This window comes from Gymnodraco acuticeps, unplaced genomic scaffold (assembly GCF_902827175.1).
Source record: "Gymnodraco acuticeps unplaced genomic scaffold, fGymAcu1.1, whole genome shotgun sequence".
Classification (NCBI taxonomy): domain Eukaryota; kingdom Metazoa; phylum Chordata; class Actinopteri; order Perciformes; family Bathydraconidae; genus Gymnodraco; species Gymnodraco acuticeps.
The window spans coordinates 2,032,287-2,165,435 of NW_022989890.1; the positions used below are offsets into that span (position 1 = coordinate 2,032,287).

The 133,149-nt window shown below is 40.3% G+C and overlaps 15 protein-coding genes and 1 non-coding gene across 26 annotated transcripts; 2 read left to right on the forward strand and 14 right to left on the reverse strand.

The window, feature by feature from the left end:
* Positions 1-4,275: 4,275 nt before the first annotated feature.
* On the reverse strand, positions 4,276-13,682 carry angptl5 (angiopoietin-like 5). Of its 3 annotated transcripts, XM_034201322.1 has the most exons (8): positions 9,935-10,250; positions 8,720-8,891; positions 8,527-8,630; positions 8,344-8,437; positions 7,709-7,812; positions 7,518-7,638; positions 6,299-6,484; positions 4,276-5,143 (listed from the first exon to the last, which is right to left on the reverse strand). In XM_034201322.1, the coding sequence occupies exons 1-8, from the start codon at positions 9,989-9,991 to the stop codon at positions 4,830-4,832; spliced, it is 1,152 nt and encodes a 383-aa protein (XP_034057213.1). In that variant the 5' UTR covers positions 9,992-10,250; the 3' UTR covers positions 4,276-4,829. The 3 variants fall into 3 exon arrangements, with proteins under 3 accessions (XP_034057213.1, XP_034057222.1, XP_034057233.1); XM_034201331.1 differs by lacking the exon at positions 9,935-10,250 and adding an exon at positions 13,649-13,682 and having other exon boundaries at positions 8,344-8,451; positions 8,527-8,891; XM_034201342.1 differs by having other exon boundaries at positions 8,344-8,451; positions 8,527-8,891; positions 9,935-9,952.
* A 268-nt stretch (positions 13,683-13,950) lies between these two features.
* Positions 13,951-24,980, forward strand: LOC117536160 (transcriptional coactivator YAP1-like). Of its 3 annotated transcripts, none has more exons than XM_034200914.1 (10): positions 13,951-14,293; positions 14,448-14,487; positions 14,791-15,045; positions 16,471-16,691; positions 17,410-17,564; positions 18,583-18,684; positions 18,892-18,992; positions 19,683-19,801; positions 20,165-20,265; positions 21,491-24,980. In XM_034200914.1, exons 1-10 carry the CDS (start codon positions 14,166-14,168, stop codon positions 21,670-21,672), a joined length of 1,404 nt encoding a protein of 467 aa, XP_034056805.1. In that variant the 5' UTR covers positions 13,951-14,165; the 3' UTR covers positions 21,673-24,980. The 3 variants fall into 3 exon arrangements, with proteins under 3 accessions (XP_034056805.1, XP_034056814.1, XP_034056822.1); XM_034200931.1 differs by having other exon boundaries at positions 13,972-14,293; positions 14,791-15,022; XM_034200923.1 differs by lacking the exon at positions 18,583-18,684.
* Positions 24,981-26,047: 1,067 nt separating this feature from the next.
* On the forward strand, positions 26,048-36,019 carry birc2 (baculoviral IAP repeat containing 2). Of its 2 annotated transcripts, none has more exons than XM_034200710.1 (14): positions 26,048-26,220; positions 26,991-27,057; positions 28,116-29,064; positions 29,170-29,450; positions 30,535-30,882; positions 31,367-31,637; positions 32,721-32,820; positions 32,928-33,006; positions 33,080-33,128; positions 33,242-33,484; positions 33,596-33,694; positions 34,793-34,948; positions 35,228-35,269; positions 35,594-36,019. In XM_034200710.1, exons 3-14 carry the CDS (start codon positions 28,971-28,973, stop codon positions 35,785-35,787), a joined length of 1,956 nt encoding a protein of 651 aa, XP_034056601.1. In that variant the 5' UTR covers positions 26,048-26,220; positions 26,991-27,057; positions 28,116-28,970; the 3' UTR covers positions 35,788-36,019. The 2 variants fall into 2 exon arrangements, with proteins under 2 accessions (XP_034056601.1, XP_034056605.1); XM_034200714.1 differs by having other exon boundaries at positions 26,051-26,220; positions 30,535-30,837.
* A 1,205-nt stretch (positions 36,020-37,224) lies between these two features.
* On the reverse strand, positions 37,225-39,424 carry rpl23a (ribosomal protein L23a). The gene is made up of 5 exons (XM_034200724.1): positions 39,297-39,424; positions 38,209-38,389; positions 37,858-38,034; positions 37,507-37,576; positions 37,225-37,289 (listed from the first exon to the last, which is right to left on the reverse strand). Exons 1-5 carry the CDS (start codon positions 39,364-39,366, stop codon positions 37,275-37,277), a joined length of 513 nt encoding a protein of 170 aa, XP_034056615.1. The 5' UTR covers positions 39,367-39,424; the 3' UTR covers positions 37,225-37,274.
* On the reverse strand, positions 37,360-37,426 carry LOC117536988. Its single transcript, XR_004567650.1, has one exon. It is a non-coding gene; the product is annotated as a small nucleolar RNA SNORD42 (small nucleolar RNA).
* A 946-nt stretch (positions 39,425-40,370) lies between the features above and the next one.
* On the reverse strand, positions 40,371-46,498 carry ddx52 (DEAD (Asp-Glu-Ala-Asp) box polypeptide 52). The gene is made up of 15 exons (XM_034199373.1): positions 46,362-46,498; positions 45,856-46,105; positions 45,299-45,423; positions 45,002-45,187; positions 44,705-44,848; positions 44,156-44,267; positions 44,000-44,072; positions 42,722-42,925; positions 42,546-42,636; positions 42,296-42,418; positions 42,062-42,212; positions 41,430-41,505; positions 41,198-41,269; positions 40,742-41,086; positions 40,371-40,551 (listed from the first exon to the last, which is right to left on the reverse strand). The coding sequence occupies exons 1-15, from the start codon at positions 46,476-46,478 to the stop codon at positions 40,515-40,517; spliced, it is 2,106 nt and encodes a 701-aa protein (XP_034055264.1). The 5' UTR covers positions 46,479-46,498; the 3' UTR covers positions 40,371-40,514.
* A 647-nt stretch (positions 46,499-47,145) lies between these two features.
* Positions 47,146-61,116, reverse strand: heatr6 (HEAT repeat containing 6). Its single transcript, XM_034201997.1, is given in 21 exon segments — positions 47,146-48,136; positions 48,138-48,460; positions 48,804-49,008; positions 51,107-51,203; positions 51,663-51,787; positions 51,880-52,002; positions 52,687-52,821; positions 53,821-53,907; positions 54,058-54,180; positions 54,266-54,645; positions 54,961-55,060; positions 55,366-55,572; positions 55,946-56,120; positions 57,063-57,301; positions 57,392-57,553; positions 57,674-57,772; positions 57,935-58,049; positions 59,431-59,546; positions 59,633-59,773; positions 59,880-59,987; positions 60,775-61,116. Coding segments are annotated over 21 exon segments (3,612 nt in total). The 5' UTR covers positions 61,078-61,116; the 3' UTR covers positions 47,146-47,887.
* A 1,908-nt stretch (positions 61,117-63,024) lies between these two features.
* On the reverse strand, positions 63,025-64,878 carry dynll2b (dynein, light chain, LC8-type 2b). Its single transcript, XM_034199493.1, has 3 exons — positions 64,737-64,878; positions 63,921-64,065; positions 63,025-63,817 (listed from the first exon to the last, which is right to left on the reverse strand). Exons 2-3 carry the CDS (start codon positions 64,050-64,052, stop codon positions 63,680-63,682), a joined length of 270 nt encoding a protein of 89 aa, XP_034055384.1. The 5' UTR covers positions 64,053-64,065; positions 64,737-64,878; the 3' UTR covers positions 63,025-63,679.
* A 972-nt stretch (positions 64,879-65,850) lies between these two features.
* LOC117536564 (serine/arginine-rich splicing factor 1) lies at positions 65,851-71,357 on the reverse strand. Of its 2 annotated transcripts, XR_004567580.1 has the most exons (5): positions 70,889-71,357; positions 68,101-68,351; positions 67,846-68,018; positions 66,786-67,438; positions 65,851-66,446 (listed from the first exon to the last, which is right to left on the reverse strand). XR_004567580.1 is itself a non-coding variant. In XM_034201493.1 (4 exons), exons 1-4 carry the CDS (start codon positions 71,080-71,082, stop codon positions 67,241-67,243), a joined length of 816 nt encoding a protein of 271 aa, XP_034057384.1. In that variant the 5' UTR covers positions 71,083-71,357; the 3' UTR covers positions 65,851-67,240. The 2 variants fall into 2 exon arrangements, 1 of the variants encoding a protein (XP_034057384.1); XM_034201493.1 differs by having other exon boundaries at positions 65,851-67,438.
* An 810-nt stretch (positions 71,358-72,167) lies between these two features.
* Positions 72,168-76,973, reverse strand: pigs (phosphatidylinositol glycan anchor biosynthesis, class S). Its single transcript, XM_034199633.1, has 12 exons — positions 76,647-76,973; positions 75,747-75,886; positions 75,520-75,631; positions 75,348-75,437; positions 75,151-75,242; positions 74,550-74,790; positions 74,307-74,449; positions 74,108-74,222; positions 73,861-74,006; positions 73,419-73,519; positions 73,124-73,334; positions 72,168-72,737 (listed from the first exon to the last, which is right to left on the reverse strand). Exons 1-12 carry the CDS (start codon positions 76,663-76,665, stop codon positions 72,459-72,461), a joined length of 1,689 nt encoding a protein of 562 aa, XP_034055524.1. The 5' UTR covers positions 76,666-76,973; the 3' UTR covers positions 72,168-72,458.
* Positions 76,974-78,892: 1,919 nt separating this feature from the next.
* Positions 78,893-86,327, reverse strand: LOC117535596. Its single transcript, XM_034200121.1, has 3 exons — positions 85,944-86,327; positions 81,326-81,409; positions 78,893-81,181 (listed from the first exon to the last, which is right to left on the reverse strand). The coding sequence occupies exon 3, from the start codon at positions 80,156-80,158 to the stop codon at positions 78,929-78,931; it is 1,230 nt and encodes a 409-aa protein (XP_034056012.1). The 5' UTR covers positions 80,159-81,181; positions 81,326-81,409; positions 85,944-86,327; the 3' UTR covers positions 78,893-78,928.
* Positions 86,328-87,281: 954 nt separating this feature from the next.
* On the reverse strand, positions 87,282-87,898 carry sdhaf4 (succinate dehydrogenase complex assembly factor 4). Its single transcript, XM_034200142.1, has one exon. It carries the CDS (start codon positions 87,745-87,747, stop codon positions 87,466-87,468), a length of 282 nt encoding a protein of 93 aa, XP_034056033.1. The 5' UTR covers positions 87,748-87,898; the 3' UTR covers positions 87,282-87,465.
* Positions 87,899-89,288: 1,390 nt separating this feature from the next.
* Positions 89,289-100,351, reverse strand: aldocb (aldolase C, fructose-bisphosphate, b). The gene is made up of 9 exons (XM_034200131.1): positions 100,217-100,351; positions 94,737-94,853; positions 94,106-94,317; positions 92,915-92,969; positions 92,668-92,828; positions 92,441-92,524; positions 92,143-92,317; positions 90,489-90,688; positions 89,289-90,402 (listed from the first exon to the last, which is right to left on the reverse strand). Exons 2-9 carry the CDS (start codon positions 94,846-94,848, stop codon positions 90,310-90,312), a joined length of 1,092 nt encoding a protein of 363 aa, XP_034056022.1. The 5' UTR covers positions 94,849-94,853; positions 100,217-100,351; the 3' UTR covers positions 89,289-90,309.
* A 941-nt stretch (positions 100,352-101,292) lies between these two features.
* rskrb (ribosomal protein S6 kinase related b) lies at positions 101,293-106,683 on the reverse strand. 2 transcript variants are annotated; one of them, XM_034201125.1, is made up of 11 exons: positions 106,598-106,683; positions 106,411-106,494; positions 106,125-106,193; positions 104,489-104,596; positions 104,014-104,054; positions 103,823-103,850; positions 103,520-103,609; positions 103,278-103,366; positions 102,931-103,041; positions 102,390-102,503; positions 101,293-102,281 (listed from the first exon to the last, which is right to left on the reverse strand). In XM_034201125.1, the coding sequence occupies exons 4-11, from the start codon at positions 104,550-104,552 to the stop codon at positions 102,045-102,047; spliced, it is 774 nt and encodes a 257-aa protein (XP_034057016.1). In that variant the 5' UTR covers positions 104,553-104,596; positions 106,125-106,193; positions 106,411-106,494; positions 106,598-106,683; the 3' UTR covers positions 101,293-102,044. The 2 variants fall into 2 exon arrangements, with proteins under 2 accessions (XP_034057016.1, XP_034057020.1); XM_034201129.1 differs by lacking the exons at positions 106,125-106,193; positions 106,411-106,494; positions 106,598-106,683 and having other exon boundaries at positions 104,489-106,077.
* Positions 106,684-109,168: 2,485 nt separating this feature from the next.
* On the reverse strand, positions 109,169-119,559 carry cct8 (chaperonin containing TCP1, subunit 8 (theta)). Of its 3 annotated transcripts, none has more exons than XM_034201102.1 (16): positions 119,346-119,559; positions 118,455-118,545; positions 117,817-117,896; positions 117,442-117,591; positions 115,748-115,928; positions 113,968-114,029; positions 113,745-113,882; positions 112,941-113,119; positions 112,762-112,828; positions 112,592-112,679; positions 112,381-112,496; positions 112,033-112,104; positions 111,749-111,913; positions 110,938-111,057; positions 110,370-110,497; positions 109,169-109,450 (listed from the first exon to the last, which is right to left on the reverse strand). In XM_034201102.1, exons 1-15 carry the CDS (start codon positions 119,403-119,405, stop codon positions 110,390-110,392), a joined length of 1,677 nt encoding a protein of 558 aa, XP_034056993.1. In that variant the 5' UTR covers positions 119,406-119,559; the 3' UTR covers positions 109,169-109,450; positions 110,370-110,389. The 3 variants fall into 3 exon arrangements, with proteins under 3 accessions (XP_034056993.1, XP_034056991.1, XP_034057003.1); XM_034201100.1 differs by having other exon boundaries at positions 110,366-110,497; XM_034201112.1 differs by lacking the exon at positions 110,370-110,497.
* Positions 119,560-120,486: 927 nt separating this feature from the next.
* Positions 120,487-125,681, reverse strand: LOC117535169. Of its 2 annotated transcripts, XM_034199559.1 has the most exons (6): positions 125,545-125,681; positions 124,153-124,475; positions 123,565-123,869; positions 123,388-123,483; positions 122,714-122,752; positions 120,487-121,505 (listed from the first exon to the last, which is right to left on the reverse strand). In XM_034199559.1, exons 2-5 carry the CDS (start codon positions 124,459-124,461, stop codon positions 122,722-122,724), a joined length of 741 nt encoding a protein of 246 aa, XP_034055450.1. In that variant the 5' UTR covers positions 124,462-124,475; positions 125,545-125,681; the 3' UTR covers positions 120,487-121,505; positions 122,714-122,721. The 2 variants fall into 2 exon arrangements, with proteins under 2 accessions (XP_034055450.1, XP_034055442.1); XM_034199551.1 differs by lacking the exon at positions 122,714-122,752.
* Positions 125,682-133,149: the final 7,468 nt, after the last annotated feature.

Below are 133,149 nucleotides of genomic sequence, written 5' to 3' on the forward strand. Positions count from 1 at the left end.
CACACTCTCGCAGACTTTTCCGGTGTTTCTAAATTAGATGACAATGTATGTGTGTCGCTTAAGAGGAAAAGATGCCTGGTTTTTTGGTTGTTATTACTGTCAGGAAATGTATAACCTAACCCTGGTCCGCCCAGTAGTAGTAGTCAGATCACTACTCCTGCTGATTTTAAAGCTAGGTCTGGGTTGGGTTTCATCCACTTGAATGTGCGCAGTCTGTTAGGTAAACTAGATTTTGTCCGTATCTGGGCGAGCTCAACTGACGCTGACGTCATCGTTTTATCAGAAACATGGCTAAACAAATCTATTTTGGCCTCTGACATTGCCTTAAATGGTTTTAATCTGTATCGTACCTAATAAAGGTGGTGGCGTTGCCATTTATGTTAAGAATAAGTTCAGTGTAACCACATTAGTTTCCAAATCGATCAGTAAGCAATTTGAATTTTTAGCCATAAATATAGAAGTGGCAAAGGGTCAACAGGTCATGGTGGTGGATTGTTACAGACCCCCCTCAGCTGTCAAAGACTCCTTGTCTTCACTAGCAAATCTTTTATCACAACTAGACTACAAGGAAATAGTTTTACTTGGAGATTTTAACTGGGACTGGTTAACTGCGGACTGGGACTGGTTAACTGCGGACTGGGACTGGTTAACTGCGGAAAAGACTAATGTCACAGCAGGATTTGGAAAAACTTGTCCATGCCTTTATCTTCAGTAGACTCGACTACTGCAATGGTGTCTTCACAGGTCTCACTAAAAAATCTATTAGAAAGCTGCAGCTGATTCAGAACGCCGCTGCTCGAGTCCTCACTAACACTAAGAAAGTGGATCACATCACTCCTGTTCTGAAGTCTTTACACTGGCTTCCTGTGTGTCAAAGAATAGATTTCAAAATACTGCTGCTGGTTTATAAAGCACTGAATGGTTTAGGCCCAAAATACATTTCTGACCTCCTGCTAAATTATGAACCATCCAGATCTCTCAGGTCTTCAGGGACTGGTCAGCTTTCTGTCCCCAGAGTCAGAACTAAACATGGAGAAGCAGCGTTCAGTTATTATGCTCCAAATATCTGGAACAAACTCCCAGAAACCTGCAGGTCCGCTGCAACTCTGAATACTTTTAAATCCAGGTTGAAGACTTTTCTTTTTGTCGCTGCTTTTAATTGAACTATTCATATCTTAAACTGCACTGTAACTTTTATCCATGTACTTTTTCTTTTAATGTTTATTTTATTAGCTTTTATTTTTAATGACTGATTTTAAATGCCCTTTACTTAATGTCTTTCATTTTTTGTAAAGCACTTTGAATTGCCTTGTGTTGAAAAGTGCTATATAAATAAACTTGCCTTGCCTTGCCTTGCAGTGTCAGAGGATTTAAAAAACCTTTGTATCTCTTTAAATGTTACTCAGATTGTTGACAGTCCTACTCGCCCTAACATTAAGTCCCCTAATAAATCCTCCCTAATTGATCTAATTTTAACTAATGTTCCCCATAAATATTCATCTGTGGGAGTATTTGCAAATGATCTGAGCGATCACTGTGTTGTAGCCACAATTAGGGACACTAAGGTCCAAAAGATTAAACCTCGCATTATCATTAAGAGAGACAAAAAACATTTTGTGGAGCAGGGTTTTGTTCATGATCTGTTTGATTTTGATTGGGGTAAAATCGATCTGTGTGCTGATGTAGAAACCGCATGGTCTTATTTTTATCTTGGTTTTATGGAGATCATTGATAGACATGCACCCCTGCGTAAATTTAGAGTAAAGGGACGAGACAATCCTTGGTTCTCTGCTGAACTGTCCAGTCTCCTTCATGAGAGAAACAAGGCCTGGGCAAAGGCTAGGAAATCAGGCTCAGAGGTAGAATGGCTGCGTTTTAGGCAGCTAAGGAATAGCTTCACATCGCAAATCAAAAGTGCTAAATCAAAGTACTATCTGTCAGTAACCACAAAGAATCTGAATAATCCTGGAAAATTTTGGAAAGCCATTAAATCGTTATCCACCGGCGATATCCGTAATGAGCTACCTCCGTGCATTACCACAGCATCTGGCACTATATCGGACAGGGCTACTAGCTAAATTGCTTTAATGAGCATTTTGTGTCCTGCGGTTCTCTTTTTGATTCTGTCACTAACTCTGCTTCTGTGAACACTACAGTATGTGACTCTGAAAAACGTGTGTTGGAAAACCCTTTTAGTTTTACCCCTTTTACTGTTGATGTTGTTCGTGAAGCTTTAACCAAGTTAGATCCTAAGAAACCGGCTGGCCCGGACAACGTAGAACCTTTCTTTTTAAAGATAGCTGCAGATTGTATTGCTCCACCTCTCACTACTCTTTTTAACCTCTCCCTCAACACTAACACAATTCCAATTGTGGAAGTCAGCGTATGTCCTGCCTTTGCTAAAAGGAGGGGAGGCCACCTTATTAAATAACTATAGGCCAATCTCTAAGTTGTCAGTTCTGGCTAAGGTTCTTGAACGCTTAGTGAGTGAACAGGTAAAGGTGTTTTTATGTACAAATTACATCCTGTCTAATCATCAGTCAGGCTTCAGAAAACAACATAGCACCATCACTGCCACAATGAAAGTGGTGAATGACATTACGAGTATTTTAGATAATAAGCAGAGTTGTGCAGCTCTATTTATTGACCTTTCAAAAGCGTTTGACACCGTCGATCATCACATTTTAAAGCAGAGGCTAGCCAGTATAGGCATGTCCAGCCATGCAGTAGGGTGGTTTGTGAACTACCTCTCTGAAAGGTCCCAATGTGTTCACTTTGATGGGCTGTCTTCTGAGTGGTTAAACATTGCTAATGGTGTTCCCCAAGGTTCTGTTTTAGGTCCACTTTTATTCTCTATATATATCAACAGTTTAGGTGAAAATGTGGATGAAGCTACTTTACATTTGTATGCGGATGATACCGTGATGTACTGTGCAGGTCCCTCCATTCAGGAGGCTGGTGTTAAATAACAGGTTGTTTTTAATATTATTCAGACTCAGCTCTCTGAATTAAAGCTTCTTTTAAATGTTGAGAAAACCAAGGTAATGCTCTTTTCTAAAGCTAAAAATACACCAGAGACTGCTTTGGATATTGTAACTACGCAAGGAATAAAACTTGAAGTTGTTGCCTGTTACAAATACCTAGGTATCTGGCTTGATGATTGTCTCACTTTTAAACTTCATGTCAATAACCTGCTTAAAAAGCTGAGGGTTAGGCTAGGTTTCTTTTACAGAAATAAGTCCTGTTTCTCGCTTGAGGCCAGGAAAAGGCTAGTCACTGTGACCTTTTTACCTGTGCTGGACTATGGTGATTTGATGTATATGAATGCACCTGCCAATTGCCTGGTCAAGTTAGATGCTGCGTATCACAGCGCACTGAGATTTGTGACAAACTGTAAAGCATTAACCCATCACTGTACCCTGTATGCAAGGGCTGGTTTGCTTTCACTAACTGTACGGAGGCTCAGTCACTGGTACATTTTTATATACAAAGCCATGTTAGGGAAACTTCCATCTTATATCTGCTCCCTGATCTCACGGAAAATTGTAAGTGGCTACTGCCTGAGATCGCATGCTGTAGTTTTATTAAATGTGCCAACTGCTAGGACTGTCTTAGGGAAGACAGCTTTTAGATGCGCAGCTCCTGTCTTGGAATAGTCTGCAAATTAAATGGAAACTGAACAATCTGGTGCCACTAAATGTTTTTAAAGCTCGGTTGGATGCTACTCAATCGGAAGCTATAGGTACCTGTTTATGTGGATAATTATGTAAATGATGCTGTATGATGTCCTTTTGTTGTTCTATTTATGTTTTTATGTTTCATGTGGAACTACTTGAGCAGGTCTCCCTTGAAAAAGAGATCAATGATCTCAATGGGATTTATCTGTCTAAATAAAGGTTTGAAATTAAATGAAATAACCAAAAAGCATTATAGGGCCTCTTTAAGAGACATTTATAGCACCACCTATTGGTGCAGGTCGGTATTTCACCAGCGTCTCACCTGCTGCTGCCAGTCACATCATAACTACTCAGTACAGATTTAATCAGCTTGAGATGCATTTAGAGTTGCTCCTTTTTATATTTACCCTCTATGATTTGTATAACAACAATATGGGTCTACACTTGAGGAGTTCTTCTTACCTTGGTATTGTTGTAATAATATATTGCAATATAATTTCAGGTATATTTGTCCCCAAGTTATTATCAGCTAAATGTTCTTACATTATTAAATAAAATAACTCAATTGTAAACTCTTTTCACAATTGCAGGAACATAACAATATTAATTCATTTTAATATTATATTTTCCTGTTTTAGTCAATAACAAATAAATGTCAGGGCATTTTATGTTGTAGTTTGTCAATGTGGAACCAATTTTAGACACTTTTTAAAATACTGGTTTTGTATCTTTGTATAATATAGCACAGCACTGCATAACAACATGTAAGTATAAGTATATCACATGTTTTTATATGTCAAAAGAAACTAGTAACTCTAAGTGTTAAATTATTGTAATGGAGTAAAAAGTGCAATAATTGCCTTTTAAAGAGAAGTAGTAGTACAAGTAGAAAGAAAAAGGGAAATACTCAAATAAAGTACAATTATGTTATTATTGAGTAAATGTACTTAGATACTTTCCACCGCTGATTTGACCTCAAGGGTTAAAGCAAATCCACCTTAAAGGGATATTTATAAAACAGTTCCTATGCTTACAATTACAAAAAGACAAATCATCCTTTCCTTCTTCCATTCCGATTGAATAAAACATCAATTTGTACGAAGATGACTTCTACAATAATGTCCTTTCTCCCTGTGTTTCTCCTCTTCTCTGTTAATTATTGGTTGCAATCCTCCTGATCTTCATGGTGACAGATTTGATGGTGTGAGGGACTCCGCTCTGCCTCCAGGTGTCCCACAGGATGTGCGTCCTCTGGCTCTGCTCAGTGTCCTCAGGGGAGCCGTTGAGGTTGGCCAGGCCGCACTGGTTGAACCACCATCCTGTGTTGTTGTGCTGAGCGCTGCAGCTCTCCACCGTGCGGTTATCGAAGGAGCAGGAGGGATTACAGCCGTCGTTATCCACGTCCGAGGCGCTGAATGGAGCCGTGTCCTGGTTCAGATCCTGGTCGTAGCCGCGAAACGCATCACCTGTAAGAAATAACACACAGGTAGATTCAAAGATTCAAAGCTTTTATTGTCATATAATAATAATAATAATAATAATACACTTTATTTAGCACCTTTCATGCACAAAGCAGCCCAAAGTGCTTTACAGAAAACATGGCAACAATATTTAAATAATATTTAAAATAATACAGAACAAGATAAAACATCTACAGTGATAATGTAAAAATGTAAAATAAATTACACACACCTTTTTACCTGTGCTATGGGGATCTGATCTATATGAATGCACCTGCCCCTGATCAAGTTAGATGCCGCCTATCACAGGGCACTGAGATTTGTGACTAACTGTAAAGCACTTACTCATCACTGTACCCTGTATGCCAAGGCAGGTCTGCCTTCCCTTACTGTTCGGAGGCTCAGTCATTGGTACATGTTCATCTATAAAGCCATGCTGGGTAAACTACCACCTTACATCTGCTCACTGATATCACAGAGAGTCGCAAGTAGCTATTGCCTAAGATCCCAGGATGTGTTTTTATTACATGTGCCAAGTGCTAGAAACTTTTATGTGCGCTGCTCCTCTAGCTTGGAACACTCTGCAAAACATTTTGAAAATGAAGATTTTGGGTCCCCTGCATCATTTTAAAGCACAGCTGGATTAAATGATATTTGATACTCCTGGTACCTGTCTTAAGTTTGTAAATTGTACCCCTGTCATTATGTTGTATGTGTCCTTTTTGTTTTCTGTTACATGTGTAACCAATGTGCGGCAGGTCTCCCTTGTAAAAGAGATCGTTGATCTCAATGGGATTTTTTACCTGGACAATGGACAATGATACTAGTGACAATTGAAAGTTAACCCATATTAAAAGCCATGTTAAAAAGATAGGTTTTTAATTTGCTTTTAAACATTTCAAGGGAGTTTGCTGTTCTCAGATATGCACAAAGCTACAGTGTAGAAATGGCAATGAAAATCTTAACAACCAACAATCCAACATATATAATAAAATACAAAATTAAAAAGTAGTGCAAAAAGTCTATATACATGCAAATAGAACATGATATGCAGGTGTGCCCATGTTGAGGGTTCAAGATATTGTTCATTTATCAATTGAGTTAAGAAAAGCACAACATTTGTCACTTGCTTTTTGTAAACTTTGATTTATAAAGTCTTACCTGCGCTTCCTGAATATCTGCCCAGGTGAATACAGAAAAACTGGGTTTCACTGTCCAGGTGGAAATCATCATATGAAGCATAAGAGGTGACGTCATCCTGCGACACCAAAGCGACGTGAAGCTGGAAGCGGGTCTCTTTCTGGTTTACTATATGAAACACCTTCTTCAGACCCAACCAGTGTTCCCCTAAACACACACACACACCAGAACAATTACCGTTATTGTTGTCAAGATCTGTCTGTGTTGTATTTTGTCTTGTCTTTTTCTGTCTTTTGTTTCATGTTTTATTTTGAAAGGTCTTCACCTCCTGTCTTGCCTGTTTCTGTCTGTGTTGTGTTTTGTCTTGTCTAGATCTGTCTTTGGTTTTCTGTCTGCGTTGTGTTTTGTCTTTAGATCTGTCTGTGGTTCCCTGTCGTTAGTTTCCCTGGTGTGTCTTATTACCCGATTGTGTGCACCTGGTGTCCCTGTGTTTTCTCCTCCCTCCTCACCTGTGTCTTGTTTGTATAATTAGTCTTGTGTGTATTTAAGTTCTGGTTTTTCTGTCTGTCTTTGTCGGTTCGTCTTGTGTTTTAACTTGGTCTTCGGTGAGTGTTCTGTTCTGTCTTTTTGAATAGTTTAGCCTTGAAATAAAGGAGTTATTTTTGACACCATAATCTGCATTTGGGTCCTGCTTCCTACACACACCGTAACAATTGTGCCGTTATTGCGATCATTGACAAGAGCAATATTGACTGACAGAGTCTCCAGTCTGATGATGACATGTGTGCTTTTGTGGCATTTAAAGATGATGAAACATGACTATGCATGAACTAGCAGTCTTGTGTTTACTTTGTTTTAAGTACATCTTAAAATCTTCACCTAGATATTCTAAAACATTTCACAATTTTGGATAACTTCAATTATTTAGTATGTATTTATTGTTACTGAGCAAGACACTTTGCAGCAAGCCTATGAAAAATGTAAATGTCCACAAAATGTATAGCAAAAGAGACGTCTGCAATTGGAAATCTAAATAATTGTTCAGTGATATTTGAATCTGTAATGTAAGTATAACTCTAGCTTAGTGTTTATACTTTGATTTAGTCATGTGTGGGATCTGCATTACTGTTATTGAGCAGTCGGCTGGCACACCTGGAGTACATAAATTGTTGTTTCTGCATCTCAACCTCCAGCTAAGGCTTATTTCATTCTTAAAATGGCTAAATTAAGTTAATACAACCTGCAAGATGTCCAAAGCCATCAGCATAATCCGCCCAGGGTCGTTTGAAGTCCGTTAATCCATCAGTCCTCCGCTGCATCACCGTCCATCCGCCCCCCATGTAGTCCATCTCACAGAAAACCTGCAGCACATTTAGTTGTTTAAGTGGTGACCGAGGAACTGTGAAGGACTGAAGTATGAGAGACGTCTACCTCAAAAGAAGAGTCTGTATTCTCCGGGTGGACGATGTAAATACCGCTCGGGATCTTGGGCACAACTGACATAAGATTGTCCTTGATGTCACTGCAGTCCCGTCCTAATTAAAGCAAACACACTCTTCTGTCATCAGGAAGTAGAAATTACATTCACATAAGGATGAACCTGTGGATTTATTATGTAAACCATGTGGTGTTCAAATATTTCAGATATATTAATGATTAAATGTTTCTCAGTGTTGGGAATCTTTAATGACTTCTTAGACAAGTGAAAACCGGAAATAGAGCGTGTCATGTTGTCGTGAAAAGTTGACATTTCACAACGGTCACCTATTATGCAAAATCCACTTTTTCATGTCTTTGTTACATAAACACGTAAACATTTTCTCCTGATCCATTTATATAAAAACCTGTCTGAAAATGAGCTGATCAGAGACGTGTTTTCGTGTTTTTTAATATATTGTTGGAAAAGAGAATAATAGGGGACCTTTAAAGTCACAATGTTACGCATTAATGTCAGTGTTCTCATCATGAGGATGTTCTCCAAAACTAAGGGCCATGCCATTGCGCATTATAGGATACATGGATTAGATTATTAGAAGTGTCATGGCTTGTGTTCTTGAGTGATTTACCGTGGGATTGCACAGGTTTGATGGAGTACATCTCTGTGTTGCTTCTCTGAACCTCAGAGTTGAGCGTCTGCACTTTGGTCGTCAGCTCTGTGACCTGGAGATGTGACACTGCTATACATGAACCAGCCAATGAGACGCTTAGAAACGATGTGACTAAGAGAGAAAAGGAGGACTCCATTTTACCTGACTGCTGAGGATGTCCAGAGCCCTCTGCTGCTCCTCCATCACGTCTCTGATCAGCTTCCGGGTGCTGCGTCCAAACGCCAACAGAGTCTGCTGTAACTGGCCTACATACACACAAACACACACACATTCTGAACAACGATGACGATGATAGAGGAAACAATAACACAAAGAAATATTATTATTTTTTCACCACAGATCGAATGTTTCTCATCTCGTAGCAGCTTGACAGTGATGTCACAGGGGATGGAGCACGTGTCCCGACCTTTGACCCCTCCAGCAACTTTCTGGCCTTTCACAGGAGCATCAGAGAAGTCTTCATCGACTATGTCTGATTCGTTAAAATTGGCACTGTTTCCCGTCTCCTGGAAATCAAGACAGAACAGTGAGAGATACACGGGGGTAAGTCTGTACTTAAATCATGCAACATGTTGTAACTAGCATGTGATGTCTGACACAAAGTCCTGATTAGCTTCTTGATCTAATACTGACCTCTCTGCCATGTGTGCAAATGATTAAATATCATCTGGGATCAACAAAGTTTAGATGTGGCATCCTGGTTGGCTACACACAAACACACTGTAAAAGCAATTCCTGCCTTTAAATCCTGAAATACAAATTAAATTGTCTCGTATTTTACTTGAGAAGGGCTTTAATGTTCTTCTCTGTGCTTGTACAATTTTCATGTAATGATACTTGAGACTTAAGCACAGCTTATTTAGAGGGGAAATGCATCTGGCAAATAGAGTAAATATTATTTTGTAACATTTTGCATTGTTTTTTACTTTGAATAAAACACAAATGATAAGCTTCTGAATCTTGTTTCAAGAATACTTATAATGTTCTCATTATTCTAATGCGGCAACTACTCTTTCATCTTTCAATATACAGGCACTCAGGAAGGTGTTGGTTTTTAAGGTAAAACTGTTTTTTTGTTTTAAGTGTAATATAGTTACAATCGGCTTCACCTAAAAAAACACAACAAACAGTCTGCACTCATATTCATGCACAAGTTGTGAAAATCCAATGTTATATGTACAGTTTTTGATATTAAAAGTCATTATACTTAATATTTGTTAATATTTATTTCCTTTTACTTAAATAATAATTTCAGTGCAGGACTTTTTTCACAATTAAGTATTTTTATATTGAAATATGATCCGAATACTTAAGTTTAAACCTATTTTCCATAAACACACTATTTTGATGACTAGTGTAATGTTTAAAAAACCCAGAAAAAGGTTAAATAAATAATAATGATTCATCATAGTTATACGCCTACCTCTAAGCCCTTGGTTCTGCTAGAGTACACCAGGATTTGTTAGGTAAAAGTCATCTGTAAAAGATCCAATCATTCCTGCTGACTGTGCAAAGTTGAACATATTAATGACATGCATCTCATACATACTGTGGAGGAAAGCAGATGAGGCACAAGCAGCAGGAGGACAGTTGTTGTCCACATCATGTCGTCTGACTTTGATTATTCCCACTCCGTCAGCAACAGCCTCTCTCTTTCATATGCTTTATTTTTCCACAGAGTCTGCTATTTCCCCTCTAATGTCCTCCTTTCTACCAAGAGTTCTCAACATCTGCTCCTTCCTCTCAGTTGTCAAACTTCTCCCTGACTGCCTCCCTCTTGCCACCTCCATCAGTCACTCCCACTTTTTCTCGTAAACTCCCATGACAACATCCCCTGTAAATAACAGGTCAGATTTGTTAACGAGTTTGTGATAAAAGTCTGGATGTATTTCTGACAAGCAGCTCAAATGTGCTGATTCAAGATTTGTGGTACAGGGTTATTACCTCCCCCCTCAGTGATGTTATTTTACAGGTTATATCCTGCCACCCGCATGAGAAACAGATGTGGGGAAAGGGAAATGGGCAGCTTATTTAATAGTAGGAACACTTTCTCTCTGCTTGTGTCTTTGCATGGGAGCTGAAGGCATGGGGTGCGGTGACGGCAGGGTGCCTCTGTGCTCATATTTCCCCCCCCCTCTTCTGTCTTTGACCACTGACTCATACATCTGAAAACAGCCTCCTACAGGGTCAGACCAATTACGTTTGTTAACTGGGCAGTTAAGCAGAGAGGAGAGTGAAAAGAGCAAAAGCACATTCCTGTCAGAGTCCAGCTGGAGCCGGCCGGCCTGTCGCTTCCCTGGAAAACTTTACAGTGGGAGCCAAAGAAAAGATTTGCTGTTGTTCTGAACCTGTTAGTTTACAGCCATGGTCAGTGAGAGGAATGTGAAAAGCCTGGTGCGGCAGCCTCAGGGCCCCCCACATCTGTCCCATGTTACATGCTCTTGTAAAGCGCTCTGCATGTGAATGACACATTATATCTGCCAGGCGAGATAATGAGATCATATATACTCGACTTTAGTGCTTAGGTAGGAAAAAGTTGAATAAATAAATAGTTTGATATTCTTGAAATAACGTTTTTTTGTACTGTTATGTCTAAATCTGCCTCTAATGTAAAGAAAAACTTAGCTAAACATAAAGACTTGAAGCAGGGAACAGCTAGCCTTTCTCAAGCTAATCACATCTGCCTTCCAACATCTCTAAACGTCAATCAGTAAAACAAGTAGGTTTAAGAAAGACACATTGTGGTTTTCTAAGGTAATGTGAAGTGCTAACTGTTTCTGGTCTTATATGCTAAAATAACCAGCCAGGGGCTTCCTATTCACATATCAGAGAGATATGAAGTGTCAATAAAAGCAGATAAGTTTCCCAAAAAGTGTAATGAATCCACCTTCCAACCAGCAGCTGTATAGCTCACTAATCAACACCTTCATTATGGTCTGTCCCTGCACGTTAATCCCCGTTAAACACCTTGTAATTTTTATACTATGGGATTTTGTACGTTTAAGGGAGCATGCAGTAAGACAGAAGGCTGGCTTTTGATCTCAATGTGGATTGCGTTTTTTACAAAAATAAATGAAATAAAAGTCACTTTAATTTAAGTCAATGTATATTCGTATAATATATAATAATACATTTGTATCAATAATAACTTTCGCTAAGAGAGAGAGAGCGATGGAGCTGCTGCACTGGCCAGCCGTCCAGAAGTTTATTTTCCATGAACAATGTTTACCAAAATTAAGCAAATGTATATTTATCTAATTCTAGATGTGTATTTTAACCAGCGACAGACCAATAATGTGTTATGTGAATTTGGCACCATCGCACTGTTCGACTGTGGAGCACTAGATTGCACAAGAACAGATTACCAAATGTATGCAAACACATAAGTGTCGTAGTATAACCAACAGGAGACCATCAATGTATTAAGTGTTATTGGTAGCACTTAACTGTGGAACATTGAATATTTCCAAAATGATGAAAATGCATTAATACCTTCAAGAGCCAGTAGGGGAACTTTTAGAATATGTGTGAATTGATTTTGGTAGAACTTTACCTTTATGACATTGAAGTTGTATAGTATTTTTGCATTGTGATCTTTTGGTGTTGACCTTTGTAGGCGGTCCCTACGCACTCTTCTCTCCATCAATATTTTTCCAACGTTGCCCAACAAGTAAAGCCCTCATCACGCCTAGTCTTAGTATATAAGCTCTGAGGTGGCATTAAAGCCTGTCTCACGATATGTCAAAGCATTTATCTACCATCAACTTTCTTTTACCAGACGCGGGCTTTTGTTTTGAAAATACTTCTGAGAGTTTGCAGTAAAGTAATGACAAACAATATGCCTCACAGGTGTGAAGGTATTACAGTGCCATCTGCTGCGCTCTGGTTTGTATTACATTACAACTGTGTTCATATTGAACTGTTGCTATTGTCAATGATAATCCACCACACAGAAACAATTGATCATATCGGTCCTAATAATAAGTATTGCTAATGATGACTGGACCTCATGTATAAAAGCATGTCTTGTTACATGCTCAAAAGGACAGTCCTTATACATTTATTTAGCTATATGATATAATACCTAAAAATGATACTATTACAATTATTTTGAATATACTTAATAAAATAATTGGTGCTAACTTGCCCATATTTGTGAAAAATATTTTTGATTAATGGGTTTGGAAGAATTCATTTTACAAACATATTTTAATACCATTTGACACGGGGACTGTGCAATATATATATATTTATATACCATAAATATTTGTGCAATATACTTCCACTTTTAATACTTTCACCTGGCTGCTATATCTCAAAACTGTTACTGGTACTGGATGTGTATTTAGTAAATTGTACTTTTCTACTTTAATTTTGTATACTTTATTATATTAAGCTATCTTTGTCTCTTTACTTGCTTTACTATGTAAATGTCCCCTCTGTGGGACGAATAAAGGTATTCTGATTCATTGTTATGAAAAAAACTTTTTTTAAAAGCTTTTTTTATTGAAAACTATTAATTTTCAATTGCTTCAATATCATTCATGTGAAATCTTGACTAGTTATCCTCTGTTATATTATAACATATAATACAAATATATCCTCATACATTTTCATTGTAATTCGATCGTTAATAAAACATTGTTTTTGACAAATAACTAATTAAAAACAGTCTGCGGCGTCCTGTGTGATTATGGTATATTTACTCTGGTGGATTATAATTATGCCATTATTGAATTAGTTGTTGGATAGCAGTGGTGTAAAATACATGTAGGCCCTAAGTATTGTTCTTAAGTACAATTTCGAGTGACTTGTACTTTACTTGAGTATTTCCATTTTATGCTCCTTTGTATTTTGTTCTCCACTACAATTCAGAGGTATATCGTGTACTGTTACTCCATTACATTTATTAAATACCTTTAGTTACTTTGCAGATTTTGATTAATGATTTGATTTGTACTCAACACTAAAATAAGGCTTTAGTTACACCTGGAGTAAATTCACAAACTATACCGTGTCATTCAAACTAGCTGCACCTTTAACAGCTTTGATAAACACATTAATCAATCAATAATTATAATCAAAACATATAATGTATATTATTCTGAAATGGACCAATCTGCATAATGGGTACTTTAAGTATATTTTGATGCCAATACGTTTCTACTTTTACTTGAGTAACATTTTGAGTGAAGTATTCCTACTTCCTACACTCTGGTACTTCTACCTTTACTTAAGTACAATATCTGAGTACTTGTCCCACCTCTATTGGACAGGAACCCCAGTCCAGTCAGAACCTTTTGATCAGTCCACAGTGTGCGTGCATGTCTTCCACTGTGCGCGTGTCTCTAGCAGTGCGCGTATCTTCCAGCAGTGCGCGTGTCTCCCAGCAGTGCGCGTGTCTTCCAGCAGAGGGCAGGCCGCTGCGGCTCCGGCTGGCTCGGCCTCATCAGGGGCGGATGTTTTCTCAGCACAACTTCCCAACCACCCCTCCCCAACCCCCCAAAACCAGACCAGACCCAGGCCCCAAAAAGTCTAATTTCCCCTCTCAAGTGTTTCATCTTTGGTTGTCTGTCACCTCTTGGCCCTCCGCCTCTTTCCTCACAGGGGGTAAACCGCATTAACTTAAGAGGCTGCACGGAGGGGAATTAAAACCTTGCCAAAGACTTTGAGTTTACTCTAATATCACTGATTTCCTTGCATTTACAACGAGTAAAGACACTTGCTTGTGTTGCAGTTGGAGCTGTGGATAAATCATACAACCTTGTTTTCTACGCCTTATGTTGATGGTTTATGTCAGAGTAAAATATTTCCCCTGCAACTGCGGCAGCTTTAAACTCTACAACCCCGCCCCTCAGCACTATCACATGAATCTGGACTCAACAGTGGATGTGAAAAAAGTTTGGAGGTCTCGCTGAAATCACTTTCTCAAACTAGTTTCATATTTATGTGTGGTTTTTTTCACTTTGGAGAGACTTTTAGATCAAAGTTTGCATCGGAAATTAATATCCGTGTGAGTGTTTTCCCGGCTGTGATTTCTCCAATTTTATTTTTCCCTGCAGGAATACGGAGAGAGGGGGGAAACGGTCTGGCTGCTTGAAGGTATGTGGGAGGCATGTAACGTGTTGTGCGCTGCTGAGATTTACTTTGGTCAGCGATCACTGCTTTTAATGTATCTCCTTCGACTTCTTTACCCGAGTATTTGGCGTATTTTCACAGCTGATTGACTTCCGAACAGTGAGAGTTTGAAACAAACAGACAAGGACACAAAAGTTCAAATGGGGTGGGGGTGGGGGGGTTTAAAAGTGTAAACAAATCCGATCAAAACTCCTGCACTCAGGCGCATGTAGTATTATCCGGGCCTTGCGTTTATTCTAATGTTATTGTATTGTAACTTTTCGACAGATTTGTTTCGACACCGAAACTTGGCGACATGGACGCGCACCGCGGCGTGCCTGCGGCCGGGCAGCAGATCGTGCACGTCCGCGGGGACTCGCAGACGGAGCTCGAGGCCCTGTTCAACGCCGTGATGAACCCCAGCGAGTCCGTCCGACAGCCGCCCTCTCTGCCCATGAGGATGAGGAAACTCCCGGACTCCTTCTTCAGGCAGCCGGACTCCCGAGGCCACTCCAGACAAGTACTAAAACACTGCTGCAAAAAGTAAAAGTAGAAGTAGGCTACTTGAGAGTAGGAATACTCTGTTACAAGTAAAAGTACTCCATTCAAAAGGTTACTTAAATAAAAGTAGAACAAGTATTGGCATCACAAATATAGTTAAAGTAGTCATTCTGCAAATTGGTCCAATTCTGAATAATATAATTTGTTTTCACTTTAATTAATCATGCTTTAAAGTGTTATCAAAGCTGGTAAAGGTGCAGCTAGTTTTAATGACTTTGTATGCTGCAGGGTAGATTGTGAATTTACTCCAGGTGTAACTAAAGTCTGATTTAAATTTGAACTATATTTCCCATCATTAATCCCAATCTGCAATGTAACTAACCGGTATGAAATAAATATAGTGCAGTATTAGTACATGATTTACCTCTGAATTGTAGTAGAGTAGAAGTACAAAGTAGCATAACATTGAAATACTCAATTAAAGTACAAGTCTCTCAAAATTGTACTTAAGTACAGTACTTGAGTAAATGTACTAAGTTACTTCCCACCAATGCCACTAAGTACATCAACTAGGCTACATTAAGTAAAGACGGTAGCCTTCATTAAACACTGATAAACCAGAACAATGCAATACAACCCAATACTACCTGTTGCGTGACATTAGTAAGTTGTTGCGTTGCATAATAATACGAATAAAAAGATGGTTTCATTATTATTTTTCCCATCTCCATTCTCATATCTCAGGGACAAACTATTAATAGCACTATATTGGTCATGTAGTTAATATAAATAATAGACCATCTTTTAAATCAGGAGTAGCCTACATCTATAATAATGTTACTATAATTGTTTGTTTGGTTTATATAATAGTGGGAATACAATGATGGCTAATATTTCCCACAGTGCAGGGGGATGTCTTCAAATGTCCTGGGTTTTACAAGACCAACAGGCCAGATGTATTTAACCCACTATCATGTAAGCAGAAAACCAAAAACGGTGAGACTCTTGCTCTAGTTAATTTGTATTATTAAACATTAGCATTACAACTAACTAAAACAATAATCTGAACAGCAAAAATATTTGCAAAAGATTGTGGTATAAACCATTTCGATTTTGGCTCCCGTCATTTGTTTCATGACCAGCAAACAGACCATGAATCTCTGAGAGATGAAGATGTGGCTCAAACACTTTACCCCCTAACATGTGTCAAATTCAATCAACACTAAAACTGGTAAACTATTCACTGATCTGTTTTTCCATTTTCAAAAAGAACAATCGGTGAAAGTTCTTGGTAGTAATTTAACCCTATTTGAGAGTAAGGCAGCCAGTTTCACTGTTCTTCTTCTCAGTGTTTGTTTCACCTCGGCTCTCTCTGGTTACCATCCAAATCTTTTCTTCCTGCTGGTTTATGTTTCTGATTGTGGTTTGTAGTCTTGGGAGTTGTCAACCCTGCTTGTTTCTCGTCAGGCCAGTTCAGATGGAGGTGTGTGCGGCTCCCTCACTCCTCATCAGCACGCCCGTTCCCATTCCTCCCCGGCCTCCCTCCCACTCAACTCGCTCTCCACTCAAGCAGCAGATGTAGCAGCGGCGGCGGCGGCGGCAGCAGCAGCACTCATACCTGACGACATGCCACTCCCCCACGGTTGGGAAATGGCCAAAACGCCCACTGGCCAACGTTATTTCCTCAAGTAAGGTCTAACTTCTGTTTATCAATGTGTTTGATCTGCCACACTGCGGGTTACCTGAAGTGCTTTCTATTTAGACAGAAGCGTCAGCTCCACCTTGTTCTAAAATCTGCATTTCCTCATCGGCACTTACCTGGTACATGGATGCAACTCATTATTATTTTTAGTCCATAATAAATAGTAACATTACCCCTCACATTTCCCCAAAGCTCAGAGAGATTGCTTTAAATTGCTTGCTGATTGGCCATAAATGAATGATGAGAAAAGCATCACATCTTCACTTAATGAGAACAAAGTAGCAGCACATTTTCACTTGATATATAACTTAATAAAGATGATTCATATAATCTGTATTCTATCTGGAGCATCAAGCTATTTAAAAATCCCCAGGAGGAGTATCTTCCTGTTATAGAAAATATCCTTGTTGAATATTTTGCTAGAGAAAGCACATAATTAAAGGAAAGGGAAACAGACACGCAGCACTGCAGATATAACCAGGATTCAAGCTGATCAGGTGCATGCAAACAGAAAGTGCTAGCAACTAGTTCTGCAAGCTGTGTGGTTTCAGTCAGTTTTATTCATGAGAGCACGTGGAGAGCTCCCTCCTGTCAAAGGCTACAGGTAGTACAGGTAAAGCAGGTCCGAGGTTAAAATGTGTCTTGCACTTCTTATCCATCAGGTTGCAGATGCAGACATGTTGAAACTTGTTATATGTTCACAGTCACGTGGATAAGACAACCACTTGGCACGACCCTCGAATCGCGCAGCTTCAGTCGGCTGCAGCTCAGCATCCCATCTCCGGCACTCCGATCCACGCCCACTCCCTCAGCAACCCTGCTCCCACTACGCTACAGCAGAACATCAATCCAGAGACAGGTAGCACTCTGCTCTCCTCCCCACTCTCACCCTCCAGTTTCCCTTCAAAGCACAGACCTTCTTTTCAGTGTTTAACCCCATCATCTGGGGCCTGGTCTTTGCTGGGTGTGTTTTCTTCAGGATTTCCCTTTTTGGTGTCTGCATCCATTGCTCTGGTGACTTTGGTGGGAATTATATAAATCGTACTGCAGATTAAAGCCTAGGTTTAACTAATAATGCTATGAAATGAGAGATCGGAATCTCAGACTCTCTTGATAATATATGAGAGTGCTGCAGTACATTGAATGGGCTCATACATCTCCCTTTTCTTATTTTGAAGCAGGTTGTATAGCTTGGTAAATGGTTGTTGTCTTTCCGCTCTTGTCACTTGTCTTTTTGGTGTTTATTTGAGTTTTGCTTTCATAAAAACCGAAACAGAGAGAGCGAATACAAAGAAACCAATGCCAAGACATTATTTAATGCAAGTTGAATACAAGGAAGTATTACAAAACAATTTAACAGTCACTCTGGACAACCCACAGACTTTGCTGTGACCAGTTTCATTGAAACGACTTTCTACTAAAGTAATGCAAACTTTCTATAATGTGTGCAATTAATAATTATTATAAATAAACTGTGGATTATCCAGAATAATATGGCCAGTAGATCGGTAACAAGATGTTGCTTATATTGTCATTTGGCTGAATAGACCCTTCAAGGGCAAAAAAACCACATTTGGAATCCCTCTTTCTTTTTCACTGAGAATGAAGTCATTGATTTACTGTGGTGTTTACTCTCTGCCACCCTCTGCATTTAGGCAAGATGCACATAGCTTGGTCCACTTTTACCCTACAGAACATCATATACTGTCGCTATTTACCCACTAACCTTCACTTCTATTCATTATAAAACCTCTGCAGACTAAAAGCTGCACAAACCTTTAAGGACGTGGGCCAGATCTTTTGACTTTTCTACTTTCACACGCCATTCACTCCATCCACCATTTGCCTTCTCACTGTGTACTTTCACTGCTGTTCAGGTCCACTGCCTGAAGGCTGGGAGAAGGCTGTGACTGCAGATGGAGAGGTGTACTACATCGATCACATAAATACGACCACCGCATGGGTCGACCCGCGTCTAGGTAGCACACTATCAAACTTGTGTCTCCTGAATTGACAATTCTTGTTTGTCAATGAGAAGCATTTTGTTCCAATGTCCAACCATCACAAGTTGGCAACCAAAATAAGAAAGAACCCAAAGTTTTGACAAGTTTACCTGAAATGTATAAACCTGTGGAAAAGTTTACTTAATTTTTAAATGTTCTTCTTCTATGACTTTTATGTTCCAGCCCAGAAGATGATCCCTGGTCTCCATGGTTTGGCACTGCAGCAGAGGCAGGAAAAGGAAAGGCTCAGATGCAAACAAGGCCTGCCTCCACAACACACACAGGTCAGAAATACAATAACTTGGATGTGCCATTTCATTCCATTCTAAAACTCACAACACAAGCAGCCTTAAAGGTCACCTATTATGCAAAATCCACTTTTTCATGTCTCTTATACATCAACATGTGTCCCCTCTGTGTAAAGAGATTCTGAAAGTTTCAGGAAAAAAGATTCTCTCTCTTTTTGTCCTCCTGATCCATTTATATAAAAACCTGTCTGAAAATTAGCTGATCAGATTTGAGCCACTTTATGATGTCATAACGATTTGTTGGCTTGTGTAACCATTAGCCAATCACCAATCAAGGTAACCCCCCACCTTATCACCTGAATCTCCTCCTAGAGCACCATTGTGTTTTTAACCAAATCTCTCTCAGAGGGGCGTGGGGAGGGGCTCCTTATTTTCATCTAAAGTAACAGACAGAGAATCAGCACTTTTGAAACAGAGAGGATTATGGGATGCTACAATGATCTGTTTGGTATTTCAAGCAAAATACTTCAGAGACATGTTTTGTATATATCTGAGACCTATAATATAATGATGAAAAAAAGTATAATAGGGGACCTTTTAATTATTGTTATTCATTGTGTAATATCATTGTATTTAGATGTATTTAGTTCAGAGTTTACAGTAATTAAGTGACCAATTAATGTACAGTTTGAGTTTTACATGCATATGTGTTTGTTTGTGTTGTAGGAGGCAGGAGGAAGGAACCAGATGCCCGGTGGGATGGACCATGACAGGAACGCACTAACACTTGTCCCATCTCTGGATGTCAGGATCAGATCCTCAAACCACGAGCCAACACTCAATGGGTGAGTGCATGTTCAATTATATTGCCGTGTACTGAAGATCTCCTTTTATTGTATTGTAGTAATAGTCAGAGGTGTGTTCATAAAGGGACGAAAGTAGGAAAGGTATTCATATTTCTTTAAGTAAAAGCAGTTACAGTGTAGAAATAATCAGTGAAAAGCTAAAGAATGGTTACCTAATTGTAATATTTATATTACTCTCAATGCCAAAAGTCTACTGAAAATGATTTATGTTTTGTAAAGAATAGCCTATGAGACCTTTAAAATCAGTGTACGTGAATTGTCCAATCAGTGTTTTTGATAGTCTTTTCAGGTATTTTAACACATGATGATCGGATATAAGTGAATGTGTGTGTTCTTGTGCAGCGCTCACTCTCGCAATGAGAGCACCGACAGCGGCCTGAGTGTCAGCAGCTTACCCCGCAACTCAGACCACATGCTGAGCTCTGTGGATCACATGGACACTGGTAATGCACGCGCACACACACACACACACACACACACACACACACACACACACACACACACACACACACACACACACACACACACACACACACACACACACACACACACACACACACACACACACACACACACACCCACCAAAGTCAGAAGGATGGTCCCGATGTGGTATCTGTTGAATCTTAATCTATATGACAACCATAGGAAGTGATTTATTTGCGACCTTTTTAGTGAATTTTTCTCAACTTTAGTCGTCATAGTTGCCTAATTAGCAACTGGTTCAGATACTTATGTTGTTTATCTCAGAACTAAGAACATTGGGGTGTTTTTTAATTGGTTTGTGAAATCAGGCTTGTGCACATGCCTTCCAGTGGTTAATGGCATAAACATTATTGCCCATATCGATAACTTTTATAAAGACAATGCAGAATAATCAAAGTTTCATTCAAGAAAAGCAATGACATTTTAGGGCACAGTTCCTGGTCAAATTAAGTTTTCATGATATGACTCCTTTAAAGGAGGATGGCAAACGTGAATCGTACATTTTATTTATGCACATACACTTTTCCTGGAATACAGTTTAAACACACTGGCAGAGATGGCAAAAGTAAACTAAAAACTAAACTAAAAACTAAACTTCTTTACCCAAGAATAAGTAAAGAAGTATGGGCTTCGAAATGTAAGTAAAAAGTACCCATAACTACCAACTGTTTTAAAGAGTAACTGACCTCCCTTTATATTATTAGAACAATAATGTCATTGTTAGCTAATGAATGTTTCCATGCTGAACGACGGCAACATGACAACGTTTTCATTGGTCCCTCTTCTTTAGAGAAGACCAGGAAATGATGGATACACGGATCGTGTTCAAATCAATAGGCACGCAATGACTCTAAATAATAATGATCACGCCACCAAACACAGATTCAAACTAAAGGAACCAGCCTGTTTGGAAATGTAAGAATTAGAAAGTACAGGTATTTGTGTTAAAAATGTAAGAAGTAAAAGTAAAAAGTCGTAAAGTACTGATACCAGAAAAATGTACTTAAGTACAGTAACAAAGTATTTGTACTCCACTACTTACCACCTCTGCACACTGGTCTACATTCATCTGTATTAAAGAGAGAGACCATGCTTTTGTGAAAATGCCCTTCCAAATTCTCTCGGCTCAACACTAATATTCAAATAATTGTTTTAATGTTATTCCTCTTCTCTGACTTCTTCCAGGTGACTTAGTGGAGACCTCCTCGATGTCCTTACAGGATTCGATGCCTGTGCTCCCGATGTCCGATGGCGAGGAGCTGATGCCGTGCATCCCAGAGGGTCTCAGTTCAGACCTCCTGATGGACATGGAGACAGTTCTCTCCGGGTCGCACATGGACAGAGACAGCCTGCTCACCTGGCTATAGACACACCCAGCCACCACCCAACAATCATCAAATCTTCATGACGGAGAATTTTGGAGAATCTTCAAAAGTGGTACAGACCAAGGTCACTGAGAGAGTATGCTACTGCTGTGTGATGGATCCCTAACACTCCTTGCACACTGAGGAAAGACAAAGCCTGACTCTCGCAGACGGTGGTAAGCTGCTGGTGTTTTCCTCTTTTTGGGCCTTGGTCTTATGGAGATGCATGACGGAGCATCCATATTTTTACAACACTCTTTCCTTTTAGTCATCGGCCTCAAATGATGCTCCCCACGTATCTTGTAAAGTGCGTCACAGCTTATTTTAGAGTGCAGTTATCTTTTATTATCCCCACTTGGGTGATTGAGTTTGCAGTAAACTTTTAAAACACAGTGTCAAGTCAATAAAGTCTTCATGTAGCATTTACATAAATGCAAGAAAGACTTGTTCAAATAGCATTAAAGTTGTTTTAAAGGATATCATATCCACATTGCCCGTTGTTACCTCATTTAGCTTGTGGGATAAAAAAGAGCAACATCTAGTGCTACTACCTCTAAGCAGCCTAACTTTATGCTCACAGTCCAAAACATGTTGTTAAGAAGCATCAGGACTGAGAGCAAGAGATCAATCAAAGAAGTTATTATGATTTACACTACATTGGTTCCATAAAACCAAAAATGTCTGCTCTTATAATCAAAGCTCACACTATTACTGCTTCACATAAACATCAGGGTGAGAGGATGCACCCTTGTGGTGAGCCAGTAGAAGATCAAGAACACTAATAGAGATTTTACTCAGACTTTAAAGGTGGGGTAGGTAAGTTTGAGAAACCGGCTCGAGATACACTTTTTGTTATATTCCATGGAATGCTCTTAACATCCCGATAGCAATGAATATCTGAAGTGCTTTGACAAAAAATCCATAAAAAAGTGTCATCTGTGGAAGCCGTAGTACTGTAAAAGCACGACCAATCATTTTAGCCGGCCCGGCTAAAATAACTGGATGGCCTACCTGCCTGTCAGCTTTCCATCTGTACACAAACTTATCTCGTGCCCTCATTGGTCATGTGCGCGTTTGTGTGTGTTGGAGGAGGGGCTCTGTAAGGAAGTGGCAGATTTTTTCCGGCTGTGTATTTTCAAATTCTAGCGCACTCGAGCTGGTTTCTCCAAAATTACCTACCCCACCTTTAAGTTAAAATGCTCACAAACCGAAAAACAGTATTAAAACCAGAGTCACTACGAAGTCTGTGTGGAATATCGGAGGAGTTTTTTTGTAATTACTATATGATGATAAGCTTGATCTGAGGTCACAGTGGAGACTTCGTTTCTAACAAATCAAAACCCCGCCTTCACATTAAGAGAAATGAAGGCAACAGCAGGAGATGAACTCTTAACTATTGGCACTAACACTGCAGCCAAGTGTGTTTTGAGGACTTTTTTTATAGAAAGGAATGCTGGAATGAGGATGTCTACAATTAATGAACACATGTTCAGTATAATGCAATCCAACAACAATACGGGGTTTTCCCCATCTGGTCCTCTGGTTAATAGCCCAAACCAAAGCCACACTATGGACTTTGCAGTGTGAAATAGCTCTGCTCTTTATTTTTATTTCATTAAAGTCTGTTCTGCAGTCTAAATGACTGCAGACAAAATCACAATTGTTTAAGTAACTAATATTTAGGTTGTCTTAGTGTTTGATGAATTGGTTTGCATTTTATTTTTAAGTGTTTTAGTAATTGTTTCCCACTCCAGCATTAAATATAAGCTCCACAAAGGTAGTATTTATTGGCGATTAGTTGTATTGGATTGCATGATATTGTACAGTTGTAAAATGATTATGTCCACCCTTTGTTTAAGAAACGAAGCCACAAAGTTGCCATAAGGGCAAGGACACTATCTCTCCTTAGTGTGCAGCAGATATTGTATCTCTCCTGAAACATAAATGGAAATTATTCTATCAATACTTCTTCTCACTTTTCCAATAATAGCTTTATACATTTCTAATAATTTACCTTTCCATATTGTATCTATTTTTCCAGTCATAGGTTTTCAACAGAAAGAAACAGAATCTCAGCCATATTTGAAAACTTTTATCTAATTAAGTCAAATACTTTTCCCATTTATTACCAACATTCAGTTAGCAGACTCCTAAAACTTGCTTGACTCATTAACTCGATGTGTTTTTGGTGGATCACAGTACAGTCATCCATTATACGAAACACAACTTGTCTGAAGTAATATAAATGAAAATAAGAATAGTACAATATTACAATCATATTTTTCAGGGAAAAACAATCTTTCATTTGAACCCATTAATGTAAAGGTACACCGTAACACTGTAAAATCCCTCACATGTAAATAACTCTTAACTAGTTCAAAAGTCAGTTAATGGTAAGGAATTGCACTACAGAAGCACACTAAAAGATTCTACTATTACATATCCAGATTGTTGACATATATGGATAAGAATCCTGAAACAATATCGAATACATTCAAGTTTCTAAAGTAGAGCAACATCGCAGCAATGTACAATGTTTTTGATTTGTTGTAAATACACTAAAACGTGCAAAATCCTGTAATAATCAGTACCATTAAGATATTAATTTGCTACCACACTATAGAGTTATAATTTCCTCTGTCCATGGCTGAAGTTTTCCACTCTTAAGACTTGTTTTGTAAGTGGGAATGATGCAAATATGTGCAACATACTAATTGTGGATGCTGTGTTCTTGGTATATTTTGTTTTAACTGCAAGAGCTCTCTGGTGCTGTAATACAGAAGGCAATCATTAAAAAGCGGAGCTCTTGAATTCTCCTCTTTTAGTTACTACTACTACTACTATATAAAAAAGTATATAATCTGTGTCTTTACCTGCTGGGTTGTTTCTGCAGTGTGTTTTATATTTTACCTAAATTGGAAGCTGTTAACAATTGGAGAGAGCGTTTCTTCTTACCAGCTTCTTTTTTACATTAAACAGTATTTAGAGGTTGAGATGTTCATGTCATGCCCACATAAAAAGCCAAGTCAACTAATATCTTCTAAATTAAGCTACCATGGGCCTGGAGAGACTTATTGTTTATACACACAATGCCACACACTACCTAGCCTTTTATTTATCTTAGCATGCATGACACTTGCTATGTATGTTACATATAATGATTTTTATTATCTTATTTACAGAGAATTTGGAGGCAATCAGACTTGTTTTGTACCTTTTGTATGCATGTGCTTTATATAAATATATTTCTTCTTACTCTCACTGTAATCATTTTAAAGGAGTTTCTGTTGAATAAACTTTTAAATATACCTGACGAGTGGTGGATTCAAGTGTCTCTTATCAATTGTATGTTTTTGAAATAGCACATGGATGTCTGGCTTCTAATGTATTCCTATTTCTATTTGCACAATATGTTCCTTTTATTAGTTGATTTCAGTCGGGTATGAAAGGAAGTGGCAGTTATCTAGGGGTTTCCAAAGTTATTCAAAACACTAATCTAAGAAACCTTCTCTGCATAGGTACATATTTGGATACACGTACTTTTAAAAAAGTTTTTATTTAAGTTTCAGTTTCGTTATACTAACATTCGCACCTATGTCAGAAGTGTTTTTTCCATTAATTCAACGGTATCTCTAAAGACAACACATAGAAATAAAATAATACAATTTCAAATAAAAATAATAGATATATGAAACAATAAGATATTCACTTTTTACAGTACCATTGTTTTTGTTACAGTACCACTGAATGATTCACTCAAGGTTCAAGGTTCTTTATTTGTCATACGAACATAGCTACAGTGTAGTTATGCCGATTACATTCTTAGGTCACAGGCTTCTCCAACAGTGCAACACAATAACACAGATAAACAGAAAAATATAGTGCAAGTAAATAATAAATACAAGAAGAAAAATAGTTTGAAATAGTGCAATGAGAGTCTACATGCAAGTTATTGGAATATGATATAGTAGTTAAATAATTTTAAAATAGCAGCCAGATGAATATTTTGGATGTTGTTGTTTCAACAGTTCAGGTGTTTAACAGTCTTATTGCCTGTGGGATGAAACGGTCCCTGAGTCTGGTGGTTTTAGTCCGAATGTCTTGTTTTCCTAGAGAATCCTTGATTTGGTCAATATAATAACAACCATCACACAATCATGTGCCCTGATATTCACATTGTGTAATACATTTTAAAGCTTGTAGATAATGACCTGCTCTTGAGTGCATCATTTCAAGCAAAAGGGATTTCCGGGTAGCCTACCATAAAAGGACCTGAATCACAAAGTTCAGTTTCAAATCACTGAATGATGAGAAAGGTGACACACATAGAGAAAATGTGAAGAAATTACAGGGACTTTACATAAAAACACACAGGCTAATATGTAAACGTATGCCACTCCTTATTGAAAGTAGACATGTAGTGTGATTAACATCACAGCTGGAGGGGTGGTTGTACAACAGGAAGTTAGGGGAAGTACAGCAATCTATAATAACCTCATTCAAGAATTCTTTCTGATGATTCATTTGCATAGCTGTCTTCAAAGCCTCTATGTAAGTATCAAGAATGCTCCTTGTACCATTGATTTAAGATTAAAATAGTATTGTTGTTATTGCTCTGGGTATTTCAATTGTATAGCCTACTATATGCTCCGTTCGTAACATCTCTAAATATCTCTTTACAATTGTATTGTACATTTTCATGTTTGAATGTGGCCTCAGATATATAGTAGGGTTACAGATGTGAACAGTGGTTGAAATTAACTAAGTACATTTACTTGATTACTCTACTTAAATACATTTTTGAAGTATTTTAGCCATATTTTCACAGTGCAGTATTGCTACATCACTTATGTCAAATAGTATTTATTCCAATACTGCATAAGTAAGTAACAATAATGTTTGTATACTTTTTTTATGTAGATTGGAATTTAACAGCTTGTTTCTGGAGTTGACTAATAGGATTTGACACACATAGAGGTTGTCATTCATTTTGTTACAAATTAAAAATGTAGTATAAGTGAGTACAATTGGCTGGATTTCACACACTTCGTTACAGTATTACATGTAATCATCCATTTATAAAATAGTTGCATTAGTGTGTTTGAAGTGATTGAATGTCCTGGTTTGCCAGGAGGACAGATAATGAAACAAAAAATAAGCCCGGGTAAAAATCGTGGTGATTCCGATGTATGTATTTTATGTAATCCATCTGAATATGCTGATTTTTGGCGTGATGTTCTAATATTATCGGAGGGATTTCCAGCAACATTCTTTATATTTTGTTGACTGTCTCATTTTCATTTCAACATACCCGGAAGCAGTCATGCGCTGTGGTGATCTGTGACGGTCTCGAGTCGGGACTTTCCATACCGACTGAATTGGGAAACGGTGAGTAGACTCAGTGATGCTACTGGAAATGACATGTTACCTTGCCGTCTTATTAATTGTCTCAACTCAGACAATTTAGTTTTCTTTCCGCCGTGCTGCTGCAAAGACTAATGAGTCGTGTTTGACAGTTAGTCGCGTTAACAGACGTTAGCGTTAGCATGCTAATGTCGGTTGGTCTTGTCAAACTGGTTTCTGTGGGGCGTTAATATGTTAATATACCTGGATATTACTTTTTTTTTGTATATCTGACTTGATTTACAAGTGCCTTGACTCCTGTCTTTGACTCCTATCTCCTATCCCCCTTCACGGGCGAAACTAGGACAGTAGGAGAGGAGGCAAAGAAAAGGTTCGACTATGTACAAAATGGATAATGGGACGTTGCTCTCCAGACACTTCCCGTTTGACTAGTTATTTTGTGGTTCAATTCAGCTTTAACTGTTATCTATGTCATTAAATAACCAGGATAGATTTTGATTGATTTATAATTGTTGCTTTGAACCATTTATTAGAACAAAGCAGTTCCTGGGTGATGTGTATCAACCATAGACTGTAGGTGAAATGACATTAACAAATATGGTTAAAACAGGGGTGGTATTGCTTGGGGATTATATCATGGTTAGAGATTATTCCAGATGTGTATTATACTTCTTTTAAAGCTCAGGAAAACATACGCCCATAGCTGCTTCAGCAACCCTCCTCAGTTATGGAGAGAGGAGATGAGGAGGCACAACATCCTGAAATGAGAAAGGCCCCTAGCATAATGTGACCCTGCCAAAAGAAAATACCAGTTATGATTATAATGTGAATGTGTAGCTAATTCACCACTTGGTCAACACTTTACTAACCTCAGTTTGCACAAAATTAACAGGAAATTGATTCTTTGAATTTCAGGTATAATTGAATATAAGTAAGACCTAATTGAACATTGCTTATTGTCACGATGAACCTGGCAAAGCCTTAACATATACAGACTTAAAGAGGTTCAAATCCTCCATGAAGAATTTCTACTTGAACCCAATTTAACATTTTCTGTCTGTTTTTTTTCTTAATTTCTACAGGTCCTGCTATCATTAACCGAAAGAGGAGGGTCCATTATCCACACCCAAGAAGGATAACCTTTTTTTAATTTGGTTTTTGGTATTCAAATATGGCGGATTAGACACCTACAAAAGAGATGTCCTAGAAGGGGGGAGGGGTTTGAGAGAGCATATGATCCCTTGGTCTGTGTGTGTGTGTTTGTGTGTTCACTTGAGATATTTATTTAATTTCTAATGTTGGTTAAAATAATCACATTCTACATGATTAAATTAAAAGGGTCATGCATGCCTGTGCTTAATATACAAGACAATCAAGTCTATACTGACCCAGGGTGAGAAAAACACTTTTTCTGAGAATGCATTTAATTTACTCTCTAAAAAAAGTCTATTGTTTTTTACTGCACAGGATGTGTTTTGTTGGACGTACATCCACTGGGGCTTTAACTGAAAGAGAAATGTAGACGTTTCTGCAGTTAAATGTTTTTTTTTTCTGAAGGGAAAGGTGAAATGGATCCAGGTGTAAAGTTCAGGCTTTATGTTGGACATAGGAGGTTAGAGGGAAACACATGACTTCATGTCCTTTGGAACCTCAGGCAGTGTTTGCCTATGACGTGAGGGTGGTGGTGGCTGAACTGGTAGTTTTGTTTCTTCACTTCATTTCAAACTTAACCACGCTTACTTTCACTTTCTATTGTACTGAAGTCTTTTGATTTGAGTTGCATCCCCTCCCCACATGCTCGGCCCATGATCTTCTACTTTCTGTTGCAGTGTGAGTGTGTGTCGCTGTAAGAAAGCAAGACCTTGGGTTCTCTCAAACCCCTTTCCCTTTTAAGGACATCTCTTTTACCTTTATATTTCTAAACTTAAATACAAAAAATGGAAACTCTTGTTCAACTAAAGAACAACCCCTTTTTGATGGGATTATGTCGCAACGGGCCTCCACCTGACCTGCAATATGATAACTCCTCAGGTACCACTCTCTTTAATTGTGTTGTCTTTTAGATTTAAGCTTTTTAACTTCTGATGTGCTTTAAAAAAATTGATGTGTCAGTATGATGTCCTTTTTATCCCACAGAGCTCTTCCGCATCTCTACCTTTGCCCGGTTCCCAGCTTCAGGAGTTACAGAGCGGAGTTTGGCGAGGGCCGGCTGGTTCTACACCGGCGTGGGCGACCGTGTGCAGTGTTTCAGGTGCAACGTGACGGCAGATGGCTGGCAGGCGGGAGACTGTCCGTCTGAGAAACACCGGCAGCTCTCTCCTTCCTGCTCCTTCATCCAGAGCCTCCCGTCCACAGCCAACCTGCTCTCCTCCTCGCACTCCGCCTTCTCCCCGCTCCGCATCGCTCCAGCTGTACCGGTAAGATCAATACAAGTTTCTTTAAAAATGACTAGACGAATATTTATTTTTGAAATGTTCTGGTATATGGATATTTTTCCTAAGACTTAGACTGTATTATAGGGCTGTGCAATTAATCGTATTTTAATCTCGATTACGATTTTGGCTTGCAACGATTACGAAAACAACGTAATCGAAATAAAACGATTATTAATTTTATTTATTTTTTAAATGTAATTGTTTTTTTATTTATTTTTTTATTGTTTTTTTAAAAAAAAAATTGTATTGTTTTTTTCAGTTAAATTATACTTAAAGTTCAGGGTAATCAACTGTTAAAAACATTATTTTTTCAATAAATGGATGTTTTCAAAGTAAATGGATAATCGTTTTCAATAATCGTGATATCAATTATTGACCAAAAATAACCGTGATTGTTATTTTTGCCATAATCGCACGGCCCTACTGTATTATTGTAATTTGTAGGATGACCTTATACAACCCATCTTTAATTTTATTTTTGTTATACCTGTTTTATTTGACGTTCTCAGTGTTATTATTGATTTGATCATTTTGTTTTTCATATTCTCATGTTTAAGTGTTAGGATTTGAGACCTTAAACATGTTGTGACCCCTTGTGAAATAAACTGTTCTTTAAATTAGAGTACTATTGGATGTAAAGGGGAATGTGAGAAAATAACTAATAAGTAAAAGAAAAAATGACTAGACACACATTTATAGAAATAGTTTTAAAATGTGTAAGTTTAAAAGGCTTTATTAGTTATATGACAAGTCTACTGCGTGGGTTTTGGCAATGACAATCTTAAGTGTCCTCCAACGATGCAACATACACTTAACATAAAACGAAAAAGACGTATAATAGAACTAATTGTGACCATAGCTAAATAATCAATATCAATCAATGTATTTTGTTCTTTGTATTTTGTGCATATGACAATAAAACCTTTGAATCTTTGAATATAATTGTTCATAGAGAAACAAATCTACTCCTTGGTATGAATTTGTTTGTCTTCTGTTGTTGCATTTCCTCGTAGAATTAACCTACCCGAGTACATTTTCATATTTAGTTTGCATCTTGTTGTTCCAGCTTTCTGGTCCAGGCCCAGCTGCTCCTAACCCGGTAGTAAACCAAGGTGAGGAGCCGGCGGGCTACCTGAACATGGCCTTCTCTGCTCCCCCCCCCTCCAGCCCGCTCAGCTCTCGGGGTGTTGAGGACATGTCCCACCAGAGACCGACGTGCCATAACCCCAGCATGCGCAGAGAGCAGAACCGCCTGGACTCCTTCCACCCGTGGACGCTCTCCATCATAACCCCCTCCGAGCTTGCCAAGGCGGGCTTCTACTTCCTGGGCCAGGGCGACCGAGTGGCCTGCTTCAGCTGCGGAGGACAGGTGTGTGTCCTCACGGAGGCACCGACCCCACTGCCTTATGGAAGAGTGTGTACATGTAGAAGGAAACGAGGTGTAACAAACCGTAGAATGTAACCCGCATATAGCTCTCACCCTGGCTTGATTTAGAGATGTTGCTCCGTCACATTCAAAAATACTGAAACTGAATATCTTATTTTCACTCTATATTTTGTGGTCTTTTGTGGCCCTGTTCTACTTCACATTTTACCTGTAGGATTTCATGATATGACATGAAAAGGTTCCTAGCATAGTATGCCATAAAATAGGAAGAAAGGTCATCATTTTGTATGCTAAGTAGTATGTAGCAACAATGTCATTTAAAAGTCCTCATCGTATATAAATCATAGTATAGTATCACTAATAATAATTGCCTGAAGAAATATGTTTACGGGTTCTAAAAGATAACGATAGTGGACAGAAGGCAATACTATTATCATGCAGGTTGTATGTGTTTCAGGGTTCATTTCTTTAACAGGAAACATGACAGAAGTTTTTTGTTTTGTATTTGCAGTTGAGTAACTGGGAGCCAGGCGACAGAGCCGTATCCGAGCACCAGAGGCATTATCCGAACTGTCGTTTTGTGCGAGGGGACAGAGCCGACAACGTGTCGCTGGCGTCCGGAGGAGTCTCCTCTCAGCTGCCTTCAGGGGCCCCGGGCCTCAACAATGTGTCCAACAACGCCATGCAGCTGAGCGACGAGAGGCTGCTCACGTTTGTCAACTGGCCGTCTCGTATCCCGGTCCGGCCCGACCAGCTGGCTAAAGCTGGGTTCTACTATGTAGGTACGGATAATGTCACAGAGACCAGCTGATCAGACTCCGCTGACGAGGAGCTGCTGGAAGGACACTGAATGTTGGCTAAAGCCGGTCCATATCTGCATTATCAGCTTTGAATGCTAGAGTCCGGCAGTGGCTCAGTCAGTAGGGGATTGGACTGTGAGCTGTAGGGTAGCCGGTTCAAGTCCCCGAACAGACCTAAATATGGAGTGTGGACTGCTACTTGGAGAGGTCCCAGTTCACCTCCTGCCCTGCCGTGGTGCCCTTGAGCAAGGCACCGGACATCCCCCTTCCCCCCTCACTCCCAATGCTCCCCGGGCGCTGTGCAATAGCTGCTCCTAGTACTAGACTCCTGGTACTAGGATGGGTTAAAAGCTGAGAACACATGTCACAGTGTGTGCTCTGCACGTGTGACCCTTAAAGAGGGTCTCATCCCTCCCAATTCAATAGTGATATGATAGTGTTGTGTTCACAGCTTGTTGCGCTCTCCCAACATTAATTATTGCAGGTTAAAGGAGACCGAAAAAAAAAGAAAAAGATCTCAGCTTTGATTATTTTCAAAACTAAATAACATATATTAATTCTGAAAATAATATATGTGCACCCTTCCTGGTATAAGGCACCATTTGTATTACGTTAAACGCATTTCTTTAGGACCACAACATAAAATATACCTCCCAGAAGTTACATTCTTAATGTACCTTTTAATTTATAGCAATAACCTGTTGTAGGTATTTCACTAAAACAGAAATGCTGTTGAAATGTAAATCTTCAAGCTGTCATTTAAACGAAACCGAGTTTACAGATAATGTCAATTCAAAGGTTGGAGGTTTTTTCCCTTTCCTTTCAGTAACAGTTTCCCCGTTTGGGGACAGCTGGTTTCTAACAACTCATTCGAATACTAAATATATCATTTTTTTCGGTAAACTACTTGGGTTTCAGGCAAAAGCAGAATTGAAAGATGGGGAAACAAACCTGCCTTGAACTGGTTTCAGTTGAAACAGTCCTTTATCAGAAAAAACATGTTTTCTTCTTTGAAATCCCCTTCAAATGACCCGTCGCACTGAAAGTCCTTTGTTTGCCCTAAAGGTCGTAATGATGACGTTAAGTGTTTCTGCTGCGACGGAGGCCTGCGCTGCTGGGAGTCCGGAGACGATCCTTGGGTGGAACACGCTAAATGGTTCCCTCGGTAAATGCTGTTTCAAATACAGTTTTATTGTTGTTTCATTTTGGTTCAAAATGTGTGTACCAGAGCCCTTTGTACTTATACGTTTGTATTCCTCTGGTTTATTCCAGGTGTGAATATTTGCTCCAAGAGAAGGGACAAGAGTTCGTTCACCAGATCCAGGCTCGATTCCCTCGGCTGTTTGAGCAGGTTGGTAGCGAGCGGCACACAAACGTTTTGCAGAGAACAAGTCTTTAAATAAATGTTTTTTTTCCCCCAAAAGCTTTTATCAAATGGAGACAGCCGCTCCAGAGAGTTTACGGATCCACCTGGTGAGTTTGGAAGGATTAGCTGACTAAATGGATTTTGGCACAATGTAAAGAGTCCTTGAAAGACAGGAAGTGCTTTCAACCAGCTTGACGTTTGTGCTCTCTGTGTCTCTCAGTAGTTCACCTCGGCCCAGGAGAGGAGCGCTCCGAGGATGCAGTGATGATGAACACGCCTGTGATTAAGTCCGCTCTAGAGATGGGCTTCGAGCGTAGTCTAGTGAAGCAAACCGTCCAGAGCAAGATCCTGACGAGCGGGGAGAACTACCGCACCGTCCAGGAGCTGGTCTCAGACCTGCTGAGTGCCGAGGACCAGAAGAGGGAGGAGGAGCGAGAGATGGTGGCCGAGGCAATGGCATCAGGTACAGCTGACGGAAAATACCTTCAAATATATTCTCCACTGACATGAACCAAAATGAAATCCAGCTATCTTCATGCATTCTGAATCATTTCATTTTGTTCTGTTACATTAGATGGCTTCACCTTTGTGAAGAGACACCAGGCAGCGTTGATCCAGCGGCTGAAGAGTGTGGAGCCAGTGCTGGAGCATTTAAGGGAGCAAACTGTGATCTGTAAGCGTCTACTTTTTCTTTCTTTTTGTCGGCCAGAGACGGCCTTTATTTGAGAAATAGAGTGAAAGGGGAAACAGAGGGGAGGTAATGTTCGAATCGGCTTACAAGGCAGCGGTCTCCGCATATGGGAGGCCCTCTTTTTTAATCATTGGATTCAATCTGCTTTAACAACTGTTGCCCCATCTTTTAAATGTTTTGGAACTTTGTAGAAAGGACAGTTGCTAGTTACTTAGGGACGCAGGATTTAGGTTTTAAGAGCTACATGTCTGATGATACCTGAAAATGACCAGTGTTGCAATAAAGGGAATACAGGGGGTCCGCGGGGTCTTAAAAAGTATTAAAAGTTGATAAATCAATTTAATGAAAATGAAGGCTATTAAAAAGTATTCAACGGCATTTTCCAAGGTATTAGATTTTGTAGCTTGTTTTCAATAAGTATATAAATTGTCCAAAGAGGTTGTATTCTACAGTCTGCCTGAATGTAATCATTGCGTAGGTGTGTAGTGTGATTCTGTGTAGTTTATTTATGGCATCCCGTTGGATGTGACGTCATCTGAACAGGACATCGCACGCTCACTGCTCGATAGCGCGCGAAGGTCCGTTTACGCCGGTTGCTAAACAACATCGTTATGGGGAAATGCAAGTCTGCGTCCAAATGGTTGGAAGATAAGGAGGAAGGACAATCAATACTGTATATAGTCAATGTGAGGTAAAGTGTGTCGCCAAGGTAACCGGTTAAAACTCCAAGTGGCGATGAGGTCTTAAAATGTAGGAAAGGGTCTTACATTAGGTAAGTAAGAGCGCTTTGTATAAATTATGTTTTTTTGTTACTACATTAGGAAAAAATGAATGGTAAATAAAGACAAAGCGCTTCATGAGTCGGACGGAGCTGCACAGTAGATTGTGTTCAACAAGCAGTCTATGAAATCAACAAGGATGGCTTTTTGTTCAAAATGTACACTGTTGTTCACCAGTTAATAACATTCAGAGCGTGACTGATAAGCAACTGTTGAGCAGAATTCAGACAGAGACTCGAATATGCAGCTTTAGCGTCTTCAGTTCTCTCCGCTGTGAGTAATACTTCCTGTTCCCCTGCAGCCACAGAGGAGTACGGCGGTCTGAAGGCTCAGACGTCGGCCCAGCAGCAAACCGCCCGGCTGATCGAGCTCATCCTCACTAAGGGAAACGCCGCAGCCGAGGTGTTCCGCAACTGGATCCAGAAAAACGACGTCCACCTGCTCAGAGATCTCATGGGTATGTCTTTATAACACCGAGGAGATCATGCAGTATGTGCTCGCCTCATACTAAACATTTCAATACAGTTGGTCATGAAACTAATACTGCCATGTTTAAAAAAAGGTCTAGTGGTTTATTCAACTCCAGAGCAAACATTGTTCTGTCTAAAAAGCCCAAGTATTAAGCATAAGATAGCTCTGAAGAAGTTCAAAGTTCTTGCTTTTTGTGTTGTTTTTTTGCTTCATTGTTTATAAACCAAAGTCTAAGCTAACTACATTTTAACTTTCACATTTTCAGCCGTATCTAACGAAGCTGCATCACCAAGCCAAGATATTTCAGGTATTAAGACGAGCATTAAAAACTCACTAACTTTTTTGTGTTTTTGATTTCTAATTGTTTATCTTTGAAGCACTTTGTAACTTCTACTTTGATAAGTTTATCTTTGCTTAATATCGGCCCCATGATGTGAAATTTCAATGTTAGATGAACAGCCTATTGTATCTGATGTGAGATATTATCTAAATATACCTCCAAGTAAATGAGTCTTCTGTTAACGTTTGATAATGAATAAAATGTTCTATTTAATTCACTTTTATCATCGTCAAACATGTAGATCATCGTGTTGGATTTGCAGGTTGGAAATGTCTCTCTTTTGTTTTGCAGACCTCCCCATGGAGGAGCAGCTGCGGCGCCTGCAGGAGGAGCGGACCTGCAAGGTGTGTATGGATAAAGAAGTCAACATCGTGTTCATCCCCTGTGGACACCTGGTGGTGTGCAAAGAGTGTGCGCCGTCGCTGAGGAAGTGTCCAATCTGCAGAGGCCTGGTGAAAGGAACGGTCCGAACCTTCCTCTCATAACCGGGGAGTCGTTCAGTCTCACAACACTGTTAGCAATATGATAGAAATGTTTATACAGTTGAGGATATAATCCAATATTACAGTTGTTATAATCAGTAGAAAGCTCTGGGTGAAGTACATTATTGATGGGAATTATATACATTTTATCTGTAAAAACTTCTGACAAACTTTAATTACTAATTGTTAAATGACCTAAGATTGTATTAAACTTAATTTATTTGAGATTGTATAACCACAGCAGTGCATTTCATGTAACAGTTTTGAATGTGTTCTTAATGGGCTGACTAATCATATGATCAGCACTCACTAATCATGGGGTTAAGTTCACTTATAAAAAAATACATATTCAAAATGTGACTTTAAGGAATTGATGTATAAACCACATCTCCAGTATTCTAAACAAAGTAAAACTAATCATGTTCTAAGGGTCCTCAATGACACCTGGTGATGCTAGTCTTTTTGAGCAACCTGGTACAACATGTGATACTCCATATCTACAACTAAGCAGGCAGTTATACCAGGTGCTTGGTAAAACAGATTATGCAAAATCCACTTTTTCATGTCTCTTCAACATCAACACGTGTCCCCTCTGTGTAAAGAGATTCTGAAGGTTTCAGGAAAAAAGATTTGCTCTTTGTCCTGATCCATTTATATAAAAACCTGTCTGAAAATGAGCTGATCAGATTTTGGCTTGAGTAACCATTAGCCAACCAAGGTAACCCCCCCCCCACCTTATCACCTGAATCTCCTCCTAGAGTAGTGGTTCCCAACCTGGGGGGCGGCACCAGGCCTCAGATGATTTGAGGCCAAATATCATATTTAGACTTTTATATATATATTGTAACTCAATACATGATTGTCTCTTCATTACAATATAAAAATTAATTGATTAATAAATTTGAATAAAAATGTATATTTTTCTCTTTGATAGAAATATTTCTTCTGCCCGTAAAGTGTCCAAACCGGGCTTTGCTAGATAAGCGCATTTTTAAAACAGTCATTGTCCATGCCGGTTTCAGTTGGATTTGTCCGTTGCTCCGATCAGATCGGTCTCCTCCATTTAGATTTACGACTTTTGAATCCGCAAAATCCGGCTTACTTTGAGCATGTGTTTTAAACAGTTTAATCCCTTTGTGAATTGTTTCCATTTACGCGCCGTCCTTTAATTTCTTCATACAGCGGGAATCCAAATGAATTAGAGTCCAATAACCATCAAAGTCACTCCAATAGTGCTCCTTAATTACGCTTTCATCCTCCTTTAACAAAATACTTCACATTCATCCAGTTTGTGACAGTAGTTGTAGCATTTTGAGACTTTTAAACTTTAATTACCGAAAATGTTTTGGTAAGCATCTAAGTCAGTGGAGGACGCACCTAAGCATTTCCATTGTGTAACAATTTGAAGACAACTCAAAACATACAAGGACACTGAATCAGTTGTAGTTTATACAAATATTTATTCCTCCACAAGTCTTTCCAGCCACAGTTTAGATGATGCCAATCTGTAGAGAAGAAAGAGACATTCATTAAACAATGTCCACCCACAGAGTAAATACATCAGAACCTGCACTCTCGCATCAGTGGTTCCTTTGAGTGCATCATTTTTATTCAGACGCAATAAAATTTACATCACTTGCACAGGTTTGACAACTTATACATGCAGATGCTCCCATTAGGCTGAACATCCCATGTTACCCTGTTGAATGGCTGAAAGCTCACCTTGTTTGCAACATCCAACGCATCGTAATCTGGTGCGAGACGAACGTACGCCTTCTTCTCACCATCAGGCCTGTTGACATGAAAAAAACAGATATGTTAGAAGAAAAATCTCATGAAGGCGAGTGTATCATGTTTATATTTACAGAGGGACAAGTTGTTGAAGACCCATGTAGACTTTGCAAGTTAAGGGCCCATATGTCGTACATCAAGTCCAATAAAAACACAAGACTGTTCTTGCTTGAATTATAAACTGTATATATATATATATATATATATAATGAAATTAGTGCACATTAGGGCCATCATTCCAGTTATCTAGATACAGTGTTCAGCCTGAGTAAGATTTCTTACCTGATGAGTGTGTTGACTTTGGCGACATCGATGTCATACAGCTTCTTGACTGCGTGTTTGATCTGGTGTTTGTTTGCCTTGACATCCACAATGAACACAAGTGTGTTGTTGTCCTCAATTTTCTTCATGGCGGACTCTGTTGTCAAGGGGAACTTGATGATGGCATAGTGATCCAGCCTGCAGGAGGAACATATTCATACATTTTATATCACGGTATAAACATGCCTTTGCTTGTCAACTTGTAAATGAATATTTAAGTGCATCAGTGGTATATACACGTTTGAATCACGCATTGACCATCATTTAGCACCAGGTATAAACCCTGCACTTCTCAACAGTCGCTGTACTCACTTGTTCCTGCGAGGAGCACTCTTGCGGGGATACTTGGGCTGCCTGCGCAGACGAAGGGTTTTGGGGCGACGGAAGGTGGGAGAAGTCCTGATCTTCTTCTTCCTCTGGCTGTGTACACCCTTAAGCACAGCCTTTTTGGCCTTCAGGGCCTTTGACTTGGCCTCAGTCTTGACCGGGACAGCTTAAATGGAGAGATAACATTTATTAGACTTTTGTTGATGTTCCTCCAGATGGTAATAAACGGCAAGGCGTTTTGGAAAAGTTTCCAAAAACATGAAATCCCTCTAAATTTCACATGTTGTACATAAAAGCCAAACCCACCAAAATGAGTACTTAAGTTTAAAGCGTGACCCATTTACAATTTTCTTCAAGTGGCTTTAGTTAAAGCTACGTTCAAATTAAATTCCCTTGTGAATGCAGCTACAAACGATAACAATGCAGATCTCTACAAAATATCACTTGGCAGGAGAACGATACAACGTTACTCTTTAGAATTGAAAGCCATTTAGAGCACGAAAACGCCAAAACTCCTCCGGATTTCCCCCCCGATAAAGAACCACTATATCACTCAAATTAACAAATTGGTCATGGTTTTTGGCACATTTCATGTTCCTCAATATTACATACAATAGTAACTTAAATTGCTATCACGTGTAGCTAGTCAAACGTTTCAAACACCGCTGAGGTGGAGCTAGTGCTAACATCACGAAAACGGCTAATCCACCAACACATTATACCCAATAGGGTGATTATTATCAAGACTCATTAACGTTTACTTGTTAATACGTGTCTGTTTAAGACTGTAGGACACAATCAAGACAGAATAACAGCTGTAAACGGTCAACGTTTTTGATAAGTAGCGTCAACCCTCTCATGCTAACATTAGCTTAGCATCACGTTTTAGTATACATGCCGGTGAGGCAGTCTGCGTTTTATAACATATTTAAACACTTGACAGCAATAACCTGAGGTAAATTAAACCTCTTTCAATTCAACTTTTAATTGTGGGTATATCTAATGAAACGTTTACGCTATAAAAAGGTATTAACTACGCGTATTATTCATAAAAAATCATAAGATTGACGAACCTTCCTTCTTCACCTTCGGTGCCATGTTGAGAAAGGAAGGCTGATTGGGGTTTCCTGCAGTATATGGCATGGGCGAGATTTCACTGCGGATGTATCGCGATATTTAGATGACTTGTTTTGCGTGGTGTGTAAACCATTGGGTTAAGATGATCCATTTTCCTTTGCTTTGCTTAAAAATAGGTTACAAATAGCTTTGAATACGTGTTTCAGGAGCTGATTGAATCTAACACGACATATGGTGATGTGGGACATGGTTTGCTTGATTGTTTCCGCCAAGCTGAAGCAAATATTGTCACCAGTTAGCTCTCTTCACTCAAGTTATTTTGTACCTTTTAAAAGATTGAACAAGTGCAGCAAATAATGATTATTTGAATTGTTGATTATTTCTTTAGTTGTATGATCTATACATTTGAGGAAATTGGTAAAACATGTCAATCAGTGTTTGCCAAAATCCCAATATGTCAAATGTCTTGATGACTAAAACATTGTTTAAATATGCTTACTGCACATATTTTATATTCTATCATTTATTTCATTCTATTTCGATGTAAATTGCTGCATTATTTTATTGCTATCTTACTATATTTGTATTACAGTGTTCTTAATATAGTTCGCTGTGTACTTTTTACATTTTTGTTTTTTATTTTTATGCACGACACCTAGTCAAATTCCTCGTACATGTGAACCTACCTGGCAATAAACCCATTACTGATTCTGACTCAGAGAAGTAAAAAAGAAAATACTAACATTAAAGAAACTGGAATCAGAATTAGTGTGGGAACTGATTCATTGATTATTAACATATGGGGCATTAATCCATCATTAGCTTATAATAACTATGATTATAGTGTTGTACTATAATAAAGGGCATTAAATGCAAGTTTTAAAATTGAGTCCTACGACTAGCATCCTAAAACATTTGCACTGAATGAGTTAAAACTTTAGCAATGAGAAATAAGCAAAAAACATTTGACTAATTGTATAATTTCAGGCATTTTCTTAATACCTACAACACATATATGCTGGGTATGAAAAAGCTGTCCGTATAACACAACCACAACACACGAAAACACGTTCATATTTATATAAACTTTTATTTGATACTCTCATAATACAAAGCATAAGTATGAAATGCAGCAGTACATCAGACGGCAAGAAGTATTATTAGAAAAATAATCCACATCCATCTTCATTTCAGTCTGCTAGTTCCACGATCCTCTAATCCTCCTGAGGCTTATTCTTCTTCCCCTTTTTCCTGGTGGACAGAGTTGAAAGAAGAAAATTCGGTCATATTTTTGTGACAAACAATCAGATAAAAAGTGAAATGTTAAGGCATAAAACAGATCCAGGATATTGTAGGTGTATTAACATTGGCTTGGTTTAGGGTATAATCATATATGAATTTTGTAAATGTAATATACAAGATAGTCCCCTCACATACTTACTTTTTTAACCTGGCTCCAGATGAGTTGGATCCCTCCTTCTGAGACGCCTCCTTGTGCTTCTCACTTCCCCCTTTTTTCTGTGTCTTCATTCTTTTCATCAGCTCCTTTCCTTTGGCCTTCTTTTCTCCTTTGGCCTTCTTTTCTCCTTTGGCCTTCTTTTCTCCTTTTGGCTTTTTCGCTGCGGTTTGAGGCACATTTTCGCTCTCCTGCTCTCCAACTGCCGCCTGCTTCTCTCCTTTCTGTCCGTTATTTGGCGCTTGGCCTTTCTTCTTAATTAAGTATCGAGGAGTTGTGCAAATGGTGCTTCTCTTGGGAGGTCTCTGCTCAAGTCTCCGCTTCACTTTGCTAAACAGACAAATGCACACGGACCATTACAATCATATTACCAAAACGTTCAGTTAAGCAAAACATAGCAGAACTGTCTTTAAATGCGTTATCAGTATTCATCTTTTTTACCTGTGAATCTTCTTGAAACCAATCATGTAGTCAGGTACAGGACAGCCAGCTTGTTTAATCACATTAGCAATGCTGTAAAAAGGGGGGCAAAGAGAAACATATTCATAATTATTTTTTAATTGACTTCTTTGCTTTTAGCTACAAATATTGAGAGATGGCTAAATACATTTCTTAGGGTCACACACTAAAACCAGCTGTATGTGTTTTACTGCGGTAAATCGGTTCCACGTACCTGCGCAGCAGTGGTTTGTCATTTTCTGTGAAGAAGGTGATGGCCTTCCCCAGATGTCCAGCTCGACCAGTTCGACCTGAGGAGCAGCAAACATAATAACACGGTTAGCAAAAATCAAGCATTCATTCATAGCAGTGGTATAACAACATCATAACAAATAAAACACGGCTATAAAGTATTCCTTTGTACAATTAAGTATGACTCAAAGTTTAAGCGTAAAAACATTAGACAACTGACTAACTGACAGTAGTGTTGCCATGATTGCTTAGCACCAGGAATACAAATAAATAAAGAAGACCAAATAACATTATAGCTGAAAATAACAACGTTATTTATATTCATTGACTTTTGGTTGTCATTAAAACATAATCATACGTAACATAATAGCATATGCCCAACACAAAATGCCAGAATCCGCCAAACTACATTAAAACATTAAAATAAATAAGAAACACGTTTTGGAATTTTGTGAAGCTGACACCATCCCATGTTGGTCTTTTTACAAAATAAATGATTAATCACCATCAAAATAGTCACTGTTTAATGTTTTATATACAAAGTTATCAGTATATGGTTTGAATCCAATACTAGATGATATTACTGTGAATTATTTATAATACATAAAAACTAACCAATCCTGTGGATGTACTCCACAGAGCTGGTGGGGAAGTCGTAGTTCAGCACGAGGTTGACTCCTTTGAAATCGATTCCTCTGGCGAGCAGAGCCGTGCAGATCAACACCCAAATCTTACCGGACCGGAAACTGCTCACGACGTTGTCCCTCTGAAACAGGAAGGCCACAGAGAGGGTAAATACAGTGGCACTTTATTGACCCATGACACAGTGTATTGAGTGTCTGAGTGTACCTGCTGCTGTGTGCGGTCTGCGTGGATCACGTCCACGTTGATACCTTCATACACCAACTCATGGAAAAGCTCCCGTGCTCGATCGATAGACTGCACGAACACCAGCATGGGGGGCAGGAAACCCTAAAATGGCAAGGAGGACATTTAAACTTCAGTTGTAGAGAAAAAAGCTTTAATTAAACCCACTAGTAAATAAAACCCACTAGATTATTTTCAATGTTTAAAAGTACCCTCTCTGGAGTGTTTGTACCTTGGTGATGATGTTCCTCATGGCCACCAGTTTTCCGTTCTCTGTCCCAACAAACAGCAGCTTCTGTTCCACCGACTCCACCGCCGTATTTCTGGAACAATTGATTATCTAAAATGTGAGATTTTTTAAATATAAAACGTTTAAAGTAAAATAAAGTTCTACTTGTGGATTCTTACCTGTGTCCAATGTTGACAGACACCAGGTTGTCGAGGTTCAGACGGCACCACTGCTCTACATCCGGCGTGCAGGTGGCACTGAAGAAAGCCCGGCGCACCTTGGAACCAGAACAGGCCAGAAATACTGCGGCCAGCTGCTCCCTGAAGCCCGTCTTACCGCCCTCAAACAGCTTATCGGACTCATCCACGATCAGCCACTCCACACTGAACATACACAAAAGACAACAATCAACCAGGATGTTTTGTGGTATTAAAAGTTAATGTATTTGTTAGTTAGCAGTGGAGATGAAGACAAGAAACAAGATGACAATTTAAAACAGATCTTCTTACAAACTGAGAGTTCATTAACATGAGAGTTTATACATGGAGACAACTGGAGCTGCATCCCTGGCCTTGTTGATTCTTTTACCTCCTTAACTGCAGCAACATGAACTGTTTTTGTAATGGTAATTGTAATACAAATATATATACTTGGTCGTTTTCATTGGACATTTTATTTTTGGGTGGTGAGTGGTGACACATATATCACTGCAAACGAGTTCACACTATTGCACTGATCGACAGGTGGCAGCCTTTTTGTTTATCTGTGGGCCGAAGACCACAAGCTAGTAAACATGGATGTTAACAATAGATACGATAAAGTAGTTGATCTCCAAGCAGGGTTCATACACTTTTTCACCAATGACTTTTCCATGACCTTTACCTCATTTTCCATGACCAAAAAAATGACTCTTTCTTTCATGTGGCTAGCAAGCGCTGCCTCGCCCATATTCGAAATATCGAATATTTGACAACACAGTTTGCATTTAGCACGTCTTGGGTCAATGTCTTTTGATAACCACAATTGGTACTTAAAGCTACTGTAGACTAGAGGGCGTGATTGTAAACATCTCTCACCAGCTAAATACTGCGACAGTTGCCATTTTACGTTTCATTACTATACGATACAGTATTTATTATCATTATAGTATTAGTATTTCGGCGATTAGATAAAATATAAATTATTTGATGCAAATTTCCATGACTTTTTCAAACATTTGGGGAAAATATTGTTTTCCATAAATTTTCCAGGGCCTGGAATTTTCATTTTGAATTTACATGACTTTTAATGACCGTACGAACCCTGTCTAAGTAATCAAATGCAATCTACAGGTGTGTTAGATCTCAAGGATTCAATGAGCATTAGTGAGAACACAATTTATGCTCATTTAAAAAGACATCTTCGTGGGGCACCTTCATGAGAAAAAAACCTCTCCAGAGAGCAACACATGTTCTTACCTGCTGAGGTCGAGGGCCGGAGGATCCTGATTGAGAAGGAAGACCAGTCTGTTTGGAGTACTGACAAGTATATCTGCACAGAAATGTAGGTGATAAACAGTGAGGGGAGGCGATTCACATTTTGATTTGTCTGTGGAAACATTTTCCATTTCTTACCGTATTTTTTGTTTGACTGTGGTCCATATTTCTTGGCTGCCAGAGAGGCTTTGTCTATTATGTGAACTCTGAATCCTACTCCCTCTGACAGGCGGAGCAGCTCTCTGTAGGTCTGAACACAAGACAACAAAACGGATTGAAAATGCATGCAAATATATCTGTGACAAGTCAACAACAATCAAAATAATGAGCAGCTGAAACACCCACTGTAGTCACTAGGGATTCAAACCTGGAAGCTAAAACATATGCTGTATATTATTAGAGAATTTAAACAAATTAACAAAATAAACACAGCAAGGAAAAGCATCCTGTCACCAGATTAATAACAGAAACCGCGCTTTATTGTTAGGTATGTGCTAATGGGGGTACTGCTAACGTTTAGTGATGGTCATTAAATAGGAAAAACTGTGCAAGAACAATGATTTTGATGGATACTATAAAATACAAACTAAAGATAAAAGTACAAATGCCAAAAACTCGACTGCTTTGCTATGTAGGAGGACACTGGACTCGGGCATAAAGCAAACAGACCAGTGTGTGTGTGTGTACCTGGTTGGCCAGTTCTCTGGTGGGGGAGATGACCACAGCTCTGAAGCCCAGGTTGGTGGGCTGCTGCAGGTGGGCGAGCAGCGGGAGACAGAAGGCCAAAGTCTTTCCTGATCCTGTGGGAGCGCAAGCCAGGAGCTCTCGACTCTGACAGAGAAACCAGACGCACATTAGTCCTCACGTATTATTTAACTACCACTGATCCTGTGTGTGTGTGTGTGTGTGTGTGTGTGTGTGTGTGTGTGTGTGTGTGTGTGTGTGTGTGTGTGTGTGTGTGTGTGTGTGTGTGTGTGTACTCACATGCATCATGAGCGGTATTGCCTGCATCTGTATGGGCGTCGGGGAGCTCAGCCCGGCTTCCTTGAGGTTCTGAATCACCCGCGGGCTGAGACGATATTCTGACTGCAGCTCCTCAAACGTGCACACAGGGTCCGGTACGTCACAGCCGTGCACATTTATACGATGTTGAGAGCGAATGAGATTCACCTAAAACAAATAAAGGCAAAATCAATTTACCCAATATAGAGAATAAAACAATATGTTTTAAATCGAATCATAATCTCTTTTTCAATTTCTTGTGCTGCGAGTTTTGCTCACCTTTTCCTGATGAAGATGCTTCAGCCTCTTCAGCGAGGATTTCTCCTTCCCATCAGTCGACAGGTTTTGGACTTTTCTGTCCAATGAGGAGGTCCAAGTGATGCCGCTCCCCTCTGTGTCTTTGGCTACAGTCAGGAAGACAGGGAACAACAGTGAGTCTCTGACATCAAGCTCATTTGAAATGTCCTCACATACCACTGCTGTGATGGGAAATCTTAATTAATAAACACATTGAAAACAGCCAAGTTGGATCTGGCGACATGGATAAAATCACAGTATACGTCACTTTGTAATACTAGCAGAAAGAAACTACTATCACAAAGTATTATATTAAATATGTTGGATTTAGTTAATGTGGCAGTATTTTTCTAACTAAACAATATTATTGTTACATAGTATAGTAACGGTAATTACCGATACAATTCTGCATTTTCTCTGTTCTACATTACCAACTTTCTGTCACTCTCAATTATACACCAATGACATTTCATGTACAAAACTACAGTCAGCAGCTTATTCCTAATCTGTTCAGGAGCAACAAACAAACAAACATTTACCTGCCACCTGGTCTTTTTTCATCTTTTTCTTTTTGGTCCTCACGTCTTTCGCTTGATCCCTTTTTTTTCTTTTACCTCCTGCTTCAGAATCTCCACTTTCACTTCCCACCTCACACTCTTCTCCATCATCCTTTTCATCCTCAGTCACCTTTACAGCTCTGCTCTTGGATCCATTGGTTTGTGCTGTGCCAAAGTAATCGATAGCAGAGAGAGTATCTACGGACGCTTCCCCTCCGTGAGATTTGGCACCCTTTTAAAAGAGACACGAGTACAGTCATTGTTAATAGATAATACACTTGTGTGACACATTGTCGCACTACTCATATTGAAGATTAAAGCACCCAAACTGCTTAGAGTTAGAATATCATCAAGAAATATCCGCAAAATACAAACACTGTAGCAAACGTTCACGATGGGTTGGCCAACATACAAAAAACCGCGGCTCGTGTTATTATCATTCAACATTTTTCGTCTATTATAACATTAGCTTAACATGTCCAGTTTACCTTAAACCTTATAGCGTCCTGACCAAACCTCTTCAGGTCAAATTTAGCTCCAGCTCCGAGTTTTCGAAACAACTCGAAGGCGTCCATTTTTGCAGCAGCGTGCGGCTCTGTCCTCATCCAGACATCACTAGTCAACATCCGGGTGATCGACCAGCAACTGAACGCTAGAGCCCTCTGCAGGCTGCGTTCAAGAGTGTAAATGTTTGTGTCAAAATATGTTTTTTCTTTTATTTACGTGAACTTTGACAATTAGATGTACTTCGCCTTTCCCCTCCTTTTTATGGAGAGTTTAATATTGTTCTCTTGACATTTTGTCAGCAATATTTCGTTTCTATTCAGTTTACATATTTTCCACAACCTTTCTGACAAGTTAAAATCACATTTCTCCATATTTCCTTCAAAGAAAGGTATTTGTCTGCCTGTCATGTCTGTGTTTTATCTGTTGTAACTTCATACATGCTGCCCCTCTTGGCCAGGTCACTCTTGGAAAAGAGATTTTAATCTCAATGAGTCTTTTACCTGGTTAAATAAAGGATATATAAAGCAACCAGGATGTTTATATAATTCTGTCCATAGGAGATCTGAGATAAGTGTTATGTTATTTCTTATGATGTTATAGGTAGATTAATTGACAGTATTTCAAGTTAGATAGTGAAATGTGTAGGTAAGTGCTTGCTCACTTTAGTGTTAAAAGACAACTTCAGGAAAATATCATGTTGGAAGACAGAGCAGGTCAAATATTTCTCAGACATCGACACCTACTTTGTATAAAAAAAAAATCAGATTGTGGGAAGTTACAATATTTATTGTTTTTTATTAAATACAGTCGGTTAGTCCAGTCGGCATCACCATGTCTGTGTTCACATTGACAATGTAGTGAACTTCGTGATGATGAAAAGATTAACGGCAATATTGTTGGAATCAATGGGTGTTTAAGACTATTTTCATTTACAGAAACATATTTCAAAGTGGCAGATGTACATGTATGTGATTAATAATAAAACAATGAAATTCATGTTAATTGGAACCACGTTGCATGGTAGGTAATCAGACAAAACTGTCTACGTTTGAAAATATCATAATAATGAAACACAAATCAAATTGATTTCGCCTCTAAAGAAACGAATTAAATCATTAATACTTGTATATTAATTTCTTCTCAAAAATATACTTCATGTCTTTGTATGTCACATGTTAATAAATAAAGAGTGCACGTGCAATTAGATAAATGAAGAGATATAAAAAGGCACTGCAACATTTCAAATAGCTTGAAATGTACATTAGGAAAATAGGTTTTCCAAAACAGTCTTGCGCTTAATTGCGGATTCCTAAGATCATAGACGGCGCGTGAGGCTCAGGTTTGGGAAGGCTAAATCACATTCCCTAGCCTACAGTACCCGCCGCCCCTGCCTAAGATCACATTGTAACAACTGTGGTTATTTATTTTTGTTTCCAGTCCACATTTAGTTAGTGATTCCATGTTTGGCCGGTCCAACCTGAGAGAGCAGTCCTTGTTATCTCAGAAATCAAACTCTTCCCAGCTCTTCACAGGTCTTAAGCAAATCCTCCAGGAAGTCAACCACCAGCTCTTTACCTCTCCCCTCCTCTCCCTCAGCCTGCAGCTCCTTCAGTCTGACCAGGGTCTGCTGCACACCTCCAACTCTCTGCTGAGGGGTGAAACTGTCCCCCGCGGCATCTTTCTCCCCCTCTGCCGCCTCTCCTCCTCCTTCCTCCGCTCTCAGATATTTGATCAGATGCTCTTTAATGCCCCCCCCCCTCCTCCCCGGCCAGCGATTCCCCGAGTCCGGCCATGTCTTGCGGCTCGCTGACACTCAGCAGGTGTAGGAGGGCTTGTGAGAGTGTGTGTCGCAGGCTGGCGCTGTAGCGAAACTCTAAGAAGTCATTGGTGTCTTCGCTGTTCTCGAGCGCTGTGGCCAGGGAACGCCACACACAGCTGAACCGCGCTGAGTCGCCATAGCAGACACGCTTAGCAGGGATTGCTAGAGCAGCAGCAGACTTGATCCGCACCTTGAAGTTCTTACAGGAAGTGACAACATGGCAGAGGGAGGAGAACGCGTCACATGACCAAGGGGCTGAGTCTAAGAGGAAGAAAGAAACAGAAACTGTTATATTGGCTCTCTTATAACTGTTCTTATTCTTTATGAGGATCCCCATTAGCACTAGCATGAGCATTTGCTATTCTTCCTGGGGTCCGCACACACACTTCCTGGAGTCAAACAAAATAACAGCTCATCATTTCATGCAATTCACAATTCAGTGTGAAATCAAAACAATAATGATCATTTCTATTTTAACCCTCATGAAGCCAAACATAAATATGTTCCTCATCTTGGTCGGAGCGTGGTCAAAGAGACAGTTTATGACACCGTTTTGTCCAATTCTCAATGAAATGCAATTGAATGTGCTGAGACAGACACTTACCGAGCGGCAGGGCTGGGTTTCTGAAAGCATTCCCCAAGGCGTAGCAGGCATTCCACCTGACCTTCATAGTGGCCTCCGATTGGACGGTTTTAACCAGAGCACGCACTGCGTCTTCCAGCGGCTGTTGGAACGCAGAGCGGGTCAGCTGAGTCTCGCGCAGGAAATGAAGCAGATTCCCGAGCGCTCGCACTGAGTTAGACTTCACCTGGAAGGAAGCAAGCGTGAGAGCCAATCAAAAAGAAGACTCGAAAAATGATGTCTTTTTAAAGTGCAGATATTGATGAACATGAAATATCAAAACATATCAGTCAAACTATAAGTTAAACGAAGCAAGTGTACGTTCATTTATCAGAGTCAGAATCCGGTTTATTCCCAAGTAGGTCTACACACACAAGGAATTTGCCTTGGTGTTTATGGTGCATACATAAACAGTCAAAGAAGATACATTTTAAGAATAAAACTATTAGAAACAAATATTTTAAGAAAACAAGTTTATGTTAATAGAGATCAGCATAAAAGAGTTATAAAACCGTGAAATGTGCACTTCTGGCTTATATAAATCCATGTTTTTTTAGAATAGGTAAAATGGCCGTAATAACGTCTGTGATTGATATAAGCTTAAGAGATTTTCTTTGACAACATAAAAACGATCAAAACACAGTTGCTTTCTCTCTTTGACCAAACAGCAGTCTTTGTTTTCTGGGCAGATCCATTCTAAAACTACAGTTTTTCATAGCTGACTGAAATCTGAAATGGTGTGTGGGGGGGGGGCGCAGTGGACTAGTGAGTTGGTGTTCGGATCAGGGGATCACAGGTTCAAACCCCACTGCAGTCAGCATGTCGTTGTGACCCTGGGCAAGACCTTAAACTTTTTGATGTTAAACACGACCAAAACTGAAGTTATTGTACTTGGCCCGAAGAATCTACGAAACAAATTATCTAAAGATATACTAACTATGGATGGCATTAATTTGGCCTCCAGTGAGACTGTAAGGAATCTTGGTGTTATATTTGATCAGGATTTATCCTTTAACGCCCACATAAAATCAATTTCAAGGACCGCCTACTTCCATCTACGTAACATTGCAAAAATCAGGCATATCTTGCCTCAAAACGATGCAGAGAAACTAGTCCATGCATTTGTTACTTCAAGGCTGGATTATTGTAACTCTTTATTATCAGGGTGTACCAAGAAGTCAGTCAAGTCGCTTCAGCTGATTCAAAATGCTGCAGCTCGTTGTACTAACCAGAGTTAGGAAAAGGGACCACATTACTCCTGTTCTGGCTGCCTTACACTGGCTCCCTATAGAACACAGGATAGAATTTAAAATTCTTCTTCTCGCCTACAAAGCCCTTAATGGGCAGGCGCCATCTTACCTTAAAGAACTCATTATACCCTACTGTCCTACTAGGGCATTGCGTTCCAAGAATGCAGGGTTGTTGGTTGTTCCTAGAGTCTCTAAAAGTACAATGGGAGCCAGAGCCTTTTCTTATCAAGCTCCACATTTGTGGAATCAGCTTCCAGTTTGTGTTCGGGCGGCAGACACCCTATCCGTTTTTAAGAGTGCGCTTAAGACCTTCCTTTTTGATAAAGCTTATAGTTAGGGCTGATTAAATTCAGCCCTTAGTTTTGCTGATATAGGCTTAGTTTGTCGGGGGACATCTTACTTCTTCCTTCTCTCTGTCTATACCTGTGTACTCTCATGTTCCGATTAACCCAGCTTCCCCAAATGTCTTTCTTTTTGGTGTCTGTATACGCCGGGATCCGGAGTCATGGATGATCCTGCGCTCCTCTGTCCTGGATCTTGAGTCGTGGCTGTGCTCCTGGATCATAGGTCCTGGATGGATATCCTCGTGGATTCATCTTCTTATTATACACACATGCATTTCCAAACATTTGGACTACCTATGTTGCAAATGTATTATCTTTTCAATTTACACACGGCATCTATTGCACGTCTGTCCGTCCTGGGAGAGGGATCCCTCCTCTGTTGCTCTCCCTGAGGTTTCTCCCATTTTTCCCTTTAAACTGTGGGTTTTCTTCGGAAGTTTTTCCTTGAGGGTCTAAGGACAGAGGGTCTAAGGACAGAGGGTGTCGTATTGTCATACTGATATTTTGTACAAACTGTAAAGTCCACTGAGACAAATGTAACATTTGTGATATTGGGCTATATAACTAAACATTGATGGATTGATTGATTGACTTCACCCCAAATTGCTCCTGTGGGGATTGCCCACAGTATTGAGAACATGTAATGTAATGTGTGCCTTGCTCTTGCTCGGTAAAGAGTGAGCGCTCTCACCCTGTCTTTGTCAGCTGACGCTCGGTTGGCTGCCTGCAGCATTTTGAGCAGCAGCATGTCCGATAACTCTTCCTGGAAGTCCACACCTACACTCTCCCTGATAAAGAGACAGGAGATGGACAGATTTTAAAAATATAAATCTCAAAATACTAGATCATACTGGTTTTTAATCAAGCTAAACAACTTCTCTCTGACATTAAGATGATATGTTGCACATTGTACACAAAGCTTCCTCTTATATCTGCATGTCTTTCCACTTCATACCAATACTGCACATATTTTTACAGGTACATATTTCGATATTATATTCTTAACAGTTTTTATATTTGTTTAATTTTTTTGGTCCGTTCCTTACAATTGATCTTCTTTGACTGTTTCTGTATGCACCTTATACACCAAGGCAATTCCTCGTATGTGTAAACCTACTTGGCAATAAACCGGTTTCTGATTCTGGTTCTGTTTTTTATAAGATCAAGAGATCCATATTTTAATCTTGTCAAGATGAGATTTTTTTTATTTCCCTGTTACCATTCACTCAGAACTTTAGGTTTCTTACATATTAACAACCAGTGTGTCTGTGAGGTTTCCCAGGGACCAGGCAGCCTTCGCACGGACATTTGTTGAATGATCCTCGAGGGCAGCGAGGATAGCGTTTGCTGTATCTGCCACGAACATCACATCCTGAACAGAGAGAATCACAACTTGTATAACAGCTCCTTGTGTGCAATGATCCGATGTTACTCATTTTGTTCAGTGGCTGGTCTGACTCGTACCTCTCTCAGACAGGGGAACAGGATGTAGACCCCCAGAGCCCTGACGGCGGCCGTCTTCACCAGGTAGTTATCACGGTACGTCAGCCCCAGCAGCACGGTGATGCACATCAGCTGCGTCTTTTCCTTAAAACAACATCGCATTGCAATTATAAGAGAGATTTTTCACTATTGGAAAGAAGACTTCCATTTTGGAGTGAGAGGAAAAAATATCTTAGTAAACTCAAGACATGGATTATTTAAGACTTAAGAGGAAAATGGGTAGGCCTACTTGTGGGTTATAGGTCGCCACTTTTTTCAGACTCTCTAAATAACCCTAACCGACTGCCCCAAAATAAGATTAATGTTTGTTATTTGGAGAAATTAAAAAGTTCATGTGGAGGAGCCAGCTAACCGCTATTAAAAAGTGGCGACAGATAACCCACAAGTACCGGAAAATGCTTATGGAAAAAGTGATATATAAATATATTATCTATAATATAATAATAATACATTACATTTATAAAGCGCTTTTCCTGGTGCTATAATATAAGTGATATATAAATATATGATCTATAATATAATATATATGGACAAAGACAATTGAATTAACAACCAAAGTAATCGTAAGGTAACCATATATGACCCAAACAAACCAACCCATTGCGATCGTCCAAAAATACATTATAATAATACAAACCATTACCCATACAAACAAATTGAAACTAGTACAAACTTAATTACTATTCAAACTAAATTCCCCACTTTTAAGTTATTGCTCCCACACTATGGATTGTACCTTAAAAAAAATCAAGCCAGAGGAGAACTCACGGGCAGCTGAGCGAAGGCCTGCGGCAGGATGGAGGACAGCGTGTCACAGGCGCTCTTCTGCAGCGGGGGGTGCTGCTCGCTCTGCAGAGCTCCGTTCAGGGGACCACTCAAGACTTCTGACCAAAACTGCATCACCTATATCATGCCCACATATGTATGAAATCAAAACACTTCCAAATATCAGTTATTTTCACAAAAATTAAAGCAGCCGTGTATATTTCCCAAAAAATAAATGCCCTAATGTTGCTCCTCCGATTTTAAGAAGACCTGTGGGAGTCATGTACAGTATAGTATAGCTTGTAATCTCTATTTCTTTTAAGGGGGGGGTGGGGGGTTTGTTGAACCGAACTAAAACTGAGACGTCATGTGGATTATTGTTTTTGATTAAGAGTGGATCATTTGAACTGTTTAATACATGGGCGGACTGGCCATTGGGAATACCGGGAGTTTTCCCGGTGGGCCGGTGCTGTGCGTGGGCCGGAGGGCAGGTCGGATTTGAAAAGAAAAATATATAATTTTTTGCCTAAATCCTACCGGCCCACATTTGTAAGTGTTCCGGCCACTCCCTGGGAGTGGGGTGTGTGGGGGGGCTGGCGCTGGGCCGTTTTGATAGGCTACCTATGTTCTATCTATCAGATAGTTTCACTTTCACATATCAGTGATATCACAATACCCAGCACCCCCTTTCCCTTCCATCAGCAGTGTTGCCAGGTGGGTGGTTTTCGGGTTGCATTGGCCTGGTAAAATTGGGCTTGGGCTGGTGGACAGAATTTGGGCCGGCCGGCTGATACATGCCGCACATTAAGTGGGCCTGTTTATCAATTAAGTGGGCCTGTCTGTCAATTAATCCCCGGGCCACTTTTTCCCCCCAGTCCGCCCCTGGTTGAATATATTATGTTTTGCTGCATTTCAAATACCTGTGTTTGTACATTAGTTCAAATGTGTGAAATAAAGATATAAATGTTGAACTGGTTAAGAGGGTAAAGTGTTTTATGGTTCCCCTTTAAGTAACATGTACCCTTTGTGGGATTCGACATTGACTTTCAAAATTGTCATGCCTATCTTGACTGGCACCACAGCAACTATTTGTCAAACCTCTTCAAATATATACTATATAAAACGGTTTGTACTTACTTGGCTCATGGAGACCCTCAACTTCTCAGGCACGTTGTTTTCTGATCTGTACTGCAGGATTATTCCTGTCCCCAACTCCTCGAGTAACTAAATAAAAGACAATGGCACAGAAATCAGCGAGCAGATCAGTCATTTCATAAATATTTTGGAGATTCTTATATAAACCATTTGATGCAGATAAGAGAGACACAGCCAATAATGAAGTCATTTCTGATGGAGTAACTATGAGGGTGTTACCTTTGTTCCATGCAGCTGTATGGAGGGGTCCGTCTCCCCGAGGCAGCGAGCGCTCACCTGCCCAATCTCACACAGACATGCCTGGGCTAGAGAGAAGTAGCCGCGCACCAAGTAGGACATGACCTGAAACACAACCACACCTTCAGATTTTAGAAATGTCAGTTTGAGGGTGTTTTTATGACTCTGTGTCTCATTCGTTATCTGTCACCTGCAGAGCTTCCAGTCGGACAGGGGAGGGCTCTAAAGCAGTTCCACTTCCTGTTCCGTCGCTGTCTGATTGGTCCTCTCTGGGCTGAGTCACCAGAGACATACACAGCTGCAGCAGCCAGGGCGCGGTGGCGTCCTCTTCACTCGGGGTGCGTGGAGCAGTGCTCGAGCTCCTCACGGAGGATTTGACTGGTGTGCGGGAGGGCGAGGACACGCCGTCTCTTTGTCTCCAGCTGAGAGCCGAGTCTTGGGGAGTAAACGAACCGCTGCTGCTGCTGCTGCTCTCCGGCTGTCGGAGCAGGAGCTGCACCTCCGGGAGAGGAGCCTGAGTCGTCACCAGGGCCCCGTAAAGGGTCAGGACGGACACGCGGACATTCACATCTAAAGACAGAAAGCATATTAAAATAATCCTGTGTTACTGACCTGTGCCGTTTTTAAATTAGTTTATTCCATTCATGGCAATTATTATAAAACAAAACATCTACGCTTTAGTTTTTTGTGGCCTACGATGGACAGGAGCAGGGAGAAAAAATACTTATTTTACCTGCCCCTTAATCAAAAATCGATGTGTCAGTCACAGCTGCTTACAAATACTAACAGTATTATGAAACCAACATTTAAAACCATTTTGTTTTTGATATATTCCGTTTTTTTCTTTACGCATAACTTTTCTGAGTGTACCGAGGAAATACAGACCTCTGTGGCGCACATAGGGACGCATCTGCTTCCAGAGCGTGCTGAGCAGACCCGGTCTGAGACGGTGGTAGGGAGCGTTGGCCACCAGGTACGCCAGACACTAAAAGACAGGAAAGATGGAGACAAGAGGCTGAAACCCGTTCCTTTTTGGCCAGCAGATTTCAGTATGACATCCGTGGTTGTCAAAATAGGTTTAATTTAACTGTAATTTTTAAGTACAGCTTCAAATGTTTGGTTCACCAAGTTCAGAGCAGTAGATTCCACCAATTGTATCGAAGTAATCATTCTTATAAAAGGTTTAAAACGTTCAGACACTGGTAAAGAGGATACTACAGTAGCCATAAGAGTGGACGAAAGCTTTAAGAAGGAAAATAGTTCATCCGAACACTGTGCATGTTGTCGTACCTTTATGACCTGCGTGAGAGTCTGAGGGGAAGTCTCGGCCAGCAGAGCCAGACTGAGAGCGCGGTGCAGTTCTCTGATGGAGGTTGCCAGCGAGAAGGAGAAAGGCGTGTAAGATGTACGAGGGGATGCAGTGTCTTCAGCCACAGCCAGGAACTGACGGGAGCCATCCAGCATGGCCGACAACACCGGGAGAGCACAAGCACGCACCTGAAGGAAAGATGGTTAGGATTACAGATGCTACAGTCTTACATGGCCAAGAGAATTGGGACATCATCATAATAATAATAATAATAATAATAATAAACGTATATATATATATATATATACAAGTGCTTTCTCATAAAAATACACGGAGAGCAAGTGAACTCAACAACATCATATACACATAAAAACAGAGTAAAATCGCTCAAATAAAGCGAGTTTTAAAAGTGACTTAAAAGAGCTGACAGACATTGCAGTCCTGATCTCCTCGGGCAGCTCGTTCCAAAGTCCAGAAGAGCTGACAGCAAAGGCTCTGTCTCCTTTGTGTTTGCCTCTGAGGGTCTCAGTGTGCGGGACATAGTGAGTGAGGGAGTTTTACCTTCGGCGAGGGGTCCTTCAGTATGATCGTAAAGAGGGTGAGAGGAGTGGGCCTCCCAATAGGAGAGTCGGGGATGAAGGAGGACCAGTACCCGTACAGAGTCCTTTTCTCCACACCTTTCACCACCGTGAGCAGACAGTGCAGCGCGCCCTGCCGCACACGACTGTGGTACAGCCTGGGAGACAAAATATGAAGGATGATTTCTAACTTGTTCAGCCAGCATTCAGAGGAAGAAAAATAACATCCACTTTGTAAACAATCAAACCTTTAGACATAAGTTCTTTAAATATCAGGAAATATGACTATGTACATGCAAAAGGTACATGGGTGTGCATCTCTAAATGTCAAATGAGGTGTCTGGCAAGCAGGATAGAAAAAGCGATACAGTAATTTTATGAACGTGGAAGTCTGAAGGGGTTCCAAAAATAGGAACGGGACACTAGTTTTGTTCTGAAATGTTCTTCCTAAAGATGAGACTAAAACGGTTGAAGCTTAGAGCAAATACAGAACCTAGGGGCATGAGTAAATGGGGGATAAATTGCAACATTTACACAAAGAATAAAGGTCTTATGTTTGTAGCAATGCAATGCATGCAATAACTTTCAGTAAAAACAGAAGCATAAAACAGGCATCAGGGTGTATGCAGGAATCCTGAAGTCAAATGTAAGACCTTTTTTAAGACCTTTTCCATAAATGTTAAGACCTCATCGCCACTTTGAGTTTTAACCGGTTACACTTTACCTCGCATTTCCCCAAAACGATGTTGTTTAACAACCGGCGTAAACGGACCTTCGCGCGCTATCAAGCAGTGAGCGTGCGATGTCCTGTTCAGATGACGTCAAATCCAACGGGATGCCAGAAATAAACTACACAGAATCACACTACACACCTACGCCATGATTACATTCAGGCAGACTGTAGAATACAACCTCTTTGGACAATTAATATACTTATTGAAAACAAGCTACAAAATGTAATACCTTGGAAAATGCCGTTTAATACTTTTTAATAGCATTAATTTTCGCTAAATTGATTTATCAACTTCTAATACTTTTTCAGACCCCGTGGACACCCTGGGCATGTTTGTATCAAAAGGGCGGACATGGGCTGTCAGTACCTTAATTTGCACTGAGCACTGCCTTCTGGGTCGGAAAACTCGGAGTCAGAACTGATTGTCTTCCAGGATGGGTAGAGAGATGGGTCCGAGGGTTTAGACAAGCACTCTCCTTCCCTTCTTCCTCCCTCTCTCCCCGCTGCTTTCTGAGGTGACTCTCCATCATCCTTCTCTCCATCATCACCCCTGCTCTCATCACTGCTTGTCTTCTTCCCCTTTCCTCTGGATTTCTTCTTTTTATTCTACAGAAAGACATTAAAAACATGAATTGACTGATTTGATTTATTAGGATTTACCGGTATACCAAAAACAAAACAGAAAACGTTTCTTACCGCTGAGGTTCTGCCTGGCACAGGGGCATCCTTTGGTTCACAGGGTTTTGGTGGTTCTACGGGTTTTGATGCAGAGATTCCTTCGTATTGAGGAAGAGTTGCTGGGTAAAGCACAGCGGGCCACTCAACACTCACACCTGGTGTCCCCTGAAACATCAGCCTCTGCAGAAAACATGTACAAATGATTACTACAATATATGTATAACTGTCATGTGTGTTTGTGCAGGAAAAAAGACTAAATAACGAAAAGCAATAGCAGTAAAAACATCTTTAACTGCGCACCTTTATCGCAGCCAGTACGCATCCAAGCTCCTCTCCGACAAACTTCCACTTCCCGCCTGAGAGACAAGTCTGAAGTCCCTTCAGTGCTGCCTGGATGACCTGCACAGAGGACAAATGAAAAGGCATGGGTCATGGGAATGAAAAAAGGCATTTCTATCCCCAAAATGTTCAACAAAACAAACAAATCTTTATTGTTATTTTTTATGTGCTGCCCGCTCAAATAGGCCAACCACTGGGGCGCCAGCAACAAATGATACGTACCATGCAGTAGAAGAGCTCATCGGTGTTGGGTGGTTTGGTTGAATGCAGGGTTTTCAGGAAAACTCGGAAAGATATAATTCTGTATTGATCCTCCAACAGTGGCTGACCAGGGAACCTGGAGAGATACAACCACAGAAAGAACAACAACCAAGAATTTTAAAACTTCAATAACAGATTTTCATTGGCCACTTCGATGCAGCATACACAGTTCTAAATGCAAATGTGACATATCCTTAAATTCATACTAAGATGTGAGGAAATGTTTGTACATTTCCAATATCCTTGAGAGATATTAACATTCATTTGGAGTTGTTTCTGGTGAATTGATTATGAAGTGAACATATTGTAACTCACTTTGGATAGGAACATTGACTAAATTAAATGTAATGATGAATATTCACCCTCTTTTAAAGGTCCCATGTCATGCTTTTCCGGTTATTACCCGTCCCCTTGTGTGTTATGTAGCTTTGTATGCATGTAAACGGTCTGCAGAGTCACAAACCCTCAAAGTACACCCTGTAGCGAGTAAAACTCTAACACAGAAAAGACCTGTCCCTGCCCCAGAACGCCTCGTTGGAGATTTCTCTTTTTCCATTACTTTCTTCCTGAGTATGGTGACGTGACCATGCCCAGGTCCAAATGGACCAATCCGTGGAGCTCCTCTCACACACACACTCATTCAGCCTTATCTTTTCTCAGCTGCGGCTCCGCGGATTTATCAGCTTGAACTCAGCCTGAGACAGCGATACACCGCGAAACTAAGCCTGAACTCAGCCTGAGCACTGTGAGTGTGTGCTCAGGCTGAGTTCAGGTGAGTTTCGCTGTGTCTCGCTGTCTCGCAGACCCCACGCAGCAACCAGGAAACGACCCCAGTAATCCAGCTCACACTGTCCGCAGCAGCGAGCCCCACACCATCCCGCCATCACGGCACCCACACCCCACGCAGCATTCTCATCGGTTTGTCATTACTGGTGTCATTTTCTGGTTGCTAACGCCATGGTAACACATAATCACTGATGTTCCGCTGTAACGGTGGTGGACTCATCAGAACAGAGGGCTCATAGGGAGGGGGGGGTGGGGCAGGAGCTCCAACAAGCCGTTTAGGACAGAGAGTGAATACACATACTATATAGAGATGCTGTATGAGAACCCAATGTGATTTTGGAACATTGAACAATGTAAATATATTCTAGTAGACCTCAACAATGGAATTATGATCAGTAGAAATGGCCATGTCATGGGACCTTTAACTCAGTCTCTGATCTTTACCAACTCCTGATGGAAATATCTGTCCTTTAAAAGCGTTGCTAAAGGCTCCACTATGTTTACCAGCTGTCCGTACACAATTTGAGACCAGCTAGTAAACATAGTGGAGATAGTGATAGTGAGAGTTTTTCAGCCGCCAACTGCATCCAAAAATAAATGCTAATAAAGCGGTGTGAGTGAACCAATCCAGCAAGATTAGAGCCGGACAGCTAGACAGTGAGAAAGCCTACCTGAAAAAGATGTTGGCCATGCAGGTAAGAGCAACACGGCGTAACTCCATATTTGTCTGGGATGGAGAACTATACAGCAGAAGGACTCCATCTTCACCCAGCAAGTCACTGAGGTGCTATAAATGACAATAATTTCAAGGTTAATATTAGGCAATTATCATTCATTAGAATACCCTTTGACAAAGCTTGTATAAATATCTACCTGTTGGCACTGAGGTCCGTTTCCATATACTATTGTGGAGAGTGCAAGGAGGACATCAGAGTGTGTCCATGTACTGCACACCTTCAGTGCATTAATGGTGTAATTTACCAACACGTTCAACGTTCGCTCGTCCATTATTACCTTAAATAAACAGTGAGAAGAGAAGGTAGGACGAAGAAGTACAGTACATTTCAGATGATTACATCGAGAGGAATAAGGTCTACTGTTAATTAAGGCTAGTTGTTACCTTTAGCTGATTGAGCAGATGATGTACCAGTTGGCAGAGTTTGACGACTAAATGTTCTTGACTCAGCGGCACAAGACCGCTGACATGTTTCAGCAGATTGCACACGTCCTGAAATGGGAAATAAGAGGCTCATCACAACCGAGAAGGTCTTTAAAAGCAAAGAAACAAATAATCCTGATTAACACATGTTCATTTTGTACTTAGGTAGAAATTTGATACAAAAGACAAACGTTTATAATAACATTCAGGTGGCAGAAAACGTGTTTGCAGTTAGTATTACAACGCTATTCCAGTGGGACATGGCAAATGGAACAGAGAAAATATCTCTCCAAGTTGTGCTGGCATTATTAGTATTATTTTGGTGATGAAGTGAGAAATAAATGTTTCCCATTATGTTTTGTAAGGTTGCCAAGGTGGTTGCTAGGGCGTATGGCGTTGACAGGGTGACACTGGTCGGTTCGGGTCGGTTCCTAGGGAGCTGTGGTGTAAACTGTAAAGTAATCAAGTTAATTTAATATTACTGTACGTAAGTACAATTTCGAGATGCTTGTACTTTACTTGAGTAAGTATGTTTTTGAATACAAAAAACATATAATATATGATTCCAAAATGGGACAATGTGCATAATGATTACTTTTGGTCCTTTAAGTATATTTAGATGCGAATGTGCTTTTACTTTAGTAACATTTTAAATTCAGGACTTTTTCTTGCAACAAAGTATTCCTACATTCTGGTACTTTTACTTAAGTACAAGATCTGAGGATTCTCCCACCTCTGCTCGGGAGTGCCTCCTACTTTCCTATCGAAAGAATTGCTACCTAAGTTGCAGTAGTTGGACGTTTTCAGTATCCCACGAAAGTTGAGGCACACTAGGAGCAAAGTGAGTAAGAGTTACCTCTGGTGGGATGTTGATAGTGGGGTCGAAGGTTTTGTTGTAGTTTTCGGACAGCAGCTGGTCGAACAGCAAGTTGAGCTCATCTTTTAGATTGCCTGATTCTGCTCGTAGGTCTCGGAGCTTTGCTGCGCAGCGGGAAAACTGCTTCTCCACGTCGGCCGAGGAGCCGAGCCGCCAGCCGTTGGTCCCCAGCGGGGTGAACGGGGCGGCCTCCGCGGACAGAGCCACCGGGGGGAAGTCAGGGACATCACTGCGACTCATGAGAGATGCTGATGTAGCTAAAGACTCACTCTGAGCCGCCATTTTTTTTGATCGCGGAAGTGATGTGACTACTGACGACCGACCCAATTTGCTACGTACGGCAACCCAAGTAGGACAGTTGACATCGTTTTAATGAAAAACTGTTTGTCATTTGCCTTTTCCCAGGAATCTCAACAGAGAAAGTTTGGCCTGAGTAATACATTTCAAATGTTAAATCAAATGAAAGACATTCACAGTTAAGAATTCGATATGAATTATTAATGCAATTATTGCATACATTTACAGTAAATATGTCTTCAGTATGATAGCTGTCAAATAGAAGTTAAATCAATTTCTCACTTATTCTAAGAATTAATTTAACCCACTTAAAGGAGTCAAATAATCGTGAAATTAAGTTGTTTCTTTACGAAACGCCGCCGTGTCAAATGTCTTACTTGGGTTGCCGTACATAGCTGTCCTGCGCAATGCAAATCGGGTTGAAAGCATCAAACACTACTACTACACTACTAAATTAAGATGAACTACCGTTATGTAATTTATTTAACGACTGCCTATTGTACATATATCAGAATGAGATTCAGAATCAGTTTCATTACCAAGTAGGTTTAAACGTAGTGGTGGATACAGAGACACAGAAATAAAAATACGTAGCAAAAAATATACCATCATAAAAGCTATTTTAAAAAACGATATACATATATATATACGTGTTGTTTTTAAATGGCACATTAGTGGGAATTGGAAACCTGTGGTTCAATATTACTGAGTTGAGTTAAGTAATGTAATTGGGTCATTCCAGAATTGGAGGACATTTCATGTCCCCCATATCAAAAATCTAATAATCCATGCCCAAAATGCTAAAACATGCACTTGTTGTGTTAAACATACTTGTCTTGAGACAAAATGTATATAAAGTTGTAGAAAAAGTGGTTTCAAAATATTATTCAAATGATCAAATAGCTCTCGAACATCCCCTAAAATGGCATTTTTCTCTTGTCCCCGCTTCTTGGTGACCAACTTGCATGTCAAATATAACATTTGAAATAGGGATTTTATTTACTTTTTTTGGTATTATTCTATTGATATATTTCTCTTGTAATGGTCAAATCAATTTGTTAAATCATAAACATATTTTAAATAACAGTAATTTTGCACAGAAGGTGTGTCCCTCAACATGCGTTCAACCCTATGGTTCAACCCTGTTACCCAAACCTTTTTAGATTGGCACAGGAAGTGACATCAGCAAGCCATGTGCTAGTCTAGTGCCATGGGTAGACCAAAACTAAGTCCTCTCTTTTATTTTTCATATTTTTACAATCTTTTCAGTCTTAAAAGAGTGTGGCACTCTGACCCACTCAACACTGTTACTGATATTATCAGAATAAAGCATATTAATTTCAAAGTTATCTTTCTTGCATTAGATATCCAAGTTTGTCCTTGCCTTGAAAGTAGCATTACATGCTACATCTAGCAATAATTCCTGAGGTTAAAACTCAAATTAGCATTGATTTTCAACCCTGTTACTTTCAACCCCGTTACTATAATTAGAGTAACTGGGATAATTCTTCATTGGAAAATATACATTTGATGCCTAGCTGGGAAAATCACTTTTTTTGATGGTTTATTATCTGTTTTTCCTAAATACATACAATTATAAAATAAAAGGTTCATTTTTCAAAAATGGTGTCTAAATTGTCCTCCAATTCTGGAATGACCCAATTATGTATTTCCATTATGCAACTTTTACTCCACAAAATCTGTCTCACAGCTCTAATTTCAAATGATAATTCCCCCCCCAGTGAAAATTATGCAGCTCCACACTTTATGTTGAATGTTTTTGATCAACTGAATGAAGTGTTCATTTGTGTTCTGAAATTTCAACAAAACCCTTTTGTCTCAGCCTGAAAATGCTTGGTTCACAATATTGTGATCAGATTCGACCTTAGTTAATGCAAGTGAGGCAAATTCAAGGCACGCATAGACAGAATACACATTTAGAACCAATTTACTGTTTCAAAGTTGCTTTGTGCTCAACTTGTTGAACATATCACAATACCAGACTGCACACTAAATTACATTCCAGAGATATACAGCACTAACATTGTAAAGATTCACAACTGAAGTGGAAAGAGGAATGTTCAAGCATGTACAAAACCTTAAATCTCTTGGCATGTAGTTTTCTTTATTATTAGTAAGCAACAGTCTTGGAATTTATATTCAACCTCAGCCAATACTGAAAATTAAAGTCATCAACAAAAACTCTGTTGCTCTTTTTAATTCCATGAAAAATAAGTTATTTTACAACATATCCATACGAAACAATGTACAAAACATCCGTGCATCAATACACAGCAAAAATAATAAGCGGAAATTAGGAGTCATGATTCAGTCAGATGTGAAAATGCTGACCGAGCGCTGGAATGGAAAGTAGTTTTAAATTGGCATTTTCTATGAACGACACTTCACCAGGCCAGGCATGACTTAAGCGCCATCCACCTATGGTGGTAGTGTTGTAGGTGGCAAACTATAACAGACTGAATTAAGCAGGAAACCAGGAGGTAGGCATATCTGTGAATGTACAGCATTGCACATAACTAGTAAGGGCTGAATTAAAAGTAGTTTTCAAAGGGGGCATGTTTGAATTTCAGCCTGACTTGAACAGTAGTATAGCCACTTGGCCCAGGTAGAAGTAAATGAAATGCTTGGTCTCGTGCGTCACGTAGCTGCCAAAGTTCCTCCCAACAATGCAATGCCATGTGGGGTTGTACTTCTTGTCAAACTCCTGCAGGGGGGACAATGACAATTAGTATATCAAAGATTAAAGGCCATTCCCAACCAGTTTCAATAAATGTTTGCATTACTCATTTGATATTGATCCAAGTTACCTTTTTGACATAAGCAGCAATATCCTTCTCAATGTTGTACTTTTCCATAGCCTGCATGGCACAGTCCACTGCATCCTGCTGCATTTCATCAGGCATGTCCGCATTCTTTATCACTGCCTTTTTGTCAGACATTTTGGCTTTTTGGCTGCAAAAGAGGGAAAAAAATTAAGTTGAGACATTTTTCACATACTTTCACTCGTTCAAGTGCAAACAGTGAGCGTTGTTGTTTTCTATACATCAGAGCTAACACTCACTAGCTATCAAATCCCATTTACATTGGATAATTGCCAGTCTCATCTTAACTCTTAAATGTTACACACCAATAAACTGGATAGGTAGATAACTGGAGGAAGAATCTTGATCCCCAAACTCAAGAGTTGTTCTGGATCATTCTTAGAGCCGTTATAGACACTTCAGAACATTGAGTTTCTGCTTGCACATATCAGAGAGCCATAAAAACAGTAGATGCTGACATGACATTCATACATATCTGGACCTGGACTGTACAGCTGAAATCATTACAACTTTGATTGAATTCCGTTTTGAGAATCAACCTTTCAAAACACTACTACCTGCTTCAAATATAAAAAAATGTATACATCTGTAAAACAACTCAAATTGTAAGATTTGCAAACAACAATTCAAAGAAGATGGTAGGACCTTTCAGATACAGGTTCTCAGGACAAACACAAGAGGAGGCTCAGGCAATATTAGCATGCTATCAAGAGAAAGCTCAGTCCTCTCCCCTCTGAGGGCACAGGTTTGAATAACAATACACAAAGCGAAGCGTCCTCTTACACATGCAGCTATTCTTACCGTCTCTCCGCGAAGGTAAATTGTTTGGTGTACGTTTAGGGTAGCTGCACTGTTTTTCGTTCATTTATGCAAAGAAAGCATGCGTATCTGCCCCGCCCTTCAGGACGCATCTGCTTTCTGATTGGTTGCAGGGAAGCCTCACCCTGGTCACGGCGTTTTTCACTTGCGGACAGTGCCCGCATTTTGTTTCCACCCAGAATGCATTGTGTTCAACCCTTCAACCCCCATCCCCTCCCTGAGAGAAAGTGATTGATCCAATCAGGTTCATCGATATCGTTCTGCATCATTTGGATACCTTGCATTAAACCGGCATTTATCTCTTAGGCCCAACAAGGGAGGTTATTGTTAATGTATTAATCCCGGGCCAGTTAAAAATAGACCCTAAAGCATATTACTACAAAATAACATTAAACAAATGTATAACACATGGTGGCACTGTGCCTCTCATTGATTAATTCATTTTATTTAGTTTTTAAATGAGAATCCATTCCCAAATGCCAAATAAAGACCTAAACGTTTAGGTAATGCACCTAGCTTTAAAAATCAAAAGAGAACATTTAGTAGTTGTTATAAAATACATGGAATTTCCACTTTCTGCACGATGATATTATGAACATCAATTTCTGCCTTCCTGGAGCCGAGCCAAGGCGGCCCTAACCCTAACCCACTTCAAGCAAACATAACCCTACTCCAGTCTTTTGGATATAAAGACAAGTCTAATGGCATGTTGTTTTTACTGGTTTGGTTTAAGCACACAATGTATTGCTAAAATTCTTCACGAAGTAACATTTGAATTGTACTTAAGGTAAATCGTTTCCAAGGACTTCTGCATGTCAATGTTAAGGAAACAGTGCACTCGTGTTTGCTTAAGTTACTGATTGCGTTTCATATTCTGCATATAATATATTTATAAAAACATGACCAATGAAGGCTAATCGGAGGGTTCAAGACTACACATATTTTATTGTGCTAATTAATGAAGATGGACAGAAAAGGCACTCATTTCCAGTCCTGAGGTTTTCATGGAACTGGTATTAAAATAGAGCAGTGGGCAAATGTTCATTCAGTATTTTGTATAGATGTACTGGGAAAGAACAACACACAAACACTTGTCTTCCGTTATTGAAAGTTTTATTAAAAGAGAATAAAGCTGTAGGATACTGGAGATTTATACTTCAGAAATTCAGAAATCATCATCTGCAGCATAACACTGACCTAAGAAAAAGATACAAACCACATTAAGGTCACATTCCCTTGTCGCGTCCCAGTCCTCCCTCTTCCCTCCCTCCTCCGCTGTTAATGGTCGCTCTCTATTTACCACTCTCCTTAAGCGTGCGGTTCCATCCTGCACCTCCCAGCCCTCCTCCTGGTTTTGAGCTGTGCTCTGCTCTTCTTTTAAATAAATTTGAAAAACAAAAATCTGAAAAATGAATCACTCGTCACAGTGGCGCCAGTAATTGTGTCTTCGAGGTCCCAGCCAAAATGGAAAAAATATATTTGTTTTATTTAAAAGCCAATTTGGTTTGAATTTTTCCCTATTTCCAGTTTGATGGGGTTATGTGGACAGGGCCGGGGGTCAGGATCCTCTCCCGGTAAAATGCTCCCATGCTCCTGATCCATGTTTCCATCCTGAAGCCTAATCCTAATCCTGATCTGATCCTGAATCCTGATCCGGCTCCGGAATGGGGGGGCAATGAGCCCAGTCCAAACCTTCAGAATACCAGCAGAACCAAAGAGAAGGAGGTAAGTTAGAATCACACCTTCAGAAAATGCCAAGACAGAATGTCAATAAATGCATCTACCAGGGAATTTACTTTGAGAAAAACCCCTCTATTATCAGTCCCAAAAACACTAATATTTACTTTGGAGGCTATGAGTCAGGCAAAAGCAAAAAGCAAAACACAAGCGTTGGGTCTCCAAATACAAAGTGGTATACAGAACGTGTTACAACTGAAAACATTCAACAACGGCACTATTGTCAAGTGTGTGTAAAAAACTGAACAGCCTTATAATGCAGATTTCACAGTTGACAAGGCACAGCCATCATACCATTGGTGCCATATTTGACTCCTCCTCCTCCTCCTCCTGTTAATCCTAAAATGAACTGTTTCCTCTGTTCCCATCCTATCCTGTTCCTCTGAACTCTACAGAGAGACACACAATAGGGTCAAAGGACAGTAGTATATGCTTAAAAGAAGTACAAATATTTCCAAAGGAAACACAACAAAGTGTAATAGGACAAGTAGAAGAAATATCACAGAAACAGGTGAGAGATGGTTAGCAGAAAAAAAATGAAAGGGGGGACAGAAAGAACGACAGAGTGAAACAGAGCCGTGTACAAAAATTAAAACTAAAAAAAGAAAACTGCAACAAAAATTGGGGGGATAGGGAACACACGAGAAGACAGTGTATGAGATGATCCGTGAGGAATATACGGGATTTGTTGTGACTTGAAGATTTCCTCCTGCGGCTCTGGGCACACCATTACTTCAGTTAGGGTGGACCTAGGTGCGGGAGCGGGAACGACGAGGGGAGTGGCGAGGGGAATGGCGAGGGGAGTAACGGGGAGATCCTCTGCTGCGACGGGACCCGCTCTTGCTTCGGCTACGACTGCGGCTACGAGAGCGGCTACGAGAGCGAGAGCGACCATAGCTGGGGCTGCGTGGACCGTCCACCTTCACACGGATGTAGGCAGTCTCTCCCTAAACACACACACATAAATAAGCATACTTTAGCATGTGGAAGTTGATACATGAGACTCCGGTAAATGAGATAGGGGAAAAACCTGCAGTCATAATACATTCTTTGAGTTTGTATCCAAAACGGCATTTATACATTTAGTGCAGATTAATGAAGTTGCAGAAGTAACACATGAACCAGTGCCTTGATGCATACATTTTAATCAGCTACACCAATGCTCAAATCAGACATCAACTTCAAGACTAACTTGTGTAGTTCACCATTTTCTTAGCAAAATATATCAATCTGAAAAATAAGGCAACAATTTGATGACCCGGCCCATACTTACTTTTTACAAAAAAAATAAAAACAATTATAAAATGTAGTCCCGGGACATTTGTACTTTTTATTACCGATAACCTTGACATACCTCATGAGAACGAAACTTGGTGTTATCCAAATGACGGACAGCGTAGCTCATGTCTTCTTTGCGCACAAACTCCACTACCCCGGTGCCATCACGGTACACATCAGCATAACATACATCACCTGCCTCCCGCATGTGATCCTTCAGGTCCTGCCAGCTTCCACTGGTAGGAAGACCTGAAAAGGAAATATGGTTTTAGGTATAGGCAAATACACTTAAGAGATAAACAACCTGCAGAGAGAGTATAACATCACACACCTGACACAAGAACCCTGTACTCCGAGCGTCGGGAAGGAGGACCATGGTTTCGTCTCTGGCCTCCCATAGGTCCACCATCACCTCCACCACCTCCTCCACCACCACCACCACCTCCTCCTCCTCCTCCTCCACCACCACGACCGCCGCCGCCTCCTCCTCCTCCTCCCCGTCCACTTCTAGGAAACTCAACACGCAGGCGGTAGCCATCGTAGTCATATCCGTCACGTCCGTACACAGCATCCTCAGAATCCCTTTGAAATCCAAAAGTTACCAAACATTTAGATCAGCTTAATAGACGCAGAACGTCACCACTCAAGTTAAAAACAGGCCTATACGGATGAAATGCGGAAGACTTTGTACATGTCCTGAGAAAGGAAATCTAAATTGTAAATGCGTTTAGAGGATTTCAGTTAAAATGGTTTCAATCCTTTGTTCTATAAATCATTGGATAATAGTGATAATTTCCCCTTAGGGTTTCCTAGAGCCAAAAGGTACTAAAATGACATCACAAGTCTTGTTTGGCATGTTAAATATACTATAATGTGATAGAAGTAAATCAGCTAATGCCTTCAGCCTGGAACAAAAGTGATATACTTAGACTAAATACTTGATTAATTATTCAGATGATAAGGTAATCCATCCATAGTTTGAGCTAAAATTATATCAGTGTACAAGTGCTTTAGGAGGTGGTTTATCAGGTTTTAGTTAGGACAGCAAACATCTGTGGAAAAAAGGTTCCGGTACAAATAACCCAAATTGCACTTAGGCTAGATGTACATTGTGGATCCTTAACACAACAAATTGCAGAAAACACCATTTCAATTCACCGTAAAGTTTAAAATGCAGGCTCATGAACCACTATACAATTCCTGTACCTATATCTATAGGAAATATATTTGTATTTGTTGTATTATTTGTTAGCTTAGTGACCCGACTTCGAATAAGTGGTAGAAGATGGATGGATTATTTTCTTGAAAGATTAAAATGAGTGGGAGGGCGAAGCCTGACTACTAGGGGTGTAACGGTACACGTACCCGTACCGAAATTATTCGGTACGGGGCCTTCGGATCGGTACAGGTGTGTACCGAAGTGTACCGAACGAATATAACGTTTAACGTAAAAAAATTGAGAACGTGAACAACTTTTTGGAAGTAATCTCAGGTGCTGCGTCGCAGCATTCAGAGTAATTTGCTCACATTGGGTTCAACGCGTCATAGAGCGAGCAAGTCATTTCATTGGATGAGAGGCATACTATGAGAGCTGGTCAGAGGGATGCGTTCAGATGTAGTCAGTAATTTGAGGAACTGTCGAAAATTAATGCCGAACGCAGATAAAGTTGAGCTCGAAAATCCTCCAGCATCATTGAAGTCTCCGGTTTGGGAACATTTTGGTTTCGCAGTTACGTACAAGGATGACGGACAAAGACAGGTGGACCGAACCAAAGCTGTTTGTCGGCATTGTTCAACTAAAATTGGTTACGCGGCTGGCAATACATCAAACTTGCACACTCTTGAAAAGGCATCACCCGAACGTGAATATCACCGGTACCAAAAGAAAAAAGACTGAAGTGCAAACCCAACTCCCACTAGCATTTAAGCCTCCACCACTCGCAGAGAGTTCAGACCGAGCCAAAGCTATTACAAACGCCAAATATCCTTATGTTGCCATGTTAGCAAAGCGCTACCTGGCTGTATCTGCTACCTCTGTCCCTAGAGAGAGGGTGTTCTCCACAGCAGGAGACATTGTTAGTGCCAGCAGATCTGTCCTTTCGGCAAGCAATGTGGACAAGTTCATCTTTCTTTAAAACAACATGAAAATACAATGACAAGCAAGTCCTAATGTCAAGCTGGCTGCTTAGGTACTAGTACAGTTCAAATACCGATTATTTCAGTTCATCGAAAAGCTGCACCTTAATGTTTATTTTATTATATTTTGTATTTATTTGAGTGAATATTCACAGTTTAATAATAATTAAAAACCCAAAACTAATAGTTTATGTTTTGTGAGTACTAGTAGCCTACAGTAAAGTTCAAATACAGATTATTTCAGTTCATCGAAATGCTGCACCTTAATGTTTATTTTATTATATTTTGTATTTATTTGAGTGAATACATTATTCACAGTTTAATAATAATGAAAAATATATATATATATATATGTTTTGTTTTGTGAAAAAAAATTCTGCTGTACCGAAAACGTACCGAACCGAACCGTGACCAAAAAACCGAGGTACGTACCGAACCGAAATGTTTGTGAACCGTTACACCCCTACTGACTACATTTGCATCTTAGTTCATTACATTACATGTTACTTGTTTTAGACGCTTTTATCCAAAGGGACTTACATACTCAATACTGTGGCCAATCCCCACAGGAGCAATTTGGGGTGAAGTGTCTTACACAACGACATGCTGACTGCAGTGGGGTTCGAACCTGTGCTCCACTGATCCGAACACCGACGCACTAGGCCACTGCGCCACACCTCCGTAACCTTTTATCCCCGGTTACACTTAACATTATATCTCAAACTAAATGCAGTCTAAATACAGCTCTCGATGAGGGCAGACTTAATATTAAAAACTCCTCCCGCTATAATGGAATACCCCGTTAAGTCAATAAATAGCCCTACAAAAATACTCTTTCTAAATGTACCGAGTAGTTTTATTTCAGGCTATTCCTTGTGTTTTTTATGACCATGTAGTCCCACCAGCTTAGAAAACACATTTGGATGCAAGCTAATTGAATGGGGGCCATTGCGTAAAAGACGTGGCGGGAGAATGAAGCTCACCTCGCGTCCTCAAACTGCACGAAGGCAAACGGCGGTCCTCCTCTCCGGTTTTTCAGATCGATATCACGAATGGCTCCATATTTGTAAAACAAGTCTTCGACGTCCTTTGACCGTATGTCGGGCGGGAGATTCCCAACGTATATCCGACAGTCGTTGCTCCCTGCAGGTCCTCTAACGATTCCTCCGCCAGACATGTTAGCACAGAGCTAGCTAACAATAACAGTTAGCTAAGGAAGTTAGCAAGAAGGCTAAACGGGACCCCGTGAGCCGAACAAACGATAAAATCACGCTTTAGGGTTAAGCTTGGTAAAATATACTGCCAGTAAATTGCTCGTAAATGAACAAACCTAACGTTACAGCTGAGTTCTGCAGTGTGAATGTGAACAAAATCAAACTAACATGAGCTAAAAGTTGTAAGCCGTGCCTCAACCCTCCTCCAACAAAGCCCTCTTCTTCAGTGGTGAGACGGATCACACTTTAAATGTACGTATACCGCCGCCTGGCGCCCTGGAGGGTCACATCCTGTTTACAAGTCCTTCAAAAAAACAATCTAATCTTAATGTCCATTCACAGGAGCTTTTATTACGCAGAATATTTAATAAGTCCCACAGGTACGATTGAACAGTTTGAGGAGCTATTGTTCTCTTCAGTTTATCAAACTACTTCAGAGTTTGGTTCCAATCAGGCATTAGTGAAACTGGGTTGAAAACTGAATGTAAAAACACTTTTTGTAGGTCCCTATCCTCACTTTTGCTGTAACAATGTACATTTCCCCTTCCCCTGTGAGACGAATAAAGGTGTTATGAATGCATTGTAATGGTTACACTGCCTCAACTTTTCACAATGTGTGATGTTTAATACTGTGCTCATTCAACTACGATGTCCATTCTATTTAACCTCTTATATTTACAAATTGAATGTAGTAGGGGATTACGATTCACTACAATATAATACAAAAATTAATTGATATGATCAAAAACAGCTACCAAATGGATGCATTGAGGATGCAAATTAAGCCACATTCACGATTGGCCAGAGATCCAGGTATAGTAAACGTGCCCGGAAACTGGCCATGTAAAAAGAAAACATAGTCAGAGATTTAGTTTACGTAGCAAGACAAACCGTTCTAAAATCACCTAAGTACAAGTAAAACCACTCAGGTGATATAAACAGTGAATTGCATTGTAAATACAAATATTAATTGAACAATGCTTGACTTATGTAGTAATGATATCAATTCAGATACTTCTGTTTTTGAGCTAACAAAAGAGGAACAACATGAGTTACAACTTAAATCTTTATTTGTTAATAACTTAGAATAAAAAGTGGAATTCAAATATAAAAAACATGTTCAACAATTCAAGCTTCCCAGTATACAGTGTCACACAAACATGGCAGCCAATCATTAAAATCTTTCACAAAAAACTCAATTCCCCTTCATGAAACAATTAACATCATATATTACATACTGGTTTTGTACATTCCACACCCCAATTCTGTAAAGAGTCTTTCTTCATGCAAATCTTTGTACCTAAATGTGATTTCTTCACATGTTGATCACAAGTGTTTCTCAGTCCTTCTTGGCTTGTCTCTCTTTGCGTCTCTGTCTAGCGTCAGAGATTATTTTGAGCAGTGACAGCAGGATTGGCACACACATGGGCAGGAAGAGAGGTATGTAGATAGCAAACTTCTGGTCGTCAGGAAAGTAGAGGAGGTGGAGCAGCGACGGATCAAAGAATGCCCGCTCTGATGCCAAGATGGCCTCTTTACTGTACTGCAGAGCAAAGCCCAGGTTCCCGGCCTCCAGCTCAGCCACAGCCAGCTGCAGAGACGTGACGGCACTCGACACCTGAGGAACGGCAACAACAATCACAGGTTGGATACAACTCATGCAATAATAGTAAAAAGAAAGGTATAATTAACAAGCTCTTTTTGAGTCTTGATACAAAATTAGAGATACGAGAATAAGTGAAATTAATAGAAACACACAATCATAAAACACTAAATTAAAGCAAGATTTAATAGATGTTTTTTCGGGTTATTTTAAAATTATTTATAATTTCAGCTCCTCTGGAAGTACAGTGATTCAGAGGTCTGGAACCAGGCTGGTCAAACACTATTTTAGGGCTCATACTGTCCGTCCAAGAATTGGGCCCAGCATGTCCAGATAGGTAAACCTACACATATGTAGCCACAAAAAGGCAGCATAAAAATCTACTGATTGGTGCAGTTTACCTGTTCAGCAATGTTGTCATTGATAACAATGTTGCCTATCTGGTCCAGGAGCTGTGCCAGTGAGGTGATGGTGGTGGCTGCTGTCGCCACATTTTCCACACTCCGACTCCACATGAGGCGGTCCAGCTCCCAATCAGCTAGACCTGTGCTGCTGCACGGAGCCACCAGGAAGCCAGGCGGAGTGGTGGTTGACTGCACACCCAGCAACAGTCTAACAGGACAAGATGGTATTCAGGAAAGTTACCTTGTGTGTACAGGAAAAGCATCATCTGTCATTTTGTAGCCGTCAAATTACCTCAGCTGTGCAAGGAAGACTCCCATGACTTTGGCCATGTCGATGTTGATGTCAACAGGGAACACAGCCTCTGGTCCGTAGAAACTATTAACATTATAAACCTATGAAAACATAGATGAGAGGTTTTGTTTAATCAGTAAGATAAGATTTATTTATCAAGAAGGAAATTGTTGTGCCGGAGTCGCAAAAATACAATACACACAGCAGGATAATAATAAAACTGTACACTAACAGTGCAGTAAAAAGAGCAATTAAATATCTACAGGAAACATAGATGGTCACATAATTAGTGTAAATATTAATAGTATTTAGTGGTGCAAAAAACGTAGTGGCAGATCTATAATTGCACGTTATTATTGCCCATCAAACAAATTATATAAGCTATAACCATTCACAGGATTAATACTACTGTCACATAGTTTTGCCCCTTAGATTACCTTACCATAATTCCACCCCAACGTGGAGAGTGAAACGCGTTAGAAGGTACTTTCTGTTTCTGGCGGTCTTGAATGTAAAGGGGGGAATGCTGGGCATCCGGGGCGTACAGAAGAAAATTCAACACCGGGTTGGAAGATGCAGCATTTGAGCCTTATTATAAAAAAAAAAACGGTTATATATTGTATTAATACACCACATTTCTTTTTTTGGCAAACATTTGAAAAATCACTTAGTGTGTGTGTTTCATTTACCCAGTCTAGCCTCCACAGGGTTGATGACATGAGCCAGGCTGTCAGAGTTGAGTGTGTAGGCGTTGCGGCTGCTGTCAAATCGTGGGTTGACACCGAGCATGGCATAGTATAATGTCTGTAAAAGACAAATATTTTTATGAACATACAGTAGCTGAGCAGTGTGTCATTGTGCACATTCACACACTTGCCCAAGAAGTACCTGAGAGTCAATGCTAAAATTGGCCACAGGGGCCAGTTTTGTGAGCAGAGGTTGGATGTAGGTCTGCACGGCCCCCTCTATGTCCCAGTGTAGCCGGTGTGACTTTGGGTCTGGGTTCAACAGACTGAAGGTTATCTCATAACCTAAAGATGAAATGGACACCAGTGTTTAGGTAATTGAGTTATAAACTGACTGGAAAAATACAGTTGGTTCACTTTATGGCTGTGCTTAAACAACACCAACCTGGGCTGGATTTAAAGGCCCTCATGCTGTCAGCGATGCTCTCTTTGTTGCCAGGGCTGAGACGGACTCTGCCGCTGAGGGCCGCGGTGATGTCCGTGTGGCTAAAAGACATCACCTTCAGCACCTGCCTTATCCGTGGCTCCAGGTGAGCCAGCAATTGCTCTATCGTCCTTCCCACTCTCATCTGGGCACCGTTACGCAGCAGGGCTGTCCGTCTCTGACCAATATACACGTCCACATCCTGAGAGGCATGGGGGTACAGATCGTGTGGGTATTTTAGTTTATATTCTACTAATCCAGGGACAAAAAGGATTCATAAATATGTGAAAAGCTGTACAATAGGTACTGTATTTAGGAGTTAGACTCTAAGCAGCAATGGCTAGATGATAGATAAAAAAAGGCTACTTGACTACACAGTGATTCATCACCTCGCTTATTTCACCTTTTATCAAAGCATAAAACTACACACAGATTTTCATTAAACACACACACAGATACAAACTAAGGGAATTAAGAATAGGAAATGGCCAAACAGTCCTCTTTAAAGCCAAACACATGAAGACAAAGAAAGAGAAGTAAATGTAAAAGATGCGAATTAAACCTCAGGCAGCAGTGAAGATGATTCTGGGATCACGTACACAACCAAAGAGCCACACAGGCTCTCACTGAGGGTGTGCAGAGAAAGATCTGCGTCTAAAGAAGAAGAACAAATGAGACGGAGAGAAATTACAACCTGTGCTATCACACTGAGATACCAACTATCTGTCAACTAGATTTGAAAGGCAGGCAGCTTCTCACCTGCAGCAGAGGGCTGGTTCAGCGCATCCTCCTCCATGATATTAGCTGTGCGGTACTTTGTCTCATACCTGTACCGCAAAGCTGTGTCCTCTGTAAACAGAAGACAATAAGTGCTTTAGAGTCTTCTTATTTTTAATCACAAGTTCACAGCCAGCATTGATGAATAACTCACCATCCACTGTGTGTTCTTCATCCTGTGTCTTTGTCAGCGGGACCTTCTTCTGCTGCTCAGGCGTCACCGTTCCACGTGCAAACACAACCTCCACATCAGCACTCAACTGTAGCTATAATAAAAAAAAGAAACACAAAGATTGTAAAAAGGTACTCATGTACACATGCAAGATAATATGGCTAACAAGGCGGAAGACATGTAGTTAATAGCAAGAAGCGTGATCAAACCTGCAGATTGGCCAACTCATTTATCTGACTGACAGGCAACCAGGCGCGGTACGTTTCAGTTGTTCTCCACCACAGAGGGACTCCCACGATGATGACCACCGCTGCTATGGACAGAGAGGCCAGCTGGCCACGTCTATGCTCTGAAAGAAATACATGAACATTAAGCCAAATAACCTTTACGGTATTACTGTTTATATAAAGACATACATGCAGATATTTGTAAACTGTCAGAGAGTTTATGTTGTTTATACTGTGGATGTATCCTTGTATTATCTCTGGTTATGTACAGTTAGAGCCACAGTGGGCAATATTGCAAATCAATTCAAAATACTGTTTCATGGCAATGATGGATTTTCACATATTTTTTGCATCAATGTGACACATATCTTGATTTGTCTATAGATTAACCAAGGATAGAGATTCCTGTCATATTTTACACATTTCCAGTCTATAAAAAGGAGTTTTTTGTATTGTGTCCCTCTCATGTATAATAAGAACCAAACATGTACATTGTAAGAGAGAACATGAAGGGGGCAACACAGTTAATGGTTTCAAGACCTGGTTAGTTTTAAATAGGAAACAATAGGAAATATATTAAGGGGAAATTTAAGACTCGAATATTGTAAATCATTCGGACCTAAAACGTTAATAATGAATTAAGACATATATTAGGAAGGGCAGCATTGCTTCAGCTACTGGTGCGTCTAGCTAAGCTAGCTGTTAGCTTTAGAGGAGCTTTACATGGAGAAAACAGTCTGTACAAGGGTCCCTTTAACTGCTAAATACTACTATTACTGCTAAATTAAATATACCCTAACAAACTGCTGTAAACGTATGTTAATGATGCCTTTGAGTATGAAATAAATAACCCAAACAGCATTCAGTTTTTGAGCTACTCACCCACTTCCGTGGTAGCCATGTCTGTCTATGAAGTGAGAAGGGTGCGTTTGTTATCAGGGCGCACCCAGTCAAACGTCATGTGACCAACATTGAGAACTAGACGGTCACGGGCGGGTTATGTGTTAGTCGTGAACCAGATACCCGTTTACAATTTCCTTAAATGTAACCAAATATTGGAATATACAGTTATTTGTATGTCTTCCCCAGACGCCGATAAGAGGTTCAGTAACCGTCGGCGCCCCACCGGTGAAGATATTAAACACACAAAACACAGTGTGAGAAGTTGGCAACAACGCCTCTTGCGGGGTAGTGCTAGATCGTTCCTGGGTTTTTAGGCGGCGGAAGTGACGTAATCGTGGATGAGAAGTCGGCCACTTTTGCAGCAACTGACTGTAGGCCTACATCTGGTCATAAAAGTAGACACATTTAATTTAATTTTGCATGGGCTCTTCGCGACTCTGGAGTCCTGCAGGAATCCGGAGCACACTCGAAAAAAATCTCCCCCTTTAAAAAAAAAATAAACCTCGTACTGTGTGTGTCACTCAGTGGCTTTCTGAGTGTTAAATCCCATCTGTGCATTTCTTCTTGTGAGATGTCATTTTTTTTAAATTATTATTGGTAATAGCCTGCTGTCCTCCAAAGTTATGAATTCTCAAAATATTATATTTATGATATTTGTGTGGGAAAATTATGTATTCATGCTCGTCTCTTGTCCTGGGTGGCAGGTTACGTCACTTCTGCCTAAAACTCAGATTTTTGATATTTTTTTAATGCAACACATTTCACATTATCTCTTTTTTAAAGCAAAAACAAAACGTTTAACCTCACAAGCACACTCAACACTTACAACTGTTTAACTTTGATTAAACTTCCATAGAACTAAAATAAAGATCATTACAGTCGAACATTTCTTCAAAAGAACTGAGATAAAAGAACATAGTAACAGAACATATACAAAGTATAAAGATGACCCTTTATTAATCCCAAAAGGGGAAACTCTGTTTGATTAATACACCGTACCAGTACAAACACACACTTACAACTGTTTAACTTTGATTAAACTTCTATAGAATCTAAAATAAAGATCATTACAGTCGAACATTTCTTCAAAAGAACTGAGATAAAAGGACAGAGTAACAGAACATATACAACGTATATGGAGATGAACCTTTATTAATCCCAAAGGGGAAACTCTGGCCCAATCCCAAACCACTCCCTCGACCCTATCCCTCCGTGACGGAGTGAACTCCGTCTGTAGCCACACTCGCAGCTCAACGAGGCTCCCTCCTATCAGATGGAGGGAGTAAATACATCAGCAAGCTTTGGGACGGCCTCCCCTCTCTCCGGCAGAAACAGGAAATGTCGTAACAACATGTAACAACGGTTTCAAATCAGCATCCCTTAGACCAAAAATGTAAATTAATAACTCAAATAAAACTCCAAACATCTTTCATTGTGTTACTTTTTTGTAAAGCTCTTTTAGTTTTAAACCTGATGTTTATAAGCTTCTTAGTTTTTGCAACAGCCTGTAAATATACACAACTTTATAATAAAATGCACACATTTACCTTTTTCTAGACTAAACACAGGTATGATCCCAGGGCCGGCCCTAGACATTTTGGTGCCCTAGGCGAGATTATGATTTGGTGCCCCCCCCCCTCCAAGCAATACACAATAGAATATATAAAGAATAAATGAAAAATCTCTACAAAAGACCAATACAATACAAAAACAGAAACTTATTGACATAGGTAATATACATAAAGGTTTCAAATGTATTCATTATTGTATGAACATGTTTTAACTGGGGGGTGGATGTCACATCCTCTAGGGGGGTCCGGGGGTATGCCCCCCCGTAAAATGCTTCAATCTGGTGCACTTTGAGCACACAATTACAAGAGACCTGATAGGAGGTACAACTCTAAAACACCCATATGAAAAAGATCGGTTTACATTTTAATAACCAAATAAGTATGTGAACATAACCAATAACCCACAGCCAATAACAAATAAATGTAACATATTTATTTATTTTATCCTTATTATTAATATTGTAGTTATTAAATGAAAATCACTCAAACAAAAGTAGCTTCTCTTAAAACTTTAAGAAAAGAAAGTGCAAACGTGGACACAAATATAGCCAACGGAGCTCTTACAACTAAGGTTATTGCAAATAAATTAAGATAATGAACAACATTACACACACTATAAATCAAATGAAACAGGCAATCAGAACAACAAGTCTCTGCTATGTTATTGTGTCCTTTAATTAGTCCACATCCTTAAAGTCGGACACGTCTGGACTTCCTTGCTGCAAATTCATTTATTGTATCGTCAAATGATATTTGCCCCGAAACCTCGCGATTGATGCTTATTAAAGCTAATCCATTGAGGCGTTCTTGAGCCATTGACGACCTCAGGTATGTTTTAATGAGCTTCAATTTGGAGAAGCTCCTCTCCCCAGCAGCAACTGTCACTGGAATAGTGACAGCGATCCTGAGGGCCACCCACATATTTGGATACACTTCGTTCATTTTCTTCTCCTGTAGGAAAGTCAGAAGTTCCAGGGTGGTCATGTTGGCTTTTGGCAAAGCTGGGAAATTCTGCATCTCCAGTGCAAGTTCCCTCTTATCCAGGTCTGACTGTCCACCCCAGCTCAGGGTGTTGCTGAGTGTTTCACACTGCTTCGTCAGATCTTCCTTTGGCAGGTCAGGGAAGTTGAGTAGCACCCCAAACTTTTGCTCTACTTCACCTAAGGCCTTGAATCTCTCCTGCAGTGATGCAATGGAAACATCCACCACCATATTGAAAAAAGAAACTTCGAGTTTCTTTAGTGCATCACTCACTTGCTCCTCCGGGGACTCATAGGAGAACTGTCTCTTGGTTGTTCTCAGCCTCTTCTGCTTGAGAACAGCTTCCACATTCATTTGGCCACAGATGTCTTTGGCAGATGCTTGGGCAGAAGCAAATCCATTGCTTCTGTAGCTGACCAAAGAAACTTCTGTTTTTCTCAGGAGGTCAACAGCAATATCCAGCTGCATTGACACTGATTGCAACATTTTGCTGACATGTTTGATGTTGGTCAGGATGTCATACCATACCACAGTGCATATTGCAAAGCGGTATGATCCAACCTCTTCAGCCAAAGATTGTGCCTCCATTCTTACAACTCCATCTGTGGCTTTATCCCTCACCTCTAGAAGTGCATCTCTGACTTCTGCAGCCTGATACCTTACAGCCTCTATGCTGTTGATCCGACTCTCCCATCTGGTATCAGACCATGATTTCAATGTGATGTTCACATGGCTTTTTAGGATGGACCATCTCTGAGTGGAGGCAGAAAAGAGTGTGAAAAGCTTCTGCAGGTAGCCAAAGTAGCTAGTTGCTTCTGCAGAGCTTTTTGCTCCATCAGCTACCACCAGGTTCAATGTATGTGCTCCGCATGGCACAAATAAAGCCCTTGGATTGATTTGAAGAAGTCTGGCTTGGACTCCTTTCCTCTTTCCTTTCATATTTGCACCGTTATCATAAGACTGCCCTCTACAGTCTTCAAAAGGGATATCATAAAATGTTCTTTTATTTGGGGTGTGTCCTGGGTTGTAACTAGTCGAATAATGACTGATAGTTGCTCTGGCTCAAATCTGGGGTGCAATCCAAAATAATTGAAAAGTATTTGGATTGTTTGATTTCATTGACCATATGGTCCCCAATCTTCCCACTGATGCAATCTATCAGTTAATTTTGAATTATTTTTCCTAAATAGGAAATATTGGTGGTTCCTCTTTGGACCTCAGCAACATGCTGTTTGAGGACTGGGTCGAACTTCGCCATGAGCTCTACCTCCTTCAGGAAGTTGCCATTATTTGGCAGGTTAAGTGTTTCTGTGGTCCCTCTAAAGGCAATGTTTCGCTCTGCCAACGACTGAATTATTGGCACCAACCTGGTCAGGACTTCACGCCACTTCCTCTTTTCAGCCTCCATAAGTGCCATTTCTACCTTGTCTATAGTTAGGCCCTTTTGAAGTCGAGTCTCCAGTTCCTTCCACAACGTCATGTGCCCAGAGTGTTCTGGGCTGTTCTCATGTGTTTTTAGTTTGTCAGTGCAATTTTTCCAGTCATTTAGTCCACTGCTGATTAGTTGGTACTCTTTTTGGGAGAACAACTTGCAGCAAAAGCAGTAAATACATTTGTTTTTCTTGGAATACACAACCCAGCTCCTCTTGATTGTCTCTTCATTCACTAATCTTCTGTAAAAGTAGTGATGATGGCAACTTCTCCCGTCCTCCTTTTTAGGAAAAGTGAAGTCGGATTTTAAATGATATGGCCCTCGTCTGACTAACTCCATCTTCACTGTATCACTCCGTGCTGGCCAGTCAGCAGGATCTGAGGGGACTGCAATGTTGGACTCAGATGGGCCTGGGCAGTCAGCAGGATCTGAGGGGACTGCAATGTTGGACTCAGATAGGCCTGGGCAGTCAGCAGGATCTGAGGGGGCTGCAATGGTGGACTCACATACTGTGCTCGTTATTCCTTCACCTGCAGGCAGGCAATCCAAACATGCAAAGAAGTTATTCATGCTTCAGTTTTCATTATTTATCATAATAATAACAATAATAATAATGACAAAAAAGTAGTGTATTAACGATTACACAGAGACCATAAATGTTTGGCAACACTTACATTCTTCAGAGTGTGATGTACATGGGAGATCAGATGTTCCTTCTCCAGCAACTGGGGGCTTTTTGAGGTATTTCTCAAGTGCAGCTGGAAAATTATAGGGTAGATATTAGCACATTACAAGCAAAAACATGTATATACAGTCAGGCCAAAATAACTGCTGCAATCTGCCTCAGCTGTATGCAAGTTCACAACTGGCCTATATACAATTTAGGTCTGGACTTTGAATCAGGGGGTAGCAAGTTCGAGTCCCACTGCAGTCAGCATGTCGTTGTGTCCCTGGACAAGACACTTCACCCCAAATTGCTCCTGTGGGGATTGTCCAAAGTAGTCGCTTTGGATAAAAGTGTCTAACAAATGACATGTAATGTAAATAATAACACATGCCCATATTGGTTGGTCAGCCTCACTTTATACAAAGGAGCAGTTATCCAGATAACTTTCTTCTGGCTAACATTCACATTATTTCGTTACAGAAGCATATAAAACAAAGCATTTCACAATAATTAGACATTAAAAAGAGCAGAAAATAAACAAATTCTAAAATATAATAGAAAATAAACAGAAAAATAAATATATATACAGGGTGGGATTTTCACGGCGGCCATGACGGCCATGGCCGTCGTAGCCCCTCAGTCTGGCCGTTATGGGTTATGCCCCACAAATAATTGTACGTCCTACGGCACCATGGCCTTCGTCAGAACAGTGGTTTCTGAACTGCATTATGCTGCGTTCACAACGGACACGATGCGAATACTCGCATTGCTCTAACCGCTGGAGTTTCACCGCGGCTGTCAGCTGTGTTTACTCCTGTCATTAAAACAGGACGCGCTGGAGCGGGGGCGGGGCTTATATCCATGTAAATACTGTGGTGGAAACCAACTACGACCAAATGAACCTATTTTACTGTGATTTCATTGTAATACACGTTTCAAAATGATGCCGAAGTAACTAAATACTGATAACGATTAGTAAAAACCATGCTTTAATGCTTTGACAAGTGTGCAGACAAGACGGCATGCGAAAAACCTTTTAAAATGCGTGTTTTGTGAATGGAGATTGGATCGATCAGGCTAAACTAACGTTGTAGCTGCTCCGTCCAAACTCACAACAACGTCCTAAAGACAGAATTAAAGCAGCGACTGTATTCGTCATGACACAGACAGTCTGTGGTTTGTACATCTTTAACTTTTGTTCAGTTTCTGAACAGATATGAGGAGCTGTGAGGAGTTGATTAAAGAGACACACGCACACACACGCACACACACACACACACACACACACACACACACACACACACACACACACACACACACACACACACACACACACACTTTTGCATTTCAAAGTATTGCTTGTTCATACAGTTGGATGTTGGAGCTTCACTGTGCACTGCTGAATGATGTATGTGCAGAGTTTGACCCTTGAAGGCTGTTTCTTCTGCTCTGAAATTGAATATATTTGTTACATATTAATAGAATTTTTGATTTTTAGATTTCATTTCGGATTTGTGAATGGGAGAAGTAGTAGATGGAAAACATACCAAACACTAATTATTCAAAGTAAAGTATTTCATTTTAGATACGTTAATACTAAGGAGGCATAGGCCTATATGATGATACGATTATTGATATTAAAAAAGTGATTTGTTTTTTGTCATTAGAAAGTGAAGTTATTTATTTTTAAGCTCCAAATCCAAATGTTTCCCTCAATGGCCTTTGTGCCTTGGCATGTGGCCTTTCCGCCCTGAAAAAATGTGTGACACCAAAGACCAAATGGCCTTGCCCCTAAAATGACGAAAATACAAGCCTGTATATATTTATATATATTTATATACACACAAGTTGACCGTGAAAATAAACTATCTGACAAATTAAACACTATTGGAGGATCAATTTACTGCTATCACAATAGAAAAGTAGTATATTATTTACAAAAAGATTATATAAGAATAATAACACATAAATAAAAACTTTAAATAATTTGTATTTATCATTCTGTATCAGAGGCTCGCGGCTAGCATGGCATCAAAGACTGCGGTCAACTCAGCCGTCTCTCGCATTTGCTTGGTCAAATAAGCAGCGCTTCATTTTTGAGTGCGCGATTAATAGCGTCTTTACGGTAATCGCCGAGAAGCGGCGCTGACGGTAGTACAAGAGCTAATGTTATATTTGATCAATCAATCAATGATATTTGATGAGGGATAAAATGATTTTTAGCCATAAGTTCTTAATACAATTGGTACTGTTGGACTCACTACTTGTTAGACTACTACCACAAATACAATGAAGTACTTTTACTGTGTACTATTTGAGTAATACTCTGTCAAACTCCCCTCCAGAGAACAATAATGCATGTTTTCTGCCATCTTTGATGAGAGATAAAATGATTTTTTGCCATAAGTTCTCAGTGAAAGTGGTACTGCTGGACAGAGTACTACTTGGAGTACGACCACAAGTACAATCAGGTACTTCTATCGTGTACTTTTTGAGTAATACCCTGTCAAACTCCCCTCCAGAGTACAATAATGTATGTTTTCTGCCATCTTTGATGAGAGATAAAATGATTTATTGCCATAAGTTCTCAGTGAGAGTGGTACTGCTGGACAGAGTACTACTTGGACTACTGCCACAAATACAATTAAGTACTTTTACTGTGTACTATTTGAGTAATACTCTGTCAAACACCCCTCCAGAGAACAATAATGCATGTTTTCTGCCATCTTTGATGAGAGATACAATGATTTCTTGCCATAAGTTCTCAGTGAGAGTGGTACTGCTGGACAGAGTACTACTTGGACTAGTGCCACAAGTACAATCAAGTACTTTTATCGTGTACTTTTGGAGTATTTCCAGCACACTTTCCCTGTACAAGGCTCAGTCCCCATGATCAAAAAACGATCCTTGTATAGTCTGAGTACCAATGACCTCATATTATGTCTCTCATTAAAGTTACATCACCCATTATAACAATAGTCTTTCCTTTATTCTCTTGTCTCTTCTCTTGACTGAATTACAATAGTCCTGTCTTTAACAAAATGTAAAGTCCTTCTTCTGCACCTTTTGAAGACTCCAAAACAGGCATTTGTACTGTATGTGTTTGGAGAAATGACACAACAAATGGACCAGATTTGTACTATAGAAACTTGAAATGTTGTAGTGCAGGACAAAATACTAATTGGCTTAGCCTTCCAGGTTATATAGGCTTTGTTTTGCAATATTTATTCAAAGGTCACTTCTTATTTAAAATATTAAATTTCTGATGATAAATACAAGCAATCATAATACTGCCTTCATCAAGAGTCATTGAAGCCCAATACGAATTGATCCTCCTAATAAAAGCTTTTCATCTGTATTAATACAGTTGACACGTGTTTTCAAAATGAAATTAAGGGATTATCTGTAATGAACATTATAAAATAAATCTTCATTCTGCTGTGTTTTATTTCAAAAGTGTTCAGAAAGATTAAATCAATGCTATAGAAAGATCTTAAAATCAACATTATTATTAACTTCAACTAAAGTACATTTTAATAGCGTGCACAAATGTGTTAATTGCCATGCACCTGATGTTTGATATTGTTTACGTTCAATTTCAGCTGTTTTGGGCAAAAATCTTATATTGACTAAACCTTTTTTTATGTTGGGGACTGGGTTTGCTCTCTGTGTGACAAATAATGTATGTGCATGAACATGCGGTTGCTGTATGTTCTATATATATATTTTTAAAGGCACCAGCTGGGGACTGGGACACCAGACTTTTCCAAAAAGCAGGGGATGTGGTTGCTGTGAAATAGTTTTCATTTATATGCTCAATTTGATATATTTAAAATCTATATTTGAGATTTGTTTAACTAAGAAGTGACCGTTGAATAAATATTGCAAAAACAAAGCCTATATCACATGGCAACCAGTGTGAATTGTTTCCTACATTACAAGATTTCGAGTTTCTATAGTACAAATCTGGGCCATTTGTTGTTGAGTTCCTGAGCGATGATGGTGCCCAGGAAGCGGAAAGACTTCACAGCAGTGACTGGAGAGTCACAGAGTGATGGGGGCGGGTGGGGCTGCGTTCTTCCTAAAGTCCACAGTCTTGAGAGCATTAAAGCTCCAAGTGGTTATCCCTGTAGCAGAAAACATACATGATTGTACTCTGGAGGGGAGTTTGACAGGGTATTACTCAAAAAGTACACGATAAAAATACTTTATTGTACTTGTGGTCGTACTCCAAGTAGTACTCTGTCCAGCAGTACCACTTTCACTGATAACTTATGGCAAACAAATCATTTTATCTCTCATCAAAGATGGCATAAAACATACATTATTGTACTCTGGAGGGGAGTTTGACGGGGTATTACTCAAAAAGTACACGATAAAAGTACTTGATTGTACTTGTGTGGCAGTAGTCCAAGTAGTACTCTGTCCAGCAGTACCACTTTCACTGAGAACTTATGGAAACAAATCATAAATCGCGCACTCAAAAATGAAGAACTGCTCATTTGACCAAGCAAATTTGAGAGACGGCTGAGTTGACCGCAGTCATCAAAGCTGTATCATGGGCAGGCTACCTCCTTAGCTAGCTAGCTTAAAATCAAATGTCTAACGGTACAGTACATACTGACTTTTTTATTTTTTACACAAGCCGACGTCTTTGACTTTCGATTCCTCCTGTTCTTGTTTTCGTTTCCTTCCCGTTGCCCCTGAAGGCTTGGAATGATCCCAAGTTAAAACATATGAGGCCATCATGAGGTTGTTAACATCGCAGTTTATCCGTGGATGTTTGCTGGAGCTACTTGTAAACAGCTTGTTTCCTGACGGACACACACAGCGTGGTAGAGACCGGTCTCAAGTCAGCACCGATGCAGATTCGCTGTTTGAGGGCTTGATAGCCCACTCCCCCTCCACACCATGCTCCACACTCGTTGCTTTGGAACAGCCCTCAATATGGCGGACCCTCCGCGCAAACGGAGGGATAGGGTGTAGGGGGCGGTTTGGGAATGGGCCTCTGTTTGATTAATACACAGTACCAGTACAAACACACTCATATGCAGATATGCACAAACACATGCATTTTTAGAGGTGCCAGTTGCAAGTGAGCAGTTCAGTGCCTTCCTCAGAGCCCAGGAGTTACTGTATTGAGATGAAACCAATTTGTAAATCAAATGTTACTAGTCTACTACATGTAACTAGTTACTCCCCATGTGTGTCTTCTGCAAACACTGCCTGAAACTCATCCCGAGGGAGATGGAACAATACAGAGAGGTAACAATAAGCCTCATCAACTGAAGTTACCTTTCTTTATTTCAGAGTAATGTACCATTTAGGAACTGGATTCCCATGAGGCAGCAGATGTGTTTAATTATCTACCCAGAGTGATCAGAGTCGAAGTCCCTCGGAAAAATTATGTATTGAAGTCAATGGCGAGAATAATTAACTTTCGATCCCGTTTGAATTGTGCCATGAATTACACATATGATGTTTGTCAATTTAAAATTGTGCACGTTAAATTTGCCGTAAAACTGTGAAGTAACACTGGTTTTGGTGTGAAACCGCTCAATTAACTACATCTCTGGTCTTGCACAACACACGTCACCAACACCAAGATGGCCGTCACTACTGTCTTGCCAAAAAACCAAGGTAGTGCAGTGCAAGTGAAATGTTTTGTAATGCACGTTCCATGCTGAGAAATCTGATGTACAAATTCATCTGTCGATTGAAAGTTTCTCATAACTGTCATTATGCTGCTTTCAAATCCGTGTCTCAGTGCTGCACGATAGGTCACCTCTGTGGAAACATTGGTATAACTGCCTTTTTTTAAATTTATATTTGAGTGTTGTATGTCTTTTTAAAAAATGGACCAAGAGCCTCTAAATAAAGCTGATGGTGTAGATTCGGCGATCTTAACATTCAGCCTAGAGAATGAACATAGCCTATCTCTTTCGCAGCAACACATATTCAACTAATTTTCAGGATATTTATTTGCTTTTAGCTGACTCAGGACACACACACATGATGCCTGCTGAAGGTTGTTCCCTCGATATGCTCACAAAGTCAGTTTTTCTTCGATCTTCTCATCTGAAACTCCAACATAGCTCCACATCTGCATAACGAAGGGTGTAACATGTCTCATTTATAAGTACTGAACTAGAAGTCATAACAACGACCCTTTCTCTCCCAGTCTCCGTAACGTGTGGGCTCCGGACCTCGAGGGCCCCCCTTCTCCTTGGTGACAGGGTTCACATCATCAGGGAACTTCTGCAGAGCAGCCCTGCTCTCCTCCTCGGGGCTGTCCAGGCGTCCCTGCGGGGTTTTAGCTTTCTTCAGCGGCTGCTTGTCCTTCACCGATCCGCTGGCCGCACGGGAACATCCTGTGAGAACACACACAGGAGTCCTCGCTGGAGCGCAGAGCCGCAAGAGAGACAGCATGTCGGCGGACGGGGACTCTCTTCTGCTCGGACACTTACACAACGGTGATGTTCGGAGGTATACGATCTAGCACCCCCTCTTGCGTATGAGGTATGAGGTGGCTCAAAGGTTTCCCGAAACGTCTTCTTCTTCTCTTTTTTAATGGCGGATCGCAAACAGCTTTTAGTTGCATACCGCCACCTACTGTACATGAGTGTGTGTATATAATCATGTCATTCCATCACTCAACTCATGGACGTATCCAGGGGGCCGCCCCTCCCTACAGGCAAATCACGCAGACTGCGTGGGGCCTATAGCTATTTGCTTATGCGGAGCAATTAGGCGCGGCACAGTTTCGCCGCTGCAAGGCTCCACTAGCACCCCCCCCCCCTCCATCCTTTTTTTCTTAATTACTGCTTTTCCTTCTCCTTTTCCAAGTTGAATGTTAATGTTATTTCTTTTTGTAATGCACTTTTTGCTAATTTATCAGCACACTCGGTCCCTTTTACCCCCTCATGAGCAAGCACCCAGCAGAACTGATACCGCCTCTGTGAAGTCTTAACAAGCTATGGTTAAGTTCTATGAGTATATTTTCTCTGACAGTTGTTGACTTTACGCTTTTTAATATGGATAATGAATCTGTGCATATCACCACCCTATCTGGTCTGACCTCTTCAACCCACTGTAATCCTATTATTACTGCCAGCATTTCTGCTGTGTACACTGATAGATCTGACGCTCTTTTTGAGATCGATATTTTAAAGTCTGGGATATATCTCCAACTCCAACACACTCTTCCTTGTTCTTAGAACCATCTGTGTATATTTTTAGGTAATTGTGATAATTATTCCTGAGGTACATACTTTCCCGACACTTTGTTTTCTTCCAATAACTTAACTCTACATAGATAAATGGATAAAAGAGGCCACAAAAATACTAATTTAAACCACATACATTTTGAGGCTATTTCTGTTTGATGTATTGGTCTGTATCACATTGAGCAGTGTTTTGCTTATTTTGTCCACTTTGTCTCACAAGTGTAGGAGCAACAATGTTCCTTACAATCCAATCCAATACAAATAACGAACCAGATATGTTTGAAAGGTGAGATTTCTGACCAGCTTTGTATTAGTGTATGTACATTTAAAATGCATGATTTAAGAGGTTAACAGGTAACTAAACTGCTCCCTGGCACCTCTCTACAATGCATGTGTGCACCCATCTGTGAACTGTGTGTAAAACTGTGTTTTTACAAAATATATAAACCAGAGTAAAGAAAAAAAATAATAAAGGTTCATCTTCTAATTAATACACAATATAAAACTACTTTACTAAAATACCCTACTTTTATTTAAATAAACAATCTAAATATTTCTTTCAAAACTATATTAAACTAACTGTAAATAAAATGGCTGCACAATGCATTTGGATAAACATTGTGATACAAGGAGGCAATTGCATGAATGATGTGACAAGAAGAATACAAATGCATCCACAGATAATTCATTTGTTATTTATGGACACCATAAGAATAGCAGTAATAAATTCTGGCAACGCTTTGCTATTTTTTAAAGTTTTATTTTTCTCCACTATTCAACACAAGTGCTTCAAGAACAATATTAACATCACAAACATCACGGTAACCCAACACAGCAGTGACTGTTTCCCCCGCTGCCAACCACACGTATTGGTCCACATAATCTCAGCAGTAGCCATCTCATCTTGTGGGGCTGACCGGGGGAATCAGTGGGGGGGCGGGGAGATGACACAATCATCACATAATATTGACGCCTTCACACAACTGAATACATTGATTAATTTATGTAATTAAAAGATAATGTTATACTGAGAATAGACACACAAGATGTTTCTCTAATTAGTAGTAAGTAGAAGCGTGAGAACAGAAAGATTAGGACGAATCCTGGCGAGGGTCTACTGACCGCTGCTGGAGCTACGGCTTTCTCAACGAACAACAAGCACTTTGCACTTTTAGACAGTCACGCCAACTCAATCTTTAAAAGCCGACATCTTCACACTGTTTGTCTCGTCCTCTCGGGCCTTAACGGATGTACTGAAGCCACTAATGATCGCTTGGTCCCACTGTCACGGTGGATGTTAGTATAGCGCTTAAGGGATGAGCTAGTACTGCATTTTGACAGAAGCGAAACACCGACACAGACAGTTCCAAGCTTGGGAGTGGCTTGAGAGTTACCATGTGGGGGAGAAAGGGAGACGGCACCAGGTGTGGAGACAGGAAGAAGAGGCATGAGTTGAATACTGACTGATTATCTTGATCTATTTTTCACATTTGACTTCTGATCACATATGACAATCATTTTCAGTCACAACATTGTCTCAAAGCAGTTTTGATTTGTTTGGTTAAATAGAAAAAGAAACAAGCCTGTTCCCTTTAGTATGTTAGTTTCACATTATGTTTTTAAGTACACATAACTAATCATGTAATCTTTAACAACTCTAAAGTACAGTAGACAGCACAGGCCTGTGAGTTATGGAGGAGTGAGGGGAAATAGCAGAGCAGATATAAGACTATAACTATACGCCACAGTTGAATGTGGTGGGTGTTTAGTAGGCGTGATTTTCCACGTAGAGAGATTTTCCTGCGGCGGTACCACTTCCAGAAGACTGGTACTTGCCGAGAGCGGCCTGACTGTTAGCCTGAATAAGAGACAAAAAGAATATATTAACAATCTTGCACGAAGAAACTTTATTTCATTCTAATATTCTGCGAAGATGTGTCTGACCTCGGCGCGCTTGATGAACTCCTCGGTGGCGGCGTTCTCTTTGCTCAGCTCTCCTCTCCATGCGTTCAGCGCGGAGGCCTGCAGGGCGCGGCCGTACGAGAAGGTCAGAGCCCAGGGCTTGGCGAGGGGGCAGTTGTTGATGGCGTTAAGGTTGATGCTGGCATCTTCCTCGGACTGGCCACCTGATAAGAATGTCACTCCTAAGAAAATACAGAAACAAGCAAATATACACGTTATTTTTTCAAATCTGGCTTCATACAATGTTTTATTCTTTTAACCATGACATAAGAATAAAACTGTAGGAGCCATGAATGTCAGAGTGGGGATTTCTGTTGTATCATTTCATAAGGGTTTTTTCAGAAATATTGTACCATAAAATTAATTATACAATACATAATGGATACTATATAGACCCTCCAGAAAAACGCGATTCTGCGATCGCAGAATTTACCGCATAATCAGCAAAATGGCGCAGATTTTTAAAAAGACGCATATTTATCAAAAGGCTGCATAATCCCCGCATTTTTCCACACAAAATTGAGAAGAAAAAAAAGTTAACTCGTCTTGACGTGAAGTGATGATGCTGATGATCTCGTCATCAGCTCGCGCATCACAGAAGGTAAACAACACCGTAGAGTGAACGTGTGGAGCTCACACGAGAGTTTCTCTTCACCAAGATGAAAAAATCTAATCCATCTCATTTACCGACGAACATTTCTGCTAAAGACCGGGCAAAGCAGTACCCCGATGTCTTGCATGAAAGTGGGGGGAAACTATTCTGCACCCCGTGCAACTGTGTGTTGGAGCATAAGAGAACATCGACGGTGACGACCCACTTTGATTAATTCAAACATTCGAACATGCTTTCTGCTGCTGCGGACAAGAAAGCCAAACAACTCACGTTCACCGAGGCATCAACCTCCAAAACCCTTTCGAGGGCTACAAGAAACGAGGTGAGAAGCCTACAAGATTGAAGCTGGTCAGATAACGAACGAGTAAATGAAAACAGAATGAGGCGGAGAAGTGTGTGTGTGTGTGTGTGTGTGTGTGTGTGTGAGAGTGAGTGTGATTAAAATAGCCCAATTGCTTTTACAATAAATAAACATTGAATGTGTTTAATTGAATGGTAAAGGGGTTTAACGTTAGTGGCAGGTTGTGTGTGAGAGAGAATAAATAAATAAAACATCCCAATATTTATTTTCCCCGCATATTTCGCAACTTCCCGCAATTTCACCGCATAAAATCACATAAAACTCTGCATGTTTGATCGCATAAAGGATTTTAGCCCGCATAATCAAGGATTTTTGCCCACGTTTTTCTGGAGGGTCTAACTATAGCAGCAAGTGTAATTACAGTATATATATTTAATATACATATGTTCATCATTCTCTAATTAAAAAGATCACGTAATGAAGATTTGACCAAGAATTAAAACATGCACACATCTCTTAAATACTGTATCTACAGATCCCAGACAATTTATCCCATTAACACTTTCCCTGATTTATGCTATTTTAATGAATTAATCTTCATTTCTAATTCAATTTACCATTTTATCTTTGTTTAAAGCACTTTGTAACATTGTTAAGAAGATAACGTTTATTCACATTAAATATTGTTAACTTTAATTTCCTAAATCGATCTGGTCTCTGACCTGTGACTGCAGGGGGCACGGTGCGGCGCAGGGCGGTGACGGTTGCCATGGCGATTTCCTCGTGGCTGACCTTGGTGGGGCAGGAGTGTCCAGGTGTCACCATGTTGGGTTTCAGCAGGGTCCCCTCCAGGTACACATGGTGGTCTGACAGAGCCTTGTACACTGCAGCCAGGACCTGAGCAGCGGCAGAGAGACGAGATGTTGGTCAAAGGACTGAGAGAGCATTGTTACGAACGTGTGGGGACATCTTTACGGGCCGTATTCACTGTTTTGTGTTTTATAAAGTCACTCAATTCACCTTCTCACTGACGTACTGGCAGCGCTTCAGGTCATGTTCTCCGTCAGGAAGGATCTCGGGCTCCACAATAGGAACAATGCCATTCTACAAGACATTCAAAAGTATAAAGTTAGGGCAAATTCATATTCAGATACACTAAGAATTGGTTTGAATGGCCAATAGGGTCCTCAAATACCACATTTGATCGCAAATAATATTTTTAAAAGCCTGACTAATCTCACACCGACCTGCTGGCAGATGCTGGCATATCGTGCCAGAACATTAGCGTTCTCCATGATGGCCAGCTCAGAGGGTGTGTTCTCGCTGATCTTCAGCACGCTGCGCCATTTAGCGAAGTCTGCACCGTCCTTCTTGTACTGCGCACAGCGCTCAGAGAGCCCATCCAGACCTGCAGCGCAACACATGCACAGAGCCATCGTCAGGAACCAAGGGGGGTTCTACTGTTTCTGAGAGTGTGTTTTTTATTTATCCTACCCTGTGTGGTGGTCTCGCCATCTGTTCCAGCGAGGGGCACGACACCTTTGTCCACCTGCAGGCACATTTATTTGTGTGTCACATTTAAGTCTAATTTATAGAAAAATTCTAAATTATTAACACATAGCTAGCACTAAAGAAACAACAGAACAATTAAAAAGGGTCCAGAGAACAGAAATTGTAACTGCAAAAAGGAAGCAATACAATATTTTATATAATGTTTTAGATGTGATGTCACACTAATAATTAAATAAAGTTCAATATCACCAATCTTTGCTTTATATTTAATGTAGAGATTCTGATGCAAAATCCTATGAATTTCACTATTTTTCACAAATAAAACCAACTTCCCTGAATGTATGTTTTGAACGTTCCCAGTTTCTCCTCACAAGCTGACCTACTGTTATGTGTGGGTCTGTTTGTGTCCAAACAAACTGACAACAAGTGTGTGTGTGTATTGTAACTAGGGTTACAAAGGGGCGGAACATTTCCGGACATTTTCCATGGGAAGTTAAGTTGGGAATTTTGGATATATTCGATGCAAAATTAAACAAAAAACATGACATTAACAGATTTTTTTTAATTTTTAAAAAAAAGTAGAACAGAACAAGTTTTAATTATTTTATTGAACAATTATTTGTTTCATTGCCGAATGAAAACAGGAATGTTGAGTTAAATATTACTCATCTGTGCATGTGATGGAGGAATGCACAGTGCCTGTATGTGTGGTCTCAATAGCCATGCAGTAAGCAGTGTGCTGTGGCAATGGCATCTGTTTGTTTTAGTCAAGATTATGCTAAAATATACTTTCCCCAACTATATTTAAGTTCCCTATGAAGAGCCAACCTTCAATTTAGAACATTCCCAGTTTATTCCCATAAATTCCCATGGAAAGTTTCCATCTTTGAAAATTCCCGGAATTTTGCAACCCTAATTGTAACAGACTTGTAGTAACCTTTTTAGCTTTAACAGTCAACACATGATGTGTTTTTGCCTGCTCAACTGAACTATTAGACTGTAATATAACATAGCCGATATGGCTTTGGGGACAATCAGAGGCAAAGCTAACATCAAACAAATAAGGCCCATGTGATTATATTTTAGGAGACAGAGATGAAACCCACTATTTCTAGACTCAAGGGATCTATTCTGGAGGCTTTAGGTTTCACTCCTACAGTGAGCAGTGTGTACCTTGATGCCGACAACAATGCCACGGTCCTTGATGAGCTTGGAGAAGTTAGTGCCGTCGTCTGTGTTCTGGTAAAGGGTTTCATGGAAGAAGATGACCCCTCCGATACAGCTGTCGATGCGCTGGTCGGCTGTGAAGAGCAGCTGGCGGTAGCGACGCCTGTTCTCCTCTGTGTTCTCAACCCCAATGGGGTTCAAACGCTTCCCCATGCTGCCTGTGTAGTCAACACAAAGCTGCTCAGTCAAGACTCCAATCAAAACAGACTTAATGACAGCATCTATCCATCCATCATATTGTCAAAGTGAAAGTCAACTTTATTGTCAATCTTTCAGTTTGTGTACAGACAAACCGTTTCCCACAATCCAGAATACACAAATATATATATAAACATATGTATATCCTATACACAAACGAAACACATTTATACATATGACCACATTAAGACATTAAAAGCACAACAATCAATATATACAAAACAGTCACTTCAATATCTTTGGGAAATGTACATTAGTGCAAGATGGACAATCTTGCATCCTCCCAAAGATATTGAAATGACTGTTATAGCTACTTTAGCATTTAGAACTTTATAGGAAAGATATCAGTGATGTTATGACTTTGTACACAAGTGCATACCGGTGGATTCATCGGCTGCGAGGATGCCTTTTCCTGGGGCTGTAATCCTCTCAGCGATTTCCTGCAGCTCTTTCTTCTGCTCAGTAGTCAGTGCGGGATACTGGTGAGTCATGGTTGCTGAAAGAGAAAAGAAAGCCCTGAGGAGGTCAGATTGTTCAACGCCGTCGACCTGGATGACAGCCAAGCAGTGGCCCCATTTTCTATTGTGACTCCATTGTGTCACACAACATGGCTACCTCGCTGCATAACTACGCTCTTCTCATATAGGGCAGGAGGATGCTGGAAAGGGACAAAATCCTACAAGATGGCGCGTTGAGTCATTAAAGCCAAGGACCCAGCGTGTGTATTCAAGTGACAAATCAAATGGCGTGAGCAGAACATGTTTTTCATGAGAAAACATAGAGCTGGATATAAATAGACAGAAATGCATTCACCATCTGGAGGTGAAGAATTCCTCTTTAATATGTTAGCTGGCCTTACTGGTGACTGCAGCAGTGCTGTCACCATGGGCTAATGTGCACGTACACCCCTCGTGTAAACCAGATCATTTTGTTCCCTATTCCCTTCTTCACTCTGCCGTAAATAAGCTGTTGCGTAAGCCCTCCCCTCCCGACGCACATAGAGGGAGCTATTATGTAACCCTGCTCCTATACACTCTGCTGCCAGTCCTCATTATGGCCTTGATGCTGCACGGCTCGTTCCCCTCCTCAGCAACACTCCGTCTTCTCCTTTTGTCAACAAATCTTTCTTTTTCCCCGTCTTTTATTTCCCTGATTAATACATGACTTGGTTACATTCGAACCCCCTGCTGTGCTCACTGCGGCATGCTGATGCTTTCTGAGACAAAGGGACATCCACTGGGCAAGATGGAACAGGTATGGTATTTGTAAAATCCAACTTTCAACCATTCCCTAAAATGCATCACTAACCCACTAATGGTACGGTGCCATGGAACAAGCTGTGACTTCTCCCTCTGGTGTCTGCACCGTATGGCAAGCCGCTCCCAGCTAACAGCGTCACTGATTGTAGATCTGCTCGACATCTCAAGTACAGCACCATATCAGATACATTAATTGTGGGTGGGGATACTCCTTTGGTTACAAATACCACCAAGGATAAATAATAGACAAACAGTGCTTTATTACCAGCAAGAACACATATCTGAACACTCGATTACCCAACTGCAGCAAGTAACATCAAACACCCTGATAGGAGGGTTTTGCAAAGCTAAACAATGAACTGGCTGCTGGATTCCCAACTGAGGCTATTTTTCAGTAGTAGGACATTCCCAAATCCTCTGTGTTAATCCTCAGCTTACAGCTATGAGATAACATCCTTTAGAGAGCACACAGGCCTCTCAATGAAAACGGTGTGCAGTTACCAAACAAATGTCCGGCGTGGCTCACTGCTAATAGTTAAATTCTACACGCAGGTGAAATTGAAGAGGCCAGGCCCGCAGTGGATAATTTGTGCCCTGAGGGAAACCGTTAGACGTAGTTAGACTATAAAGTCACACAGATTTCTCCAGAGGAGGAAAAGAGAGTATTTACACTGTTTAAAGGCCAACCCAAGGGGAAAAGCATGACGTGTGGGACTTCAGATTGCTTGTGTTAGCCAGACAAAACTCATGCTCAGCAAATAGCTGCTATCTTTTGTGAAACTCTGCATGCTTCAACAATACATTAACACTGACATTACATCCAGTTTCTGCTGAGGAAACATTGCAGTGGAAAGGGGATGTGAAATATCCACGTTATGCAAGTCAAACGCAAAGGAACGTTACCAACTGCTTCGAAATAAGAAGCTAAAAAGGGACGTTGAACATGTTTTCAATTACACATTGTTTATCCTGCTTGAAAAGACGACCTTGAAGGACAAAGCCCTGCTGTGTGCATGTGACCGGTCTCTGATATACGATCAGCCCGGAGCAGGGGTGGTGGCAACACACCTTTCAACACTATTACATTATATACATTACACCTTTCTGCCTCGGAAGACATTCTGCCATTTGGGGGGAAATCAAGCCAATGAATAAATATTCATAAAGATGACTCACCATGGCAGCCATTTTAACAATAAAAAAAAAAAACATGACATCCATTTGTCAAAACCGTTAAATGCCAGGTTTTGTTGATAGTCACAGCGCAGAATAAGGAGCAACAGTTCCTGTTTTGACACAAACAACCTGAAGCTCCATCTGCTGCAGGCTCTACCACTGCAACTAAAGGGGATAATCCAATTAAATGAAATCAAGTTTGGTCCTTTAATGAAACTGGTGATCTTGTGGTGCTTCATTTGGTCAGTTATTTACCACGCAATACACTTTAATTTCAGATGGTAATGAAACGGAAGCTTTATTGCCTCATTCAAAAACACGAACAATTGATGAGGCATTTAAAATCCTGTATGTCCTTGTACTTTGTTACAATATGCTCCATGCTGGAGACAGCGAAGCTTTGACAAAATGGAGGAACACTAACTGTTAGGATGTATTGATTTAATGCCAGCCTCTATTGACTGATGCAGTGTTGGCTGACAGAATATAATGACTTTAGTCCTTAAGGCCCGGACACACCGAGCCGATTTCGGCCGTCGATAGATGTCTGGCCGTCGATGAGCGTCCTGTCGCCCTACTCAGATTGGGGTGTCCAGCACCATCGTGTCTTTTCGACAAAATAAATCACTCTGATTGGCTGTTCAGCTTAGCGAATGAGTGCATGAGAAGCCAAACGGAAGTGAAGAAGGCACGCATACGGCTATTATTTTTCATTTTCCAGTGCCGCACTAAACATGTTTTCGATAAGTCGTTATGTGAAACAGTCTGATGGACGAGAGTGAAAATGGAACGCACGCTATTTGTATAATATCAGGCAGTCTGTCCGGTTGCCTCTTTTGAATGACGAATACACACTACCACCACCTGCTGGTAAGGAGAGTTATTGCCACTCACGCGTGCGCAGTGTGTACGTGCTACTTGGCCGTCGGCTGAAGTCTTTGCGGTGTGTTCCAGTGCGACTGTTGGCCAAGACGCAGAGACGTGAGGCGACACATCGGGTCTGTCGGGACGTGTTCTTTGGTGTCAGGGCCTTTAGTCTCCTGCAGTGTTTTATAGTGAAGCCGCCCCAACCCCTATGAATAAACTACATCTTTACTAACAGCACAAGAAATTCTTCACTTTGAAAAAATATAATATTAGGATTATTGAGCTTCAGGGGTAATGTGATATTAATAACCACATGAGATAAGTAAGCAGTGCGTACCACCTCTGTTAACCAAGTGATAATACGAGTTGTTCTATGAAGTTTCAAAACCTTAAACATGAAATAATCAATGTTCGTTTCTGCTTGCTCAAGCAGCACAAACACTGATGTCTAGTATAAGAATTGTCTTCCGATCAGTAATAAATGCACCCAGCTGCATAGATGTCACACTGACATGATTTAAAGTAGCAGCCTTGTGATGATAATGTGACACTTCCACGGTCAATAAGGTTTATCTTTAAGATAGTGACGTACGGTGAGCAGGGGTTACCCTCTGGGGAAGGACATCACTGCATGATTTGAAAACTACAGCTTTAATAATGCCTTCACTGTAAAAAAAACAGTATATACTAGAAAAGTGATTTGGAATCCTTTCCATTCAAATGTTAACAATTGAGATATGTGTAAAAGAAGAGACAGGATTATTATGAAGCTGTTTCTCTCTCGTCTCTGTGATATTCATTCTAGCCTGTTGCACAGTGGTCGGCCTCAAGAAGACAAGCATGATTTCTGCACTGCGACATGAAGACACAACAGCCGACTGCCTCTCCTGTGGCGTCGTGCAGAACCCCCCGGAGCTGCATGTCGAAGAACATACTAATAACCTTCAGTTGAATGCACACCTGAATCAGGTTTAACATGGTGTTACATACAGGTTTAACTAGAACCCCATTTTTAGCTGACATATCTGTTGCTTCCATCTACTTTAAGCTCTTCACCTTAGAAAAGACAGGATGATTCAATCATACTAAAAAAGCCAGTCATCCTTTCTTGTAGAATGGATGCTGCAGAGGCCCACTAACCAACCCAGGACGCAGCGAGAGAACACAAACCTACATTTTAAACACTTCCTATAATCTTATCATCCACTGCAACAGGTTGTTTTTTTAAGAATAGCTGCAAACATAAAACTACACGATATGTTTGAATCATTCATCCAGTTTATAAAGCCTGAGGACAGGGTCTGGCACATTGAACAGTTCTTGATAGCTTTTATTATAGTAATAGACATTTGAATACGGAAATAATCGAATGTTCGAAGATAAAAATGGGATATATTTCTGGTGCTAGGTTCTGTTGCCTAGTCTGTATCATTATCACCATCTGGAGGTTTATACATTTTTTTCGTCTCTGAATTGCAAGTTGAATGCAGACGAGTGCTGATTGTGGTCCCCAGAGGAGCTGCAGGCTCTTGTGTTTGGGGTGTTTCTGCCCTCAGGCCTTGATCCAGCTGAGCTAGAAGAGCCACTGTTTCTCATGCACAATAAAGCCTGTGGCAGCCGTCAAGGTTACACGCATTGCAGGTCAGAAAAAGATTGACATTGGGGGAAATGTGCATATTATAGTGGGAGTCACTCTGAAACTTGGTACACAACCATTTTTATTTCTCCAAATCGCTTATTATTGTTAAAATACAGCCAAAGCCAAAATAAGCTTTAGTTGAGCTCGAATATACTAATTATTTACTTTATTATTGATTAGAATGCATATTAAACATTATAACATATGAATGGTAAAAAAAATATCAGAAAAAAGAGAAAAATGTCCTTCATATTATCCCATCGCACAACGCCACATATTCACTGTCCAACTATAAACTCATTATACTAAAAGTGATATTAACTGGTTTAAAATCTGTGATGTTCTGATGTTATCCTTAGAACACAAGGTCTGATGGTTCAAAAGCATTACTAGGGAAAGCTAAATATAGTATTTTAATTGAATTTATGATTGTATTTAATCTATCAGACATATTTCGGCCTACTCTTCCTCATGCCGCCCCGCCTCCTCCACATCACAGGGTGCCTACGTGCTGAGGAGCAGATACACACCACACAGCTGCCATCCGGATCAAAATCACTATTTACTCAGATATTTCACATAAAGATGATTTACACAGAGCAGACGCAACAGGCTGGGTCTCAGTTCATCCTTGAAGGTCATCGTTGTTTCGCTCTTCCTGTTGCGTATTTGGACGATGGGCGGAAATACCAGACTTTGAATACCATTTTCGACAAGAAAGGAAACTATAATGGCGTTCTTTTAAAAAAAATACGACACCATTGTCAGGTACTTACTTATCATTCATTTGTGGCTAACTAGCTAGGAAGAACAAGTTAGCGTAAAGCAGCATCGCACCCCCATCATGGTTATTGTAACCTATACATGATCACTAACAGATGAAGTATGTCCTATGGATTGAATCAGGAGTATTCTTACCTGCTGATGGCTGTCTGGACAGAGATCAGGCGAGTTGGAGGATGCAGAGTGTCTCGGTTTCTGCTGCAGCGCAACGTGACCCTTTAATCCTGGAGCCGGGGGCGGGGCTTACATCATTGCGTCACGTGATGGGGCGACGCCGAATAGTTTGTGCGCATGCGCCGAGTATCATCACTCAGAGAAAGGATGCAGCATGATTCTGCAACTTTGTGGAAAACCTCTGGAACACATTTCTAATCTACAGCTTTGTGTCTCTATCAGAAGCTCCTTATATGTTTTCAACCTTCATCTACACCACATATGATCCCAACGATAACCCTCTAAGACGTAGTTATTTTTAATTTGTAAATTCAACCTGTATATTTTCTACTTTGTTGTTTATTTCTTGTCTTTTAATTTGTATTGTATAATGCCATGTCTTTTTATGCTGTTGCAACACAAACATTTCCCAAATTGGGATCAATAAAGTACTATCTTATCTTATCTTATTATTTAGAAGCCAAATCCTGAATGGTTATGAGCAGGACCTGTACAATCATATTTGTTATTTCTTGTAATTGTAAAAGTTATTTCTTTTTGATTGTTTCGAGAAAAAAACAAGACAAACATGTCGCTGATGACGATGACCTAATATCTTATTTATAAGGAAAATGTACGCTAGAGGGGGTAGGACCAGAAACGTTTTTTAAGCTTCTTTTTGCCCCATGTTGAACATGACAGAGACTATTTGAGAATTTATTTTTATTTTTATTTGTTTGTACTTTGTTATAATTATTAGTATGAGTAAAAAAAGAAATATATATATATTATTATTATTGTTGTATGTTTTGTTTCTGACATGTTCAATAAATTGACAAAAAATAAATAAAAATATCTAAAGTATACATTGTAAAATGAAATTAAGTACAGTAAACCAATTGTACATGTCCACTGCTGGACAAAATGTCCTTTCTTAACCAAACACATGCAATGTTTCTGCAACAGTGTGGTGTAACTGAAGAAAAGTGATGCAATGACTGTTTCTTCAAGCCATCTCATACAGACAAAACCAAATCCAAATCCGCAGGTCGCTGTACAGCAAGAGTTTAATATTCCATCTGTGCTATATGGTCATTACAAAAATACATTGTAACATAACAGATAACAACAAATAGCTTCCAAAATAGTCATATAAACTTTATAAAGAGGATGTATAAATAAGCATTTTTTTGGTGACAAAAAAAGCAAGCTCAGGATCACATGTCAGGTATTCTCGTTACACTTCAGGGCATTATTTACAAAATCATAATACAATATGATCAGGTAAGTGCATAAAGGGGTGGTCAAAGGGTAGGGTTACAGCAGCCTAAGATAATAGAAAAGGTTGATTCTGTCAAAATGTTAACTGGAAGTAAGCTAGGTGTCAAAATCAAGGCTGACATGGGAAACCTCCGGGTGCAACCCTGAGTCACAGGTAGTAAACTATTCAAACCATGATGAGTCACATGAAAACTGAAAAAACAGCGCAGTCTTTCTTGCACAACTGTTGAGCAAATGCATTAGGCTTGAAAAGGTGGTCATTGGAGAAAGGCAAAACAAGTAAAAACCCCCAAAAACAACGTAAGACTCTCTTGTACAAGGGGGAAAGTGTTTTTAAAAAAAATGTTAATCAGATTAATCATTCCTTTCTACACTAAAGGTCGAATTAAATACAAATACATTATTTTTAAGACATTTTACAAGGCGCACCACACCTGCGTGTAAGGGTGAATAAGTGTGCAGAAATTATACGGACATATAGGCCTCTAATTTTAGTGTTTAGGCAACCATACAGTTAACTTAATGTCCGTCACACAAACACTTCCCTGCGTGGGACTTTTTCCTGAGCACATTGCAGTGGGGATGCCGGGCCGGGGAGGGGTACAGCTGAGTGGGTTTGTGTGTCAGCATCCAGGTGTGTGTCCGGTGTGGCGGGCGGGCTGAGAAACGAGTCGTAGTCGAAGCCTTTGAGCGGCTGCAGGGACAAAGTTAGGCCTCGGCGAGCTTTGGCAGGTCGGTCTGGCCTTTCTCTCAGCTCCAGAATCACCTGGAAAGAGATGAGAAAACCACTCACTTCACTTTTCATCTTGAACATTTCCTCAACAATCTGACTCATGTTTGAGCAGCCAAAGTGATCCCAGACAGTCTCAGTTACCTCCACAGGCTGGCGTTGCAGCAGGGCGAGGTCAAAAGATGTTCCACGGAAGAAGGTTTGACGTTTAAAACGATCAAGGGTCCTTAGGCGGCGGCAGGGAGTTTTACACAAAAGCTGGACAGAGAAACATTTGTAGGTCATGGTATGACATCAAACTAGCCAGGCTAAGCAGTTAGTAGATACTGGCCGTGTAAGGAAACTTGCTAGTAGTAGCATTTTGAACTACTTTTTTAAAATACTTTGTAAAAACAAAACATTCAGATGTATATGTGATATGCATTTATAATATCATATCATACAAAATAGTCACACAGAAGCAAAACACCCACTGACCTCTGTTTATTGAACTTATTTCAAAAAGTACACATAAACTACAGAAAAAAATTACATAAAAGTACATAATAATAATTTGAATTTCTATGGAAGTATAAATTAAGATGAACACACAGCAACCCCCCTCGATTCTGGAACATGTAGTCAAATCATCTTAAATGTGTATTTTAATGTTTTGTTGCAATATGTTTAGACTTTGTGTAATTACCTCTGTTAACAGCAAGGCCATCGGAGAGCTGAGGCTGAGGGGCATTTCGTAGGGGAACCACCTCACTTTCCTCAGCATACTGTAGTGGTCTGGTTCTGGAGGCATGGGGAACTGAGGAGGGATGGACATGTTCAGAAGGTCAGACTTTAACCATACTTTCAATGACTAGATTTAAGAAAACATTCAAACATTTGGGGCCCTCTACATTTATATCATTTGATTTAATATTATAAACAACTATATTTTACACCAAAATCATTTAAAGCAAAATTCAATCTCTCATTCATTGTGAAAAATATCTGCTTATCATGCAAGACATGCCAATTCTACCGGCAACAAGATCTTACCTTCCCAGTAACCAATGAGAACAGCAGGATTCCCAGCGACCACCAATCAGCTGCGTGGTTGTAGGGTCCGCCACTGAGCACCTCTGGGGCTGCAGAGCAGACAGAGCGTGCTCAAAACACCGGATGTAGGCTACTATATATTTGTACATAACCTTTATATTCACAACCTAGTATACAAGATTAAAATAATGACCAAATGCTTAGTCTGTGAATATATCCTCAGTGTTTAGAGTGTTTCTCACCCATGTATTGGATGGTTCCACAAATAGTAAAAGCTCTTCCTCCTCCCTCCAGGCGACGGGACAACCCAAAGTCAGCTAAGCGGATGTGTCCTAGAACAGACCATTTGCATGATGTGCATGTGACATGACATTTTATATGAGTTACTGGTGTAGTAATGTTCTAAATATTTCCCATCCTAACCAGATCTCCTTAGAATATACAGGGATACAAGGGCATTACATGATAGACTGACAGATGTTCCTTGTTCTGGAAGGTTCTCCTGCAGTCAGGAGTTATGCTGCTCTCTGCTGGTGTTTACTCACCATTGTCTGTCAACAGGATATTCTCCATCTACCAAAAGAAGTCGTCAAAAAGAATGAATTGAACACACATTCATATTCACCAATGTATTCAACTACTGTATATAAACAATAGTAATTTTGTAGCAGATTTTCCAGTACATTAAAGGTCTTTTATTTGGGTCCAAAACGTATGATTAACCTCTCTCTCTTACCTTCAAATCTCTGTGAATGATCCCAAAGTCGTGCAGAAAGCCTGCATAAAACCAGAAAAGAACAACACAAATATAAACTCAACTAGACTACTATATCCCAATGGCATATTTAAAACCCACTGCTTTGTTGCTCTGGGGGATCCTACCACAGATAAATGCTATTTTTATATTTACTTACATTAAATAGCTTTAACTAGGGAAACTTTCCAATAGTCATTACATTACATGTCATCTGTTAGACGCTTTTATCCAAAGCAACTTACATACTCAATACTGTGGACAATCCCCACAGGAGCAATTTGGGGTGACACAGGGACACAACGACATGCTGACTGCAGTGGGACTCGAACTTGCCCTGATTCGAGGTCCAGCACACTAACCACTGAGCCACAGCCTCCCTTCCGATCTAACTATTTTAATATTTTAAGGAAACAGCTTGAGGTGTTACATGTCAAAAATATTAGAGCATGCTCACCGAGTGCACATCCCAACTCGGCTGCAAACACTCGCACTGTGTCCTCTGAGAACTGACCAATCATCTGCCAGTAGGTGTACAGGTCTCCTGTGCTGCAGTAGTCGCACACTGCGGGGGAAGAGACAGCGTTAAAACATGCTTTGACATGCAATGAGAGGTGTGACGGACGGGTAGTGACGGTCAGCGGGATGTGGAACACACACTGGTGGAAGTAAAAGAATAGAGGAACGTGATCTAGAAGTGAGGAGAGTATAAAACTATTTTCCAAAACAAATTAAAAAGGTGACTCACTAAAGTAAGTCTGCCAAGCACACAGTTTCTAAAAGTGGGGTAAATAGTGAACAAGTGCGTGTTTGGAATAATTGAACATCCCTTGAGATAGTAATCTAGCCTCAAGAAGCCACCCTCTTTAATACAGAAGGATGGCTTTATACAGTCTTAACTTGCTCACAAGCCCTACAGGTATATGGCTTAGTAATTCAGCATGGTTCCCTATTCGAGCAAGTGCCCTCTCCTGCGCGTGCACGTGTTGAGATGCAGTGTTCAACATCTGGTTCCCGCGCTAACTTTGCTCCCTTTTTCTCACAGGGAAGAGGGTAACACACGTTCTGGGTCAGTGGCTGATTTGCTAAAAAAGGGTAAAGGCTCCTGAAGAGAGGAAAAAGGAGGCAAAGCAGATATAGGACGCACAGACAGTAGCAGATTGGGATTGTAGGGATTCAAGTCTCAAAGCAAAACAACCAGAAGAAGAAGACTTCATTTTATCTTTTTTATTTTGGTTGTATTGTTCTCGCTGTTTGGTCTGGTATTTTGGGTGGATTCTGGACACGACTACCAGTGTTGAGGAGAGGAAAAGGCAGAGTGAGGGGTTTTGGGATAGTGGATCTGGGTTGGATTGGGTCAGTGGTCTTTTGCTGACTCACTAATGTAGAGGTGGCGCTGAGTCTGCCAGCAGTCCTGCAGGTCATGGACAAATGGGTGGCGAACCTGACGCTGCGGGCAAAGTTCCAAGATCAACGTGAAAATCTCAAAGAGGGCCAGTGAACAAAGAGTGGGCCATTCACTGGATTATAAACTAATACACTCAGTATGTCAATCTGTAAAACAGTGGTTACAGGTCAATCAAACATGCTTTCATAAACTGTGGTAGGGGTTAAGTCCTTTTATTTTAGTTGTCAGTGCCTATTAGCTTTAATCTGCGCGTATGTACTTTTGTGTGTTTATGGGTTTGTTTTAATGTGCTTTTCATTGGACAGATATTTAATATGCTCTGTTATTGTGTTTCAATTGTGCTTATGTGTTTTAAATGTGTTCATGTGCTCTTGTATGAAAGTCCTTTTAATGCCATCAACCTGCCAGAGAGTGCCGATGTAAATGAGCCTCAATGGCTAAATCTGATACGTTTACATAATGGACTCAAGTGCTTATGTTAATTAATGTGCATTGTCCCATTTTAAATGAATAAATAAATACTAACTGACTAACTGACTGACTAATGAACTTGTTTTCCAAGATATGATTAAGCTTAAAACTTCAGTAACTTTGAGTATTATTGATGAAATTCATAGACTTAAAATTGGCATGTTCAAGATGTACCAATTCACAGTGACTCTCAGGGTCTTTTCATATTACCCACCTGAACAATAACCTCTTCTTTTGACTGCTCCAACACCCCGAGTCTTAGAATCTCTGATTTGGGTATAACCTGTTGGACGACAAAAATACTGACATGAGATAAGAATACTCAGCAGCTTTAAGTCAGAACCAACCTACATGTACAGTATGTCATACTGTCGGACTTTTCAACTTTAACTTATTTGCAAGTAGTATACAATGTTTTCATGAATTATTAAACTGGCAGTGTATTTGTGGCGTTGGTGAATAAACACAATTAAAATGTGACATTCAGGCAGCAGACTCACTTTGACAGCATAGGTTTTCTGCTTAGCTTTGTCCTTCACTTTCAGAATGGGCCCAAACGAGCCTTTGGCAATGTAACTCATCACCTGGTGGAGTAACACACCGTGACAGAGTCAGAGAGATACAGACACTATCCAATCATATCCAGCCTTACACATTGCAGGTGTATATGTTGGAATTGAGATCTACCTGGAAGTGTTCGTGCCCAGGCACATTTCTATGGGGGAATTCGGGCAGGAACATGATAATGAACCCCGGCAGGCTCCACTCTGCTCTCAGCTTCCCCGGGCCGACTCCCGCCAGCCTCAGCACGTGATCGGGGATGTCGGGGTCCTTGCCTTGGAGCATTCGTCCCTGACCCAGACGCAGGGCAGGTTGGGCCAGGCGACAGATGCCTGCTGGGATGGACAGCCCCATGTTGGAGAGGAAGCACCGCCAGCCAGAGGAGAAGTCTTCATCCTCCTTCCCTTCAGCGGGCTTCTGGAGAAGGGACAAGGGGAAAAAAGATGCACCAAGAAGCATTATGTGGGTAATGCTGTTGAATGCAGCTCAACGCCTGACTCCTAGATAGACTTCTTGCACTATTTTTTTATTTTTATTTGATTATACATGTTGCACCGTTGGAGGAGCTCGGGTGATAATATTGTCATTGCCATTTCTACACTGTAGCTTATGTGCATATGACATTAAAACCTTTGAATCTTTGAAAACCAATAACAAGATTTTTTTCTCAGCGGGTGCCTCGCCGAGTGACAACACCCGGAAGAGACAATACGCTTACGATACCTACTGTAGTCTGTACTGTATGGGATTTATGTAATAATAACACAGAGAAATGTTAGTGTGCACATACAAATAGTGCAAGTTAATACAAATAAAATAGAAATAGTGCTAGAAGAGTCTATGTAGGGCAAATCTGGTTTGTTTACTAAAATAACAGGTATTTTGCATTACATTGCTAAAATAAAGTAATTGATATACACTGATAATCTTATAAATGCTTTGTTTATTCATTTGTGTGTTTCATTTTTTTCTTTCTATGAAATATTTAACCTGAGATTGGAAAAATAGGTTTAATTCAAGTGCACCACCTGATTTTAAATGTATAGTAATCACACACACGCACACACACACACACACACACACACACACACACACACACACACACACACACACACACACACACACACACCTCTATAATAAACATATATTGTAGTTTTGAACAAGTATGTTAATAAATAAATACTTGTAGGCCTATGCTATCCCAAACAAACAAACACGACAAGATTGGGGATTGTCTCTCGTGTGATTTAAAAAGAGAAAAAGATACACAAATTGACCCAATCTGCAGTCACTGGGTCACACAAACCTCCCTCCCCCCTCTCTGCCCCTGCAGGGGCTGCACAACATATCTGATGCTCGGTGGTGCAAGATGTGTGCAATCAACCGTGCAGGATGTTATAATCATCAGAGCCAGATGAAGGGACAAATATATAAAGTCACTCAGCAGAAATAACTGTCAGTGCAAAATCCGCACGCGAGACATCTGGCGGGGCAGTTTTAGGGTTAGAAAGAATAGAATGTTGTGTGTTATTACAAGGCGTTTAATTGCCAATATATAGATTTCACATGTCCGGAAGTGTGAACATGTTTCCTTCTAAGTAAAAGCGTAAATATTATAGGGACATTTAAAGACAACAATGACGATTTTAGGAGATAACATCGAGTATAATATAAACATATTTTCAATAAACTACACAACTGTATAACGTTATTTCTGTTTACTGCTGAAACCCCCCCATCCGGGTCTGTCACCGTCGTTGCTGCCTCGTGATGTTGGGAACCAAATCATAACCATGGAAACAGGGAAACCCAGCACGTGCGTCACACCTGAGCAATGGTAACCAGCCTTACTCACCTTCCTGTTTTTACTGCTGTCGGCCCCCATCACTGTGACAGGACATCAGCACTGCAAAACTCGTCCGGACACCTCACATTTTGCTGCGCTCCTCCATCGTAGCCATTAAACAGTTTCGTGCACAACAGTTTCAGCTTTAAAAAAAACAGACAAATATACTCTTTATCACGTTTCAGCAGGTAAACTCGCTGCCGGTGTACAATGTGATAGATATGGCGACATAACAAGGTAATCCTCTGTAGGGGCACCGTAATCGCAAATCCGCCCACATCTCTGCCATCCAATGAGACTGCGACCTGGTGAGTTCAGCTCCCTCTGCTGCTGTAACCAGACCATCGATTCCACATACAAGGGACAATTTATATTATCGTTTACATTATTTGCATAGCAGACCTCATGGAGTTTGTTTGTTTGCATGGAACAAACAATTGCATGCATCAATACAACTATAAATGGATTGTGTAGTAGTAATTCTGTAGTCATCAACCTCTCTTCAATTTGCGTGTTCTATAAATAAACCAGTGCATGCATAATTTTTGCTGCCCCACTAAATGCTAAGTGCAAACACCAAAGGTAAAGAAATGCATGTTTGTACTGATTTATGAGCTTCAACGGAAGGAGCAGGAGATGTATAGAACTTTACAATGTCATAGTAATACTGTACCATAATGGTAAATCTTACAAGTGACATTTAATATTCTCCAATTGATGAAGATTAACCAAAAAATAAAATATATGAGATCTAGCCATCTTCTAAATGATCAAAATATATGGACATAACACTGCAAACATCAAACCCCATTTCTGAGTGACATGAAGTAAAAACAAAATCCAAACCAAGATGATAGCCCAAGTGCATTTTATTTGGGACTACGAACAAAAAAAGCAAACAGTGCCATCCATACATTTTACTTTCACATATCTGTTAATGTGTGGTCATTTCTACAAAATAACCCAAACTGTTGAGCTTTAAATAAACAAGTAGAAAAGGGTTTTGTGAATCCATGTGGGGGCGTTCAGGGTCTAAGGGGCATCAGCTGCACTCAGCTTCAGTCATCCTCATCGAAGTCCTTCCTGCCACCCTGGGGGGGTTTGGGTCCCCCTGCTGGTTTGGCCATGATGATCTGGAAGAAGAAAAGAAGGTTTTAGTCAGTCTCTCTCTACCAGCTGGAAATCTAGAGCACAGATCCACGCAGCAGGATGAAGGCTCTGGAGCAAGCAGGTTCACAGATAGTTCAACTAAAACATTCGTGTTAAACAGGAGTGAGCATGGGAAGAAAGCCCGAAATAAATATAACAATTATTTGCTTGGATTTATATGCTTAAATAACAATGCAGGTTATATTTTAAAGTGAAAAGCAGATTTAAATCCTTAAGGCTGCCCAGCAGGACCATCTATAGTGGTGAAATATTGATCATCTCAGTTTTTCTAAGGAACAAAATGTGCCAACATGGGATAATGCTTTTCAAACGAAAGGTAAAACAAATTAAAGATTAAATCTCCATTCAGTTATTAATCAAAGAATTAAGGAGTCTGTACTGGAGCAGAAACCAATGATCATCATAGCCTGGGGTTTTCTTGAATTTAAAATATTCTTAGTTGGTTATTGAAAAAGTGGGCTGGACCTTCCGGCTTCAGGTTTGTTTACTGAGTAGTGATTGAAAAATGCCCACCAGGCAACACAGCCACATTACCATCTCGAGCCCTTCATCTCTTACCTGTTACCTTTTTATTAAATGACATTAAGTTACATGCAACATTTTCAAATCACTTCGACTGCAATATACATATGTAATGAGTGCATGCAGCATGCCATCACACCATACTGTTTAGTGCAAGTGATTTAGTTCGCCGTCAGTGACACACTTTATATTAAAAACACCCTTGAGGTGGCTGAATGCTGCAGCTCAACATTTCCTTGCAAGTAGTTCTGTATCACACTCGTTAGTAGTGACAGGCACAAAAACATCTCAAACTTCAGTTTCCTGTGAGCGAGTGAGTTAGAGAAATAAAATCACACACGCAATCCAGGACCTACTGACGGAGGTTGTGTGTTCGCCCTCTAATGGTGAGTTTCAAAATTATCAGGTGCTTCGTCCCACTCGTCCTTGTCCCAATGGCCTCTCTGTTTTGGAGTTTTGGGTCCCCCTGCAGGCTTAGCCATGATGATCTGCATCGCACATATCAACTAACATCAACTACCTGGTGGAGACTCATCATTCACAAAGGCTTGCACAGTAACACTTCATCTGCTGAGTTTAAGAAAATGCTTAGCTTTACGTCTAACTGTAAACAAATAAATACAACTGAATAGAAGTCATCTGCCATGCGAGTATGTACACCTGATAAAACAAGGTCAAGTCTGGATTCTTTGTAAAGAAACACAAATAAATATGAATTGCAGCACAGCACTCCAGTTGTTGTGTTGCACCTGTTTCTGCTTAGTTTAACTATTCAAAACATAGTTAAAAAACATGGTGAAATAAAACCCTAAAAGTATTAAGACAGTGAATACATTTGTAAATATGGATGAAGCAGAATGTGATTAAGTTGAATTTAAAGTATTTCCGTTTTTTTTTTTTTAAATCATCCGCAAGTATTTGTACACACCTGGTCCACTCTCAGTACTGTGATGGCAGCGTTGGTAGCCAGTTTGACGCCCCAGTGTTTGACCAGGTAAGGCTCCAGGATGCCAGCCTCAAGCATGTCCTTCACAGCGGGGCCTTCTCCCTGAAGACAACATCACATCATCAATACCATGACGGTTCAATAAATCCCCAACAATGTATGAATCACCAGACTCCGAGACCGTTCCATCCCACAGGCCATAGGAATGTTAAACACCTGAACTTTTGAAAGAACATACATAACATTCATCTGTTTGCAACTCACTTATATCATATATATCAATTACTGTATATAGACTATTCTGCACAGTTTCTATCATATCATTTTATTTACTTGCACTATTTTATCCATTTTATTGTGTTGCACTGTTGGAGGAGCCTGTGGCCTGAGACGTTCATTGTCATAACTATACTAGCTAAACACACACGGCAATAAAGGCCTGGAATCATCCTCTGTCAATAGAACAAGTGAACATTTGCTTGGTTAGATTTCTTGAAATAAGAAGGGATATTTAGTTAAATCATTTTGAACTATATTTGACCAGAATCAGGAAATGTTTTGTTACAAAATAAGCCGCAAATGCTCAAAAGTTCTGTTTTCTGATGAATATGTAAAAAAAGATGTTTCATCTGAGATACAACTCAAAATAAGATTAGAGTTTTTGTAGCGTAGGGCGCCTTTTTTAACATCATGTGTCAATGCTTAAACATGGCAAAATAAACAAAGACTTGGATGATGAGCAGGTCAATTCTTCATTTTCAATATTTGTTCTGAGTAATGTACAGACACACACCTCAATGTCAAAGCCGACGTTTTTGTTCCCCTCGTGATGTGCAGAGTACAGTTTAGAGAGGAGCTCGCTCCCCTTCACTCCAGAGTTCTCAGCCAGCGACCGCGGCACAGCCTCGAAGGCTTCAGCAAACTTCTTGATGGCGTACTGTTCCAGACCCGGGCAGGACTACAGGAGAGAAGAAAAGGTCATGGGTATGCAATGCATCAGCAAGTCAGGCAGTAAAGAGAAACGAGGCATTCATCTGAACGTGGTGCACTTCCATTTATGGACTTAAATGTTTGTACCTCTCCATATTCAGTGATTCGTTTGGCGAGCTCGATCTCAGTGGCTCCAGCTCCAGGGATCAGACGCTTGTCCTAGAAACGGGGAAAGACAGAAACTTTAGCAGCTGTGCCGGCCACAGAGTAAATGGAAATACATGCTGAGTTAACCTTACTCCGAGGCATCAATATTCTTGAAAACACATGTTGTGTTTAAATATTTAAAGTCCTTCAAATACATTTTGAAGAGATCCTCGTCAATGTGTCACGCTTGTATCTTTCTTTGCCAATAAAAAAAAGATAGTCCTTCATTGGTATTTTCTTATTACTCACATTGCGACATTTGCACATAGGTTTATTGGTTTGACTTACCCTGATCAGAACCTTGAAGGTGTTGACTCCATCATCGACAGCCCTCTCAATGTCGTCCATCAGGTTGTCGGTGGAGCCTCTGATCACCACCGTTGAGATGACACCATCCTCTTTCTCTGTTCAACACAATCAAGAACAAACACAATGAGCCTTCAACTCATAGGGAGCAAGGAACAGATTTAAAATAAAGACTCCCAAAGAAAAGGCGTACCGTGTTTGAAGACCACCACCTGAGTGTCCCCCACCTCTGACAGGTAAACGCTGTCACAGTGACCCATCTCATCTGGAGTTGGCGCCGTCTAACAGAGCAGAACAGAAGCGTTATAGAGATATCATTGACTTGTGATGGTTTCTGTCTGAATGAAACCTGATGGCACTCACCATCCTGGGCAGTGCTACAGCTCCCACTGTCTTGCACAACCTCCTGAGGTCCCACTTGGAGTTCAGCCTGGTCGGGGAAGAAGGGGGAGTTATGACTCGGAAGTGATAAAAGTATAGTCATACTATCCAATCTCCATTATATTTCACAGTTATTTGGACGTTTCTCTTCTGGTTCTTACCTGACCACCATGAGGTCGTACTTGTTGGCGTAGTGAAGCGCCATGTCAGCCACTTTTCCCCCGGTTACCACCACGTTGGCACCAGCTTCCTTGATGGCCTTCACCTGAGCCTCCATCATTTCCTCCTCTCCCTTACTGAACTCCATGAGCTCCTTTGCATTATTGATTAGCACTGTGCCCTGAGAGACAAACAAAGACCATTGTTGGCACCCGAGAACAGACCATCTTTAGAGCCCATTTGTTCCACAGCAGTCACTTTGACTTTTCAGGGTAAGAAGAGCCCAACTGTTACTAGGATCGTTTATAACACTTTGCACAATATCATGACCCTGAAACTGAAGCTGCTAAATGATATTTGGCCATTATATTATTTATATTTAAGCTTCTCTCGCTTTGACATGCCAAAAATACATTTAGATATTAAATACCAGATCAAGTGGAGATCACATCCATAAAACTAGTCAAGCTGACCCTGCAGCCCGTGCAGACTGGAGTCCAATGTATTACTTTTCCCAGTACATTGACTACAGGTCTTGACGTCCTCTACAGTGGACATACTGTAACATTTAAAAATGTAATAAAATGTAAAAAAGTTTAAATTGAAAGATGTTTTTTTTTTTACCCTAAATAGGTAGGGAATCAAATAAAATAAATATTGGAAAACATTTATTTTCCCCCTCGGTTCCCAGGAGGATATAGTCAATTCTTTATTTCAATAGCTAATATTTCAATAGAAACCCTGCATATGTTGGAGGGATTCAGATTAGTTTAAAAGCATCAAAGAGATACTGGAGTCTTCCTCACCTTGGTCTCTGTCACCATGCAGTCGAAGGGGCAGGAGTAGACGGCGAGCTTGGCGTCTTTAACTGATGTTACATCTCCCTCCGCTTCCTTCTTGAAAACCATGCCATGTAGCACGGTGGAAGATGTCACTCCAGAGCCCTGAAAACACCAGACATTGATTTAGAGCCAAACAAAAAACACAGCAAAAAAAACCAAATACTTTTAAAAGGATAATGCTGCTTACCAAAATCTTGCATACTCTGACACCATCAACATTGAAATTGCCGGACTCTGGGAAGATGGACACTGAAACACAACCCAGTAAGGAAAAGAAAGTTAAAGAAATACAGAATGAATACTTACATTAACCTGTTAAGCCCTGAGCCTGTTTGTCAGGTCTCAGGCTCGAAAATGACATTCCCAGAACAAATGACCATATCTTCCCTTCTAAAAGGGGTCAATTAATCATCTTTTTTCTCAAAGCAATGATAAACCTGTGAGTTGGATGTAGAAGTGTCAGAATCAATATAGATGCTTTTATTTTAAAGTAAATTCAGATTGAACATCCATCCATCCATCCATCCATCCATCCATCCATCCATCCATCTTCTCCCGCTTATCCGTGGTCGGGTCGCGGGGGTAGCAGTTCCAGCAGAGAGCCCCAAACTTTCTTTTCCCTGGCCACATCAACCAGCTCTGACTGGGGGATCCCAAGGCGCTCCCAGGCCAGCGAAGAGATATAATCCCTCCACCTGGTCCTAGGTCTACCCCTTGGTCTCTTCCCAGCTGGACGTGCCTGGAACACCTCCCTAGGGAGGCGCCCAGGTGGCATCCTAACTAGGTGCCCGAACCACCTCAACTGGCTCCTTTCGACGCGAAGGAGGAGCGGCTCAACTCCGAGTCCCTCCCTGATGACCGAACTTCTCACCTTATCCCTAAGGGAGACACCAGCCACCCTGCGGAGAAAACCCATCTTGGCCGCTTGTATCCGCGGCAGATTGAACATAGTAAATAAATATGTAAATTATAGTGTCTGTCCAAAAAGAAAAAAATACTTGGTGAAAACCACCCTTGGATGATGGGATCGGAGACTAAAAGCTTTAGGAATCCAAACTATAACACATAATAAGTACCCTGTATCAAGATTGATGCAAAACAAGTTCAATTTGACCTTTTTAGAGAGATTTAGAAGAAAAAAAACACTTCTGGGGTCATTTGGGTGGATTTGCCATATATCTGACCCCCCTTGGTCGATTTTGATGATAGACATCTCTTTTTAACCGTTGGAGCAAATGGAATCGAGGGGAAGTTCCTAAAAATCCATCTAAACATTACCCATTGGTGAACGAGTGCTGCGCAGCCAGAATGCCCCGTAACCGGAAGCTGCGATGCACTCTGGTGGCAATCATTAGCAGCGAATATGAAATCTCCATTTTTGACATAAAAATGGAATGATGGATTATCAGTAATCATTTCAAAGTGACAAAGACACATTGGATTAACCTTCAGCCGAGTTTTTATCGTTTTAATGCCATTGAACACGACTTTTGATCAGAATAACAGCTAAGGTGAGACGATCTCCCCTGAATGCTCCGTAAAGCTACATGTTGTGATGTCTGTGTTTGCTTCCCCTGTCGCGAGTTCTGATCGCTCAGTGATGATACCAATACCTATAGAATCTGTGGAATCTCAGCTTTAATCAGATATCTTGTATGTGCGATTACGATCAGTAATAAGGGTATTTTTACCTTGAGTTATGTGCCAAGTGTGTTTGCATTTTTTCGCTCAGGGCTCATTTAGACGCTTCTTGTGAGACTTGTGCTTTGTTTCGGTAAAAATGGTTCATATCTTCAGTTAGCTGAGTTTCTAACCGTTAAGTGAGAATGACACATTAATAGGTTTTTAAAAATATTAAGAAGCCCTGAGATGCAGTTTCGTGATAAAACTACCCGCCGGACCCGAATTAGGGTCCTCTCGGTAAGTATTAATAAATATCTTTGAGGAGTTCTGTATTGATGACTCACCACAGGCCTGGGCGATGAGGTTGGCGAGGAAGTCTTCATTACCGTACTGTTTGCTCATGACTGCTGTGCGGATAAGAGCCGTTGCCTCCTTAATATCATGGAGATTCTCGGCTTTGGAACATACGCAGTCGGCCATGATGCCCAGAGTCTTTTTACACGCCATCTCATAGCCGTCAATCACCTGTTTCACAGAGGGAAGAAGACACTGAGCAAAAAGCAGCAATCCATTTCTTTAGGATCCAGAAAGAAAGTGTCTTTACCATTAACCTTAAAGAGCCTGTGACACAGGTTTCCCCCATCATCCAAACCCATCAATTTGAGTAAATATTGTCCCCTTGAAAATCTTTACTGAACTGATTTTGGATATTTGTACTTTGATAACCATTAATCTGCCCTTCAATGTTGACCATTTTCTGGATCTTCTCGGGGATTCTTCAAGTCCCGCCAAATTATGTGTGACGTCATTGCGGGCACAGCGCTCCAGCTGCACCGTTCAGGATCCCAGCATCTGCATGTAAACGCACGATGGCGCACACAGCAGCAAGCTCAGACAGCGATGACAGTTTAATTTTGAACGTGTCTGAGAGCTCATATGAGGCTGAAGGATCGCTTTATGTTGTATCTGTTAGAAGTTTAAGAATTAGGTGCGTCAATATGGGCGATCATATGGTCATGTAGCCAGTGGTGGACTGAAAATCATCCCGGGACTCTCGACCGGCCCACTTCGGTACCGCTAGTAAATTGTCAACGAGGGGAGTGGGGGATGTGCTAGTGACTTATCCGACCGGCCCACTTCGTTACCGGCCCATCGGGATTCGTCCCGATGGCCAGTCCGCCACTGCATCCAGCCCAGCCCACGTAAACTGTCAACGGGGGAGCCTCGCTGCGGGGAAACGGTGGACCTAGTGTCCCGATCGGAGTGGGAATAATAATAATAATCCGTGCATTTTATCCATTAATTTCCCCAACATTGTGGTAAAAAAAAAAACACAGGTTTAATCCATGTTGGTGTACTACAACTACAAAAAGCATCAGTTTGTTTTCTCATCAGGAAATGCAGACCGGCTCAAACAAACGATTTTTAAAATCATCTTCACCACGATCATTTATGTTTATGTTCGCCGAATTGACATGAAAGCACTGACAAATATGAATATACTGTAGTCAACTTCATTAAAATGTTATTAACGTGCCTAAACTCAGTAACTCACAATTTCTACGCATAACACACTTTGTCCTCTCGCCGCACAGTGAAGCGTTCCCGCATTGACGTCACTTCCGGCTTCCCCCAAAACTTCAAAATGAGTCGAAGGAATTTCCCCGCGATGTTCGAAATTATTGATATTTATCGGAACGGTATCGCAATTTCTTTTTTAAACTGACGGTTCGAGATGACTAGTAGCCCAATATTTCATTGCACAACAGTTGTTGGGAGGCTGTCACAGGCTCTTTAAACAAATCAGCATGATATTTATTTATGTATTGCAGTTTCTTAAAATGATGCCTTCAAATGTTTTCATTTCTCAGTCCAAAACCCAATATTTCTTTGTTAAATATGATGTAAGCAAAACATATAACAAAATATTGGAGAGGTTGGAAGCAGAACTTTCTGATTGCATGCAAAACTACTTAAATGACCAGAATTGATGATCAAATACTTGGATATAGTTTTCCTGCACATTTTTTTTTATTACCTCTGACACTGACAGGCCCATTCTGAGCAGCTCTTCAGCGAGCTCAAGCAGAGCTCCTGCAAACACCAGGACAAAGTTTGTACCATCTCCAACCTCCTGCTCCTGCATGTGGGATGCCATCACAACCATTTTAGCGGCTGGATGCTGAACCTATTAAAAAGAAAAAGTACAAGAATTAGATTTGGTGATTAATGGGGCAAACACGCAAAGTAAAAAAAGCACAAAGAATAATTGTTCACACTATGGTTAAAACTGTTATTAAAAAAGAGTAACCAAATACTGTTACTACAAAAGGAGTATTATTAATATTATGTAAACAGTTACATTTCCTCATTAATCATTCCTGTATTTGTTGCATATGTTAGGCATCGTTACCTCAAGCTCTCTGAGGATCGTTGCAGCGTCATTGGTGACAAACAGCTTCTCCAAGTGGTTGATGACCATTTTGTTCATACCTATAAATCAGAATCAAGTTAATTGTCAGGTACGTTTATACACACAAGGAACTTCATTTGGTGTATGGTGGTGCAGACATTAACAATCTCAGAATATAAGTTGTAAGAGTAGGTCAAAAATATATAATGATTATAAACTTTAAAAAAGTATGTTTAAGAAACTACTAGGATTAAAAAAAGAATTAAGACAAGTATTTACACCCAAACTAAATATACAAAAAAACGGTACTTGTGGGCTATCCATCGCCACTTTTTTTTTTTAAGACTCTCTAAATACGCACTTTTGTTCAGACTCTCTAAATAACCCTAACCCCTAGGATTAATGCTTGTTATTTTGAGGAGGAGCCAGCTACCCGCTATTAAAAAGTGGCGACAGATAACCCAATACCTAAAAAAACTTATGAATATAGGACAAACTACAGTGTATTCTATTTTAAATGTGAAGGGCTGTGCAAACGTGTGCACAATATTATCAGAGAGCTGAACATGAACCGCTTTAGTTTATTTCTAAGTTTGAACTTAGATTTTAAACATATTTTCTCTTGGGTGTGAGCTTACCGTTTGGCCCATAGGCGGTGCGTGTGGTCTGAGAGAGCTCCTTGCAGGCTCTGATGTTGCGGTACACAGCCTCCTCAAGCCCGGAGTAGTGCTGCGTTGGAGAACAAAGTAACTCAATTATGGTGATTTATAGAAGCAGGTGCATTGCATATACATGCATTGTAATAAGCTAGTTAAACGGCATGGTCGGTTTTAGGCGTTTTTTTTAGAGGAACTTCTTGAACAGGGAATATATGAAAAGTAGCATTTTGGCTAACTATAGCATATTTTATGCCATGTCATGAATTGGTCGTTTTAAAAAAAATGTAAATCATCTCAAATAATCGCAACGTATGATGTCTGAGAAATAATACTTGTTTTGCATTTTCAATTAAACCGTATGTAAAATAATGCGTGTAAGAGTAACGGGTCGGCTCTATCAGAATTATTTTAATAGGGAATAAACAGTATCAAGAACTTGGACAACATGAAAAACCCATGTGTAATGTGGTTAGTATGTTTAATTTCGTTATCAAAATAAATAATATAAAGCGAACTCGAGACAGTAAAACATCAGCATCTCTGAGACAGGCGATGTGACGATGTAAGACTAAGAGAGCTAGCTAACGGCTAAATGGGTGTGACTGCTCTTCAATTGTCAATTATAATTGCAACAACACTGCAGACATATACATCATGTTTAATAGCTAAAAGGGAGAGTACAAAAAAGACACAGCCTTTAGTTCGTAGCAGCCCAGGGTGCAGTAGCTCTACGCGGCCTGGCATCCTTCTAGAAGTCTCCCCACATGACTGTGAATGGGCATGCTAACACTAGCTAGGCTATATAGCATGCTAGTTCAAAACCGCACTCAAAACATACCAAACTCCTCCAACAATATCATTTAAACTCACCTTGGCACCATCCTTTAACATTTGGGCAAAGCCCGGAGCTTTGGGGACGTGAAGAGCCATTTTGTGATGTTTATCAGCCCAGGTATCTTGAAGAAGTTAGCCGCGGCGTGGGTTCAGCTCCTGATACAAAGCCGGAGAGACAGAGGAGGAGCGACTACAGCGAGGCGTGGGCTGCAGACGGGGAGCAGCGAGAGACAAACTGAACGATGCGCGTTTCACCTGCAGCGACCACCACACAGTGGAGCTGTTGGCTTTATACCAGTAGTTGCATTGCTAAATCTAAAGCAAACCCTCAGAAATCTCATAATTGATTTTCTTAATTTTCAATATAGGCGTCGCTAAAAGGGCGTGTGCAATCTGGAGGACTGTTTACACTGTTGGGTGTATTTCTGGTAACCCAAGTGGCACAATTTGGACCTGCGACACGTTTAATATGAGTTATAATTGAATAGAAAGTGGCTTTTAGCTATAGTCTGGCCTATATAGCATCTCTTCTCTTTTTGAGAATAATGTATTTTTATGCATGCTCCATAAAGATATATAATAATAATAAAACTATTTTCTATGCATTTTTATGCATGAAATTGACGGCACTATTTATGTTGCTGTAGTACTGTACATTGGTCCTTTGGAACATTATATCTATACATTGCTCAATATAATCAAATGTTATGTTCTAACAGTTAATAAATTAAATTGACTTATTGCTATTAATTGATTGTAAGAAGAGGAAATTCAATATTTACTCTGCTGGGTCATGTTTATTTTACTGAAAGAATCTTTTTTTTTTTTTAAAAAGGGCTTTGTGAAATATACTTAATTTTACTTAGGGAACATTTAGCGAACTGAATCTAGAATACAATTAAAAACCATTTTATACCATCTCACCCAATTTCAAAATATACATTGGACTCATATTTAAAATACAATGGCATAACAAATAGTATCCTAGTGTCATGCTGCACTTAAAAGAACGTACAATCCTATACAATTGTGAGTTTGATTTTAAAAGGATGTTGAATCAAAACCTTTGACATAAACACTGATTATGACTGACAAGAACACCACTCGCCCCACACTTTGATTTTAGAAAATTAATTTGTGTTGCAATAACAATAACAAAAAAGACAAGACAATTAGGGTGTTATAGTTTACAGGCTTTATAGTGTTTTTTTCTTCTTCACATTTTGGCACATCATCTCCTTTTCATCACTGCAGAGAAGGGTACCGATCTGGTACCGATACACAGAAATTGGCAGAGAGGAAAAAAAGTTTCTTCCTTTGAAATATTATTTTGAAAGTCACAACACTAATAAGCTGCTGGATATGGCTTTATAACATCATTATCGCTGACATCAAGTAATGAGTCATTACACCTTCACCTACAATCATCCACGGGCCATTCAAAGTGCCTTCCTCTGCCTCAGGGAAAGATATGAAAAAAAAAAAATCCACTCAAATATAAAACAGTTCCCTTTCATAGAAAATACACTTTAGCATAATCAAACATCATTTAAAAAAGGAATAATACATGTTAGTAACATTATTGCATACATATAAAGTAAAGGAAGGTGCATCTCCCATCGTCACTGAATTTAGTGTTAATCCTGCAGTTATCATTTTGGTCTTGTGCAGTGTTTAATTTAAAGTATATTTTAGAAAATGGAAAAACGTTTCTATGCAGAAAGTGAGAATCCAAAACTAAAATATCATACAAATGTAACTAAAGACATTTGATCGTAGCAGCTAAACAGGTACATACACAACAATATAAAAATCCCTTTGGTAGCTACAATGAGGGTTTTTCACCCAGGCTAACCTAAGATATGTAAACATACAAGAATTACTTGAATGTTGCAAACTACACACAACACAGATATAAAAAAGCTGCCGTGTAACAGTCTCCCAGTATAGTGACAACACTAAAAGTCAATCTAACAGTGATACACCAATAAGGATAAATGTCTATAAAGGGTATCACATACAGACATGCATGTTGTTCAGTTGGGTTTGCAGATGGTGTTCACAGCTGTGTGGGCCCAACCTCCCACTGTGGTAGAGAGGTTAGAGGCTCGACGTGTGAGGTTTGAGCGACTGAGTTTACCGCTGGGGTCCAACTTTCTCATCACCGCTCCTCCAGAACATTCCTTTGTGCTGGTCCTGCAGAGAGAAAGAGAGGACACAAATAACTACAGAGCATAAACACTGGAGAAGTGAGTGATGAAAGTGTCCACAGACTTTAAGCCGCTGCACTAATCCAATACGTGATGGAAAATATAACTTAATAATCATTGCACTTTAAATGCTTCTTAAAAATCGTTTTTAAAAAAAATGTATTTGAACCTTTTTGGTTACTCTGAATGTAAAAAGACGCTGCACTAGGTCAGAAACCAGAGGAGACTGTGAAGTCTACCGGAGACGGACCACTTTTGGACAAAATGTCCTCTCCATTAAAGGCAGCTCACTGTGGAATAGCCTCCCGACTGAGATACGGGATTGTCCCACTCTCAATAGCTTCAAAGGACAACTAAAAGAATGGTTGAGAAACAAACAGACGTGCAATCAGCACTAAATGCACTTTAATACAGGGGTATCTCCTCTTGCACTTTACATACCATAGCTGCTACATTGTACTGCCATGTGGTTAATGCCTGTATGCTGCTCATGCTCTTCCTGCATATCATGTATTTATTTTTGCTATGTACTGTATATAAATGTCATGTTCTTATATGTTGTGTGACGGGACTACAGATGGAAATGAGCTCAAAGCTAAAATCCGGCTCATTTACACTTGTAAGCATTATTTTGTTTTAAAGTGTTCATCAATGTGCACTGTCCCGGTTCAAATAAACGATTACATGGAAATGGAAAAGGACTATGAGCTTCTTTTTTTATGAAATGGGGCTATATTATTATTCTATTTCAAAAGGAGAAAATGAAACCGGTATTTATATAGTGCACATAGAAATTATATTTTCTAAAGCAGCAATTGAAAGGTAATATTTATGTTAAGGTTAAGTCCATTGACTTGATGTTTAGGTCCCTTGATAAGCATGTCAGAGCTGAGCTGATAAGGCAACAGAGTACGAGTGGATATGTAAAGGAGGAAGGAAGAAGGAAGTTTGAGTCTGACAGAGAAGAAGAGCCTTGGTCAATGCCAGTTATAAATAAGTTATACAAGATCACATTTTTATTGCAACAGGTCCGAGGCTTTCAAAATGTCACACATATGAGTAATCCATGCATCAAAATAGACACCATGCTGTCTCTGCCATGCGCTTTTATGTATCAAAGTAAATTAAAATCGGAGCACGTTTCCGCAGCTCAGCTGGTTTTTAGTAGCATAGTATTCTGGCCTTTGGATTTACCTTCTTCCCTACTCCACCACTAAGGAGTAGTCGAACTGCCTGTTGTCAGAGGAAAACAAACTTGCATTTAAATTTCAAAAGGAGCCTTTTATACAGTGAGGAGAGCTGTTGGATGCATGTAACGCAAACTGAAAACAGACAAGATCACAGCCCACCGTTTTACATTTTGAATGTCAACACAGGAAGTGATGTAACTGCACTCCAAGTTCTCTCAAGCACATTTGTGTCATATACTCTGGCTCCAATACCCACACCCATACACTCTCCCCCTGCTGTCGCCCCTAACTCCCCCTCATCCAAAATACCAAGAACACAGCCCCAGTTTCAAATATGACCGGGAAGAATGTGAGTCGGGGGAGGGAAGGAAGGGGGAACCACAATCTGTGCTGAGACTCTTAGGGAGGGTGAAGAGGGCGATTGTGCGCCTCTGAGGTCTCCTCTGTGCAGAACATGTACAGCATGAGTAACAGAAAGTGGACTGATTTGGTCCTCAAACACACACTCCCATGCTTTCATCTACACATACAAAGATTTCATTGTAATCAACTATGTATTACTGACTACAAGAAACATTCTATGAGACACTTGGAAATAACTTTACATACAAAAAAAATAAAGATATTAGAACTCAACTAACCCAGTGTTTAATACATAACAAAATAAAGATGGTTTACCCTTTGTCTCTGCCAATGATGTTTTCAAAGGCCTTGGACAGATGTTTAAGCCTCCTGATCCCACTGGACACTGAATTCAGATCTTCATCAAACTTTCTGTTACAGCAGAGAAGCAAACATTCAGAAATGAAACTAGAAAACAAAATCTGAAGCACTTGATCAGAATAACAGACTTACATTCTCTTGTTTTCTGTGTTGGGGGAGGCAAAGGGACTTCGTAGTGCAGCCATGCGGACCAGCTGCCTCCGGCCTCCACCTGTTCTCACCCCTCGGACGGCAGCCTCGGGGGTCCTTCTTCTTCTGGAGCCGGGGGTACGTCTGGGAGTGGCTGCTGCTCGGGGCGTCCGTCTCGGGGTTGCAGCTCTGCCAGGCGTACGTCTTGGGGTGTGAGGGTTTGATGCGCTAGCTTCCTCTGCATCACACGTACCCGGAGTGGCAACTAAACACTCCTCACGTGCACACTCTCTGCTCCTCTGCAGCTTCTGGGTAAGAGAGGAAAAGGACAGGAGAGAGAAGATGAGAGAGGAACTCATTGTCACAACATTTGCCTGATTAGAATGCAGTTACATCAGGGCTGCAAGATATGAGGATGATATGCAATACATTTGAGTTGTTGCATTTCTTGATGATATTATAAACAGATAAATGATAAAAGAGAATAGTTACATAATATAAAATGTATTTCATAGTGATACTCTAACCTCAAATATCAGCAAAAATGGACATAGTGATGAAGATAAATAAAAACCACACCAGTCCATCTACCTGATATACTCCAGTGACGGAGTTGCGAGCACTGCGAGTAAGTTTGTGGACCTTGTTGGGCTTTGGCTGCTCCTTCTGGGTCTCCCAAGTTGGATTCTCTGGGAGAGAGTTGGTCTGGACGGAGCGGAGGGGGAGATGCTTACGCAAAGACATTCGCAGAGAGTTTAGCGAAGAGGAAGAGCGAAGCTTGCGGAAACGGTCGGGGGCTTCTTGGGGGCTCTGAGCGTCGTCAGACTCATCAAGGACTGTGTGCGCCCGCCACACTCCCACCACAGCTTTACCCAATCCATCCATTATTGAAGATGCCATTTTAACTGAATAACCTGCAAAAGGGGAGTGGAGTTGTAAACGAACAGAAAAGTGTGCATGATAATATAAAACATATTGTAAATAGCAGATTCAAGAACAAAGTGCTTTACAGACAATAATGCATGTAATACATTACAAATGCAATGTAATGTAACAGACATTGCAATGCAACTACTCCAGATCTGAGGCGAATGTCCGTTGCAGCAGGTTAGCATCATTTTTGATTATAATGTATCAATATTAAGTAAGAATTACTCTCTTCAGCTACAAACGTGTCAGAATCAGGATGTTCTGCTTTTGCCCTTAGATGTTATTATATGTTTTGTGTATGTAATTAAAAAGAGTGAGTTTTGGACTGATTGGTAAACTAAAGAAGCCTTTTGAAAACCTTACAGTTAGATCTTAGAAAAATGTGATGAGGATTTTTTTTAAATCAAAAAATAAACTGAAGATGACATTTGAAAGATTATAAGTTGTAGCTGTACTATTTTGTATTATAGAAGACACGTACAGGTATAAAGACAGACAGACATAAACAGGTCTAACTCTTCACAGCATTCACCTAACGTTCATAAGTGCAAGATAAGGACTGCACAATTATCTGTAACTAACCAAAAATGTGAATGAACAAAGGCTGAGAAATGACCCATGACAACCTCTACAATCCAGTTGATCGTGTTATTGAAAGTTTCGTGGCTTTTGTCTTTTCTGTTTAAAAAAAAGAAGCTTTGCAGAGCCTCGTTGCCCCGTTTCACTTTTAACTTAGCGATGTGGTTCAAACCAAAACACAACCAGAGGAGCAAATAACTGATATAGCACGTATGCTTCAAATAGGATCAATAATAACGTTACAAATTCGCACTCTTAACAATGACACGTCTTCAAGTAGTAGCAGTATCTGTGAAAGGCTAGTGGTATTCATTCACAAACAACAAAAAGGGAGTGTTTGCGAAAGCACCGTTAGCTGCAGAAACATATTTAGCTAACTTAAATAAAACCTCAGTTTACACTTAATCAAATATATGCTAAATAGCCTCACGTTAAATACTAGCTTTAAAACCGTGAACTTTGTTTCTAGCTCACCTGAAAGCAGCAGTTTTGAGAATATTCCGCTTCAGCTGCCTGTTGTTTCTTTCTTCCACTGTTTGAATTTGGCGGTGGACCGCAGCAGACTGCACCGAATACACGTCACCACGCCCTGCACGCAAAGCACCCTGTGTGACGTAATACGTTACGTCTCAACGTGCTCTTCACGATGTGATAAACTCCCGTCATCATATAATGCATTTTTTTTAATTTTTTTTTTATATATGATAAAATTAGCTTGAAAGATTAAAAAAAAAGCATCGTTTTTTGTCTCTAATTGATTAGTTTAGTTATTCAAAAATAATAATAATCATAATAATCATATTAATTGAATTTACATACAACTTTTTTTCGACTCTTATTGAGTGTTTCAAATATCTTACCTCATTAACAATGAATCTAAACATATATCAATGTAATGCAGTTCAATATAAGAGCACCTTTATGTCGTGCTATCAACATTTTAGTGAATTATATAATGATTAGTGCGATTGCAATATAGATTAACAGTTAACTTAAATACATAACCAAGCTAGATCCTAAAAAGCCGGCTGGTCCGGACAACGTAGAACCTTTCTTCTTAAAGATAGCTGCAGATTGTATTGCTCCACCTCTTACTACTCTTTTTAACCTCTCTCTCAGTACGAACAAAATCCCAAAAGTATGGAAGTCAGCGTATGTCCTGCCACTACTAAAAGGAGGGGAGGCCACCTTATTAAACAATTATAGACCCATCTCTAAATTGTCAGTTCTGGCCAAGGTTCTTGAACGCCTAGTGAGTGAGCAGGTAAAGGTGTTTTTATGTAACAATGACATCCTGTCTAAACATCAGTCAGGCTTCAGAAAGCAACATAGCACCATCACTGCCACAATGAAAGTGGTAAATGATATTACGAGTATTTTAGATAATAAGCAGAGTTGTGCAGCTCTATTTGTTGACCTATCCAAAGCTTTTGATACCGTCGATCATCGCATTTTAAAGCAGAGGCTAGCCAGTATAGGCATATCCAGCCATGCAGTAGGGTGGTTTGTGAACTACCTCTCTGAAAGGTCCCAATGTGTTCAGTTTGATTGGCTGTTTTCTGAGTGGTTAAACATCACTAATGGTGTACCACAAGGTTCAGTTTTAGGTCCGCTATTATTCTCTATCTATATTAATAGTTTAGGTGAAAATGTCGAAGGAGCAACCTTACATTTTTATGCGGATGATATTGTTATGTACTGTGCAGGTCCCTCGATTAACGAGGCTGTTGTTAAATTACAGGCTGTTTTTAACATTATTCAGGCTCAGCTCTCTGAGCTTAAGCTTCTTTTAAATGTGGATAAAACCAAGGTAATGCTCTTTTCTAAAGCTAAAAATACACCAGAGACTGCTTTGGATATTGTAACTACGCAAGGAATACAACTTGAAGTGGTTACCTGTTACAAATACTTGGGTATCTGGCTTGATGACTGTCTCACTTTTAAACTTCATGTCAATAACCTGCTTAAAAAGCTGAGGGTTAGGCTAGGTTTCTTTTACAGAAATAAGTCCTGTTTCTCGCTTGAGGCCAGGAAAAGGCTAGTCACTGTGACCTTTTTACCTGTGCTGGATTATGGTGATTTGTTATATATGAATGCACCTGCCAATTACCTGAGCAAGTTAGATGCTGCGTATCACAGTGCACTGAGATTTTTGACAAATTGTAAAGCACTACGCATCACTGTATACCATTGCCATCACTTACTGTACGGAGGCTCAGTCACTGGTACTTTTTCATTTACAAAGCCATGTTGGATAAACTACCATCTTATATCTGCTCCCGGATCTCTCTGCGAATTGAAAGTACTTATTGCCTGAGATCGCATGCTGTGGTTTTATTAAATGTGCCAAGTGCTAGGACTGTCTTAGGGAAGAAAGCTTTTAGATGTGCAGCTCCACTAACATGGAACAGTCTGCAAAAAGAATGGAAAATTACCAAGCTAGTACCACTACATGTTTTTAAAGCTCGGTTGGATACTACAAAATCAGATGCTGTTGGTACCTGTACATGTGGTTAGATATGTAAATTGTAATCCCTGTACATTTTGCTGTATGATGTCCTTTTGTTGTTCTGTTGTTTATGTTTTTATGTCTTCTTGTGGAACCTACTGCTGCAGGTCTCCCTTGAAAAAGAGATCATTGATCTCAAGGTTTTGAATTGAATTGAATTGAACATTCCCATATTAGATAGGCTACACGATCTGTCCTGGTCCTGGTGCTCCTAAATACTAATACGTATTTTCCACTTTTGAAGCTCATATTTTTCTGATATTAAGTTCATCCTTATCTGCACTTTTAAAGGTCCCATGCAGTGCTTGAATTGGAATGAAAAAGGTGCCAGTACTCTAAAATCAGCAACTTTTTCAAGTCAATTTTATATATACAGCCCACAAACAAGAATTTGGCTATTATAATGCTGGTGGGTTTGTCTCTTTACTACTGTATATTTTAGAAAGGTTCACTGTACTTAACATTTTTTATGATAGGCAGCGGATATGGCTAAAGCTCAGTAAGGTCAATATTAACTGAAAATATAGCAATCAAAGTCTAGATCTTCTGCTGAAGACACATGAAGCAGAGACCTTTCAGGTGAGAGCCCCTCTGGTGGTGTTCAACATTAATGACAAGGAAACAAAGCTCTGGTCAGAAGCATTTTTTATAAAAAGCTTTAACAAAATTAAGTATTTCTGTACATTTTGAATGCAATCTAACTTTCCAACTCAGAAAACGAAAAACGAAAAAGTGTTAAAAGTCTTCTCACATGGCTGAGCTGCTTTGTAATATACTTCACCACTGAAGAATACAAATATGTATAAAGTAAACTATGATGCAATCTAACTTTCCAACTCAGAAAAATGATAAAGAGCATGAACAAAGAACATGTAAAAACAAATGCAAAATTTGCACAATCTAAAATGAGAAACTGTAACTGCAAGTAACAAAGTCTGAGCCATGGTAAAGAGTTACATTGAACACCAAGCTGATCAGATAACTCCCTGGTTGGTCTGAAGTCCTTCTATCTCCAGGATCTGTACAAATCGGCACATTATGCCAAAAGTCTTCTCACTGGGTGAGCTGCTTTGCAATATACTTCACATTGTTAGAAAAGGCTCCAGAAGGCCTTGGGGACATCAGTATCAGGGGCTGGAGCTGGACAGGCTCTTTCATCAGCACTTCTCCTTCCCTTTGCCAGCCAGGACCTCACATACTGTTCCGGATTGAACTGTCCTAGTGATGGTCCATTACATTTAATGAAAACCAGGCTGGACAGTCGGCTGACAGAGAGAGCATTCCTTTTTGCAGTAAGGATATCGTTCATGCAGCTGAATGCCCACTCACACTCACTAGTGGAGACAGCGATGGTTCGGACTGCTTTCAGTAGAGGCTCCATGGCAGCAGGTGTACGGGGTGCCCTGGTTTCCTTGTATTTGCGAAAGCCCTGAACAGTCTCTCTTCTGTCCACTTTCAGCACTTCGCACAAACGTAGCACCTCTATGTCCCCATACTGTACGTCTAACTCCTCTTCAGGCCAACTTCCAGGATGGATAACTTTCATGTCCTGGATTAGCTGATTGTCCCGGGCCTCCCGGCCATGTAATGGGATTTCTCTTGTGCTGACATGAGAGGAGGTTGTGGAAGTCATTCTGTGTCTCAGATTCTCTACCATACAGCGGAAAAACTGACCTGCATGAATCTGTACAAGCCTGCCATTCTCACGCAGGGCAACACCCTTGAAGGACTTCTCAGCTAGAGCTGTATGAACTGTAGTCATGTGTGGGCCAGGCATGGTGACCATGGATTCAAAAACTCGTATTTCTCGAGTTAAGAGCCTATCTGCTGTAGGCAGTGTCATCTCTCTTTTTTGGAGTTGCCGAGAGAGGTCGCTGAGCTCTGTGAGCGCATCGTACATCAGTCCCAGATTGCTGACAAACGTTGCAGATGTGAGCACATCATCCAGGCCCTTGTACTTTGCTCTGTCTCTGGAATCCCTGCTCGTGTCGTTTGCAGCATTTGTGAAGTGATCATGAAGCACTCGGTAGTTTTCCCAGACTGCTCTGACGCTCCTTTCACTTGAAGCCACCCAGCGGATGGACAAAACACGCCCTATCACCAGGAGACGCTGTCCGACTGCTTGCGCACACTGGCTAACTGCCTCTGATTTTTGGGGGAGGCATGGAACAAGGAATAGAGTTTGTCAAAAAAGATCTGGAAATGATTGAGCCCTGAGACCTCCTTGACCACATCCCCAACTGCCAGCTCTAGACGATGATTGGAGCAGTGCCACACAAACAGGCTTGGGAATTTACTACACAACTGGGTAGCAACGCCTGTTCTCTTCCCTAGCATGACTGAAGCCCCATCACATGCAAAAGAAACGAAACACTGACCTAAAAAGTCCTCGTTAAAATCTCTTCCAGGACACTCCATTAACGCCTTTGTGATGTCATCAGCCGTTGTTCCATCCAACTCGATCAGCTCCCAAAAAAACGTTTCGGGCTCAGCATCAGCTAATGCCGAGCGTAGACACACAACAAGCACCGTTTTACCACTAATAGTGGTAGATTCATCGACCAAAACACAGAGTTTTCTTTGCTTTTCTGTAATGTCTTTTGCCATTTTTTTCTTCAGCTCATGAGCTATGTGGTCGATGATTTCGCCACAGGTTTTATTGGAGTGCAAAACCCTGCCCACGTTCAGCCCATTCAGTTTCTGTACATTCAAATCAATTGGCATGTCTGTGAATGGCCGGCTATGTTTGCCAATTTTATATGCCGTTCGAAAAACTCTGATAGTGGTGTCTAATTCAGATTTATGCATAGACTGCACTTGATGTTGAATAGTTTCACGTGAAGCAGATGTAAGGATGTCAGCAGCTTTTACATGGGCTTGTGATTCTTTATGTTCTTTGATTTTTTTTCTCAGGCTAGCTTGTTGTTTGCCCTTGTCAACACCGAAATGAGACACTGCACACTCACCCCATTCAGTTGACAGTTTCAGTCCTTGTCCAGTGTGTATTCCCAAAGATTTGACATCTCTGCATATCCGACATCCTAGCTTCTTATCTTTAAGAAGGAGCCATGCATTGGTCTTGCAAAAATATTGCACCTGGTCCGTTGTCCAGCAGTCAGGTGCATCGCTTTGCCCGGTGTTGGTGGTGGCAGTTGAGCCAGCAGCAGCTAACATTAGAGGCTCTGGAGGAGGCGGCGGAGCTAGTGCTAATGCTAATGCACTAGAACTTGGAGCAGGAGGATCAACCAAAGAAAGCTCCCCATCAGACACAATTTCCAACACAGGCACAGCATTCTCTGTATTTGAAGTTTCTTCCGGCGACAACCGCTGTCTTTTTGCACTTTTATTACATTTTAGAAATGCTAATTAGTGACGTGACTTGCTTTCCTTCTCTCGGGGGCGTGCCTGCTCTGTTCTATCACTCTACATAGCCACCCACTGGGTGGGAGTTGCACTGCATAAACACAACACGTGCATCTAGGTATGTAAATTGTAAAGCATTAAAACATGGTTTTACTAACAGTTTTCAGTATGTTGTTACTTCGGCATTATTATTATTATTATTTTGAAACGTGTATTACTATTAAATCACGGTCAAATAGGTTAATTTTGACATAGTCGTTTCCACCACAGTATTTACATGGAGAAGATAAGCCCCGCCCCCTCTCCAGCACGTTCTGTTTGAATGACAGGAGTAAACAGCTGACAGCCGCTGTGAAACTCCAGCGGTTAGAGCGATGAGAATGTCCGTTCGGCACCTCATGACGCATCTACTGAGTACCGGGCGGCTGTATATATATATATGGATGTATAATAAGAACGGCGGGAGAGTGTTGAGTACTGGCACGGTGCATGAGTACCGGAGTACCGCCAGCATGCCGGTACTGAGCAAGAAGTGCCGGTACTCCATGGGTCAGAACCAGAAGTGCCGGTACTGCGTACCGGTGAGTACCGGCCCAATTCCAGCACTGGTCCCATGTCATGACATGCTTTTCCGGTTATTACCCGTCCCTGCCTTGTGTGTTATGTAACTTATGTAGCTTTTTATGCATGTAAACGATCTGCAAAGTCACAAACCCTCAAAGTACACCCTGTAGTGAGTACAACTCTAACACAGAAAATACCTATGCTGCCCCAGAACGCCTCGTTGAAGATTTGTATTTTTCAATTTTTTTATTCCTGGTCATAGTGACGTAACGGTCATTCACGTTACGGCTCAGAGCTCCTCACACACATACACTCACACTCAGCCTTATCTTTTCTCAGCGGCGGTACTCCGCAGAGCTTCGCCGGCACACGCACTCATCAGCCTTATCTTTTCTCAGCCGCGGCTGACTCAGCGGCTCCGCGGATCTCCGGCTGAGTTCCGCGGTGTCTCGCAGACCCCACGCAGCAACCAGGAAACTACACCAGTAATCCAGCTCCCACTGTCCGCTCCTCGAGCCTCAAAGGGCGGAGCAGCTAGCCCCGCAACGTCCCGCCAACACGGCACCCAGACCCCAGGCAGCATTCTCATCGGTATTACTGGTTTTACATTTTCTGGTTGCCAGTGCAGGGCACTTAAACGCCATTGTATACCACATAAACACTGATGTTCCGCTGTAACGGTGGTGGTTCTTATACATCCATGTGGTGGACTCATCAGAACAGAATGGGCGAGCTGACCAATCAGAGCACAGTGGGCTCATAGGGAGGCGGGGGGGGCAGGAGCTCCAACAAGCCGTTTGGAACATTGAACAATCTATTCTAGTAGACCTCAACAATGGAATTATGATCAGTAGAAATGGCCATGTCATGGGACCTTTAAACACAAATCTCATTAAATTGGAAAGAAAAGGTTTGAAGTAAAGTGACCAGCAGATGTCACTACAGACCTGCATCTCAAACATTCAAACCACCAGAGCTAGAGGCCTTTGTCAGCCTGTTGTTTTAGTCTGTAGAACTTTAATGAAAGCATTAACCAGCCTGAGTTTATACTTTTGTTTCCACTTCATACATTTCTGGTAATTCTATATGCGATGAACCTGCATTCTTCAAAAACAGTTTAAGACAATTAGCAAATAAACATTTTATTTTTGGCATGTCATTTGCACATGAGACCTATTTCCAAAAGGTCGAACACATCTACCTCACATTATTAATAATTACTGACTTGTGGATACAATCAGGCTTGCTGAAGTGCCTGACATTATATTCTTTACTGAAAAATTAACCTGCAAGGCAAGGCAAGGCAAGTTTATTTATATAGCACTTTTCAACACAAGGCAATTCAAAGTGCTTTACAAAAAATGAAAGAGATTAAGAAAATGGCATTTAAAATCATTAAAAAGAAAAGCTAATAAAATAAACATTAAAAGGAAAAATACATGGATAAAAGTTACAGTGCAGTCAATTAAACATTAAAAGAAAAAAAGTACATGGATAAAAGTTACAGTGCAGTCTAAGATATGAATAGTTCAATTAAAAGCAGCGACAAAAAGAAAAGTCTTCAGCCTGGATTTAAAAGTAGTCAGAGTTGTAGCGGACCTGCAGGTTTCTGGGAGTTTGTTCCAGATATTTGGAGCATAATA

Bases quoted from the DNA above. Each gene is read 5' to 3' on its own strand.
- angptl5 (XM_034201322.1), bottom strand. From the start codon at position 9,991: ATGATGTGGACAACAACTGTCCTCCTGCTGCTTGTGCCTCATCTGCTT. The intron at 8,631-8,719 runs GTGAAAAAATAA...GTGTGTATGTAG, and splicing joins TGAGAAACATTCGATCTGTG to GCCAGTTACAGCAGACTCTG. The intron at 6,485-7,517 runs GTTGTATTAACT...GTGTGTGTTTAG, and splicing joins TGGCTTTGGACATCTTGCAG to GGGAACACTGGTTGGGTCTG.
- LOC117536160 (XM_034200914.1), top strand. From the start codon at position 14,166: ATGTTGATGGTTTATGTCAGAGTAAAATATTTCCCCTGCAACTGCGGC. The intron at 14,294-14,447 runs GTCTCGCTGAAA...TTTTCCCTGCAG, and splicing joins GATGTGAAAAAAGTTTGGAG to GAATACGGAGAGAGGGGGGA. The intron at 14,488-14,790 runs GTATGTGGGAGG...ACTTTTCGACAG, and splicing joins AACGGTCTGGCTGCTTGAAG to ATTTGTTTCGACACCGAAAC.
- birc2 (XM_034200710.1), top strand. From the start codon at position 28,971: ATGGAAACTCTTGTTCAACTAAAGAACAACCCCTTTTTGATGGGATTA. The intron at 29,065-29,169 runs GTACCACTCTCT...TTTATCCCACAG, and splicing joins GCAATATGATAACTCCTCAG to AGCTCTTCCGCATCTCTACC. The intron at 35,270-35,593 runs GTATTAAGACGA...TTTGTTTTGCAG, and splicing joins ACCAAGCCAAGATATTTCAG to ACCTCCCCATGGAGGAGCAG.
- rpl23a (XM_034200724.1), bottom strand. From the start codon at position 39,366: ATGCCATATACTGCAGGAAACCCCAATCAGCCTTCCTTTCTCAACATG. The intron at 38,035-38,208 runs GTGAGTACAGCG...TTCCTCCTGCAG, and splicing joins AGTGCTCCTCGCAGGAACAA to GCTGGATCACTATGCCATCA. The intron at 37,577-37,857 runs GTAAGAAATCTT...TCATGTCAACAG, and splicing joins AAAGTCAACACACTCATCAG to GCCTGATGGTGAGAAGAAGG.
- ddx52 (XM_034199373.1), bottom strand. From the start codon at position 46,478: ATGAGGACAGAGCCGCACGCTGCTGCAAAAATGGACGCCTTCGAGTTG. The intron at 42,926-43,999 runs GTAAGAACATGT...GTGTATGTTCAG, and splicing joins CCGGCCCTCGACCTCAGCAG to TGTGGAGTGGCTGATCGTGG. The intron at 42,213-42,295 runs GTACACTCAGAC...TTCCTGTTTCAG, and splicing joins CAGACCGCACACAGCAGCAG to AGGGACAACGTCGTGAGCAG.
- dynll2b (XM_034199493.1), bottom strand. From the start codon at position 64,052: ATGTCTGACAAAAAGGCAGTGATAAAGAATGCGGACATGCCTGATGAA. The intron at 63,818-63,920 runs GTAACTTGGATC...TCCCCCCTGCAG, and splicing joins TTGCTGCTTATGTCAAAAAG to GAGTTTGACAAGAAGTACAA.
- LOC117536564 (XM_034201493.1), bottom strand. From the start codon at position 71,082: ATGTCTGGCGGAGGAATCGTTAGAGGACCTGCAGGGAGCAACGACTGT. The intron at 68,352-70,888 runs GTGAGCTTCATT...TGGATTTCAAAG, and splicing joins GTGCAGTTTGAGGACGCGAG to GGATTCTGAGGATGCTGTGT. The intron at 68,019-68,100 runs GTGTGTGATGTT...TTTCCTTTTCAG, and splicing joins GTACAGGGTTCTTGTGTCAG to GTCTTCCTACCAGTGGAAGC.
- pigs (XM_034199633.1), bottom strand. The intron at 75,243-75,347 runs GTGAGAAGCTGC...CTTCTTCTTTAG, and splicing joins GAACCAGCCCTCTGCTGCAG to ACGCAGATCTTTCTCTGCAC. The intron at 74,007-74,107 runs GTAAATGAAACA...TTTTATAATAAG, and splicing joins CCCTGTGGAGGCTAGACTGG to GCTCAAATGCTGCATCTTCC.
- LOC117535596 (XM_034200121.1), bottom strand. From the start codon at position 80,158: ATGAAAGGAAAGAGGAAAGGAGTCCAAGCCAGACTTCTTCAAATCAAT.
- sdhaf4 (XM_034200142.1), bottom strand. From the start codon at position 87,747: ATGCTGTCTCTCTTGCGGCTCTGCGCTCCAGCGAGGACTCCTGTGTGT.
- aldocb (XM_034200131.1), bottom strand. From the start codon at position 94,848: ATGACTCACCAGTATCCCGCACTGACTACTGAGCAGAAGAAAGAGCTG. The intron at 92,318-92,440 runs GTGAATTGAGTG...GCCGCTGCTCAG, and splicing joins GCCAGTACGTCAGTGAGAAG to GTCCTGGCTGCAGTGTACAA. The intron at 90,403-90,488 runs GTCAGACACATC...TCTCTTATTCAG, and splicing joins AGTTCATCAAGCGCGCCGAG to GCTAACAGTCAGGCCGCTCT.
- rskrb (XM_034201125.1), bottom strand. From the start codon at position 104,552: ATGATTGGTCAGTTCTCAGAGGACACAGTGCGAGTGTTTGCAGCCGAG. The intron at 103,367-103,519 runs GTGAGAAACACT...TCTGCTCTGCAG, and splicing joins TGGAACCATCCAATACATGG to CCCCAGAGGTGCTCAGTGGC. The intron at 102,282-102,389 runs GTAACTGAGACT...ATCTCTTTCCAG, and splicing joins TGCAACGCCAGCCTGTGGAG to GTGATTCTGGAGCTGAGAGA.
- cct8 (XM_034201102.1), bottom strand. From the start codon at position 119,405: ATGGCTCTTCACGTCCCCAAAGCTCCGGGCTTTGCCCAAATGTTAAAG. The intron at 117,897-118,454 runs GTAAGCTCACAC...TCTGATTTATAG, and splicing joins CACCGCCTATGGGCCAAACG to GTATGAACAAAATGGTCATC. The intron at 115,929-117,441 runs GTAATAAAAAAA...TCTGTGAAACAG, and splicing joins TGGGCCTGTCAGTGTCAGAG to GTGATTGACGGCTATGAGAT.
- LOC117535169 (XM_034199551.1), bottom strand. From the start codon at position 124,461: ATGGCATCTTCAATAATGGATGGATTGGGTAAAGCTGTGGTGGGAGTG. The intron at 123,484-123,564 runs GTAAGTCTGTTA...CTGCTGTAACAG, and splicing joins AACACAGAAAACAAGAGAAT to AAAGTTTGATGAAGATCTGA. The intron at 121,506-123,387 runs GTAAACCATCTT...TTCTCTCTGCAG, and splicing joins ATCATTGGCAGAGACAAAGG to GACCAGCACAAAGGAATGTT.